Source organism: Strix aluco, chromosome 13 (genome assembly GCF_031877795.1).
Source record: "Strix aluco isolate bStrAlu1 chromosome 13, bStrAlu1.hap1, whole genome shotgun sequence".
Classification (NCBI taxonomy): Eukaryota; Metazoa; Chordata; class Aves; order Strigiformes; family Strigidae; genus Strix; species Strix aluco.
The window spans coordinates 20,769,447-20,913,625 of NC_133943.1; the positions used below are offsets into that span (position 1 = coordinate 20,769,447).

At 45.7% G+C, this 144,179-nt stretch overlaps 3 protein-coding genes and 1 pseudogene across 3 annotated transcripts; all 4 read right to left on the reverse strand.

Moving 5' to 3' along the window:
• Positions 1-17,477: 17,477 nt before the first annotated feature.
• On the reverse strand, positions 17,478-111,950 carry LOC141929194 (protocadherin alpha-2-like). The gene is made up of 4 exons (XM_074838376.1): positions 109,470-111,950; positions 56,553-56,611; positions 54,225-54,313; positions 17,478-19,407 (listed from the first exon to the last, which is right to left on the reverse strand). The coding sequence occupies exons 1-4, from the start codon at positions 111,948-111,950 to the stop codon at positions 19,097-19,099; spliced, it is 2,940 nt and encodes a 979-aa protein (XP_074694477.1). The 3' UTR covers positions 17,478-19,096.
• Positions 111,951-116,392: 4,442 nt separating this feature from the next.
• LOC141929195 (protocadherin alpha-10-like) lies at positions 116,393-119,870 on the reverse strand. The gene is made up of 6 exons (XM_074838377.1): positions 119,828-119,870; positions 117,549-119,557; positions 117,139-117,431; positions 116,769-117,030; positions 116,489-116,634; positions 116,393-116,411 (listed from the first exon to the last, which is right to left on the reverse strand). Exons 1-6 carry the CDS (start codon positions 119,868-119,870, stop codon positions 116,393-116,395), a joined length of 2,772 nt encoding a protein of 923 aa, XP_074694478.1.
• Positions 119,871-126,991: 7,121 nt separating this feature from the next.
• On the reverse strand, positions 126,992-129,880 carry LOC141929196 (protocadherin alpha-5 pseudogene; annotated as a pseudogene).
• A 9,593-nt stretch (positions 129,881-139,473) lies between these two features.
• LOC141929197 (protocadherin alpha-3-like) lies at positions 139,474-142,960 on the reverse strand. Its single transcript, XM_074838378.1, has 2 exons — positions 142,918-142,960; positions 139,474-142,647 (listed from the first exon to the last, which is right to left on the reverse strand). Exons 1-2 carry the CDS (start codon positions 142,958-142,960, stop codon positions 139,589-139,591), a joined length of 3,102 nt encoding a protein of 1,033 aa, XP_074694479.1. The 3' UTR covers positions 139,474-139,588.
• Positions 142,961-144,179: the final 1,219 nt, after the last annotated feature.

Consider the following 144,179-nt stretch of genomic DNA (forward strand, 5'->3'; position numbering starts at 1 on the left):
GTTAGCAAGAATTCTTGAGAGGCTTCCCAAAGTGTTTGATAAATGATATCGAGTGTATTCCAGCCAGCTTTGATATAATTGGCTATTTACACACATGCTGCAAGGATCGTTAGCAGCACTATTTGATTACTGTTTCATTACAAACCAGAAAAGAATATGAAAGTAAATTATTTCAGGGCAGATCTTGCTAGAGCAGTCTGTGACTTTGGCAACAGGTTGTTACAGTATTTTTGACACTGGACTTCTCTAACTTTCAAAATTCTTGTGTGTGAAATAGTACCCACAGAGAGGACGTCATACCTATATTTGAAGTGCAATGTTTTCACATTTATGAATTTCAACCTATTGAATTTTGTCTATAAAGCTCAGTTGCTTGTGTCTTGTTTACCTTGGAAATCATCTTTCTCCCCACATGACACTAAGTGAATTCTTAATTACTGAGCTGTTTTGACACATAACAACCTTCTCAAATGGAAGGAAACTGTTAGCTTGATATTTTCTTTTGGTGACCTGCATGTTCCTTCCTAGATATGACAATATGCAATGTTAGTCTCTCAACATGTAATGTGGTTAGTGAGATTTATTACACTGAGCTTAGGAGCTTTAAACTTTGCAGAGGAATAAGAAATTTTGTAGATTCTTAAGGACACTAAGTTTGCTGGATTTTTATGTTTGAAAAAAAAAAAAAAAAAGTCTAGTGGGCCAAGGCAAGTGTTTTGAGTAAATTAAATTTAAACAAACAGATAAATAATCTGCTTATCCTGAGCTATGATAATGACTTTGCCACCTTTAATTTTCATAATCTTTTACTTGCCCATTTGTGGGACTTCTATTGTGTCATGCCAGTAGCAAGAAGGTTTGTTAGAATTTTAAAAATATATCATGTTTTCTTTCCGAAGGATTAATAGCTGCTTCAACAACTTGTTTCAAAACCCCAGTTCCCACTTCTGTGCATTGCAGGTCCCTTATTTTAACAAGTAACCAGTGATGCACAAGTCGAGGTGAGAGAACTGTACTTCTGTTAGTTAACCCATGATCTTGCAACCACAAGACAAAAGTTGGGAGATAATGGGCGAGAAATAATGTCTGTCAAATATTATTACAACAGGATAGAGATGCAAGAAAAGACTGTCCATGCAGACTTAATTAGATAGCTACTTACCATAAGACAGATCTGTCAACACCCCCCTCCCCCCAGTCCCAAGAATTGCAAAGTAAAGCAGTCTGAACAGAAGATGCATAAGACATCCCAGAACCACAGACTGGCCCAAACATAAGCCAGCTCAATTGCTGCTGTAATTAATGACTGAGGAGCTTAGAATGTTATATATTGAACTCCATTGTTTTAGGCTTGTGAAAAGAAGTCTATCCCACCAAGTGCTCTCAAAGACCTCAGACACCTAGTAGGAGCAAAGTAAATCAAAATGTTTTTTCCCTACCACTGTAACAAAAAACCACTTTGCTCTGTGTCTAGATAGGAAATGATTCCTTTTAAATGCTGGACTAGCCAGTTAACCAACTGGTAGTCCCTTTATTATATCAAGGAACAACCACTTAGTTCCAGTCCAAATGTTTTCAGGTTTCACCTAGTATTTGAAGTTATTCATTCAGAGAAAAAAACAGCAGTATCTCAGAAATAACAATGGGACAGGTTGGGATGTGTGCTCTCTACTCTCTTCTGTAATAATGGGACTGAGTTCCGTTGTGTTTGTATGAGAGGACCAGAAGTACACACCAAGATCTACACAGGCCACAGTGGATCTACCACATGAGTCTTGGGAAGGGCAGACTGGGATGCTAGGCTTCAGGAGCTGGAATTGTTCAGAGAATCCAAAGGCACACTACTAGCCTCGTGATAGAGAGGGAAAGAGAAGGGGGCAGAAAAAACATTCTGACAGTATTTGCAGTCTTTCATTAGCTGTACCTGCATGTGATGTTTACCATAATTTAGATTTTAAGCCAAAGAAGGTAAATTGCATCATATTTCCAAGTTGTACAACAGGTCAGGGAGATGGTAATGGAGCTGGAATATATGCAAAAGGAGTGTAACTTTTTTTTTCATTGAGTCAGCAATGCACAGCTGGTGTAAACCACCTGTGTTTACTCCATGCCTTTAATCTGTCTGCAATCTGTAGAAGAATACATCCCTAGAGTCTTTCCTAGTCCTTGAATTCTAGCAGCTGTCACTTTAAATTTATTTCTTCCCTTGTCTGGAAGCTATTTTAGTGCAAATGCAAGCACCACGCTCTGAGCAAGGCTCCTAAGAGCAGCTGGCATGACAGTTAACGCTCCTACATATGTGTATTAATTTCTTGCAACAGGCTAGAAACTGGTGGCAGATACTTTTCCTTTTAATGTATTTTTTGTTAATCGATGGCTTGTTACTGTGTTCTTCTTCCCCACTACTTCTCAAATCATCCCCTATGGCATAAAGCATTGGCTACAGCAGCTTAGTAGAGTTTAAGGTGGTACTGGGCTCACAGCAGCCAAAGGATCCTGAGGAAGGAGGAGCGCAAGGACCTGTGCTAGGTATCAGACCTGTTATAGGTGTCCAACACTGCAGTCTTCCGTGTCTGCATCTCCTGAACTGCAGCCTGTTAGGTCAGCAATCCCTTTTCAATCATGAACAAATGAAATCTCTGAGACTCAGGAGTCACACTGCCTCATTTCTGGCCTTCTCATTGCTCCCTGAATGCACCGTAGTTTCCTGCCTCCCCTTATAGTACAGATAATTACCCCTACAACCAGTTCTTCAGCACTGTCTTTTTCTGTGCCTATTTGTCTTATGAGCTAGTGACCTCTAGAAGAGCCTGAATTTGATTCTATTAGTCATCCTCTCCCCTTACCCAGTATAAATTGCATTGCCATCAAACCTTGCTCCCCAGAATAACAACCTACTAACCTTTTCATCAATGTAGAAACCTGCATTCCTCCTATGCTCAAACAATACTCTGATGGGATCCAAACTGGGGCTGGGGGGATGCTTAAGGAGGAGGCAGAAGCAGGGGGGAAAAAAAAAATAAAAATTGCATAACAATATACTCTGGACTTATTCATAACTAATTAATATCTACTTGACCCCCAAAATTGGTTTGCTTGGAGAAGACTAAGAATAGCAAATGAGTAATCTTGCTGGGATTTCTTACTCTGTCTAAAACAAGATTTTAGTAGCTTCCCCTGTGGAGAGACAGAAGAGGAGCTTCTGGCTCGATGAGTTTCAAGCAGCAGACATCCCTAATAGTCAAAGGCCTGTCAAAATGGAGATGTTCGTGGTGCAGACTGTCACCTTGGAGCTCATCGTCTGGGATCTCTTTACAAAGAGACAGAAATAGGCCTGTCAAGAGTCACCTCATCTCACTCAGAGATAGGACAAATTACTAGAATTTCAGAAGAGTTTATTTCCCTCTACTGAATATGAAAGGAGACTCAAGGATTAGATCAGATGCAGATATGTATGCTGCAGACTTCGCAGATGAGGTGAGATGAGTCTCACTAGGTTTTCTAAATCTTGGCCACACCTTTTCCATTTGTCCTATGTAACATGCAATATATAAATACTAGATACAGTATTTATATAGATATATAATACATAACTTATACAATAGATAACCTGTACTAATAGATAACATATCTATACTAATAGATATAGTATTAAATATTAGATATTTAATTCTTTCACTACTGACAATTAAATTACTTAGTAGTCCCCTTATGTTGCAATTGGGCACAACTGTACTCGTTAGGGAAATAAAGGCATTTAGAAGACAGATAAACAAGGGCAACTTTAAACGCTAAAATCAACTCCACTTGACTTGCCTGATATTAACAATACACATAGCTAATGTTTGTTGGTACTTATTATTAATAACCATCACTACATATTCAAATAAGTTATTTTAACAATCTTACTCTAAATTAGTTGTAAGTGTAAATACCATGGAGAGGGTGCCATATAGTCAGCGCCAAGGGCTCCTGTCCTTGGTGATCTCATTCCATGAGGCAAAGGTGATGAGTTTTGAGAAAGGGGAAACTGGAATCAAAGGGGAAAAATTCTTTCTTTACAACCCCTAAATTCACTGTTTTCTCCTTTTATAAGTGTTTCAGTTTCTAGACAGTTCTCAGCCATTCACTTGTGCACTGCAGTGTGCTGGGGGTTGTTACTTTCCCAGGCTGCTACATGTGTCTTGGCCTGTTGCTAGTTTTTTGTTTTGTGTTGGGATTATTTTTTGTGTGTTTTTTCCTCCTTTAATCTCTTAGTAAACTGCTGTTGTTGCTGCCCCCTCTCCACCTTACAGCAAAAGCAGTCTTTTCCCAGCTTTCCAGGGTCTGTCTTTTTAATCACCAGTGGCTGATCACCAATGATCAACTCACTGATGATTTATAGTTCTGGGGGCTCTGTTTCAACATGTGCCCATATTCTCTTTACTGCTATCCTATGCTTAAGTTGTGTATATAGCTAAAGACACTAGTTCGAACTGGAGTCCACACATAAAGTTCTTGCAACAAGCTGCTAACAAACCTTACAGGCAGGGACTGAAGTCTGGCACAGTTAGTATAAAGCCTGAGACCTGTTCCTAGCAATGGCAATACTGCTCATACTAGGACACCAGGTACAAAACCACTTATGCACTGTTTGCTAGTTATGCAGTATGAGTATGCTAAATTCAAAACAAGCTGATTATTAAGTATGTCCTGCTTAGGGAGCTCCTACTTCCAGGGGGTCCAACAAGCCTTTGATTTGGCTACAGCCACCTTCAAGACCCAGAATTTTTAAAAGCTTCACCTTTTCTAGAAAGAGATATCAGTCTCAAGTGCCTTGTCCAAAATACAAGTATTTGTTACACTAATGAAGAAACAGTAGCCTTATTTACAATTTACATGACTTCATCCTTCAAGCTGCTCTGTTTGAATTAGTGGTTTACTCTGTTTTTCAGTGAGATTTCTATGTTTGCTTTTTTTACAGATATAAAAACTGAAATGGTGATTCAAAAAACTGTTACAGAACAGAAAAGACTGATCTGGAACATCTGAGAACATCTAACTGTGAATATAGCAATCTTCAAAAGCATAGTTTCATACCTGTGATTTAGAGCAAAATTATTTAGAACAATTTGCAAGACTGGGGACTAAGTAAGCAAGCATAACATTTCACATATTTGAAAACAAGATATTTTCTTTTAGAATAAATATTCAGAAATAGCCACATTTCTTACCTGGTGCTGGTCAGAAAAAAAAGAGTTTGAAAGGCAGCATTCAGAGTCTAGACCAATGTCCAGCTATGCAAACTCCTATCCTAGAAAGGCCCTCCTAAAATTTTTCACAGTGAGAGAAAACGACTGATTTCTTGAATGAAATAACTTCTGCATAACAAGGACCATAACCAACACCAAATACTACTTGAAACTTTTTTCTGCAGCGCAGAGTTAGTGCGTTGTTGGTAACCATTTCCTGATTCTAACGCAACACTGAATTATCTACTTCATCTTGCGACTTCACGTAATTCCTCAGCACTTCTCCATTGTGGCCTTTTAAAATGTATTTTCTTAAATTCAAAACTTATTATCACCATCTGGGAATGGAGTACCATTTTTTAAAACATCAAAAGCTATCTGGATAAGCTTTGTCCTGTGTCTCTTTTCCCTTTTTGGTACCTTCAGCAAGTTTGTCAGAGCACCAGTGACCAGCACATTTGTAGCCAATGAATCTCAGTCAGAATTTTATCAGTTTCTTGAGATGTTTATTGCATGACTTTAGCCAGTTGGTTACTTGATCTGAAGTATTCCTCCACACACCCCCTCCCTTCTGAAAAGGGAAATGAAAAAGGACTTTGATCCTTTAAAAGAGAATAAGGAGCATCTCCAAGTGATAATTAATTTCTAAAAGTACTCACAGGAGTTGCCCTCCAGGAATGCTGGTTTTCTTTGTTGATTGTAGAGGCAGAGAGGTCAAGTGGCTTTGAATAAACTTGTGGCATTGAATAAACAAAAAAGCAGCTTTGAATAACTATTCCACTTTCAGATGTCAACAATTGGAAAGAAGAAATCAGGCTTTCACAAAATCATACTTCTATAATTATTTTTAACTATAGGAACTACTGAGTTGTTTTTAACTGCTTACCATACCTACGTGATACCTAGTCCCTTTTTGAGGCAGAAGTACTACCAGATTTTGAAGCAACATTCAGTCTGAGATTACACAGAAACAAAATTCTCCCCTCTTTTTTGAAAGAACCATTACCTGTGAAAACCGCAGATATCTTGGTGACTTTATTACTCTTAAACCCAAGGTTTCATTTCCTCTTTCACCTCCGACTCCCTTATGGCCTTTAAGGGAAGGGAACAAGCAATTTTGTATCTTTCATAGGCTGAATCAAACCAAATGTTTCTTAGCCTGAAACATTTTAATTAATTGGTATCAATTCAAAGCACATGTTGCTCAGCTGTTTATCCCACTGTTATCCTTGAGCCCTTGTGCTTCTTGACCTGACGTGTTTTCTTTGCAATGTTGTTACTAGACTTAAGGAGGATAAGAAAAATTAAATGATATTTTCTTTAAATCTAAGTAAGTTTAGGTGAAAACAGTTTTTTCTTCTTTTAAATTCTTTTTTCCCCTAGTCAAAATATAGACTTCAAATGCAAAAACACGTTTCCTGTTGCAGTCAAGAGCTGCTACTTGTTAAAAAGCAAGAGGTGGAGACACACCTGCAGCTCACTCATTGTCTCACAGCATGAACTGCACGGGCTGTTTAGGACTGAGATTGAAAGGTAAGGCCTGAGAGTAGCTGATACGCCAGAGACTGATTCAGAGTTGGGACCCTTTCTGAAATCATGTCCTTCTCTGACATTGCCAGTATGGAATGATAACTAGGAAGTTGAATATCACAGGATATATTTTATTTTCTTCCTTCTCCCTCTCCCAAATAGTGATTTCAGTACCTAAAAGATTACAAGAACCTCTGTCTTATAAGAGGAGCAAACAAATTAATGATGTGACTCATTTACTGGAAAAAGGGGGGAAGAGGAAGGAAGGTATTTAAACATGCTCCTCATGTTTAATACAATAACCCTCCCACCCCAACACTCAATAAATTAGGAGTTTAGGCTCGTAGCACAGCAAATAAGGATGCAGGCTTATGTATACAGCTTTGCTCAAAGGATCCACAGCTGATACCACACATCAACTCTAACAGAAAAAGTTATCACTGCACAAAAGTCAATTTGGAAAAAAAAAAAAAAAAAAAAAGGCAGAAAACAGAAAAGGAAAACTCTCCTAGCAACTGAAAGAACATCTCCTCCAATGCAACAAGGAAACCCCAAATACTGTTCCAACTGTAACAATACAGTTTCATCAGGTCCCACTCAGTCTCCACATTGTCACTGTTCAGGCTTATAGTGTTGATTGGAGCAGGCTTTGATGAGGAGCAGATATTGCAGAGCTAATTGCCCATCAGGCTTTGTGCTGCGCATCACTGAGTAATATTTACTAGTTGTTTAGATGACTGCTGTCTTCTATTGTTATCTACTGAGCAATGTGGTCCCTAGGAGCTTTAGATTACAGAAAGCCAATTAACCCATCAGTGTCCCACCACAAATCCAACCTATCAGACTGACCAAGTATTTGCAGAGTGCTAGTGTAAGGCCCAGAGGGTTAAAGGACTTTGCTGCAGAGGTGAGAGCACTGTCCCAGAGCCTGGTAGAGGCTGCAGGGCTCTGAGTAACAGCCTGTAGAGATAATAAAGGAAAGGCTTCAGAATTGCAAATATCAGGAAGCTCCCATTACAGAGGTGAAAGCCTGTGAGCAAATCTTGGCTATTCTTATCTATTTTGGAGGATATCAATGTTTGAAGTTCAACTTCCCACTGGTAGAACTACTTGTAGAACTACAAATAACTATTTTGTGGCCCAAGACAGTCTTTCTCATTAAAGGATGTCTTACCTGTTCACTCTTCTTTCAATTTTTAAGTGTTAGAAGTAGATCTTCGCAAGTTTGAAAAATCATTCCTCCAGGATTCAAAAATCTAACAGAAGAACTTCAAATTCATAGCCAAAAATACTGCTATCCTACACAGAAATAATAAGATTTGAGCTATCGGGTACTTAAGATGTGGAACCTCCAAACGCTATTCAGTAGGAGTTTTCGTCTCTCTTTTTTTTGTGACCAATTATTATTTTACATTTTTGTTAAAAGCATTTTTTCAACTTCTTCTATCCTCAGGGTTTTGACATGGAATAACCTTCTTTCCTAGCCTGAAATATATTAAGCTGTGCATTAAAAGAAGCTCAGCTACATGTTAAGTGCCAAAATCTTTTGTAAAATAATGCATAATCTTTTTAAAAACTACAAGTGAGAAGTGCGCTAGATAAAGCATTAAAGGATTGAATTTTAAAGTAACAAAATGAAGAAACGAAATCAAATCAAATCAATAAGCCCAGCTGAGCAATTCTTTGGCTCCCAATAGTATTCGATTTCCAGATCAGCTGTTTTGAACCAAAAAATAAAAAATCATTAAATGAGTATAAAGTTGTTTCATTGTTCAGGATGGGATCTCTCACACAATACACCCTGGCAGTGTATGTTCAATGGGACTACCAGATATTTTCCAACAGTGCCAGACTTGTTAAGCAGTCAACTATCTAAAACTGTGAGTTCTAGACCATTTCTCTAACAGCAGTATGCTCATGCACTCATTTCTTTGTAGGATCTGGTGTGGTCACTGCCCACAGCAGAAACGTACAAAGAACAGATGCTTTGTTATTAACGCTGCTCAGGTGGAAAAGAAATAGTGCCTGTTAATGCCTTGAGTCTATGCGTGCTTTTCTTAGCCATGATCATGGTGAGTCGTGGTGATCTTATATTAGCAGAAAAAAAAAAAAAAAAAAAGGCAAAAAAAAAAGCAGTGATGTGATCACAAAGACCTTGCTGGACATATTTGAGGAAGAAATCCATCTATGCAATTGTGGCAGAAAATTGTAGTGACTGAGAAAAGCGGTGTATGCAATAATGCACTGTTTTCAAAACGTGTCAGCGAAGCCAGACTTGCCCCCAGCTTTTATCATAGCATGTTACATTTCATTACTGTTAAAAGCTAGAGGCTGAGGAAATACTTCGTGCTGTTTGCCCACTACATGATCAAAATTCCTAGTTTATTTCTGTTATTTCATGCTTGTCCTTGTCATACAGAAGACAGCATGTCTACATTTTGAAGGAATTGTCCTAAGTCACCAGTCACCCAGAAAAATGTGAACTGCCATCTCAAACAGCTGAAAATGATGAAATTAAACTTTCATAGTCCAAAAATCAATGTCTTTAACTCTTCAATTTCTCTTTGTTTTTACAGAAAAGCTCCCTTATCTACAAAAGCTCCAATCCTTCTCTAATAACTTTTGACACTTTCTATGAGACTATTTTCTGTGAATAGGATGATCAGGGCTCTGAGAAAAAAGGAAAAGTGTGTCATGTATGTCATTTCATATTAAAGCAAACAGTTCAGAAGAACTGTATTGACTACGTGAGCAATTGAAAATTAAACCACTGCAAAATTTCTTGGTTTTCGCACTAGGGACTGGAGAATGAGACACTTGGAAATAGATTTAGGACTCAGTTTGCAGCAGCGTGTACATGGCCTTGACAGTTAGATTTGTGACATTTCTCTATCCTCCACTAAACTGCATTTGGCAGAGATGTTATATTAAATATCACACTTCACTGTGGCCTCGGTGAAACATTTCATTAGAATCCTAGCTTCAGTACACCTCACTGTCAGTATAAGGGCAACTATTTATGAGATAAGAAACAAGCTCTGAGAAGCTGAGTGCTTCATTGTACAGAGCTTTGAAAGGAATGAGAAATTGCTAGATAAGTATCTGCCAAAAATGACTGTAAGAAATGAGAACATTTCTAGACAGCTTTCTAATGTGCATGGATTCTCACTAGCAATTGTTATTTTATTAAAGTATTGGCCCAGAAACTTCACCTGAAATTGTTGTTCTACTATATTAAGAATAAAATAACACTCTGCTGTGATGACAGTCAAAGCAGACAAAATACTAGAGTGCCAAGTGAGGGTCTGATTACATGTATTTACATTTTGAATGTGTAAGTGAACCTGGAGCTCGTGGCAGGTGAGATAGGTATCGTCATTCAAGAACAAGACAAGAATTGGCTCAGGTCCCTTTAGTGATTGATTATTTTAACACCTCCTGGAACTCCGATGAGAGACCAGTGAAACAGGTCAAATAGCAAGAGCTAGAAAATTACAGGACAAAGGGCCTGAAATTTGTGCCAGGAAAAATTAAGGAAAGACTGGTACAGTATGCAAACAGTAAAGAATAAATATATAGTTTTATGAAAAATGGGTCTTGTCAAATAAATGCAGTACAATTTTTTAATGGATCATTGGCCTGATTTATAGAGAAAATTGTGCTAACAAAAAACCTGATCAATTTGTGTGCCTTAGTTTTACACAACAGTAATCATATATAATAAAGCTGTGAACTGGCTTCTAAATGTGTATTAACAGACAGAATGCAGCAAGTAAGTGTAAATCTTTCTCTTGGGATCTTCTGTGTATCTCCAGGGGATTTCTTCACCAAATTCTGCTAAATTAATAATGTAGAAGAAGATATAAAATTATTGAAGGAAAAACATGCAGATGGCACATACATGTGGATGGCACATACATGAAAATGGCAGAATAGAAGATGAGACAGGTCAGTTATACAGACTAACCTCAACTGGTCTGGAAGGTGGAGAGCAACTGAGACACATACACTTTACCACACCATCTTACATGATCAGGAATGTAGATCATGTGTCTGACTAGAGGAATCATATCCATAACAGCCATGTATTCAAAAGGACTTAGGACTAGTCAGCAAACCAGTTCCATTGGGAGCTTATGCTCAATATGTCAGCTAGGATTGTCCTTGGATGTGTAGCTGTTGCCCTCACATGCCAGGGAAGGACTGGGACTCTGATCGATGGAGTTTGGGGATAAGACCACACATGACCTTGCAGAGTGAAGTCAGGGCGCATGGACAAGAGCCTCTGGGGTTAAGAGTTTATACCTCTGTGTTGTGGAGAAACAAGACTTAGCATAACAAAAATTTTCCCGAGTCTACCCTGTGAGCTGTGCAGCCATCCTTACGTGCTCATCACACAGTGTACCCTTTGGGTTGCACGTATTTACACCTGCAGTTTGCCTGTGACCTATTTATTATTTTATACAGACCCATGTAGCCACTGTGGCAGCGAGCGCTTCACCACAAAACTCACTTCCTGTAGGGGTTTCACTTTGTAAGTTAATCAATGCAGAACTAATTGCACCATCAATATTGATCGGGTTGTGAAGCCTTTGGCATTATAGCACTGCAATATGCTGTTACTTCCAGGTTGCTTTGTTTCAGCCTGTGTGCATATTAATGAACGCCAGCACTTGTGTAACTTGGCTTGCCCGGCTCACAGGGGGAGCTCAGCAGTGCACAATAAGGTCCTAAGTAAACATACTTGACAGGAATTTTGATTTTTTCTTAAGTACAAACAACAGGAACAATATAACTCACAGGTCAGCAGTTCCTGCCATCAGACAAACAGCGTATTTGACATCTCTGCAGATGATACAGGCTGTCCATTTGTGAAAGCTTGCTTGACCCAGGGGGCCATTAGCAAGATCTATAGGTGGAATAACCCCTCCTTCTGACTGAAAGTAAGTGCATTTAGTGCCCTGGCTTGACCTGTCACACTTTGAAACTCTGGCATCTTCTAATGTGGAAAAATGCATCCACATAACACGCCCACTACTTTCTGGCTAATAAATGTCTCCTTGCTTGTGCTGCTGGCCAGAATCTGACCCTGTGTGGCCAGCTGAGACCTCCCCTTGTGTGTGTGAAGGCAGCCTGAGGATAAAATAAAACTAGTTTCACCTTTCTGTGCCTTTTAGTCCCTGAGAACAGAGGGAGGTACTTGCGCCTGCCAGTTCTCAGTGCAGTCACCCTTCAGGGTAAGATGCAGTTTATCTTCAGGGTTGCATTTATATTGCAACTGCACTGAAGTAGATTAACAAGAGATTGTTACTGGCTTTGGAAAAACCAAGGTAGCTTTTGTGATGCTTGGTGACAGCTTAAATTCAGTCCTACAAAGAACTTTCTGAGTCTACAGGTAGCTGGTCTAACACAACTTACACACCCTTGGGGTTTGGCAGCTCCTCTTTACCAGGTAAACACCTGGTGTTTGTGTATCACGTTCTCAAATGTCCTTTTAGGCATCTAAGACAAGCAGACTGTCATGGGTTTAGGCAGGCTTTACTTAACATGAGGTAAAGCCTGCACTCCAGATAATTTCCACACTGCAAGGTAGGGGGTTGAGAGCAAATTCAGCAAAGTCCCTTCATATGTCACCACACAGCCCTGATGCCAGCTGAACCTGCCCACAGCTGGGGTTCAGAGCATCTGGGAAGGGCATAGCTCATCTAGGCAGGGCCTGAGCTTCCTGTGCCAGCCCACGGGAATAAGACTGAGCCTAAGGCTGTTGGCACCATAGGTGATGAAGAGGAAGGTAGACACCTGTCAGTAATGGTGACTTTGGGAGTGAACATAATCTAGAGGTGAGGGTGGTGATGTGTGAAAAGCCATAAACCCTAGTGTAGAGAATTGTAGCTGCTTAGCACACCATTTCACAGGTAGAGAGACTTCAGGCAGGAGTCTTTAAACACTGACAGAAGGAAGTTCGTCATGGTACAGAATGATTCATCTTTTCCTGAAGGAGGGCTATGATACACTGGGGGCTTAGTTACAACATAGGATTACAACTACATTTTCAGTCTAGTTTTCCTCAGAATTACACACATTTTTCCTACTGAGGCTGTGCTGACTGGAATTCAAGTGCTAGAAAAGCTCAAGGATTTATCTAACAGGAATACTATTGTAGGATTAAAAGTCTAGGGTGGCTGTAATTACTATTATGTCTTGTCAGGCTTCTTGTGTGGTGCCATTCCTGTAATTAATGGGTAAGGACTTTCTAATTCTCCTCAGTGCTTCTCAAGGAGTTCCAAGACACTTGAACCTTCCATAAAATATCACCAAGAGAGCTGGAACAAGGCTGCTAGGACCAGCTCTGATGTTATCTCCTCTCAGTGCTGAAGCCTAAAATCAGGTGTAATGCCCCAGCACTGATGCAATAACCACTTCTGAGCCTACAGGGTAGCCCTTCAGGGTCTCGCATTGGTAGGAGATTCAGATATTATTCCTTCTGGAATGGTGCATTGGTGAGATGGGCTTTCATCCTTCACCTAACACAAAGCCCCATAGGTGTGCCCAACACCCTAGTTATGTGCACTGGTATGCCTGTATGCCTTGCTATGCCTAAAATTTCCCACCTGACAGCATACATGGGGTGGAAAATCTCTTTGTGCCATGTCCCACTGCCCCCACCATAATGGAGCTCATTATGTTGAGGAACAAGTGAGTCGAGTGATGGGAGTGACAATAGACTATGGCTGCTCTTCTTGGTATGAAGGCCAGCTTAATACCTCCATTCTTTTGTCAGGGTCCTGGTTTTAAAATTGAGTTTTCAAACCTAGCACATCTGTTGTGTAATATGCTCCAAACATCAGTTCTTAAATGTGAATAAGTTACTTACTGTCTTTTTTCAGACAACAGTTACATAGCTCTTGGCGCCTCCGGCAGGCAAACATTTTTAATATTTGCCAAGCTGTGTGGCTTCTGAGAGCTGTTGACCTCACTACATCTCTGTCATCTTTTGATGTTAAAACCTGTGTCAGAGTGACTGCACGGAGGCAGTCCCGGGATATGAAAGGGAAGCCACAGTGCAGTGTAAGATACGCTTTTCTCACCATGCGGCAGAAGCAATTCTCTGGTACTTCATGCTGAAGGATTCCTTCCATCAGTTCTCTAAGCCAGCCAAAGGCACCTGAACTACACATATTCTAGAAGTAGGTACATAATGTTGTAGCATCACCTTGAAAAATTAGATAATCTGCATAATAGGCTTTATCTAAGCAATATTACCAGTGATAGTAGGTGTTGCACTATTCTGTATAACAACATAACCAGGTCTCAGATTTTTATATATATCTGTATAAATGTTTGTGCATGTACATAAATACACACACACACACACACACACACACTCCCCATCTGCAAATGCAGAGCAGTGTCACTGGATCCTCTAGTGAGGGATGGAGGCCATAGAGAGGAGAAAGAACTCAGGAGGGCAGAGAGTACAGCATCACCACACCAAGAGCTAATGGAAAATTAATTTATATGCTGGCAATATTGATTTTCTAGTATGCTGGTTTAAGCTGCACAAGGTCATTAAAATGTGATAAAGCATTTATTTTGTTACAGCTATTCTATGCACTCTTGGTAAGGCCAATTGTGTGAGCAGGGTACAAAGCCAACCACTCAGTAATGTGTGAGGATCACATAGAGCCTAATATATACCAGCCACCGTATCAAGCCCTTCATATACACAATCTATTATTGCACTGCTTGGAGTCCTCAGCCTGTCCTAGAGTTTTCAAAGCATATATTTGCTTCATGCAGATTAAACTGTGTGTGATGATATCAAAATGCTGTTCAGCTGTTCACTCATTTCTCTTTCAGAGACATGTGAAGGAAGAAGAGAAGAAACCAAAGGACTTCAGTGTACACTTACTCATCAAAGCCAAACTTCTGATCAAAGTGATACTTCTGCATATTTACAGGAGACTTAACAGAATGTGGGACTCTTGGCACTGTCATAAAAAAAGTGTCTGTGTCAAGAAACAGTCAGTAGTTTCCAAACAATTAAATAACAGCAAAACTGAGGAACCTACTAATTCTTTAGGACTCAAATGAGGGTCGTGGCTCAGCTCCTTTCTTAATACTCGTCTTACAGGAGATCCACAAAAATGTTGCTATGGAAGAATAGTATAAGGAAGGAAGATTGTACACGGTTTATTGTACCCAGTTGTTGACACAAACTCGGCTATAACCTGAATTAAAATAAGTGAGGCCAACTGTGTAAAAGAAAGGCAGTAATTGACTTTACATTTTCAGAATGTAATTACAGTTTGAGAACAGATGATTTTAGAAACACAGGAGGCTCTAACTGAAGTGTGTGGTAGCATAAAGCAGAAAGAATCGTGGACTCATTTTGTACCTAAATATGTTACATATAGATGAGGGAGCTAATAAAATGAAGATTCCTGGAGGTAATGCTATTCATTGGAACCTTGAGACTGTTAAGCCCCAGAATGGGCAGATCTAAGTTTTTTACCAGCCAACATGAGTTATGTATCCTATAGAAATTGTAGTCACTGTATCATGTACTACTAAGTACTGTTCTATGAAAGTAGCTTACTCACATTTCTCCTGGGGAGAAAGTCAATTAACAGTGTAGCAGCTTTTTCCAAAAATGGAAGCAGTTCTCGAAACACATCAAATGACAGCAGAAGAAGGGGAAATAAAAGATGATCCTAAAAGATATCAAAGCTGGCTGCAATTAATTCTATAATGGATTTTCATATATGAAATCTGGGAAATACATTTTGGGGTCTATGTTATTCCCCTTATGTAAGATCATTGGTAAACTTTAATTGGATCTGATGTGCAATGACCCATATACTGAGCAGAAAGAAACTGCACAAGGCTAAGGCTTAGAAGCATAACGTAAAATGAGATATCTTTTCAATGACAGGTTGTAATTAATATACAACATAACTCAGGCCTAACTGTTATAAAAGCCCAATAGTTTTGGTCACTGATCTTGTATGTATAAAAACCAGACTTCTAAAGACAATATGCTCACTGTGAGAGAAATAAATTCTTCAAGTGGTAAAAAGCCCCAAAATTGTAATTTCCTTGTTAACAAATTCTGCATTGTATTTTGTCTTGCTCCCTTCATTGTCAGTTAGAGGATAAAAGAAACTTTTGCTCTTTGATTCTTGTTGGTCTTGGCCACCTCCGATCCCCAGTTCCCATTGTTGTGTTGTATCTGAACAGTAACCGCTAAAACTGTGGCAGAATGTGTAAATTCTGCCCCTCCCCCGATCCTCCAGAAATACTTCATTCCAAGGGTTTCTCCTTTTCTGGACATCCAAAATCAAGGATGTCAATGGTACAATTTGTGTACTATTTTTGAAATATTCAAATTTCATGTAAGACATCTCACCCTTCCAGTTGTACTAGAGGGTTCAAATACAGAAAAATCTTTTAAAAACCTGGTGAGGTGCCTGATTCAGTCTTCTGAAAACACAGTGAATCTGTGTAACATATATTCTGCTAGTGCATTCCAGCCTCTTTTTAAACAATTCCAGCAAAAGCATCCCCTCTCCTCTGAGAGTTTTTTCTCTGTTCTATCAGATTGCCATACTGCAGTGCTTATCTTCAGGTATTCTGTTTGTCTACCAAGTCATGCAAGTCCTTCTGTAGTAAGCACCTGAAACAAAGCCAGCATTGGCAAATGTAATTTTGTGTTAAAACAGGCAAATCAGAGACATACTGCAGCTCTTGGTTCATTCTGATAGAAGCAAGCATTGGAAAACCAGCTGTGTATGACCACTGATGAAAAATTAATGAATCAGATTGGCCTGTATAGAGAAAAATGCAAGCACTCAGAAGGAAAAAAAAAATCAATAAAAATCTAAAACCAATCAAATGTTAAAGATTCCTGTAAGAATTAAATCTTTGTGCTGGATTTTTTCCCAGAGGCATTGAGGAGAACCTCTTTATGATGAGTACAAAACAACAGTATCCTTATGTGTGTTTAAGTTACCACTGTAACTCCAGTTATGAACATTTTGGAAACTGTTGGATTAGTCACCAAATAAAAGAATTAACCTAAACATACTTGCATGACACACTTTCATAAAAGAACGGCTCCCTGTCCAAATCTTAAGTTTTTTTCCTCTTGGCTAGCCTTTAAAACTGAATCAAGGATTCTTTCTCAAGTAGCGTCTTTTTCATTGCCAGTAAAACAAGACTGGTGGAAAAATAAAACTCTAAATAGACCACACGAGGCCATTGGTAGTTTATGCTTTGAGATATGAATTCTTTTATTAGAGCTTTACCTTCTGTGATGTTTTAAGACTTGCTGAAGGTTCTTAAAAATGAATAGGAGTTGTCCTATTCTGCTCTGTCAGCAGTTTGGAAACTTAAAACATCCAGGACATGTCTCAAGAAATCCAGTTGTTCCCTTTGATCCTAGATTAAAGGGTCTGTTAGATATTTTAGAGCTATGTAGTTTCTTACACAGTTCCAATTAATACAACACTTGAGCTTTATTCTGTGAATGTACAATAATGTAGAAAACTCCTTGGAATTCCCTCATCAGCTATATTCTATTTAAAAATACATGTATTGGTTTTATAGCAACATCCTCAACCACATTCATTACTCCATTTATACCCTTAGGTTTAGTAATTCACAGAGCTTTAGCTTCACAGATTCTTACCAATAAATCCCAAATGCATGCATGGCTTGATTTAAGAAAGATATTTTACTTGTGTTTCATACACAAAAAACTGATAATCAACAGTGGCTTAAAAAATTAACACTACTCCACTTTTTCACAAGTGTACAAAAAAGAAATAATGAATTTACATTCAACGGTAAAGCTTAAAGTCCACTCTAATAATAGTTGCATTGACATTCACATACACAAGCACAGAATAAATATTTCAGGATTCTTATAAGAGCATACAGCATACATACAGTACTTGAATTTTACATAATGAGTGTTAGTAGGGTCAGAAATTCATAATCTCATAGAAAAGTAAAACTAAAATCAGAAAAGGTTGTGTGGGAGGTAACACCAAGGTACTGCACAGAGCTAGCAGGTTAGTAAATCCATTTGTGTGAGGAGTTTGCTTCTGCTTCTTCATATTAGGACAGTTTGTTTGCAAAGGTGTATTCAAAGTGCAGATTAATGCAGAAAAAAAGAGAAGATATTCCTGTATTTATTAATACATGCAAGAGGCAGCCCCCAAATCACCCGACAGAATAAAGCTGTTATTGGCAAGTGGCCGATATAATACAGATGTTTCAGGCAATTTTTCTAAAGCACTTTAATAGCAGCAATCGTAATTTATAATGGCTCTAGATCGACTTCTGTTTGGGTTAAAGGGCATCATATTTCTTTAACATTTACAGCTATATTTCTTTATAAATAAATATCTCAAATAACAAATAGCATAGTTAACATTTCTTTTTTCTCTCTTTTGCATAAGTGTCGTGGAAAAACTCTGACCTTTTCAGAGACATAATGTGCAAAATAATGTTAGAGTGGAAATAGGGACACAGAGCATCACAGTCAGTTACATTCCTGGGATGTCAGCCCAGCCCTTTTACACTCGGAGGGCTAGCCTTGCCAGGGTAATGCAGGGCTTTAAGGGACAAGTTTCCCAATGGCTTGCTTGGTAAGAGATAAAATTTATGGTATCTTAAAGAGCTGTAAATGTGAGGTTTTATTTGCAGGCGTGTGTACAATACGTCATGTATAGGACTCAGTATTTCCACACAGTGACTTCTCAAGATTTGAAAAGTCTGGTCATCTCCTTTCAGACATTTCCTCCCCAGCCTGAACATCTTTGAACATTTGTGTTCATTAGGTGTTTCCTCTGTTGCATATTTACCAGCTCTTCTTGCATTTTATGATCTGATCTTGTATCACCTAGCTGACATCTGCACACAAATATTTCCAATCAGATAGAGGGTGCACAACATTAAAACTGTTAAACCTGTCCTGTAAGTGTCATCAAGACAGGAGCACAGGAACCACAGTGCAGAGTCCAACCTCTCACTGGCTGTACTGTGAAGATTCTCCTTTTCGGCGTAGGAGAAAGGAAACTTGTGTCTGCTTTTTAGATTCTGAAAACAAGCCAGAGTGGAGAAAAAGAGTTAACACCAGACTTAATAAAGCTTTCAAGACAAAACCTGTTAAGCAATTTAGACAGACACTGTGAACTTCCTGCTGATTTTCTCAAGTCTGTACATACAGGAAATTTGTTAACAGTAGGAAGAAGTTGGGAGTTGCTACATAGGAGAAATCTGCCATTATTACAAAAACTGGCTAGGTGGGTTCTTTCAGTATAAACCCCTCACTGGTCACTGTTCTCAGTGGTGCTGTTGCCCTTTTCTTTTTTCTCCTGAGTCTTGTTTCCCTTCTTCTTTTTCTTCTTTTTCTTGGTCTCTTCCTTCTTGCCAAAGGTTATGAAGTCACTTTTGTCAATTTGGCTGTTTGGTGGCTCCTGCCGGATGGAGATGATTGCAGGAGATCCTGGGATAATGAATTTGTCTGGCAACTCACCAGGACCACCTTGTTTGGGATTGCCCGGTCCAAATTTAAAGGTCCAGCTGTTGCTGTTCACACCAGCTCCCACTGGGGGGGACACCTCTCCCGCCTCAGGTTCTGAAAAAGTCAAAACAGCAAGAAAAGCTTAAAGCATCATTAAATACAAGCACTCAGTGAGTATCAGCTTCTTATTTGAAAGCTATGGCTTTAGCCTGGCTCTACATTGACACTTGGTTGCCTGCTCATCTGGATGTTACTGACTGGTTCTCGTCCAGGCTGCTCAATGCTAGTATGCGCTGAGTGCTGGGCCTAACATGCTCTGGATCCCAGTGCCTTGAAATATAGTTATTTATTTTTCTTTCAAATTTGAAGTGCACAGAATAAGAGATCACCACAATGCAACCCACTGTAGTGTTTTACAGCATGAGACACAAGCATGTGTATTGGATGGCACAAGGGTATGTTTGAGGGTGTCAAGTCTTTTGGGCCAGGGTTAGAGGAGTGTCCAGGGCAGGGGGAGTCAGCCTTGGCAGTGTGCACATCCATGCTGGATATCTTAGCAAACCATCCTGTCATCTGCATCCAGGATTCCTCATGGAGGGAATGAGTTGGTGGATCCCAGAGAGGAACCTGAGAGTCAACTAGCACGTATGTATGTATGTATGTAATGTGGCTGATCAGCAGACACAGCCCTAGAGCAAAAACAGGAGTGAACTGAATTGTCTGGGTGGAGATACCAAAGGACTCCTTCCACCAGGGTGCAGAATCTGGTCTCAGAAACATTCATAGTCTTCTTCAAGGTGATGCTCTGACAACCCGTTCCCTTTCGCCAGGAAATGGGGCCACTCTTGTAAGAGAGTTGTAAAGTTTTTCTAAATGGGAAATCAGAAAGGGCTGGTGTCAAATTTGTGGTAAGCTGTCAAGAATGGTTCAGAAGTAAATAATACTGCAGTGAGTTCTCAAACTGGGAAAATCCTCACTACAGTGTTTCTTTTTTCTTATTGTAATATCACAACATAAAGGCTGAAAAACACCAGATGGAGACTAACCCCTGGTTCTTTGAATTGATATGGTAGAATGGTAGATCACAATATTTTAGACAGACAAATATAAAGTGAAGTTCTGTCCCCAGCTTTAGGCTTGCAGTATGAAGAAAGTTTTAATTTTATTTCCACAATTTTGACAAGATTGAGCTAATCAGATTGAAATATTTATGTATGTTGTCCTGACAAGAACAATTCTCTAGCATAATGAGAGGCAACACCAATTAGGTTCTTCTGTGAGAGAAAGTCTTAAAACCTGGCTGTTTTATTTTTTTGTAAACTTTGAAAATTCTTTGTAATTTAGATAACTCCCAGTTTTGAATAGGAACAGCATATCCATTTTAGTGTATCATTTTAAGTGTTTAAAGGACTGCGATCAGGGGAAAGCTCAGTACTTATGCATTGATGCTAAAGCCCTCAAATCTGATGAAAATATTCTTATCTACACTCTAAAAGTGCAGTATTGCAAACATAGGACCTGTCACACTTGTAACACTCCTAGCCACACACAAATTCTTGCAATACTGCACAATGCCAATACTACTGATCTGATTAAGTCTCAGCATTGTGTATTCTGCATCAGAGCTGTTCAGTTGAATAGGTAAAGAAGTTCAGGGTAAAAAAGGAGGGAGGATCTGCACTGCTACAAGGAAGGGCTGGGAAACCAGCTGAGAGGGACTCCATGTCCCTTGAAAGAGGAGGCAAGGGCACAGAAAAGAGAAGAAACAGAGAAGTTCTAGGTCTCCCACTGGTGAAAGGGGCAGGAAGAGAAAACAAAGTAGACAATCTAGAGGGAGGTCTCCAGTTTTTGCCAGACCAGAAGATGCTATTCAGTAAACCTCAGCTATTGACTGCTCTGTACCCCTGTAGTAGTAATGAACTTCAGCAGCCATTTCATGAACTGAACAGCATCTCCTGTACTTATTTTCTCATGATTCTTCATCTTCTGTAATGTTGTTTGTACAATTTTCTATTTTATGTAATAAAAGGTATGTCATGCACGTAGACATACAGCTCTCCTTGTTCAAAAGCTCAAGAACACATTCTGCTGCTTGACAATATTCCTCTTGCACGTCAGCAAAACAAACACCGCCGGAAAGCACGGTTCCTTTTTAAGCTTTTCCATACTTATGCAGTACGTCCATGTTACAGAGCCAAAGAAACGTGTACACATGACACATCAGAACTGTCTGACACCACCTGTATAATACGTTTGGCACCTGGAATCTTTGTAAAGGAGGTGATATGACCACTCTTACAATCTGATGTTTAATCGAGAATTAGAACAGCCTGTACAATTCTTTTGCCCCTAGACTGTATTTAATGATAAAGATTCGACTTTAAGTTCATGTACGTTCCAGGAACTGCTGAAGTTGTTTTAGTGACCTCAACCTCCCTAGCCTCAAATACCTTTTTTGAAGGTATTATTAATGTGGAAGTTCTTCTATTTTACCAGTTGTAGCTTTTCTGTAAATTTCCTATGCCCTTAACTATCAACTTCAGATTTTTTACATGTTTGCAGTTGGCAATAGCAATGTCCTAGCAAGCCCTTTCATACTAAATGCATCAATATGAATCAGCTTTCATTTCTGCTTAATAAAGTATTTTGGTCAGGTACCTTTTATATCACTTTTGTTTCTTTGAGATGATAAATTACAAAGGTGAATGCTGTGTGTCTTGGCCTTTTTCCAAATTATTAACCAATTGTCTTTTTCCAGCAATACAAAAATGTGAGCTTTCATATTGTACATCATAAATTAGGCCCTATTTGACAAATAAATCTTTCTCCTTTCCAACAAACCCATGCAACATTCCTTCCAAACAACATTGGCCCAGACCCAAAGCTCTTTTCCTGTTCCTGGCAGGAAAAAAAACAGCTGAAGGTGACCTCAAATCATTTTTGAATCATCCTTGCTCTGGCTGGGGAGAGCCCTGTAGATGTGAATAGTCCAAAAACTGCTTTGAAGTGTACAGGGTTACAACACTCTATGGACTGCAGTGCCACCACAGCACAGCTCAAACAACACGGTGTGTGGTCATGCCATTTCGACATGAGCATATTAGGCTAAGGGTGGACATGAGACAATGACAGTGACTTTATATTATCCATTTTACCACACAAATACAGTAACATGTAAGAATAGATAGATCGAATAGGTACAGGCACCTCAAGCCTCCAGCTGGAACGACCTGAGAAGCAGCTATAGGTACAGTATCTCTTGCATGAAACTCTTGCCAGTCTAACAGGGTGCACATATGCATCTGCACTATTGAAATCTAATTCAGAACAGGATACTGAGCCTTTAATCTGGTTCTGCCTAGACAAATCCACTCACCAGATGAAGTCAGTAGCATTTATCACAAAGCCATCTGACATAATGTATCCAAACCCATCATATCTACCCTGGAATCAGGATTCTGTCAACTTAAAGACTAAAGGGGTTTGCTTGCATTTCTGTGTGTTTCTCTCCCAGTCACTGAATATGTTTTTTGACCATATAAACTAAGCATTTTAATACTCCTTAATACTCACTAAGCCAAAGGAAACTTATCCTTACAGCTGTGTGGAGAGCTCACATACAAAAAGACAGAGACTGACAGAACTTAATGAGTTAACAACCATCATTTCCTAGAGTGTGTCTTCAACAGCCTCCTCAGGAAATTTCCCTTCTGCATGATTTACCTGATAACATGTGTGTTTATCTGTATTGGCAGGCTGGAAGGTCACAGTTCAGCTGTACTAACAATGTTGTACATTTATGCATTTCAGATCAAGGATAAATGTCACTTATCACCTAGCTTCCAAAGCTTCCTTAAACATCTCTTCTGTTTCTTACCAGCAGGAATGTAACAATAAAAACTTTCCACTTCGACGCTATTTTACATTTAACAGGATTAGTCGTACTCTTGTTTATTTTCTGGGTCTTATTGAATGCTTTGAAGTTGTTCATTAAACTTAGAGGAAAATCTATATAAAGCAAATCCACCAGCTATATTGTAACACTTAATTTAAAATATTACAGTTTTCTTCTCTCTACAGCTACAGAGCAAGTTTTCACCAGAGTTCCTACATAAAAGCACAGAGTCTGGCCATTTCCTCATATATCTCAAAGGATTACTTTGGAGACTGCCCCTTTGTTTTATTCTCAAGGAATACAGCAGTCTTCATGTTCAATGACCAAATGATTTATTTTTAAAATGCATGCCTGCAGCAGAACCCAAAATCTAGGCTGCACCTTGCAGCTCCTGATGCTTCTTTGCCTGTGTGTCTGCATACTAGATTGGGAGATAAACTTTTCACCCCTTCCATTTCCTTGTACTCTCACCAAAATACAAGTGTCTCAGTAGACTTTAAATGGAACTTAGAGCAACAGAGACTCTGCAGTCGAGTAGATCCTATACTTAGTTGGGAGGAAAGGTCTTCTAGGTTGTCTTTCAAAATACTTCTTTTTCTATCCAGTGACTGTTGTCTGAAACGCACAGGCAGACTTACACACGAAAAAACCCCTCAGCCTAAAATCACCTATCTGAAAGCTTGAAGCAGTAGGGTACAGTACCTAGCTACTTTTTTCTTTTCCAGAGGGATTTACAGTTCATATGCTAATAGCCCTCTACCTCCCACAGGACTTGAAAAACATACAAATCTCAGTCAATAGGCACTTGTTCAACAAGTCCTTAATTGCTCTGAAAGCATCTGAATCTCTACACATTGTTAGATAGTGTCATGTGGATGTCATAGGCTCCAAGATCCCAGAAAAGGAGCAGGTTGCATGCTCCAGGCAGTCCTGATCTCAGCACACAGGTTTTTCAGAGGTACCTAACTCTCCCCCTTCTCTGTGCGGGGAGCTCAGGCACTTACTACAAGGAACAAGGTCCATAAAATTTAGCTTGTAGTGGCTGTAGGCACCTAACTTTTTTTTTTCTTAGATGTCATCCACAGAGTAAGGTATCCCTTTTCTATATTCAGCCAACAAAAAAGTAGCCATCCAAACTAAACTAATTTAGTTCTTGCTACAGTCTATAAAGAGAGACAGGCACCCTCAGAAGGCAGTCCAACCCACCTAGCTTAAACGCCTGGTTTTGGATGCACTGAGTTTTCTTTGTTTCTCTCCTGTCTCTGCTGGAGCTGTATTACCTTTGCTTCTTCAACTCAGACAAAGCCCAGACACCCAATTTAAAGTAGACAGCTAACTTTTGGGTGGCTAGTGCAAAAGGAGATGAGTTCCACCCTCAGGAGCAAGTTAAGCAGTATCATAGCTTAGGGAATGTTGTACTTCTGACCATGCCAGAGTCTTGAAAAAAATAAGAAGTTTGAAACTAATCTCTTTAACAGTGACAGCCACAAAAATCCTGTGCAACTCTTTGCAAGATGAGGTCACTTTCTCAGCCCCAGTCCCCTCATGGGATTTTCATTTAAGCAAGCATTGGCATCTTCTGTTCAGAAATACCTGAGAAATCTCAAACATATTGTTAAGGTTGCACCATTTCCACCCTTAAAAGGCCACATTTTAGTTATGACAGCAGTAACACCAGTGCAGTTCAGGTCTTCAGTGATACTCTGCTGCAAAACTCCAAAGTACAGGTCTGTCACTGAGGTTTACAGCGCTGTCTTTTCAGATGTGGCATTTGCGAATTCATACAATTGAAGGGTTGGCTTTGATCAGCTTGTAAAACCATCCGAGCTGGTATGTAAGTTGAACAAAGTCAAAATGCTGAGCGATGGGTACAAACAGGCTGAAATTGAGATGTCTTCTAAATCTGGGGCAAATGCCTGCTCACAGAACATGTCATCATTCAGCCCACAAATCGATATCCCACCAGGTCTGGGCTAAGACTACAGTTTCTATCTCACTGACATTTTTCTCTCTTTTGGGGAGGCCACGTGTTTTTTTCCTGTCCCTGTATAGCCCCACAGCTCCAATCTGGTGTTTACTAGGAACAGGTGGTGCTCGCTTCCCATAATGTGAGCTGGCCATATATTCTGAGCGCCATGTACATCGTCTCTACCTCCTATGCCTCTGCTGCTTTCTTAAAGAACCTTTGTCAGAAGAAGGCTAACTCGTGTTGGAACAGATGTGGCTCTGCTCAAGGGAGAGAAGAGGAAAACATTTCTGGGCAGCTCCGTCTCCCTGCAGAGACATTTTTGGCTGTGTGACATGCTCAGCCAAGACAGCAGCTTGCTCTCACTCTGTTCCATCCCTCCCCACTTTGTCCCTGTCTTTAAAAATTTGTTGGTTCACAGACTCAGGGCTTAGATAAAATCTTTCAATCAAACCATCTATTAAGTTTAAAGGAAATATTTTTCAGATTTTTTTTTTTTCTAGACATCAGAACATGACAGCTAAAGCCACTGTGAGACTAGGAATACCCCATCATTAATCACAGACCCTTCTGTCCGCAGATCAGAGTAACAAAACACATTAATTAAATGAATTTATCTAAAACTGAGCTCAGGCAATAAGCAGGAAGCAAATTGCAGAGAAAGCTAGTCATTAACCTGATTTCTCTCTTCCCGGCCTCCTCCACTGATGCTGTACTGACTGCAGCTTCTGCCTCTGGCAGGCTTAATGAATATTCACTGTTATAAAGAGTCTGATGTTCTGCACTGATTCTGAAACATCACTTCAAATGCAAACAGCGTGCACTGAAAACCCCTCTGTGTCATTTGGAGGATCTCTGTGGATATTCTGGCTTCACTGATCACCCCTAATCCTTTTTGGGATTAAAATGCCCATTTAATCTTTTTTTTTTTTAAAAAAAACAAGCAAACAAACAAACAAACAAAAAACCCAAACCAAAACCACAACCAACCACACGACAAAGAAAGCAAAATAAAAATCCATCATCAGCATGATAAAATGACAGAAACTGAACTGAAAGACAGAGAAATTATTGTCAGAACAAAGTTAAACCACTTTCACTATCAGCTTGCCAAAAAATCCCAACCATCTCTAAGGACCATGTCAATTTGGAGTCTCAAAGAAAAAGCAAAACCATGATTCTCACTCTCTGCCCTTCCATCTGTTTGACCTGTTCTGCACTAATGATTCAGAGACAGGAAGAATGAACAAAATGAAAACTTCTCTCCACCATGGAGCCTGTAGCTTTAATCCATTGCTTGGATTTAAAGTCAGTAACATTAAACAGGGTAATTATAGCACATATGTTGTGGGAGATCCATAAGCCCCCATTGCTCCAACATCCAGATACAAAGCAGCAGGCGGGCATGGAGGTCACTTCCAGCTCAGTCTTAAGTTACTGTCCATGCAGACATTGAAACTGAATTTCAACAGACATTATCTATCTCATTATAAGAAAACAATCTTACATGGCTGTGTATTAAAGAAATTGTCTCAGCCATCAAATAGCTCTGCCAGCATATTCTGAGATATGTGAAAGCAAAAACTGATTTACTTGCTACCACAGTTTGCTGTGGTCAGAGCACAACACAGGCTAAATGGCTTCTTGCAGCTGCTGAAGAAGCAAACAGAGCCCAGTGTCCCAAGCTGCTCTCATTCTCTTTTCACTAAAAGAGGCTTTTCCTCCCACAAAAACATCAGCCTTCTCAGGTAACATCTTTCTAGTGTTGTACTTATGCCCAGTCCTGCTCCCACTGGTAGAATTTGTCTTGGAAAGCACCTGTTAGTACTTGCTCAGCACAAGTTTCAAACTTTTCCTCACCAAACTGAGAACTAATCTGCTGTATCACCGAGACAGCATGCACACATATCCATGACTCCCCGTGTCATCTTTCCAGCTCTATTGGATGTTGGACTGCAGAGGATGCAGTGTATGAATGTTTGTGTTGCAAGCAGAGGTTGTAGGGAGAGACTCCTCCAATATAAGGTAAATGGATTTTTATTTGGGCATTTCACCTTGTCTGCAGGCCTACAGTGACCATTTTTAAGAGTTCATAGATGAAAACAGCCAAAAAAACGCCAACCTAGATTAATTTCATCTTATAAATATAGTGTGGGCAGCTAGAGCACCAACCATTCTGCCCTGGTTTTAATGCAAACGGTAGGTAAAGGGCAGTGAATAGTGCAGGAAAACTGGACTTGGTGTTGAGGGGACTGCTGTGCCCCTCAATATCTGGGAAGGGAGAGGGGAGAGGTGGCGTGGACAGTGGCAGGGACTCGCTGCCTCCCACCCCACCTCCACCAAAGAAAAGGCTTTTCTTTGCCTTAATGTCAAACCAGGTGCTATGTAACCTCCTTAAATGCCCTAAACTGAACCGATTGGAGCAGTAAACAGCTACCCAGGTCTCTGCTGAGGGCTGATTTTAAGATTGCTAGGTGACACATTGCAAAAATGTGGACTTTGAGACAAATCTTTAAAAACTGAGATGTCTGATTTGTGGCTCAAATCTCCCTCTGGATGTGACGAGGAGGGAGGTGGCATTCTAACTGCTTTCAGCTGACTGGTGCTGTGTGTGGGTGCTGCCTCTATTATATAAAGACATGAAATATTGCAAAGAGATCAGAAGTCATTGGAGAAGACAAAGCTCCGAATGTCAGGAGGACAGAAACAGATCTGTGCACTGCTTAGTCTGTATTATGTATAAATGATAAACTTCTAAGACTTAATACTTACCATAATTTTAAATTTTAAAAAAAATTCTTACATACAAGCACTTTTATGTGAAAGACAACAGGCTCAGAGACCATCATAAATCCTGCTGTGAAGGTGAAAAGGAGGAAGCATTTCCTGGCTGCAGCTGCAGCCTGTAATAGTACTCTGCAGCCAGCCAGCCCCCTCCTCCCCCTGCTCTCTGCTATTGAACTGAGGCCAACAGCACAGAAATCCTATGTATCGGGTCACCTCCTGCCACTGGAGGCCACTCTGCTTCCATGGGGTGATCAAGGATCAGCAGCTTGGACTCCAGTCTACAGCTGCTACAGCCACTCTGCCTCAGCCCCTATCTCAATGGCTGGCTGTGACTGAGTCCCCAAAGAAGGAAAATTTCAGGCTGGGGTTTTCTGGTTACCTGAAGGGAAGACAGAAGGTAGGATTAGATGTTCTCCTTGCATTGGATCTCCTGGAGAGGACTAGCTTGTTTTAATTTATGTCCACCTTGAAGAGTGAACAATCCTATAAGAATTCATTTGAATTCAGTCCTTTCTGCTTACCCTCAACAAAACTGTTTGCCAAGTACCAGTCTCTGGAGCTGTGAAAACCTTCTGCAGGTAAACTTACCTTAGCACAGTCCATATTACTGCTGGTGCATAAAGAGGAAAGCGCCCAGCATGGCTGCCAACACCCAGTGCTGGTAGGCAAAAGAGAATCCCCACTTTTTAACTGAGCACAATTAATAGACAGTAACTATGGAAACTTGAAGCATCAATTTTAGTCTTTCAAAGCAGAAGCTAATTTTAACCAACTAATTGTATGTTGGAAGTGGTAGTGAAAGAAAAAGGGACACATTTATTTCAGTGCTTTTAGAGGCATCTATTTTAAACATGAATGAATGTGTGAGCTTCAACACTTAGAAAGGATAGCATAGTAATGAATCATGGACACCTAAGAAACAGTCTTAAAAGACAACTTTTCTTTCTTTCCTGATCATCTCTGTTTAGCTTACAGGCTTCAACAGTTCCTCTTGCATACGGCTCCCACCCCAGCAGTCCAAGCCATTGTCATTTCCAGGCCAGATGACTACAGTGGGAAGCTTTCTGCTTGGATCTTCCTTTCTATAAACATACAAAGCTTAGGAGTGTGGAAAATGCAGTGCCTTGTCTCTCAGATGTTGAAGGTGGCTCTGTGTTCTGAACCTCAGAGCTGGAACCTGTTCCCTGGCTCCCTCTGGCTCTGATCACCAATAAAGGGATAATTTTACTGGAATTTTATGGATTAAAGCCAAAACTGGCTTTTTCTCTATCTGGACCATAGAGGGAAAGAAAGGATACCATTACTGTTTAGTTTAGTTTGGTTTTGTTATCCTCAAGGGTTTTCTTAATTTTAAAAGTAAACTATACCATGCAGGTATATGAAATCATTTTAGACCTACATAATCCTTTCGCTCACCTACTCTGACTAGTTTATCACTGAACCTCTGCAAACTTCTCCTCCTCTGAAAGCCAGTTAACTAAATACTAATCAATGTCTATTTTGATTCTCACCAATACGGCTGTTAGCCAGCAACTTGCCCTAAAAGAGATGTGTTAATTTAATATCTTTCACAGGAAGGGGCTGTAAAACTGAAGACATCACAGGCCTCAGAACAGACTCTGGCAGTCACAGCCCTCTTTCCCTTCCACAATATTTAAGACACATTAGCAGTTTCCTATCATCTCCTGTTAGGATCACATCCCATTAGTATTCCTTTTTACTGATATGGGATGGAGCTAATAATATTTCACATCAGCTAAAAAGGAATCTTAATTAAATGTGATAAGTAACTGCTAATACAATACGATAAGCCCCCTGGATAAGCACACTACACAATTTCTTTATTTTTCAGAATCCTTTAAACATTCTCTGAGGAGAAAATGGAGGTGACCTTGTGAAGATTCCCCACATCCATTCTCCTACTGCAGAAAGAGCTTTGCTCTTTCAAGTGGTTGCGAAGTCAGCCCTTGGATGACTTCTTCTTAGGTTGTAGGTAAATCCAGATATTATGATCATTTAGTGTCATCTGGGTCTTTAACCCCTTAAAGTAGATTATTTTGGTTCTGATGAGATGAACCAGATTGACTGCCCTGGAAGTGTGGACCTACTGTATCATGGCTCTAAGCCTTCTACCCATTTGTTCTTCCCTGCAGCTAAAAGTGTCCTCTCTTAATTGAGAGGACAGTACCTGCTTGAACCATATGATGAAAAGTTTGCATTAGGTTTTCAGCAGGTGTGTATCTGTGTAGTTCTGCTAAATTTAATAGATCTGCATGCAGTTCTGCTCTGGCTGGCTGTTAAAAGCCAATTTAAATGTGTTTATGAACCTCTTAACTTGTTCAGCACTTTATTCTACTTCATATAAATTGAAATCACAAACTGCTAGGTGATGTGCTATAAAGGCCATATAATGCTGAAAAAAAGAATTAACAAAGAGCTTATTTGAGGGGGGCTAATACACAATTATGGAATATTAAGGTATGATTAAGTAAAGACGAGATCAAAGTTGGCAGTTGCTCGAAATGGATGGCACCACATTGCAACAGCAATTTTAACAAAGTTGCAGTTACCTTTTGTGTCTTGTCTCTAGGACTACACTTACTTAAATATTCATCAGATGGTAAGTACTAAGTCTTGGAGGCCTAACACTTATACAAAAACTGGGTACAGCCACCTCTGTTAATTTTTGATCACTGTAACCTTTTCAGAATAGAGCCCTCATAATCCCAGTTTAAGAGTTAGTAAATGACCTACTTTATATTTCAATTATTTTCATTTTAATTTTATATCCCCAGATCTTTAAGCCAAGAATTATTGCCTCAATGGAACAATTGGAGAAATGGCTTAGGTTTGTCCTTCCATGTGAAACACTGCTTTACATTATACTCAGGAACTGCTCATTTGCTAATGAACTCTCTTTCAAGAAAAGCATTGCTCAAACAGTTGTAGTAACATATCAGAAAGTTATTTATATAATATGCCTGCCTTCTGAAAGAAATATTAAAAATGGAACAACTGGCTTGAAATGAACAGGAAGATCAAATCTGCGAAATGAATTATTACACATAAAGTGTAATGGATGTAAAATGGATGCCTGAGAGCAATGTAAGGAAAATTAACTTCATTTCTATATTATTGCTTAATGGAGGCTGACATAGAAAAAAAAATCCTATCTTGATTAGATTTTAGAAAATTCACATTTCTTATAGCTGTGATTCCTTTAAATGAAAAGGCAGGGAGAAAATCAAGGACAGACTGTATCTGGATTGATAGCATAGTTATTTTCCTTCCAGGAAATGTGTCATATGCCCAGGCAACTAGGACAAGCTGTCAAAGAATAGAAACATTTAGAACATCTTAGTGGTTATAAAGGCTAAAAGGTGATGTTATTACTTGTTGAATCTTTCACTTCAAAATTAATTTTAAATTACCATCTGGTGGGATCTACATATAGCATATTTAAAAAATGCTTTAAATCTCAATTAAACTTTAAAATTTTGTTTTCCCTTTGTAATTGTGTGTATATACATACGTGTTAATATACAATTGGTTCATTTGCTTTGAATTTCTGTGATTGTTGAGGAGGTGACTGGCTTCTTAATTATTACCTATACGGTCTACATTAAGTGCACTCAGAATGATGCAGAGAGCAGCTCCTGGCACTATCAGGGACCACTGTGAAGTGTCAGCCTCACGTAAGCCAGTCCGTAATATGGACACTGTGCAAGGCACTTCATTAGCAGAAAGGAAACCGGTGATGGAGGTACATGCATTGACATTTTTTGCATAAATTGTGGCTTGCTATCACCCACAGTAGTCCTTGCACAGAGCTGGATATACCTAATGCAGACAGTTTTTCTTGTGGGAACTGTAGGACAGATCAGATGCTTATACGTCAGGAACACTTTAAAAACTGATTTCAGTTGGAAAAGTGAGGTGAGACAACATTATTTACAATTCCATCAAAGTCCTACGCAACCAGGGCCTCCTGAACCAGCCTTTGTGCTTCCAAGGATGGGCCAAGCTCTGTCTCACTTCAGAGAACACCCCATTTCAGATTCTACTTTCCCAGGATCTCTCCTCAGTCACACCAGTGACACTTCAGGTCATGAAGGAAAGGGCTTGTCACATTATCAACTCTGTATCTGGATAGCAGCTTCAAGGATATCACATCCTGGTCCATTTTAATCCATGCAGACCACTCAAGTTCAGAGTCCTGATGTGTGGTGCAGCTCACATATGTCAGATCACATGATGATAAATGAATATTCCTGCTAGACCAGGGATCCCCAGGGCCAGGCAAACCAACTCACCCACCAGCTCTCCAGATCTCTCAGTGATTACATTTGGTGTACGAGTTGGCACCAGGAGCAATTCTTCATTGCAAAGGTGTGAGACCAGCGTGTGTCAGCAGGAGAGCACAAAGCCCAAAGAGCTTCATCCTCAGACTGTAAAACCTGACAGTTCCATAAAGGGGCATTTTTGTCAGCTATTTCAATATATTCCCTCACTGGAAAGGGAGAAAAAAAGAAAAGGCAACTTCTGCAGCAAAATGCCAATTGCCTGGACAGCAGTAAGCACAGCCATTCATTAATCTTGATAGGCCTTGTCCCACTAAGCACTAGGTGTAAATGGTTACAATCCTTAAATTGCTTCATATTCTCTCTGTGATCCACAACTGCAGCACTGAACCTAACTTAAAGGTATTCCCTTTACACCAGACTTGAAGAACAAATAGCTTGGGGTAGCCAGCAGAAACATAGCTTGTGACAACAAGGAGAAAAAAGCTCTATTTATATCTTTTCCTGCTGACACACGGAGCAGCACACACTTCATTCAAGCATACACGCAGCTGCTCAGTGACTGGAATTTCTGCAGTGGCTTAGAGACCAGAGGAAGTGCAGTCAAAGCACATGTAGTGTGTACTGAGGAGAAACGACAGCAAAAGGATGCTTTAAAATGCTGTGTTCCATCTAGTTCATTCTACCCACCAGAGGCACACAATTCTGAGGTTTATATTCAAAAACACGTGTGCATATTTACTGAAACTAGCACTAATATTTAATAATTCTTCCTGTAAAAACAGTGTAATCATGCATGCAGATCTTCTACAAGCAGCTATCGACAATTTTTGCATCTGCAATTATCCAATTTGCGTCTCTAGTGAAACAACTCAGTGAACAGGCAAACAGATCTGTATCTCCGTACACCAGCGAATCTGCCATTTGCTTACAGCTGATATGTCGGTCTTCAGGAGAGGACAATACCTGGAGAGAGGACAATTATTTAGGCTCAATAGCAAATACTGACGTGAGCCATATAGTCTTGTCTATAGTATATGAGAGAAACAAATAGCAGAAATTAATTATGAGGGCTTTACTCCTTTGTTTTTCAGGGGCCAGAGCTTTCCCTTTGGCACATAAATATTTTTTAGAGAGAGAGGAAACCAACAACACACCAACAAAACAACTGTTTATAAATACTGAGAATAATGTCTTAATTGTTCAGCTGCTCTCTTCAGGGCCTTAGCCATTCACCAAAGCATACCAAATGGTGCCAGGTGGGATGACTTTCTCCTTACTGAAGAAGGTGACGTAAATTCATTGATCCAAGGCCATGCTAGGACCCAAAGTCATCTGCTTCACACACACACACACAATCACACACAGAATTGTCTAGGTTGGAAAAGACCTAGAAGATCATCCAGTCCAACCATTGACCTAACACTGACAGTTCCCAACTACAGCATATCTCTAAGCGTTAAGTCAACTTTACTCTTAAACACCTCCAGGGATGGGGACTCCACCACCTCCCTGGGCAGCCCATTCCAACACCTGACTACCCGTTCTGGAAAGAAATGTTTCCTAATATCCAGTCTAAACCTTCCCTGGCGCAATTTGAGGCCACAGTTTGGACAACTATGTCTGCAACTGCACCCAAACCTGCAGAGCTTTCTTAAAGCAAACCCCACTATTTTTCACTTCTAGAAATAATTTAGGAATCAGTTCATCACCCTCCCAAATATCCTTCCTGATCCTGCCTGCAGCTTTGAATGTCTTCAGAAGCCAAAGTGAATCACCCATTTCCTGCCTCCTAATCCTCAACTATCACAAGGCTCTCTGCAAGTTTTCTGCTGCTCCTCCAGGTAATTCTGCTTTGGGCTCGGTACAAAAGCTGCGTTAAGCAAGAAAAATGCTGAGCAGGTGGCACTACCATAGTCTAACACACAGAGAATAGAATCAAGCTTGTTCCCTTGTGGCCGTTGTATTTTAACCACAATTAAATAATGAAAGAGCAAAAACTGCAGCCCGAGTTTTCTCATGTAGCTTTTTCTACCTGCGTGGGATTTTTGTGTCTCTAGTTTTGGCACTGTGGGATCATGTCATGCCCATTTATCCTGCCAATTCTCAGAATATTTGTCACTTTAGTTAAGTATCAGTAGTTTTGTGATTTTGTGAGAATCTCAGGTTTCACAGGGGGAAAAAAAGTTACTTTTAGCTGCTAATGCACCAGGAAGCAAATAAAAAGGAACTCCTTTGTTTCTTTTAAAAAAATAATAATTTTTATAACAACCTCTACTTGAGGCTTAAGTTTTGAGTGTTCAGGATTGGCAGCATAGGACTGACCCAATGCAATTTCATGGTCTGTTTATCCATCCTATTCTCTACACCATCGTGCATTTAATAACAGGTGCTCTCCCTTCCCTAGGCATCTGTGACAAACAGAACATGCCGTGCATGTGCTACTGCTGCGAAGAAAGCAACTGCCTTCATAAATCTAATTCCAGTCAATGAAGAGCTCATGTGTGAGGATCACAGAACTGACTAATCAATAATCATGGTCTGCAAGACAGAAAAACATCTTCCGATGGCTTCCTTCAAGGCTGTGCACTGGTTTCTGGATTCTCTGTCAGTATTCCAGTATTATGCTGCTTCCCTAAAGGCTGTGTGGACCAATACTGTTATCCTGCATAACTGTATCTGGCACTTGACCTGAATATGTTTCTCCCGATTAGGCAGTGACATTCTCATCTGGAAACTCTGCTTGTACATTCAAACTGTTGTCTCAGCATAGAGGTGTACCTGAGTTATTCTGAAAACCCAGCTGAACGTTTGCTAGGATGTACTGTCTGTATCTCAAAAACGTTAGTGATTAGTATGATTTGGAAGCTTTCACCTCCAGATTCCAGAATCTGCTGCAATTTACACCTCCAATCCTACGTATTATGAAGTGATGGGTCTCTGGCAAGTGGTGGGAGGGACAAACCTCCACACTGCAAATAACAATTACATATTTTTCCTTAACTGCCAACCTCAGCAGAGAAATAAAAGAATGATTAACACACAAATAAGAAATAGCCAGTGGTTACTAGTCTTGACTCTTCCAGGTCAAAGATGAAACACAAGCAGGTCTGCAAAGGAGGCACCTGTCCTCTGCAGTTAACAGGAGACTTCACTGTCAAGGTGCAACAATTTGCCGCCTTTCACAAATACTAAATTTATCTCAACAACCACATATAGTCCCCTTACCTTAATCCATGCTACATATTTTTCTTATTTGCTATCAGAATGGCACAGTCTCGGACCACATGTTCTGTATGAAAAAACCCACTGCAACAGTTGCCTCTTTTCAGAGTGAATAAAGGCCATTTGAAACACAAACAATCCTCTCTTGTCTCCTCATTCCCCTGTGAAAGTAGAAGGACTTTGTATACAGCCCAGAAGGCCAAAAAATTCAGTATCTGGTAGAGCAGAAAGCAAGCTGTGCTCTACAGGAATACCTGTTCACCAGTTTCAAGAGTAATACTCTCAGCGTCTGAGCTGACCTTAACTATTAACCCAACATATGAAGTGAGCAGTTGTGCATCCAAAAGTCTGGACCTAGGATATCTAAAAATTCACAGTTCAGCAGCAGCACTATATGTTCAACGTTTGCTTGACTTGGGTGCTAAAACTGTTGTAGAAATCTGTATTTATATGTTCACAAAAATTAATACCATGGAACTAATACAGCTCCACTTTTTACCAGTAATTATTCTGAAGTGCAAAATGGCCAGTTCTCTCATTTTGTGCATGGTACATGATGACTGCTAGACTTTTTGAAGGCTCAAATGCTGCTCCAGCACTATATGATCTCAGAATTAAACAAAATCAAACCTATAATCCCTATGGCTTTAGGAAAAGCCTGGGGTGGAAAAAGAGGAAAGGAAAAAGAATCATAACTCTGATGATGAAGAAAAAATAAACAAGAAATTTAATTTTCTAAAATCATGATCTGTCCATGTTTGACTACTGAGCTCTGTACATGGGACTGGTAATAATTGGCTTTCATGTAACTTCTCAAGTATAATGTTCTGCACAGCTCAAAAGAAAGGTTATTGCTGTGAAGCCAAAATGGTAGAACAAATATTTCATTACTCTAAATCCCAGCCTGTACCTCAAAAGTAGATGTATGACCAGTCCAATGCAATCCTGTCCACTTTTGCCAGAATCCATCAGCATATTACCCAAATCCCATGCAGTAATATCAAAGACTGTTGAAATGTTTGGAAAAAAAAAATTAGTTTGGCCTTCCAGCCACTGTGTATCATTAAAGGAAGACATCAACTAGGTTGGGCTTCCATAAATGAGCTAAAAATAAAAAAAAAAAAAAATACAGATAATTAGGAGTCTCCAATTAGGAGTCTCCTGACCACAACCTCAGCATTTTAGTTCTTCAACAGGAGCAGGTACAGGTAAGAAGATGACTGGCCAGCCCATGTAAGGAGAGAGCAGCCACTTGCTTGAGCAATACAGAGCCTCACTTTCCATAGAAAGCACAGGCTAAACATGCATTTAAGATTTTCACTCACTTCCAGCATTCAGAAGAAAACCTGGGACACTCCCGCAACAGTAACTGGATAAACTGTTCATTTCAGTACGACAGAAAACAATGAGATTTCACAGGAGTCCAGGTCTCACTGGTCTTGGTCTAGGACTGCCCCTAGAGCATGAGATGCAGTGATGAGCTATGATGAGCATGAACCACAGTGGTGTAAAGATGCCAGGAGGAAGGATATGCCAATGGAAGGCTGAGACTCCTAGCCATGGGCATAGCTCTTCATTTCTCCAAGGGGGAATGAAAGTTCCTGTCCTTGGAAAGGAATCCCAAAGGTCAAGAAGGCAACTATGGCTTGGGGAAAACAAGCAGCGCAAGATGTGTTTAAAGAGAACAAAATATAAATATCATGTTTTCTGCTCCCCACTCAGATCTTCTGTCCCCTCTTTTAAGTAAATGGTAAGGATGCTAAAAGCAATAGCTCAGCGCTTGGAAAGAACGCTGATTACCTAGAAGTGAGATACAAATGCATGAAAATAGCAGTCACTTCAACAGGACGGAGGAAAGACAGAGAAAACTAGAGCAAGCTATTACACATATGTGGGTTACAGAAAAAAATGTATGGTTATGTAGATGGAGAATTCTCCAGAAGTGAAGGATCAATACAGAAGGATCTCCTCTATATTGAGAAATCATCAGAAAACCTGTAGCTAAAAGGGTTAATAGTGTAGGAAGGCGAGTGGATACAGGCAAGAACTCTGAATGATTTATTTTTTTTTTTTACTCTTTCAAGAACCTGGTCTTGTTACTTTATTGCAAGTCAACAATCTGAAGAGCTTCCTGGATACTGTTAGGAAAGTACAGAATTTGGAAAGGCGGTTGGTGATACTATAAACTGCTTACTCCCTTCCTATCCTTTGGTCTGGGCTTGTTCATTCAGGCTCTCAGTCTCCTGTGAACTACTGGAGTTTTCAGACATTACCATTACTTAGTATAGGATTTCTTCTGCCTTATTCATCTTCATCTTGTCTGCCTGGCAAAATTTTCCTGTCTTGGGGCAGGTTTCATCTACTTAGATACACTGTAAAGCTGAGTCTGCAATGAAAGGGAGAGAGTTGGCTACATCCTTCCTACACTCATTTCTAGAGGCATTTCTAGGGTATGATCTGGGGATTTTTCTCTAGGCTTGCTTTCTTTTCCACTCAAATAGTAATTCAGTGCCATTTCTCTAAATGGGTGCCATTCAGATGTCTTGGAGTTTCTCTATTGTCTGCATATACCAATACTGAAAAATCTTACAACCCCTAATGCCCTTAAGCATTTATTCCCAGAAATGCCTACCAGAAGTGGAGACAAAGGCAGTCAGCTAGTCTGATGAGTCCTCTCATTCTGTCTGGCAGAACACAGCCCTTTCCACAATCAGGAAATACTGCCTTGGGCAGATCAGTTTGTCCTCAGATTGTAGAAATAGCCAATATTTTTTCCAGTGGGTTTTCAATGCTGATTCTCAGTTTACCTGCAAGTTTTTAAATAATTATTTGGCTGTGGACCTGCTTTTCTAGTTTTAGTGGATATTACAACTTCTTTTCTTCACAGACTGTTCTTTCTACAGTGATATTACTACATCTGATGGCCATCTGCATTTCAGTAGTTTCATGAACTTCACAGTGGATTCTGTTTTGACTTCAGTTTGCTCTTAGAAACATATCCTTAGAGAGCATGGGAAGGGCAGGAAGAACCCGTGATGAATTCTCCCTCCTCTCTTGTGAATATGCTTATGTAACACTGTAACCACATCAAGGCTTACTCTAACTGCTATGATGAATTCCAAGCAATGTCTCATGGCTAGTGGGTTTCTTCTCAACAGTCTGCAATTGCCTGCTAGCCATTAAATAGTTTTGTTAATACAACACAAGCATTTGGTCATGTTCTCCAGTCCAATATTGCTGCTTATCAGTATTGCTGATTATATTGCAGCTGGCAGCACAATCCATCCGGAATGGAATTGGTCATTGATCAAATAGACTGGCTGTACCTATGGCAGCTGAATGCCTGGCAGCTCTTTCTGACTAGTGTATTTGCTGAGAATGTCTGGGTCTGCTAAAATCATATCATCGGTCTCATCACCAGGTGGATTCTTGTACCTAGTTTTTCTTAGGCTGGATAGCCACAGTATCCACAATAAACCTGTTTCCATACAGTGTCACTACCCGTCTTTCCCAGCACAAGGCAAAGGTTATAGTCTCAGGTAAGAACACAGAAGTCATGGCTCTGTGCATTTTGGCCTCTGTCTACAACACAGATATCAGCATTTCTGGTAGTCATGATGAATAATAGTGAAAAAGAAACTTGGTGAACATAATTTAGCTGATCTGTTACAGTTACCTGCTCTAGAAGCAACAAACTAAATGTAACATCATTTCTCTCCAACAGAATTTGCTTGAGCTTGCAAGTTTGTGTGACCAACTGGGATTCTATTGTTTACGCCACAGGTGACTAACATAAAACCAAAAATCCACCCTCTGTTTTTCTCCTGATTCTTAGTTTCTTACATGTTGAACTGGTACACTTGCCTTGTGTTCATAGCATTCAAATATTGATCCATCTCCTAAAGACCTGAGCATTGCTCTGATGTTGTGTCTGGGTTTTTTTCTGATTTTTTGTATTTGAGTGGCCTCAAAACCAGATTAACTGACCGACGTAATGCTTATCCAGACCTAAGGCTCTGTGTAAGCAATCCAGGGAGCACAACTGGGAGAAATGTTCAGTAGTTTTGTAAGTTGATATGCAGGCTGAGCGTAGCCTAAGCTGTTGTTACAGTGTACCTGTAACCCATTTGTATCTCATATCTAATTTCAGAAATCAGTGTCTCCAGTGCTGGAGCTCTATGTTCTTCATGCAGATATCTATTCAATATTTCTACTTCATAAATACACTTCAAAAAGAACACATTTTAGAATTAATTCTGTCAGGGGATTACTATACTTCTCAAACCCCTTATCAAATGCTTCATTGTTCTTGGACATAGTATCTCTTTCATTGTTTGTGTTCTTCTTACTCAGATAATGAAAGTCCTTATCTTCCTTTTCTCTTCATTACGTTATGATCAACTCTACAACAGTTCTTGTTTCCTGTATCTGCCACCATGATTTGACAAGGTTGATTCTCTACAAGCACAACTTGTTCTGAAGATGCAGTTCCACACATTTAGTCTGTAGTATCCCTACCACGTTTTGTGCCAGTATTAGTTCTCAGCAGCAGCTAATTTAGCTGAAAATTAAGTCTACACAAGCCTTTTCAGGCAGATCAGCTCCCTCAGCCAGCTAACTCTATAGTCAGAGGAGAAACAATGCTGATTTGAGAGACAACTGGAATGTATGGCAAGAACTAAAAGAAAAAGCAAAACCAAAAATCCCAGACTTAGACTGGTATAATCTGATGTGGAACTACACAAAGCCCATGCCTTTAGTCCATGTAGCCTCCCTGAAATGCAGACAAGCTCTTCCCTGCTACAAGCCTCACTATTTTCCCTGCCAGCTGCCTCCATGGTTCTTTGAATACAAGCTGGGTAAGAGCAGGGAAGTATTCCTTTGTCCTAAAGTTGAAAACTAACTCTTTTTAAAAATCAAAATTACTTGCAGTAAGCCTGCAACACATGTAGGACTAGACAACAGGACAGAGACGAGCTTCCTAGTGCTTCCTCTAACTCCATTTTGTGCAGCCTGTCTCCTCCCTCCATCCTCCACAACCTTGCTTAAACATCACTAAAAAAGAAAAAAAAAAAAAAAAAAAGAGGAATAGCAGCAAAAATCTGCTATGTTCATGATATTGCTGTGCTTTACAAAGTAGGGATTTTTATTTTGGTTTCCTAGCAACTCTGCAGGCCAGTGTAGCAGTGATTTTGTACCGAGCACTAGTTAACATAGTGTTGTTGCAGCTCTTTTCAAATAGATACTTTAGACTCTTTAACTGCCTCTTTCTCTCCTTTAATGCACAAGTGGAGTGCACTCCAAGGCTGCCTGGATGATTAGTATGAAGCAGGAAGAAACACCTACATTTTACTTTTACCTACATTCCATCCTCTGATGATTTTTTGCTCCACATGAAAGAACTGTGAGGAGCTCTCTAACTGGTATTTAATTCAAATTAATCAGGGGAAATGAACAAATGGAAAGGACAATCTGCAGATTAGAGTGAAGATATCAAAGATCTCCAGCCAGGGCTGACCTTACTTCATAGCTATGAAGGACCCAGATGCAGTTTCTACATTGTCTGTTATAAACACTTGCCATCTGGGAATGGTAAAAAGAGAAATACCAGGCAAGAATAAGGAGGTTTATTGTAAACCTTGGTGAGGATTAAGCTTTTAAAATTATATTTGACATATAATTTGAAGATTCATAAAAATGTATCAAGAAATAAACACTCATAGCATCAGTATTCATGGCTGGGGATATATTTTCCACTGAGAACAGCTACAAAGCTGGTAGAAACGCTCTGAGCTTCCCATCATGCTGCCTACGCCTCAGAAAAGATCACAAGTTGACCTGCATGGATTTAGCCTACATGACTCACTGGCCTCCCTGCTAGGGCTGCCAATTAGTTTCAGTTGTGACAGTGTTTTCTCTGATGCGGCAAATTGCCAGCGAGGAACTGGATTAGGATCATTATTATTATTATTTTGCTTGTGGGCCCAGAAGTAAGTAGTTCTCTTTCCCGTTAACAGGTCTCCTAGATAGGTTTAGCCACAGTTTGAAAGTCTGTACACTGAGATGGATATACCGATTTACAGTGTGAAACAACAGAAATGTGCTTTGTTCTGTCTCCAGACTTCACTGCTGAAAACTCTTTTACTATATAACTGCACCTGCACTCTTCGGAGGGGTAAAGACAGGGATCCAGGGTGGATCACAGCATGTGTGGTCCTCGTGAAACTCTGTAACCTTTCTTGCCCCACAGGAAATAAGCTCAATTAAAAGCGAAAGGTGATGTACATCATGGTGCTTTATTTCTCCCAACTGGAGTGAAGTCTGGGAATAACTGAGGCAGATAGTCTGACACTAATGTTATTCATTTATTTTAATTCTTCTGTTTCTAGCTACACATGTGGGAGGCTCTGCTACCTACTTAGCATAAATTTGCAGCAAGATAATAATCTACCAAGAACAGGTAATTTTTGCCATGAAGAGATGACATTATACATGATAACTAGAGAGAACAAATCTCTTGGAAACCTAATGAGCAGTGTGGTGCTAGCATACTCCTCCTGCTGATAGTCTATGCATGCTGCAATTACAGGTCACTTCTTGGGGCCAGCTTATCCTCTGTATGTGACTGAATATATTTGACTTTGGGCATTTGGAAAGGATGCTGCTTGCCATTACAGTCTGAGATGACAATGGGAGCAGTTCAAAATGGTGTGGTGAACATTGAAGACAAAGTATTCAGTTATGAATTATGACTACTTAAACACTACTATAGGCGTGCAAGTCGACTTACCACTAAAATGACAACCTCTCGTTCCTGGGAGCATACAGGATCATGGAACACTGATATAGCAAGAGATAGTGAAAAACTGAGAGTAGGAGGGAGGAGAAAGTAATTTGCAACTGCAGATCAGAGAGGTGTTTAATGTGTAACGTTCCTCAGTAATGAAAAACCCAGGTTGGATTTTGTGTCTTAAAAGCAATGTTGTAAGGTCTGCAGGCAGAGTTTGAAGGAAATTTGGGGGAGGAATCGTTCACTCTGCATTTTTCAGTATTATGATAATATTTTGATACAGGTTTTGCCATTTTTCACTCACTGCCTTTGTTCAAAACCCCTCTCATTTTATTCTAAGTCTTACAACATTCTGTTCTTCCTTTAAGCTCAGCTAGTGCATTCAAGTGATTATGTGCAACAAAAATATCAGAAAATTGAATCAAGAGAACTAAAGCAGGGTCAGGACTTCCCTGATTGTTTTTGAGCTCAGTCTATGGTTTCTTGATTTCCAAGTGCCTCCCAACGTATGAAAAATCTGAATGTGAAAAAACTGCTGAAATTACTTGATCAGAGCTTGCCTCTTGGAAATAACTAGGTATTTATTAACTAGGTATTTATTTTTCAAGGTTTGAATAACCTAGATAGCATAAGCAATCCACAGGACCAGGCACAAGGCCAAGGAGGTGTGATTACAGGATAAGAAGGTATAACCTAAGGCAAAATCCCTCGACCAGCTCTGGTAACCACAGGGACAAATGCAGAGAGGGAAGGGCAGAGGACCTCTCTTGCCATTAATTGTCCAGGTGAGCCTAAGGAGATTAGCTGCACAATTAGGTATTTAATCAGTGCCAGTCCCAGCCCAGGCAGCAGCCTGTCATGTGTGTGCTTCGGTACTACATGCCTGAGAACTGACCTTTACATGAAGATTGAACTCCCTTTGCAGACCCTCAAATACCACCCAGCTCTATGCAACAGGATAGCACACGCCCCCCAAGAGAGCCTGGGATTCCATTAGCACAGGATTTGCTTGCCAGTCAACAAATCTTACTTGTTTTTTCAACAGCTCCTTTTCTTAACGGTTAAAAGACAAGTCATGGAAGGCAGGCACAAGACAGAACTGGGCCACTAACAACAGCAAATGAAGCACTTGCTCAGTTCCTAGTAACAAACTCAATCAAAATATAAGAAATTTAATTTCATCGTGTTCAAACCACTACCAGTGAATTCTGTTCTAGCTCCAGCCTCCTTTATAGCATTTGCTGTGGGATGAACTGCTGCTAACTCTTTTGCTCTGGTCCTCTCTTGGTATCTGAATCCAGCACTGCGTGCTGAGCTGGGATGTGCATGCTCTGAACAAGATCCCTCAGGCTGCACCAAGCTTCCCCTGCCTTATCTGAACCTGTCTTATCTACCTCTGCAAGTAGAAGCAGCATTATATTTTTCTCAGCATAAACACATAGAAACTATTTCCACAAGACTACAAAGGGTTTGTGGTGTTTTTTTCTTCCTAATCAACCCATTCATTTTGCTAACTGTGTGTGCATGCTAAGAGGGGATGCTTTTAGGGATGGGTGACTGTAATTATACAAGACAAGAGCAGAGAAGCTGCACTCAGATTCATTCCCTCCACAGCCAGAGCCTTGATTTTCTGAGAATTAAATCCCCATAATGAAGGGGATGCCTTTGTGTGCTGCTGTTACTGTTTTACATCTCTCATTACACCCTCTGAGTGCACACAAGTAACGACCAAATGAGTTCAGAGCTTAGCTCTCAAAAGTAAATTCATCATGTCCAGGTCAAATAGTCAGAATGTGTGCTGAAAAAATAGGCACAGTATTGCAGTATTGCTTTCTCTGCTTTGTGCAGCCCAGGTCTATTCTGGCAGTCCCACCAAAGCAAGGATAGGGCAAAGAGATCACAGAGGTGCAAAGGAGAGAAATGTAATGGCCAAGAGGAATGTGAAACAGCCTCTGCCTGCCTCTTTAAAAGCAGGGCTTGTGAGCTGCTAAAGGTCTGGCATTGCAGGCAAAGGGCCTGTAAGCACTGCAGTGAAACATGAAGGCTGAAAAAATAATCCCATAGTGTTCAGGAAGCCCTGACCTTATGGCTCTCTCTGGCTCAGCAGCCTGGAGAGGAGCAGGGAAGGACAGCCCTGAACAGGCTCACAGCCTCAGCATAGCTACAGAGCACTCTGTGATAAGAATAACTTTAATTTTTCTGCACCTTGTTTTTTCCTTTATAGAACAGGATAATGATCATGTCCTTTCCCTTGTGTTCCCAGACTTTGTCTGCCCTGCTCATGTAAGTGGTAAGTTCCTTCAGGCAAAGCTTGTCTTTTGCTATTTGTAAGGGCTTTGTGTAGTGCCATCTAAGCTGAGAGGCACTGCCACACTACAGCATTAATAACAGATGGTGAAGCAATGCCTGGTCACAAAAATAAACACATGAAAAATACATTCATGACCCTGTGTACAGCAAAGTGCTGTACACGGGCAGACATCCATTAGGGGAAGATGTAATATCTCAGAGTGGTCTGTACTCCCTCAACCTCTTTTCTCCTTCCATCGCTTGTACTATAAATACATTCCAGATCAAAATTTCTTAGAATTGTTTAGAACCTTCCTTATTTTATCCACCTATTTTCTATCAGATAGTGAAATGTATATTGCAAGAGATAACAGAGTTGAAATTCCTTTGGGATCATGAATATCATAGGTTGTTTTGACATTTACTTGAGTATATTTTCTTTCAAAAAAATCTAAAAAGCATAAAATCAAGCCCACAGCAATAGAGAAGGGGGGGGGGGGGGGGGGGGGAAGGGAAAAACAAACCACACACACAAAAGGGAGGCACAACAGGGAGAAAATAAAGCAGCTGTAACCTCATGTGGAAACAATTTGATTACCATCAATTCCCTGAAGTACTGACCAGATAAACACTTATTTAGCTTATAAGTTCTGACAAGATCACAACCCAAGGTAGTACAGCTGTGAGTGATTTTTCTATTTATTTATTGAAACCTCTGAGAAAATAATAGAGATGGGAATCAAAATCCATGTCTTCTGTGTAGCTACAGAATATTACCAGTAGGTAAGCAAGACAAACTCACTGGTATTGTTACCAAGATCACAAAGAAGCACGTGCCTAGAGCAATGAAAAATCAGGCTTTATTTTATTTACAAAATAATTTCCTACCAGATGTCTACAAGCCAATCACATCATCTGGCAAATCTATTTTTTGGCAGAGTGGTGTCCCATCCTGCTCTTTTTGGCTCAGTTACAGCATCATTTGGGGTATGTCTAACTTCTAGATGGTATGTTAATCAGGGTGGGAAATCTGATAAACTAGCTGGAGTTTTTGTGTTTGATTCAAAAGAGTTAACAAACTATTGGCCTTTACAAATATAAGAAAATTAACTATAATCAAAATCAGGTACTGTTCAAGAGATGTTATTTTGTTCTTAAAACACAGAGTACAGTTAGTAACAGCTATCAAATGAGACACATTTTTTAGGTCCAACTGTAACTTCCATTTTGAGGAAGCAAACAGATTACTATAGGAAAGGAATAATTAAATAGACAACGAGATATGGTTATTAAACTTTCTCCTAGCACCTAAATACAGAAATTATAACCAGCTAGCCAACTAAACTGCTTGTGTAAAATCTCTTACTTTATCACTCCTTAAAATGACAAAGTCTTGAGCTGCAGCAGCTTTTACCCACATTTTGGGCAGACCTGCTTCATGTTACTCAGTCACAGAAAACCACTAGCCTTTTGCTCCCATTACTCTTATTTTACTCCTGGTTTTAGAAATTTGGCAGATCTCCTGTGTTATTAGTATCCCAGCTGGAGCTATCAGTCTTACAGGAACCTTCAAGCAATCTGCATTGGAACAATCACCCGATGTGGAGATCAGAAGATGGACGTGGTCATCTCCACTTTGGCAAATTCAACAGCTGGCTGCAGTCAGGGACAAGTGTGGCCCTAATCTAAATGGAAGGACTGCACATGCACAGGGACTTGACTAAATGACAAGATGCACAAATGCATTCTGCATTGCCTGGGGCTAATGAGAAAGGTTAATTCCTGTCACAAATCTTTGCCGCAGGTGGAATCAAGAATTCTCCGCCAGTATATGAAGACATAAACCCTTCCAAGACCATTCTCTTTCATAGTCAAAATGAAAACAAAGTCTTCTTCAAATATATTAAGACAAACAGACCACTCAACTTTGAAGTTTCCAGCATTAGCATTTTTCAAATTCTGATGAGTCCTTTTTTGTCCTTACACTGAGTCTTCAAGGACTAAGGTATCACACACTATTAAATCTCTCATCCATGTAATCTAATTTAGTTGGTACACTCCACGGAAAAATAATGGACCCTGTGATAAAGATCATAAATGCTATTTCAGGTCAGTCATGGTGTTTTTTGCAGCTAAGAGGAAAATAACAAAATAACAGAAAGTAAATTTAACATTAGCCAAGTCATGACTGCAGTTTCTGTATAACATAATCTGTCTTCCCCTCCTTTCTTTGCCCACTCAGCTGAACAGAAATTTAAACTAACCTATTCATTTATCTAGTCCTGGCTGCAAATATTGAAAGTCCAAACTGCTGCTTCAACTACAGTTTGCATGTGGTGAAGCAGACGAGCTCCTGATCAGAACAGTCATCAGTTTTTAAAAAATAATAATCAGTATATCAAGCCGCATCTGTCATAAAAATTCTTTTTGACATGTTCTTTTGAAAAATCTTTCTGACTACAAAATGCTTTTCTTCAGCCCAAGAAGCATCTGAAATCCTCAATCCTCTCCAGCTTCCATCAGGCTGTCAGAAATGAGAAGCATTTACCACAGAAAATTCTTAGTTCAGTATGAAATATTGAAAAGGTGATGTGTGGCCAAGCCAGTGATCTACATTTCAGCATTCCTGGAATAACGATACAGAGGGGAGACACAGCGGACAGATGAGCAGGAATAGACCAGAGTCATTAGATGAAAGGAATAAACGGGTTTTGAAGAGAAACAGGGAACAGAGAGATGCATACTTGGCAAACCAGATAAGTAACAGAAAAGAGGTGAAGATGCAGGAAACAGCAGTGGAAAGCTGGAGAGCAGGAAGTATACAGGGAGTATCCTGGGAATAAAGTGCACTGGGAGTAAGGGCAAAACTGAGGACTGTGTATCACATTGAAGGCCTCAGAAACTAGGTGGAATTAACTTGAGAATTCAATGAACAAGGTCAAAGCTTGGAGATAAAAGAAAGGGATTTAGCCTTATATGGTCCTTGCAGATTATTTCTATTTCAGTATAGTGTCATTGCTCTGCATCTACATGAGAAAGCTGGCATGATTTCCTTCTCCAGAATCTACTGGGCTGGTAGAGATACTGCAGCTTTAAATAATGATTTTAGTGTGCTTTATGGGGATAATTTTTTCCATGATTACAAGAGGCTGTGAACCAAATCTGTACGACACTTTACTGTGTAGGCTTAGAAACTAGTTAAACTGCTTATGACCTTCATTTTGGGGATTTATTATATCACTGATTGGAAGACTAATTTTCATGAGACATGAAAACTGGCTGTTCTGTATTTTCCCTATTTTCTCCATTAAAAATATTATACATATCATCACAGTGTTTCTTGCACCACTTAGGGTATGGTTCTTAGGGCTGGTATTTTGATATATAGGTATTTCTGGTTTTGAAAGTTGGAATGATGAAATTCCATAGGAAATTTGTTATAAATTAAAATAAATATAACAGATATAAATGTGCACAGCTCTGTTTTCTAGCTCCTTCCATTTTAAACTGCTGCAGCATTCTGCAACGAACCAAGATCCCAGTTTTGTATTCTGGGTTGCTAATTAGTTATTATCTTCTATAGCTTTAATCAATGAACTGCTAAAGCCAAGCCAGTGTTCTCTGCTGTTATTTGTAAATTAACCTTTAACAGTCTCAAAGAAGCAGAACTTTCAGCTCCTGCACATTCTTTGCAGTTACTGCTTGATGTGTCTTAATTAGATGCTTTTTCTGTAGATAAGGAAGGTCGTTTGAAGAAGGTGAATAGAAACTCACTGACATTTAGGAAGAAATTATTCTCCATTTACAACCACAGTGTAAAGCTATATCACATGAAATATGTTATACCTCAGGTCTCATGACTCTCAGTTATTTTCTTAGGCTCTTTCTCTTTAAACTGAATTTTTAGAAAAACACTTCAGAGGCCAAGAGCCTTGTGACAGCACTGTGGCCCTCTGTGAGCTTGTACTGGAGTGTTATTCCTGCTGAATTTCAAGAAGAGTGTCTGTTGCAACAGTGAAAGAGTCAACCTGAAAAACAAATCGTGCATTTCTCCGGTGCTGATATTAAATGGACTCAAAGATGCAGACAGATCAAATGATTATTTCATTAAAAGAACAACTAACTGAAGTGTGGCTTTCTGTCCCCCTCATCACAATCTATTACCCAACCTCGGTGTGCCAATCTTCTTTCCAGTGACCTATGCTCAGTAGTCATTTTAAGAGTCTACACTGTGCCATTCCTAACACTATCTGCCTCCTGTAAACCTTCTAGCATCCCTTTCCAATTGTTTCCCTCTACCAGATCCTCTGTGCTCACCTTCCCATTCCAAGATTTTTACTGGTGTCCCCCATCATGTTCTTAGATTTTTCTGCTCAGATCTCTCCTGCTTACACTATTGCCCTGTCTCTTACCTGGGTCCTTCTCATGCTGTTCTGTTGGAAGAGAGTATCTCTTTCTGACAGAATGTTATTATTCAAGTAGGATTTACTTGCTTGACATAGAAGTTAGTCTGTGAAACACAGAATTGTGTATGCCACAACTTACACTAGATAATTATAATAATGCCTCCTCCTATCAAGGCATTCTTGGACATTTTTATTGAAGTCCATGCAAGCATCCCCTTTCCTTTCTTCACAGCTTTCCCACAGTCATTCCATTTACAACTCTCTACCCCAGACCAGCAGTACAAAACTTGCTAGGAAGACTGACTTTACCTTTCAGATAGCTTTGCTTATTTGCCATATTTATAGTTGCTTCTCATTTAATTTTCAGTATTCATCACTTATTCTACAGGCCATGCCCCATCAATGGACCTCTTCTGCATTCCAGATGATTGCAGCAGGAACCATCCTCTGAGAGCAACATAAATTTATTCCAGAGCAACTGTAGTTACCAGGATAAAACCAGGACAGTCTAAGAATATATAGGCATGGAATATTCTGAGCTAGCATGGCATGTGTAAAAAGGTCACAGTTAAGCAGGAGGTAAGGAACAACAGGAGGAAATACTGAATAAAGAGAGGAAAGCTGTGATAGACACAAACTTCAGAGGACAAACGCTGAAAGAATCAGGCTTGGGGTGACAGGACACAAGGAGATATACATCTTTGTATAAACATCTTATATATATACATTAAAATATATATATACACATATATAGCACATACAGTCCTCTTCAGACCTGGAGTTGATCTCTGTGTTTCTTGGTTATAATATTCCCCTGCCTTTTCAAGTAGCTATGAAACTCAGAGCTAACCTGTCTCTCCTGCTTATTTCTCTTAGGGAACAGCAGCCAATATTACTACTGCTGTTTACTTGGCCAGTTCAAGGAATAAACATATGCACCATGAATGTCAAGCTTGGAGGACTGCCCGTGTTGAAATCAGTAGATTCTCACACAGTATAATTGCTTTTTTCATAAGAGTGCTTTAAAAAACAAGGCTATCACCTCTCTTCCCCAGCAAATTATATGGGAAAAGGAAACAAATATGACAGATTTACTTAGAAGAATGTTACCACTGCAAAATTCAAAGCATAAAATTAGCATATTTTAGGATTGCATTTGCCTATGCAACCTTTATTCAGTCTCTCGTGCATATTTGTAAGGCTAGACATTGAAATCCTAGCTTCCTTGATGTCAGTGGGCTATTTGCCATGGACTTCAGAGATGCCAGTATTTCACCCATGGTCTTCACCTACCTGCTTCCAAATTTCAGATGCATATTTTTCCATGAGGTCCTTTCCTCTTTTGTTTACAGTGTTGTCTGAATGGAAGCATTTTTCCCCTCTATATACGCGGTGTGTGGCCCATTGCCTTATTTACTGCACACATATAAAGCCTACATTGAATACAGGATTTAAAATTCCTCATGGTTGTTTTTCATCACAAAACCTTATCGTTCTCCTGGGTCTTATATAGACTGTTTTGTGAAGCACTTGCATTACCAGTTCTGTTTTGTAGATTGGAACCTGGAGCACAGAGAAGTACATAGAGATTTGTCTAACGCCCACTAATTCTAAGCTCTGAACTATGCATAAGACTTATTCAGAATCTTCAGTGTTGCATGTTTAGAGAAAAGTTTCGATTCATCTTCATTTCTATTATGAGCTCCCACCATTTCTGCAAATCAAGCTCCATTTATTCCAAGTTACATCCAGAAAACAAAGTTCACTCAGATTAGTGGTCACCTATAGAAAGTCTGATATAATTGCCAAATCTGTCGAAGTACATAGAGCAGAAACCAGAAATCTGTCTGCATTTGCCAGACTCACTAAATAGCATGTGGGGGACAAATGAGATGCACCCAAGAGCTAAACCCAATGTTATCCTCTAGCCAGAGGGAGTTTGAGCCTTCTTGTCCCACCTCGCTTGGAAGTATCCTGACTACAAACCTACAAACTATTGGACTGGTACATAAGAAAATGCAAAGACAGTTAAAAATGAATCAAGATTCACTGTCCCCTGCATGGGTGAAATATGCAATCTAGTCAATAAGAGCGCTGTCAGTCAAATGAGGACCAGGTTTTGCTTGGGGAACACATATTTGTTGAAACATCATGTGATGTTCAAGTTCAGCTATGCATTAGGAAGGAATTAAGGATTTACTGATTTAACACTTGTTCATCTTCTTAAAGTGCTTCTATGACATCATCTTTGAATGCTCTCATTGATTAACTCTCTGGATCTGTCTCTGTGAGGCATCTTATCCATGGCTTTTGTGGATTGTTAAGTTAAATGAATGGTTTAGTGACAAACTGGGATTAATCCATTGACTAAAACAACTCCATGGAGAATGTGTGCACAGAATAGGCTTGGAAGTGGTTTCTAGTAATCAGAAGTCAAGACCTGCAGCTGCCACAGTATGCTGAGATAACAAATAGCTTAGCTAGGAGTTTATCTGGACTCAGGTGCACTCCATTCATATGTAAATGATATGTCAGGAGAAAATGCATTTGTTGACTCAATTGACCATAATGAGTTGAATCTCTCCTGAAAAGCATCAATTGTGTATGTTAACCTGACAAAAAAATTACAGGTCTTGAACCTAAGCCAGAAAAATAAAGAAGCATTGGAAGAGGTATTTGTGGGAAACTGCAGATAGGATTCTAAAACAGTGGTAGTAAATTGCTGAAAATGTGATGCAAGACAAGGTACTCAAAGCTATGAGAATTAGTACAATCATCAAATCTGAGATTTCCTTATGAATCATCTGTTTGCTATTAAGGACCAGGGATATCTGCAGCTTTTTCTTACAAACAGTGAAGAAGAATATTACCTGAAACCCACTTTAAAAAGGGATAATTAATGTTATGTCAGGGTACACTAATCCCTTGGGAGCAAAGACAAAACAAATAGCCTTCATTGTGTAGGAAAAAATATTCATTCACAAGGAACCTGATTCACAAAAATTGGATTTAAAGGTAGCTGTAACTAGCATGGATATTCTGTAATGCAATTTTAACTAGTCAGATTTTCCTATATGGCAGGAAAATTATGTGTTGCTGAAGGTATTTCTTACAACTTGTTTGAATACATTATCTAGAAATAAAAACCACAGAGAAACAATGATCTGCAATGCTCAGTCCAGGAGCCAGAGTAAACTGCCTTGGCACTTGGACTCTCCAGCTGCCCAGCTCCGCAGGGCCTCCTGCCAGCTCCCTCTCACTATGCCTTACAGTTTTCTTCACCCTAAGTAGTCACCAACATAGAAAGCAGCATGTGTGACAGGGATGCATTCACTGCATGGTCATGGAGGGAAAGAGCAATAAGAGCCAAGGGTTAGTGCTGCTCCTCAAACAAAGAGATGAGACCCAAAAAGAATAGCAGGGAGGCGTCCCAAAAAGAATACCTGAAAGGAGGGTGCAGAGAGCTGGGGATGAGTCTCTCTAACCAAGTAACAAGCGATAGGACAAGAGGGAATGGCCTCAAATTGTGCCAGGGCAGGGTCAGACTGGCTCTTAGGAAGGATTTCTTTGCAGAAGGGGTTGTTGGGCGTTGGAATGGGCTGCCCAGGGCAGGGGGGGAGTCCCCATCCCTGGAGGGGTTGAAGAGTCGGGTTGACCCAGCGCTGAGGGATCTGGTGGAGTTGAGAATGGTCAGTGTGAGGTTCATGGTTGGACTGGAGGATCTTCAAGGGCTTCTCCAACCTAGACGATTCTGTGATTCTGAGTCCAGATAGTGGAACAGGGCTCTGGGACCCAAATGCCAATGGACCTCCTCAGAAGACAGAACCATCCTACCTTTGCATTTACATTCAGGTACTTAGAAATCTGCATTACCAGCAAGCAAATGTCTGGGTGAATATTTGCATCCATATTGAACCTGGTATAAGGTAGTACACTAAGTGCTCAGTCAAGGATGATTAGCGCAGCTGAAAGCCTGAGGGAAGCCCTTGTAAAGGTTAGAGTGTACTTGTGGTGACATTTTCAAATGCAAGCTCAACAGTTACGTGACCTTCGTAACACACATAAGCTGTGTCTTCCTGCAAAGCCTGCAACAGAAGGGAGAACACACAAAAACCAGGTAATTATAGCCTAGGGGCCCATTATATAACATAGTAATTTCCAAACCTGTTTCTGCGGACAACCCTTCTGCAACACTAACACAGGTCCTGCAGTTTGTAACCATGTAACAGCTGTAACTGTGATTGCAAATCCTCAAGTTGCATCTCAGCCCTTTATCCAGGCCCAATTCCCACTTAAGCCAAGTGAAAGTTTTGCACCAAAAGGTATTAAATAAAGCATCTCTCACATCTTTTCTGCTGGAGATCCCACTTCTCGGCCTTTGACCTGCCTCTGTGATGTGAGTGTCACTCCTCATTTGAATTTCTGGAGGACTCACAATGCTCTCAGAGCTGTCATACAGGGCTCACAACCCTACACAGGGCATCCACTAAGTTGACAGCTTAGTTTGGACATGATTGAAGCTGCTGATCATACCACGGACTGGCTGCTCTACTATGTCTCTATATTATTCCTGCTCCAACACAAAAAGTGAGAATATTTTATTGCCTGCACTGCAAAAGATACAGGTGATTTTTTTTTTTTTCTTAACTCAGTAAAGACCTTTTGTCAATTCTTATTGACTGCTGTGAAGTCACCAGTCAGTGACTGAGTAAATGAAACTACATTCTAAAATGTGGTTTTGATCATTTATTTTGACAAGTAAATAATAATTTAGTTTCCATCATCATGTACTAGTGAAAAATAGCTAGCAAAAAAAATAGGTCTGATTTCACCATAGAAAATGAGAAGTGACGTTCAAAGAGACTTACTGGGTTTGTAAAAATAACAAAGGGATAACCGATAAGCTCCTACCCCAGTTTTACTGTTCTTTTGAAACGGAGGGCAAATCAGCCCTAGATCCAAACATTTTGAATCTGAACACACACATCAGAACTGAAGCCCTTCCATTATTCCATTAGACAAACCAATAACCTCCAAAGGCAGGGTGAAAGCTGGGATCAAGGACTCTTATTTCCAGTGCTCATCTGAGACTGAGTAAAGAAAAAGACATATTTTATGCTTTATTATTCCACTCTATTTAGATCCCACAGGTTAATTTACAAGAACTCCCCTCAGAGACACAAAACAGAAGAAAACTAAGATGGAGGCATTAAGAGGTCTGTTTCAGTCAACATTAGTTCCTCACCATTATTCTGGATTTTCACACCCTTACCTGGAGTAGCACTGGAGACTGTTGGCCACTGCTGATCAGGCCCTCCTGGTCCTCCACGTAGGACTGCTGCCTCCTCCATATGCACAGCACTGAACAAGCACATATCACAGTTAGATTATACCGTTCCCCTCTGCCCTGGGCTTTATAACGTTTCCCTTTCTTGCTACTCTTCAAAGGTTATAACTGTTTCTCACTGTGCAACTACTACTATAATATTGCATGTTGCTAACAAACTCTGCTGCAGCATTGGAGAACTAGCTGGTTTGACTTGCAAAAAATATCTTTGATTATTTACTAAAACACACTTGTGGCATAATTTCTAAAACAAACATACCTGCAGGACACTTTGCTTTCATTGACTGGAAGTCGCTAACAAGGAAGTTACACACCTTTGCTGTTATGTGTACTAACGTTAAAGCAAATAATAAAAAGTTGGGGGAATTAGTTCTGAGCTTCTGTCATTACACTACTTTAACAGATCCCACCTTCCTTGGTTACTACACGCTTCTTGTGAGCAATTCAGAAAGAGAAATACATTTTCTCAAATGCAGAAACTAACACAGCAAGTTTTACAGTGTCACATTGTGAGCACTTGGCCTTGAAAGCACCAATTTGGGTATTAGCTGGCATCTTACATGAAAGGAAAAGATAAAATCTGCTACTTTTAATGCAAAATAGGCATGTATTTGTGTGCAGCTCCTTAGAGAAACAGAATTCTGTGACTGTGTCCCTGACACTGCTCATCTGCTTCTCAGCTCCCTTCCACACTCCCAGTTGAACTTAACGGGCAGTTTCAACCAAACGTGGCAGATGTCAGTGGTCCTACGGATACCAAATTTCTACAAGTTTTATGAAAAATCAGCATTTTATGAAAATCATCAGCTGGGCAGGTCATACAGGCTCAGAACCTGAGATTTCTCATAAGGACAGGGGCTGCTGATGTGAGAAAACAGATGAACACATACAATTTCCCAGAAAGACTTCATCAGCTCCCTTGCTTGTGGGATGAATTGCTTTAAATGAGCTCTGACTTTTCATTAATTGTTCAAGTAACTTCAGGCAAGATCTTGAACTCTGTGTAGAAAGGAAAGTAGATCCACAGGATCGCAAGAGCACATCTGGCTCTGAGGACCAGTAGATAAGATGCTCAGGTAGGCAGGAGAATTCCTGCTTCAGAATCCTGCTCCCTAGACTTTATTCATTTTGCAGTAAGCAGTCAGGGATTTTAAAAAAAAATAACAGCAGGAACAAAAAAGAAAGAAACCAGTTTGCCCAATGGGCCCCAGAATCAAGCTTGCTCCTGCTTCCTTTCCTCCTGGCCCTGAGGTTTAAGTTCCTTTTTACACAGCATCCCACAGTCAGCTGGAGGGGTGCACTGTGCCCTCACCCCCATGCAGCACAGTCTCAGGGATGGACAGTCTGAATCTGAGTTTTGGACTTCAACCTTGTGAAGACTCTTCAGCCCTGAAGACAATGGATAAAAGGTGATGACTACAGTCCCATTGCACCAACAATTTTGGGAAAAGTGTGCCCTTCTGCACTATGTGGTGCCACCAGGAACTACTGCAGTGTTATAATTGCATCTAAACCTGTAAAATAGTCTTATTAATCACGTCAGATTACACCTGAATATAAAACCAGTTTTCTAATCTGCTCAGGAAGGGAGAGGAAATATTTTTTATTTAGGCTCTACAAAACAACTCTATTATAATTCTCTCTTTCCAGTGTACTGAGTAACAAATTATATCTGAGTGCTCGCGATGTTCAGTGGAGGACTTTCAAAGATGCCTAAAGAGATTCGGACACAGCCTCACTTTTCCTCCTTTGAAAATCTGTCTCATATCTTCAAAATGTTCTTTAAACTGTATTAATCATCTTGATTGCACCATGCAGCTAATAAACCGACTGCAGGAGCAGCATACTTTTATGGTAATGAGAGACAAGATGGAAAACACATCAGTGCTGCAGATAGTCTGTTGAAACATAGCATTGATGATTACAGGGAGCTTTAAAGTAAACAAAAAGTGTATAATCACAGTCAAATAATTCAATAATTGGAGCAATTATGCTTTGACAGTCAATGTATAAAAAGGCAGGAGGTCAACACAAAAAAAGCACACATCTATGGTAGTATAATAATACCATAGATGCAGTCAGACTGAATCTGCAACACTGGGAGATTGGAAGTGACAGCAGCAGAACTCGGATGCTTTCCATCTCATTATACAGAAATTGTCAGGCTAGGGCATCAGAGGAGCCAGACAGCTTTGTCCTTTTCAAGAGAACAAAGACAGAATTCCCCTTCATGTGGGGAAACACCATACATACCTTTGCATTCCTGCCCTTAGGGACGCAGAGTAGCGCCAGTCAGGATTGGGGTGTTTTGGCTGTAGAAACAAAAGCCCAGGATAATGTTGTTAATATATGTTAAATGTGCTGAAAAGCATGTGCATCTGGTTAATTTTGTCAGAAAAATCTTTATAGAGCTACTCAATTTTTCTGAGCATTCAGACAATGGACACACAGAGATTTGTCTCTATGACAAAGAAACTCGTTTGCCCGCCAAGGCCTTTGGCTAGAGATGATCTCTGTGGAACGGCATTGAATTCTGGAAACTGGTGGACAGTTATTTTGTAGAGTCATCAACATTCTGGGCATAAGAAAAAAAAAAACACAACACATCCTAAATCCATAATACACATTGTTTGTTTACCTGATAAGCCGAGAAAACTCAAGCTCCTGCACCAAATAGCATCTGCCTGAGGAGGTATAAAATCCAGCCCCCTCTGAGGGGGACATGCAGCGTAGTCTGTCAGCTGTGAGGTTTCTGCTAACATTTAGTGTACTGCAGGGGACTGCACTCGATTGTATCGGATTTGCAGACCGCAGCAAGTCTTTTATCAAAGGCAGATGTATTCTTTCATAATACCAAGAACTACTACATTCTCCATATTCACGAGAGGGCATTAGAGGTGGAAGGGGGGAATAGCCAGCAATACCCTTTGATCAACAATCCTCAGCATATGATGATGACCTGCTGCAGAATGGCTTGCTAAATAAAGAGATAATTAAGAAATCCTCTGTTGATCAAAAATTGCTCCAGAAAATCTCTTTTGCATTGTCAGGGGACCATCACAATAATTTTCAACTATGGCCAAAGAATGCAAGCTCAGGTCCTTTAAAATTAAGCCCTAAGCACATAACAAGGTTATTTCTCAGGATTCTCAAGACATTACTCTGTAGGTGATACTGCAGCCAGTGCTTAACTTCAGGCACTTGAATTCAAAGAGAAAACTTATGTCCAGAAACATAATGGACTACACTCATTCCTGGTCTGTCTTGTACAGTGCCAAACACACAAATAATATATGACAGTAATGGTTTAATTCTCTTCAAGCTATTGGAGGCAGATCAGAAATGAATTTTGTCCCATTACTTGAAAGAAAAAAAGAAAGTGTTGAATGCTCTGAATTATTTAAAGCCAACTCTGTCTTTCCTCTTGAGGTTTGGGGTATGCTTTTCCCTGGATCAATAGGTTTTATTCAAATAAAAATGGAGCAATTACAACTTACGCTATCACTCTATCACCATATTTCCCAGGTCCAGCATCACTCAAGAGTGAGATGCTCTTGGATGATGCGCATCCTAGTATTCTTTATGGTCTGAGTTACACAATGGGGAGGAGGCTGCTTGTGGTTTGCAACCACACGTTAAACATCTGTGCTAGCAATTTCCTTCCCATTTAGCCCCCAGTTCTCTGGCATGCTCAGGTTCTGCTGAGTTCAGCAGAAAGTGGCTTGGCAAGGAGCCCATTATGTACAGTTCCAGCATTTTCTGATTCATTCCATTTTGGACCCAGCCCCAGGGATATCAAAGCAACTCGAAAGTCAACCATGTAGTAATAGTCAATGAAAGAGGATAGAAAATAATACACACTGATCAGATCTTCTCCTGAGTTTGCCTTTCTTGATGTACGAAAGGTGCTGACACCAGAAGATTTGGCTTTTCCTCTGCTGGGGATTTTTGTATAGCAGAGGAACTGCTGGACTATGGAGGGAGGGGAAAGCCCCTTTGCTCTTTTTTTGCAGTTAGAGAGGTGCAGGTTATTAGTTTGTATAGGCTTATAGGCAGTGTGAGGAGGAGAAGGAATCTTACCACAGTCCCAGGCAAAACACAGATGAAGTGAGATTACATCAAAGAGCTGGAAAAGTCTGACATGAGCTGGGTAGGAGTGAGAAAAGAGGAAAATGGCCACTCGCTCACAGTATATAGATTTTCGTTTTTCAGCCGAGAGCTTTCCAGCTCTCGGCTGGAAGACAAAAATCTATGTTCTGTTACAGTGGGAACTTTCAGACACCAGATCATAAATGGGTGATGATGGCAGGACAAACTCATCAGTTAGGAATTCATCATTCATTCACTCCACATGCATGGACCAACATTCACCACGTCAATATAACAAAAAGAGCAGCAATTAGTAGATTGTGGTATTTTCAAAGGTTACTATCCAGAAGCTGTGGCATCTTGTGGCTATTCTCAAACAGTTCTCTACCTTCTACTACTCTTTAGGCAGGGCTGTAGTGCTGCTCCCGGAGGAGCAGAAGAAGGAAGGAGGGGACAGGATCAGAAAAATATACTTTGGAGATAGAAAGATCTATTGCCACAGTTGACTTTCAGACCTTTCAGGGGCTGTTTCTTGTTTTTAACTGAAAAATTCAATGTTTGGGACTTCTCTACTTTTTGAAGTCTTCACAGAAAGAACAGGAGGAGCAGGCAGTTGGGCAGCAGTCAGCCTTTGTCCAGACCTGTTCTCATGCAGTTTTATCACGTGTGTGCTGCTTGGTTGTGAACATTCAGACCTCAGCAAGACACACGTTTATCCCACACTTGTGTTATCACAGGCCAATGTCCTGCAACTGGCAAAATTGGTGAGATTCCAATTTTATCAGCGTAACTGGCTTCTCCTTTTGTCTGCTACAGACTAATTCTTTAAGATCCTCTGGTCATACAAGAAAAGTTGTCTCAATACATCTTTAAATGAGATTGGGATTAGGAGCAAGAAAAGCAAAAATGCATGACCAGTAATAGAAGTGATGCATCGTAGAAGCAGCAAACCTGTTCAGTAATACCTTTCCCCAGTTCAGATGCAGCAGTGTTGCTTCTAATAGATCATTCAGGCATTCACAGTCTGCATGCTTGGGTTGGTTTATACCTCTGGCTACAAACAGTCCACCTGTACCAGAGCACCCAGAGAAACCTGCCACACTGACATGTGCTGTCACACAGCATGCAGTCACTGTGCCACGGCATGATATGGCTCATCTCAAATAGAGCTGTGTCTTCAGCACAGTCCCAGGGGACAGGAGTCTGCACAGCAGCTGTCAGCGGGCTCCTCTGCAAAGCCCTGTGACAGGCTTTGCTCTGAGAAATGTAGATGTGTCATAAATCAACACCACCAGGACAAGGTACAGCTGGCCAGGAAGCATGAGTACAGAGAAGCAGCACAAAGAGGAATACAGGCTCTGAAGTGGTCCAGATGCTTCCCAGTTGTATATCCCCATACTCTTGTTATATCTCACAATGCTGACGAAGATAATATTGTTCCTTTTACCTCCCCAGCTCCCACCTCATTACAAGACCCTGTTTATCACATGCCAGTCCATTCTACCAACTTCAAGGTAATCTTAGCCTGCCATTTCCCTCAGAGATTTTTGGAGGCCATGTATCAAGTCCAGTGGTCCTGTCCTTACCACATCAGTGGAGGTGAGAAAAATCACACGATCCAGCACAGAAGTAATCAGCCATTCCCCATTTCTCACATCACCTGTTTTTTCTGATTTAGTAACAGGACACATCATCATAGTCATGAGATGAGTCAAAACCCATCCAGGTGCCTGTAGAAGTGGCTGTCACTGCACCAAGTGAACACCTCACGCCAACAGTTTGCTCCTGACACTTCTTCCAGGCATCAGGGTTACGTGCTGCCAACCACATAACCACAAGCATCAGTGTGACTAGTCATAAACAACCAACCCTACTGGAAAGTCTGATAAGTGAACGTATAATATAAAATGGAGTAAAAAAGCTCATGCAAAATTTCACACAGTTGTTTTCAAATTGCAAAGCATGGGTTAACTTAAAATCATTTCATTGGTTCATGGAGAATAAATTTAGTTGAAAACACATTGTTACAAACATTTTGCTCAGTTCTCTTTTTAGCTAATACTTTTACACAGTAAGGATTTGTCCTTGGGATAGAAGGAATTTCTGAATTTTTTTAATGTTTTCCTGATCCTGTGTTCATGAAAATCAATGCAAAGGCTACCATTCACTTCAGTGGCTGTTAGAACAGGGTCTGCTTGAGGTAGAGAAGTGTGAATCAAACATTTACAAACAGTTACCAGATGATGAGGCTGCTAAAAGCATCCCACTCCATTCCTACTTCCACACAAACACACAACAGAATGACATATTTATCAGATGTATCTGCTTTGAAGCAATAATAAAAGGCTTTGCAGAACCCCTGACCACATACAGCTCTGCTTATTTTCCACTGAGACAATGCTGACGGATGTGGGGAAACAGAAGTTTCTATTCCTGATTTCCTTCTGTAAATGTTTAGAATTAATTTGATGTGGAGAACAAACTATTTATAGACTGAACATGTGTTTATCATACGAGAAATAAGAATGGGAACTGAGCAGGGTGTAATTCAGAAGCTCCAAGATTTTCTTCCTGGCAGTGTTCATTTGCATTCCTAACTCTGAGAAAATTAAGGTGAACAGTCAAGTGCTTCTGTAAAGTATATTTAATGAGTTCTGAGAGAAGGAAAACACCCCTGCTTTTAATATTGGATGCAAATTTCTGTCGGCACAGCAGTAAGCATCAAACCAAGAGTTTGCCCTGAAACACAGAGCACTGTCCCTGCTTAGCAGAACAGGTTCAGATACTACCACTAAACAAAAGAACAATCATTTATAGTTAACCTTTACAATGTCAGTGGGGCTGGAGAATTTCTTAAAGGCTTAAGTTCTTGAACTGAGATTGCAAGATATTCCACCATTAATACCTTTAAAGCCTCTGTGAGAAATCTCTTGGAAAGACTGCTCCAGACAATGCTGTGGGTTTACTAGATTTAGACATTTCAAAGCATGCTTGCATTTTAAAGCAGTATCAAGATGTGTTCAACTCGAGGGTTGTTTGGTTTTTTCCCGGATGTTTAGCAAGCTGGTTTTGAAGTGCAAAATACAGAGAAAGAGCCAGAAGCAGAGCAAACAGCCGTAGAACTCCAATGAACCCCTGGGTCGTACCATCACTAATGTGCAGCTTTTTTTTCGCTTTCTGAAAAGTGTGTATAAAGCACCATGCAAATTTATTTCTGAACATCACATAAAACATCGTATTTTGTCAGCCACATGCATCACCACACAGAAAAGGGTACAAGGAAATGTACGATCAGAAGAGTTTATATCTAGTTCTATCAAGTCTCCAGACTGCCCACTCATCATTAGGAATGTGCCAGGCTGCTTCTGGGGCAGAAACTCCTGTTACAGCATGTTGGTTTGATTGGTTTTCCCTGCATTAAAGGGAAAAGGTTGTCATGAGATGCAAGACATAACAAATGAGCTTAACCACACAGAACGTAAGAATAAGATGGGAGAGATGAAAACATAAACCAAGGACCAGGCCCTACCCAGACATCACTTGACATCTTCACAGGAGGAAAAGGACTCCAGACTAAAGTACTGAAACTTTTCCTGAAAATGACGGATCATCACTGCAGCAGTGCCCAGTAACAAAATCACTTCTTCATGCACCCCCTTCATAGCTGTGTGCACCCCCCTTTCAAAAGGCAAGAACGCAGGCTGCCCATAACCTCGCACGGTGCCAGCAATGAAGCCACAGTATTTTGCTACCTCTATATTCTGCCCACACTGCCTGCCTGGCCACCCTGCAGTAGTTATCTAGCTGATGAGAGCACAATATGCAATAACTCTGTGTTCTGATCCTATCACCAAACTCCTGCCAGCAGTAACTGTTTCTGAGGTTTCCAGTGCAGCTGTGTTAATACATTTCTTCTTTCACAAAGACACTTGGTTTGAGATATTCTTACAAACCTATAAAGGACCATACAGGCAAGCAGAGTGAAAGCAGAAGCACAGGCTGTCTTGCAGAAACAAGCTCCCATTCCACCATCACAACACTAGCAGTACAGGTCAGAAGTGACACAGGAATCAGCATTTCAACAGACAGAAAGAATTCATACCCTTCCTGGGTCTTCCCTTCCACCGCATCCTTCTAATGACCCAGCGAAGTCAGTCGCAACTTAGTGTAAAGTAATTATTAACATCTTCCACCTTACTAGTAAATATGAAAAGGACAAAGGCCTTATTGCATCAAGTGTTACTGAGATTAATCCCAAATAACTTTGAAATATTTTTCATTTTACTGTATAGACAACACCTGCAAAATACTTGCCTTTGTTAAACCCTGTGTAAAATAGGCATGCCAAGAAAGCCCGCTCACCTGGTCCCACCCTCATAACTGAAAAGCTAATAGAAGATCAATGTCCAAAAACTGAAAAAAAAAAGACCTTTTCACATTATCCAAAAATAACATACACATCAGACACTAACTTTGTAAATCAACACATTTGCTATGCTTCACAGGTGAAGGCAGGGGCTCTTAAAGACTGATTAAAAGTTCACTTTAACTAAAAAGAGAAATGCCGCTCTCTGAAGATCTAATAATACAAAGATCATTATCCTTAAAAAGTAGAATTCAGTGTTCCTAAGAAATGGATGGCATTCAGTGCATATGCTAAGCTGGAAATAAGGGAAAGACAGCATTTTATAGTATGTAATTAGCTAGGAACTAGTAATTAGTGAAAGCCATTACATTCAGCCATTTTCTCATGTACATCTTCACAGTATGTACTACCCCAGGACAGTTTAAGAAGCAGAGAGCTAAGAAAAGAACTTGTGACAAATAGAACTTGTTAGAATTTCACCTCTGTTTATATCATACAGAACTATTTGAATAATTGATTCCCCTTCTGGATCATAACTGCACACAGGCAGGCATTCTGTTTGTTCTATACATTCCTCAAGTTTCGGCTGGCTTTGCTGTCACTGCCTGATCTCCACTGGTGTTCAAAACTTGCAAATCCATTGCATTCAATGGAGTGATTCCCATAATGTGATAGGGATCTGTCTGTTAAACTGATTTCCTACCGGTCTTGCATCCAAAGTGAAGTCATTTTCAATTATTGCTTCTCTTCTTTTTCCCCCCCGAAAATCAGATGTATTTCACTCTTTGACTCCTCAGTGTACATGCTTATAGAGTGTCTCATGTTCCCTCCTATATCAAACAGATATACATTTTATTATACTCAGAAAGATTTTAAGGTACAAAAGCTGTGTAGAAAGAGAAAAAATACTTCCCCCCATACCCTGACACTGTGATTTACAGAAAAACACTGCATTAATTTTCAGTGGATTAGTTTTGAATGGATGATCACTACAACTTGAAAAGCATTTTTATGGAAGACTTGTTAGTCCTTAAGATCTGTGCATCTTTGTGTAACTAAACTACAGTTCCAAAAGATGCTAACGTCTTCATATATGAATATAATATAAAGAAACGAATAAATAAATTATATTTCTGTGGCAAGAACACACAAGTCACGCTCCCTTCTATCTCAGCAGTTACTCCCGCAGCTTTCCCTCATCTGGAGGCATAGCACACATTAATGCATGGACTGATCTTATGCCTGCCACAATTGTCGGGTACAAACAACACACGGTAATTGCAAAATTCTCCTTTTGTGAACCAGAATTAGTCTCTCCTGGGAGTGTTTCTAGGTTTAGTTCCAATACATGTAGAAAGGAAACTGCACAGAGCATGCAAACCGCACGCTAGCTGCAGATTGCCTGTGTGCCAACATCAAGCAACCATTAATTCTTCACTGTGGGAAAATATTAAAAAGGTTAATACACTGCTGGTCAAAGCATAGGTATTAAACAATTTTCTATAGCAAGCCAGCAGGTTAGAAGTTGTCACACTGTAACATAACGATGGTAACTTGCTGTAATTCTCTACAAAGACGTCACAGAATTGTCACTGTCCAGAAAGCATGAAATGCAGCACTGGGTAGAACAAATATTATCAAAGGAAGGATTGCAGTTTTCAGACAACTAAAACATGCCCACATTAGTAAACAAAACATAGTATTGTAATGACCTAAATTCAAAACTTCAACATCTTTGCCTAGGTATGAAATCAATGAAGTAGCAAACATCTATAACTGCCATAATCTATTGATTTCCAGGCTGATCACTTCTTAATTTTTTTTTTCCTGCAATATTAGTTTTAGCACTAAAAATTTCAGACCACATGTGTCATTCCCTAGCAGTCTGTGACAGCAGGCAATTTTAGATCTGCAAGAGAAAAGGGAAGGAGGCAATATACTATAAAGCATATGCTGCAAAACCAAAGTGAATCTCAGACAACGGATGCATACACTGAACTTACCAAATGGACCCTGAAAGTCCCAGTATTTACCTAGAAACAAAATGCATTGCACAGATTAGATTCATTAGAACCATGTTTCATAGCTGTGTGTCAGTGAGCCTAAAAGGGCTTAATCTGAGTTTTCCAGTTTGAATCTCTTCTTAAGTACAGATTTTCTCAGAGCATTGTGCTGGCCATTTATCAGTGTAGCCTCACCTCATTAGGAGTAATGGAGTCATTTTTAAGTATGATCAGGTTTTGTGCACTCTGCCCACTCTGTCCTGTCAGATGCCTCTCGGTCATCACTGCAGAGGGACCAGTAGTTCCTGTTGGGCCACAGGTATTGTAAAACATAAAAGTGTCACTTCCTGATCCTGCAGTTAGGCATGCCTTATAGCAGTAGGTCTTAGTGAGAGACCCATTGCCCCTCACTTCAATGAAATGGGGCTGTACTTTCAAACCATGGGGCAACCTAGCATCGATGTTGTTGTTGGCCTGCTTGTATAATTCAGCAGGGCACCGTTCTCTGACCCCACAGAACCCTGCACAGCAGGACTCCCCATACAGACTGTATCTGTAGCACTTGATAACAGTAAGCCCAATGATTGTGAAAAGGAAAACGAAGGAGATGGCGCTCAAAGCGATAATGAGATAAAGTGTGATCTCTGAGTAATTGCTCGGACTTTTAAAGTGCCTTCTTGTATCAGGGATGATTCTGGAAACTCTGTCCACCACGGCAACAGTGATGGCTACTGATGAGGACATCGGTGGCTCTCCATTGTCTCTCACCTCCACCGTCAGGTTGAAAGTAGGTGTGCTGTCCTCGCCCAGTTTGCGAGTAGTCCTAATCTCCCCAGTATGGAGCTCCACCCTGAACAAACCTGGATCTGAGGTTTGCACCAGGTGGAAGAACAACCAGGCATTTTGTCCTGAGTCCCCATCAATGGCTATAATTTTGGTTACCAAATATCCAGCATATGCCGAGCGTGGGATCATCTCCAGGGCTGCTGAAGTGTTTGTTGAGGTAGGATACAGAATCTGTGGAGCATGGTCGTTCTCATCCACCACGTAGATGTAGACAGTGACAGTGCTGCTCAGTGGTGGGATCCCGGCATCCTGAGCCTGGACAACCACCTGGAACTCCCTTAGTGTCTCATAGTCAAAGGACCTGACAGCATACATATTGCCGCTATCGGATTTAATGGAGACATAGGAGGCAACAGGTAGCCCTTCAATCTCCCCAGGTAGTAGAGAATAGGACACATAGGCATTTTCGGCAACATCTGGGTCAGTGGCTTTGATAGTGCACAGCAAGGCTCCAAGGGGGTTGTTCTCAGGGATGTAAACCGAGTACACAGGTTCCTCGAAGCGTGGAGGATTGTCATTGATGTCAGAGATCTCCACATGGATCACCTTCTGGGAGGAGAGAGGGGGGCTCCCAGAGTCAGTAGCCGTAACGGTGATGTTATAGGCTGCTGCTTTCTCGTGGTCCAGTTTGCCCTGGGTGATCAAGGTGTAGGAATTCTTGAAAGAGTTGAGTGTGAAGGGAAGGCCGGGGGGAATACGCAGGCTCACCTGCTTGTTCAGCCCTGAGTCCTGGTCAGTGACACTCATCAGGGCCACGACAGTTCCTGCCTTTGCATCCTCCGGCACTGGGCTGTACAGAGAGGTCAGGACCACCTCAGGAACATTATCATTGGCATCCACAATGTTGACCAGCACCTTGCAGTGCCCAGCCATAGAGACAGGGCCCTGATCAGTGGCTTGCACATATATCTCATAGGAGGATGCCTCTTCATAGTCTAAAGTACCATTAACCCGCACCTCCCCTGAGTGTGGGTCCACACTAAAGAGCTGCCTCACCTTCTGTGGGGTGTAGCTGCCAAAGGAGTAGATCACATCCCCATTGGAGCCCTCATCGGGGTCTGAGGCATTGAGTTTGACCACTAGCGTGCCAGGTGGGGCATTCTCCAGAAGGCTCACGGTGTAGGTGGAGCGGTCAAAGGCAGGTGGGTTATCATTGGTATCCACAACTCGCACAGAGATCTGGGCTGTACCGGACTTAGGGGGGTCCCCACCATCCACAGCGGTGAGCACCAGCTGCTGCAGGGCACTCTGCTCCCGGTCCAGTGGCTGCTGCAGCACCAGCTCCAGGAGCTTGCTGCCGCTCTGGAAACCTTTAAGGTCCAGGGCAAAGTGGCGGCTGGGGCTGAGCTGGTAGCTCTGCACAGAGTTGGTGCCCACATCAGGGTCTTGGGCACTCTCAATGTGGAAGCGGGCCCCGGGCAGGGCGGACTCACTAATCTCCAGTCGGTAATCCTGGCGGGGGAAGCGCGGCGCGTTGTCGTTGATGTCCAGCACCTCCACTTCCACGTTGTGCACCTCGATGGGCTGCTCGATGACCAGCTCCAGGCTGAGGAAGCAGGCGGGGCTCAGCTCGCACAGCGCCTCGCGGTCCATGCGCTCCCGCACCAGCAGCGCCCCGCGGCCCAGCTCCAGCTCCAGGTACTGCCGGCCGCTGCCCGAGGTCAGCCGCGCTCCCCTCGCCGCCAGTCGCCGCGGGTCCACGCCCAGGTCGCTCGCCACGCTGCCCACGAAGGCGCCGTGCGGCAGCTCCTCCCGCACCGAGTAGCGGAGCGGCCCGCCCGCCGCCCGCCCGGCGCACAGCCCCAGCAGCAGCAGGCCCAGCACCGCCGCCCCGCCGCGCCTCCGCCGAGCCGCCGCCGCCATGGCCGGGGCGGGGAGGGGGGGGGGCCGGGAAGCTGCCGGAGCCCGGAGCCGCCTCGCCCGGCCCTGCCCTGCCCCTGGCCCGGCCTCACTCCCCGCCGCCGCCCGGCCGACTCATGCAAGCGGCGAGCAGCAGCCGTCGGCCGCCTCCGGCCCCGCCGCCGCCCGGTCCATGCCCGCCGGCTGCCCGCGGCGGCGGCTCCCACCTCTCTCCCTCCGACAGCTCCGGGGAGGAAGAAGAAGAAGAGGAGGAGGAGGAGGAAGGAGGAGGGACCGGGATCCGCTTTCTCCTGCTCCGGCAGCTGCGCGGGAGGGGGCGGGGCGGCCGCTAAGCCGGGGCTGGCTCCGGTTCAGCACCTGGGCAGGGAACAGCGCCCGGGCCCGCCGGGACCCGCCCCCGCCCCCGCCCCGGCCGCGCCCACGTGTCGCGGCCTCTCGCCCCCGGCGGCCGCTGCTCCCGGCGCCGCGCCGGGAGGGGGGCGGCTCCGCGCCGCCGCCGCCACCGCCCCTCGGCTCCGCCGCTGAAGCTCCGGGGGCGCGGGGCGGAGGGGGAAGGGCCGCAAACCGCCGGCACTTCTGGACCCGCTGCTGCAGCGCTAAAGTGCATCCGCTTGGGCGGAAAAAATGGGCCTCCAGCCAGGTCTGGTGCCGTCTGTGTGTTGCGGCAGTATGTTTGACGACCTCTTTCTTGGAGACCTGCCGCTTTGCTCCCTCGGAGATTCATCTTTGCTGCAGCACCGTCCCTCTGCCCAACCCCTGCGGGCCCTCCTGCCCCGCTGCCACCCTCCTCCGGCTCAGCCCCCTCTCGCCCTGGCTGCAGCCCCCGCGCCCCGACAGCAGCTCAGCCGGTACAGTTCTGCAAGTCACACCCACAAGTTAGGAGCCTTTCAGGTGGGCTTCAGTTTCTCATCCAATGCAATACTCGGGCTCAAGGTGATCAAGTGCAGCTGGAGAGAAGATGGAACACGATCTGTTTTCAAGTCACAGTTTCTTCCTCCTCCTCTCTTGTGATGGAGGACTGACAAAACACAGGACCTTGAAATTCAACAAACTCAGCAGGGGGGGGTGAGGGTGCTGCAACTGCAATGAGTTTTACCCCAAGGCCACAAACCCCAGTGAAGACAAACTTAAGCATTCATTCATACAACATCTAAGTCACTAAGCTGACATATTCAAGGAGACAAACCACAGGACATAGTCGTCCAGGGGTGCATCTATATTGTACCTACTACCCAGTATGGAAACCTTCTCTACTAGTATTTATCTCCCTGTTGATTTTTTTCTTTGCTTACCCCACAAAGTCTTTTGGAATGTCCAATGAATCCTCTCTGGATTGGGCTGGTGTATCAAGGGGAGGCAGTGATCCCAACATTCAGCTAAAACTTCTTTCATTGCCCTCTGTGGGCCTGGGCACCCCTCACCTTGTGGGATGACTTTTGAGAGCACAACCTTACACTATAAATCCCAAAAGTTTTTACTATAATGTACCTGATGCACAAACCCTGGAGAACAATTGCCCTAACTCTGACTCAGCACTGCTAAGAACAACTACCAGTCTATCAGCTTTTATCAGTGGTCACCATTATCAGAAGAAACAACATTCAGAGCAGGACTACCCCATTTATGTTTTGACTGATGGGTTCATTTACTTCATTACTCAGCCCATTTTTGTGGCCCAAATATTTGCCCTCATATTTATTCTAACATGCCCAGCCCAGTGTCTGCAAATACTGCTGTGGAACCACCCAACCCTGTTTATCTTTTTTAATAAGATAAATGTAGGTCTGTACAGACCAAGAAGGGCAGATAGACATGCCAAGTGCCTAGAACATCTGGAAATTTGCCCATTTCAACCAGTTGTCTAAACAGGAGCCAAATACTTTTAAAAAAAATCAGCTTCAAATTTCTGGCTATCTACTCACCTTCAGGATCATGATATTCACAGAGTCAGAACAAAATGCCCCAACAGCCTCACCATAAAAACCCCTTCAAAAGCCAACACTCTGCTAAAAGCTATTTAAAAAGTTATAGCAGCACTAATACACATGGATTATGCAGGCCTGTGTCAAAACAACTTGCAGTCATCATGTAAAACAGAAGCGTGAAGGGCCACACTCTCAGTTTTCCAGTGGTTTCATCCAGACAGTCCATGGATCATCTCTGCCCCACATCTCCCATGTGTACAGCCACAAAGTCCTCTGACAAACGTACAGCACACCAATAAAAGACCAAAAGCCACAACAACACTACCAACATCTAAGGCCTTGCCTTAAGGAACATGTTGGTAGAGACTCTCCTGGAAAGGGACAATGCCCACGCTAAGAGTTGGTGGGAAAACAGAACTGATCTCTGTAGACAATGCCTTTCTAGCCACAAGCTGATTTTACTTACAGTATGTGAATGAAACACACCAACCACACATCCGGGGGTTTTTAATACCGGTGAGGAATCTTTCACACTGTTCCTAGACCCCAGTGAGTAACTTCTGAGAGACAATCAGGCTCTGCTCTGATGCATTCCAGCTGGGTCCCCCTGCAAGGAAGGGCTGATGAACATTCAAATCCTGGCCCACCCCACTATTTACATGCTACCTAGGTTCATCTTTCCTCACATCCTCACAGCTAAGACTGTGCACATCCAAAGTTTTGTAAAACACCATAGAATGTAAAACTGAACAGAGATATCATACACACCTAACCAAGCTATTCTAGACCGTATTCCATAATATTTTGATTCCCATCAAACATGTCTCTAAACCTCAGGTTCTTAGAAAATTTTTCTCCTAATTTCAGAATCATAAGTTCTAGGATCATCTGGCTTCTTGCCTTTTTGTAAATTTTATAGCACCAATGAAATAGGTGCTCTGATTTTCAATTTACAAATTAATACTGTAGCTTGGCTCGTTTATAGTAGCACTGTACAAATGTAAGAGTCTTTCTCAAAATGTTAGCTTTATACAATTTATGCTGACTACACAGTTTATAAGTGATATACTGAAACTTGTTCTGTTCTGATTAAATGTTCCCTAAGATCCTTTAAATCTATATAAAATTCATCAATGGCCACAATAATTTTAATTATTTCCATCAGCTTCAGTGGTATTGCTGAGTCAGTCCTGCAGGCCTCAATTTTTAATTCAGGAAAAACTCCCATTGAGAAAACACTTCAGGATTTGGTCTGTAGTAAAACTGATTTTTCTAGTGAAATGCAAAAATTGAAACACAGAAAAACATTATTTCAGTTTCAAATGAATTGAGGCTTAGGGGCTTTCTAGTTTTCTTTTTACCAGAGTTTTGCTTTCCAGTCATTTCTTGACATTTCATCTAAGCATCAAATTTTGAAACACCTTCAAAGCTCTCTAAATAAAAATGTGGGTCCAGTGGGTTCAGATCGATCCACATGAGCAAGAGAATCAGAATCCATCCCTGCAGCAAAAACAGCTGAGAAAACATACCAGGTCCAAATATTCATTTGCTGCTAAACCTGATAACCATGAAGTGATTGGATACTGCCTGTATGCAGTATCTATATACACAGGCCTATTGGGCTTTGCTGACATACAAAAATTGCACCACTTCAATTAGCTTAGTTAAATTAAATGGTAGGAGTCCTTTAATGTGAGTACAAACATACAGGTGTAGTAAAGAATACACTGATTTTATCAAGTCCTGCAGAAGAATATTAAGTATATATCAAGATAGTAATACACTGATATATATCCATGCTAGAGGTGGTAGTAATATAACTATTTTAGTATGAAAAGTCCTCACATTCATATGCAAGCCTTCCTTGAAACAGTTCTACATATAGATGCGCCTGAATTAGTAGCAGCATAATGCAGTGCCACAGGAATGTTTCTGTGCAGATATTTCTCTCAGGAGTGATACAATTATACACAGACACAGTTCTGTAGGTATTTAGGGCCTTGAAAAGTTCATCCATTTCAAATCACACCTGTACAAGAAATGTTTTTATATACCATTGTAACTAGAATCACTTAAATTTGCTTGAGCAGCAATAAATCTGTGTTCAATTTGCTTCACTGCAGAACACTATGCAGAGTCCTTCCTCTGGCTATTTCTGAGGCTCACACAGCAAAAGGAGAAAGACATATTAGAAAACAGGAAGATGTGAAAGTACAACATGTTAAACTGAAGAACTCCAAGGTAATTTGACATCTGAAAAGACGTTTTGCTTCTTTGTAAATCATTTCATCCTCAGCAACTCACATTCCTTAAACACCATGTCCAACTACTCAGTGTTGTGATGTAGCTCCCTTCTGAACTGGTGGGAAGTCACCAGCTCCAAGGAGCAGGGTCTAGATTTTTGTATGTAGTCTTGTCAGCATGTACGTTTTCAGCAACGTACAGATTGCTTCCATACCACAGAAATGCACACACAATTTCTGCCTACTGATAAAACTGTGCAAGAAAATATGGAGACAAATCTAGAGAATCCATACAGTTCAGTGATTAACAAGCAGGTAAGCAGTGTCATTCTCTAGAAAAACAGATTCTCTCTCTGTGCCTGCTTGCGTGTGGTGCCTACAATTTGTCTGCCTTACTCAGAATTAAATCAAGTCTAGAGGAAAGGAACATCCATCAGTCACAGGCCAGATTATATCAACCACTGTGGAAAATAGTACCCGTAAACTGTAAGGGAATGACTCAAATTTGTGGAGTTTCTTATATACAGTTTTTTTTCCAGTGAGATGGTGGACTGTAGCACCATCTTCTAGCCCATGGGTACTCATGAGGTCTATGGAAAAAACATCTTGATAATTTCAGGGGACACTAACACTATTTCTTCAGTCCAACCCCATCTTTCCCTTCACTCACTTGGGATTCCTGCACCCTGCTTACTTCAGTCAGCCCCCCCCCTTTCTCTGAAGGATAACATGTACAGGATGGTTTCTGGTGACTTCCCATGTCTCAAGTACTATCTGATCAGGAAGATCCTGATTTTCTGATCAGGAAGACACTACCTAGAGATGATAAGGCAACGTAAAGACAGGAGTGAAAGGGATTCACACCCTACAGTGACACCCTGCCTGACAAGCCTGACAAGCCTCCAAGAGCTCAGAGATCCCAATATATGAGAGAGTAGGTTCTGCAGGCAGAACAGAGGCACTGAGCAACCTCTTGAACAGAGCTCTGCAGTTGAACCAGATCTCTTTCAGTATATGGCATGCATTATCTGTTAGGGATTTTCTGGGGACATGGGAGTCTCCCTCTTCCTAAAAATACTGCAAAATGCCTCCCTTAGGTAATGTAAACTTGTTTCTACACCCAAATTCTTTGCTCCATGTTCAAATCATCTTTCACACTTGAATTACTTGCTGACAAGTAATTTTTTCACATGCAACTTGCCTCTCCCATGTTTAAATACCATCGATAGGTCTGGTGTCAAATTGCTCATTTGGATTGGCTCTCTTCTTTTGTCTCTTTCCTTAAATCCATTTTTCACATTGGTATGAATGTAACTGGTGAGAATTCTTTTTGTATCACAAACATCTGAAGCCAGACTATTTAAAACATTGCTGTTATGGGAACCAAGGCTGTTAAACAGGCAGAAAAAATCCTGTTTGTATTTAGGTCACCATTTCTTTGCAGTAGTGTACTTGCTGTTATTCTAGAAAATCACATGTAAAGAAAAAGAAGTGGTGGGTTGGGGTCTGCAGAGGGATCTGTGCTGTAAATCTGAATTCAAACAAACCACATATAACAAAGATACACAGAAAATACACTTCTTCACCTGGTTACCGGTGTACACTCAATTATTTCTCACTTCTAGTCTAAAGGACGGATATCTCTGATTCATTCTGTTTGTCTTCTGCTATATTTTTCTGATGACTTAAAAAATGTTTGAGTAATTTATTGGCCATAATGTCACATACTGTGCCATTTTAAATGGAAGGACATTTGCAACTTAAACAGTGACAAAATAAAATTCGCTTTTCTAAAGTCACCACAAAGACTGTAAGTGCTGCTTCTACTGCCAAATGTTTTCTTGAAGGTTTTGATTGCTGTGTTTTCCTTTATCACCATTGTTTCTCTTCAGAGCCAGTCTTTGTCATTCTTCTGTGCAGGCTGTGATTCCTCAGCTCAAGCCATTACCACTAAATTGCAGCTCAGTGAACTGGTTGTGAGACACGCCCTAGCCAAACCAATATCTTCCAGATTATTAGAACTGCATTTGCTTCCCTAGCTCTGGCTACTGCCTCACCCCATGCTTCTCTTCACACGTGTTGCACACCCTTCTTTACAGTTTCAGAACTGGAACAAAGTTACAAGGTAGCTGTCCCCCTCTTGAAACTGTGTATACGAATGTGTCAGAGCAGTTGCCCAGAAACTGAAGACTCAGTTTAGTTTTCTGCTTCAAGTTCAAAGTTTTTCCTTCATCATCCTAGAAAGTGCCTTCATCATAAGACACAGGATGTCCTCTACCTCCTTCTTAAAACAAGGCAAAAAACTTATGCCATTCTAGGTCAAAGAGAACAGCAAGAAGTATCATCCTCTAACCTAGTACCTGAGGTACTCACTTGGAAAGGAGGAGGAGATGGTGGAAACCTGTTTCTGCTCCAAGAAGTTTTATTAACTTTACACTGAACCACCTTGGGATATAATTCATAGTAGTACTAGTTCAAATGGTTTATAACTGTTGTGTTACTTCTTACACACACATATCCGTGTTTGTTAGTGATGATAAACTATTTTCACAGCATGAGTCCTCCCATTCCATGCTCATCGTACCAGAACTTGATGACACTGTCATAGACAATGCATAACCTGTATCAGCACCTTTTATTCTTTGCTATGTTTTTAATATTTTTTTTAAATACATAAAAGCTGAGCTCTATGGTTGTAATTTATTTTTCCTTATGTTACTTTTTTCCTATCCTATCCACAAAATTTAATTATTAGTCAGATAGTCCTTGACCTGTTTTTTGGGGACCCCCATTAATACCCCTGTACATGAAGCATTTCATACATAACATTCCCATGTTCAGGCACATTAGTATTTTGTAAACTTTACACTTCCTATGAGAAGATCTCAAACCTGAAGGGTCTCTTTTCCATCTGTTTTTATTGAAACCAATTGTCCTGGAAGATTTTCTAACCTGTCCAATGTCATGCATATATCTGTCACTAAGTCATATTTCTGAGGAACAGGTACGTTCTGGCACAAAGTTACTTCAAAGATTGCTTTATTTATCCTATTAAACAAGATCTTCTACTAGACTTGGATGGTCCTATTGTTCCAAGTCTCTACTAATGGCTCCTGAGCTCTCCTAAACACTGCCAGCTTTAAATCTGCCAGTGTTGTCTTCCTATTCACAGTCTGACTCTTAAAGCTATCTTTTTCTTCTTTTCCTGTTTATCTATTCTCCTTCTTAAATATTTGTTCCATATGTGGGTTTTTTCTATTCCTAGCTACAGCTTAACTTCAACTTTCCATCTTTTATTCATATTATCATCCCCCTTTTTTCATTTTGGTTTCTACACTTTTCTCCATCTTTTCTCTTTCCACTGAATATTCTCCTCTTTCCTTTCCATCTTCTACCTCTAGCCCATTCAGTTATTTTGCACTCCATTTTCAGCCAGTCCTCCTACCTTTTTCACTTTTGCCTGGGTCATCCACTTACTTTCTCTATATTGATTTTCCACATTTCTTTCCCCTCAACGTCCTAGGACTTTTACATTTGTCCTTCTGGATATACAATGAATTTGCCGTGTTCCAAAATGATGCCGATAAGGGATGCTGATGTCTCCTTTTCCCTTCGTTTTTGTCCACACAACTCAGATAAACTAGGAAGCTTAGCACCAAACAGTGGCACTGAACCAGTGGAAATAGAGACCTAAGTATAAAAATAGATAGTGAGAATCAAAAGTACAGGCAAGGAGTAATATGAGGAACAGTCACCTTCTTCATTGCCGAGAAAGACTGACAGCATTTTCTTTAGAGCCTGTCAGTGCCTCTTTAATAGGCAAAAGAGGTCAGGTTTGCATTATAAAGGACTACACAAGTACCCAAGTACTGAGCATTTGCTCTCTTGAAAGCATATACTGAATCACATCTATTAACTTTATTTCTGCTCCCTGCTTACTCCTAAGTGTCTCTTAGAAGTTAAACCATCTAAATCTGAAACTGCCTAGTTCAGACCTGAAAAGGAGCTGGCAATCACATAGGTTTGGTATCACACTGTTTTCACGATGACCTAAGTTTGCCTTTGAGCACGTTAGAAGTATTGACTGTCAATGCCCTAACTATAACCTGTACATCTTGTGCTAGATCAGATTTTGCTTTTTTGGAAGGTTGGTGCTTTCTCCTCCTTCATTTGCACTTTTCTTTCTTCCTCTACTGCTCACCTAGTGACTTTTCCAGGTTTGCTGCATTTCTTAATAGCATCTCCATGAATTCTTTTAGTCCATGAAAGTACAAGTTAGAAGATGATGAACTCAAGACATAAAAGCATACCTTAAGCTTTAATTTCAGTGCTTAATTTATTAAGCCCTGTATCTGGGCAATCATATTTAATTCAGAGCCACAAAACTTCACAAAAAGACACTGTGAAGATCTCCTTTCCTCGCAGAGTTGCCCTGCTAATGTACTAACAAGACTACCACTTGTACTGAATGGTTAACTCATGCTTTTGTTATTTAAAGCTTCTTTCACTGCAACTTTCTTTTACAAGCCTGCCTAATCCATCCTTAACATATCTTCAAGGTACCTAAAATGTTGTACACTTTCCACTGACTAAATAAAAAAAAAAAAAGGAAGAAAAAAGAAAATCCAGACTCACTCATCTCACAACTGCTGCCACTCTACTTCCTTGTATTTTCAAAAAATATACACCACCAGCCGAAGGATGCATTAACCTATTGCTCTGGGCTGCTAATACCAAGGGAATTTTCTCAGCAAAGCAGACCTGAGTGCAACTTCAGTCCCATGTGACATCCTAAATGTGACTTAAGTGTTTTGTGTTTATTCCCTATACAGGAATGCATTCCAGTATACATTAACATACTGCCTGCAGCCCCTCCAGACAGCCCAAAACACAAGTAGAAGTCCAAGATACACAATGTGAAGATCATCCAGTGGTTACAACTAAGCAGGTTGCTCTAAATTTCTTCCAGCAGCTGAGAGTCACAGTTCTGTCCTTTCTTCCTCCCTGGCACATCTCCACTCCAAAGCTCTATGGGAGGTTATCACCGAGCTACAAGTGTCTGTTCCAAACCACCATGATATTCTTACGCAGCATCAAGCTGCAACTTGCTCCTGAAGCTAAATATGTAAAGCAGCACAGAAATGGACAGATTTTCTCAATCTAAAATCAGACCCAAAATGCTACTGTACTGAGTTGCCCTAAATTTCAGCAATCTCTCAAATTAATAGAACAAATTATACTTCCTCAGAGTTAAAAGCATAGAGATTACTTTCCTTTTCAAGGTTATATTTTAGGATTAACTACTTAATTGATATTTTCTCGATGTTGGAAAAAGTCAATGTCAAATTTGCCAAGAAATTAAATCATTAGAGCTATGCTTTTTAAAACATCGAAGTGAGGCAGATCATCACCTCTACCTCTGGCTGTTGCACTCAGACACAACTTGATGCTTTCTGCAGCCAGAGACTCAGCCACCACTACGGTGCTGTCTCCAAGCCAGAGTAGGTAGAACTGTCCAGATATCATGGAAGTTCCTTGCTGCAGAATGGATGAGCAACCAAAGGAACAACAAAGGTGTTGCTCTGGGCTTCCAGAGTTCACCACAACAAACACAGGTTGGATACAAGTTGTATTCTGCATACCTGCCATGACAGGAGAGCCAGATATGGTGTGGAGTGAACCTCTGCACATCTGGTTCCAGTCTTTCACAGCGTTCTCAGGATTAGTCATTGTTTAGACTTGAAATTCTTTATATGGTGGGAAGGAAGAAACTTCACCCCAAGAACAAATGATTGAGGAAAATCTCCATCACAAAATCTATCCAGCTTTTAGCACAAATGGGAAAGACTTTGCTCAGCAACATGGCCAAATACCTAACAACCCTCTACTCTTACAACCATTGCGGTTGTGCTTTCAGCGGCAGGTCTTTGATGACAGTTCCGATACAGGTACCATGATCTCAAGTACACTGACAGAAAATTAAGACCCTTCAACTATTATAAAGAGTAGCTGAGAACCATGAGAGGCAGGAGTGGATTACAGAACAGGCCCCATAAAACATACCAAGTCTGTGAGGATTTTTTATATGAGCAGTATGCTGCTCCACAGCTTTTTGTATTTCATGTGTCTGCACAGGAATGGCTGAGCAGGGAAGATAGGGCAGAAAAATATTTTACTTTTCTGCTAATTCTCAGCAGGCATCTCTGAGCTTAGAAGATTTTTACCTCAAATCTTATTTAAAAAAAGAAATCCATCTGCCCAAACTGTGCTGTGTTTAGACTATTTTTAACCTATAACCACATATGTGATGGACAAAATGTTAATACTGCAGGTTCTGCTGATATTATCTGACCTTAGGACAGTCCCATTGATTTTCTTACTCAGCAGAACAAGGAACAGCATTTGACCCTTACTTATACTCTCTGCCACTGATTTTGTTTTATATTTGTGTTTCTCTCCAGGGCCCTGGCACACAGTGGGATCCCACACCCTCCTTGACCCCCAACTCTCTGAAATAGACACGCAAAGCTTGTTCTTTTTTCTCTCTTGACTCGTAATCTACATTCCAGCTATTTTATGCCTTTTACTTATATAATCTCAGTCATATTTTCCCTTTAATAAGGCTATCAGAATCATAGAATGGTTTGGGTTGGAAGGGGCCTTAAAGATGGTCTAGTTCCCACCCCGTGACACAGGCAGGGACACCTTCCACTAGCCCAGATTGCCCAAAGCCCCGTCCAACCTGGCCTTGAACCCTTCCAGGGAGGGGGCAGCCACAGCTTCTCTGGGCAACCTGTGCCAGGGCCTCACCACCCTCCCAGTAAAGAAATTCTTCCTTACATCTAACCTAAATTTACCCTCTTTCAGTTTAAAGCTGTTACTTCTTGTCCTATTGCTACATGCCCTTTCAGAAAGTCCCTCTCCAGCTTTCTCATGGGCCCCCTTTAGGTACTGGAAGGCCACTATAAGGTTTCCCCAGAGCCTTTTCTTCAGGCTGAACAACCCCAACTCTCTCAGCCTGTCTCCATAGGAGAGGTGCTCCAGCCCCCTGGTCATCTCTGTGGTTTCCTCTGGACTTGCTCCAACAGGTCCATGTCCCTCTTCTGTTGGGTGCCCCAGAGCTGGATGCAGAACTCCAGGTGGGATCTCATGAGAGTGGAGTAGAGGGGGAGAATCCCCTCCCTCGACCTGCTGGCCACAATTGTCTTGCTGCAGCCCAGCACACGGTTGGCTTTGTGGGCTGTGAGAGCACATTGCTGGCTCATAGTCAAGTTTTTCCATCCACTCATACCCCCAAGTCCTTCTTCACAGGGCTGCTCTCAATCCACTCCTCGCCCAGCCTGTGTTTGTGCTTGGGATTTCCCCGACCCATGGGCAGGACCTTGCTCTTGGCCTTGTTGAACTCCATGAGGTTTGCACGGTCCCACCTCTCCAGCCTGTCCAGGTCCCTCTGGATGACACACCCCTGCCCTCAGCGTGTGACCGCACCACACAGTTTGGTATCATCAGCAAACTTGCTGAGGGTGCCTCAATCCCACTGTCCATGTCACCAACAAAGATGTTAAACAGCGCTGGTCCCAGCACTGACCCCTGAGGAACCCCACCTGTCACTGCTCTCCACTTGGACATCGAGCTGTTGACCGCAATACTTTGAGTGCAACCACCCAGCCGATTCCTCATTCACCAAGTGGTCCACCCAACAAATCTGTCTCTCCAATTTAGAGACAAGGATGTCATGCAGGACAGTGTAAAAGGCTTTGCACAAGTCCAGAACAGCACAGAGAATTGGATTGTAACTGTGCACTTACAAGTAGCACCTGATAATGTGCCAAAAGATTTTCTGCCAATAATTCTGTGTAAAAAAAAACAGCAACAATTTTGCTTTCTCACTTCTTGTGAATACTTTATCAATAGTTTGAGTTCACTACCTGTAACTAATCTGAGTTTTTCCTTTCTGTAATCCATGGTATTTTATCTGTACCCATTTATTATCTTTCCTTTTACATGTAGAGATAAGCAAAAAAATACATATTTAAGATTAGTATGAAGGAAGTATGAATATAAGTGTGTGCACACATGTCAAAACACACAAAGAAGATACAAAATAAGGATTAGCAGAAAAAGTATGTGTTAATTGCTACAGAGCACCCTATATGGGGATTTAATCCAAATGAATGAAGAGGAAAAATATTACCTAAAATAAGGTGTCAAGAAGATGGAGAAGAGAACTGGAACCTTAAAATGCACAGCTGAGGAATATAAATGATCTGTGAAATTAAAGAATTTTACCTAAGACTTAAAAAGGGGTGAGGCAAAATAATGATGCTAAAGATTCCAAACAGCACCCGTTCCTGAAGGGAATCGACGGCAAGTCCCAGGTCAGTCTGTTGTGACCACTGAATGAGAACCTATGAGCCATGATAGCCAGTGTCCCTTGTCTTCTGCATTGCACACAAGTGGTCCTGGTCACCAGTGACCATCAGGCACATGAGCTGATGCTTGTGAGTATGTGGGTGTGAGTGAGCAAAATCTATAAAAGAATGAGTGAGAGTGGGAAATTTTAAAAGTTTTGTAGAAAATCACTTTTCCCTTCCACAAGATCTTGCATTCAGTTCTGTTCTACTAATTTCCTACGTAATAATTCCACATCCTTCTATGTGAGACAGAAGGCCAGATCCTGAGAGGGTAAGGGTTCAGTCAGAAAGGATAAGACATAGCAACAGCCAGAAGATGCTGTGAGGAACCAAAAAAACCAGGCATTATGTGAAAGGGCCCAGAGAAGAAGCAACAACCATAATTTTTGCAACCCAGCGAGACTTTAAGAAAGGGTTGAGGGCACAGCCATATTAACCCTCTGCTCCAGGTCCACCTCCCCACCTACAGACAGACATCAGCACCAGCTCCTGCAGCCTTCTTCCCAGTTCCTCACAGCTGCTAGCACTCACTGCTGCTATTGCTGCTGGAGAACAGGACGAGCTCCAGGTAGCTGGAGGAGTTGCAAGGAGCAGAGCAGGAGGGAGATGGAATGGGAGCAGTCAGCAGCATCTCTCAACTCACCACCTGGATAGGAACAGCCACAGAGAATGAGGCAGCAATGAACAGACCTTAGAAAAGACAAGAACTGTAACATCACACACAGTATTAAAACAGGATTTGGCAGCATGGCATGAAAAAAAATCCTGTGTTGCACAGGCTGAGAGGTAGACCTCAGGGTAAAACAGTGGTCAAGTTATTAAGATGACAGAAAGTCACTGACCACAGCTGCCCAGTTTAGGGCTTGTACGCCCTGCTTCAGCACTGGTGAGATAGTTCTGTTCAGATTTACCAGCACAACAAGTTCACTTCTGATTTATAGCACATAAGAACATCTGAGAGTAATTTGGAAGGGGAAGCAAAGAAAAGGTGAGGTGCAATGTGTGTGGTGGGGCAGGTTATGACCAGAAGCCCAGAGGAAGGACACTGAGAAGCAATGGCTTTCATGCAGTAACAAGAAGGTGAAAAAAGTTCCCTGGAGCTAAATTGGGGATTTTGAAAATGGAACAAGACAGAAGTGAGATGGCGAGAGAAGCAGTTGATTATGCCATAAAAGCAGGAAGTCAGGAGAACTGGGTTCTGTTCACTGTTACATCATGAGCTTCATGACTTTTAGCAAGTATCTTAATTGGTTCTGAAGATGTCAGCAATACCTGGGCTCAAATGACCACTGCAGGGTTTAAAGCACTACCGTAAATGATACTTGGATATTCTCAAGGAAGAAGGTACATATATATATGTATAATTTATTATTTGTAATGGGTGCTGAAAAGAGAGAACTCTTTGGCTTTTTTTAAGTATACATTAGGCAAATCTCTTTTCAGACTTCTCTTCGCAATTCTTAAAAAGTCAGAGACACTAAATTCAAAACAAATACTTTGTAAGAGTTCAATGTTTCTTTCCTTGAGCACAAGAATTCTTACTGAATAGGTCAGAGTGGTTGACCTAATACAATATTCTTTTAAAAGCTAGACTCTATCTGGTGTTTAGCGCTAGTCAGTACTATAGTATTAATGCAGATTTACCTTATGCATGTTGCACAGATCATACACGTGGCAAATTCATTCTTCAGTACTGAGGAAAACCCACAGTGTATGTACCTGTTCCTGCAACAGCAGGCAATGGTTCTGTGATGCAGCGGGCAGGGTATCCTGCCTGGTCCTCAGCTGCTCTTCCAGAAGGGCCCAGATCTCCCACAGGTCACATCTGCCAACCTTACAGGGATACATCTGTTAGCCCTGGTATACCTCAAATGACACTCAAATGACTCAGCTGAGCTCAGTGTATTTCTTCCATCCTTGAACACGGAAACCATAGCAGGACATGTGAGACTCTGAGTGGTAAGCAGTGATGAAGATATCAAATGTACTCACTGAAATCAATCCCCACTCCTTGTACTAATCAAAACATTGGCCTCCACCACCAGATAGACCTGCAATGTCTCAGCATGATTCCTCTCATTTAATATTCTTTTTAAACTGTCCTGTTTGGAGACAGATTTCAGGATTGAGCATTTGAAATACAAACTATTACTGGCCATATGATTAGGAAAAACCTAAAATCATATCCAGCAGCAGCACCAGCATTCCCCCTGGGCTTCTTTATCACACTTAACAGTGGTTGAAGGCACAAAGTTGAGAGGTCTTCAAGTCCACTCACTCCACTGAGAAGGTGGCCATATCCCCCCAAACCATTACGACAGGCAGGGGAGGCACTTCTTTGGGAACAAAGCCAGTCTCCACGCAATGAAGTCAAGGTTCATGAGATCAAAAAATGCAGCCTGGTTGTATGTCCAGAAAAGGACACAGTAGGAACAGGAGACTGAGTCTGGTCCCTCTGTCAGGGGGTTATATCTTTTAAAATCAGAGTACAATCTGAAAAAAATTCTGGGAGTAGGACCCAGATCTCAGAAGAAGGTGAGAACAGAGGGACAAGCACCAGGGATCACAAATTGATAACAGAAAGAGCCAAAAAGAGGTTTGGAAAGACAGGGAGGCACAACCTAATCAGTATTCCTATCCTTTGGGTGCTGAGTCCTGCAGCCATGCACACCATAGTTATCTCCCTGCTGTACATACACTGGGAGCAATCTTGACATTGTATTTTCACCAAAGACTTTCGGTTCTTTTTTAGTCCTTCATTCAAGAATCCTGGCACATAAAAGCACCTACAATGGGAACTCCGCCAAATGTTAATAGTGCTGAGTTATTTTCTGGTTTTTATACTGTTGCAATACAAAAGCCTTTACACTTTTCAGTCTCACTAGAATCTCTCTGAAACAAAGCATCTTCACTCCAAGTAGAAGTATTAAAAGAAAGAAGCTGTTAGATTTCTGAGCCATCAAATATTTTATCTATTATATTCCATTGTGATACTTTATATACTGTTGCATCACGCAATGACTTAGTTAAGCTCTGTTTATTTATTCTCATATTTGATACTTCTGATTTGTTCACTTCTCTATTCTTAGTTTCTTACACTCCTTTAATGTGTTTTTAGCAATACTGTGAAACTAGTCCCCCACATGAAGCTTCATATGGCCTATTTGTTCAAGAGGTAATGTCACATTTTCTACTGATGAATCTCCACTATGTGATAACTGACTTACAAGCCTCTAAAGTTTTGAGCCAGATTTCCTCCTGAGATAGATTTAAAAAAATAATTGTCCTTGTTCAGCCAAAATATATATCCAATCATTGGAAGACACAAACTGAAGACAATGGTGTAGTAAATATTCAGTTAATCTAATTAAGTATTCATTACACCACTGCCCTCCATTTGTATATTCCTAAGGATGAGATTTTTGGTTAACAATTGATCTAAAAGTCAAGCACTGCATGACTCAAACATGTATTTCTAATATAGTTTTATACCCTGTAAAAGTAACCCATTAGAAAAACATACAGCAAACAAATCTGTGAAAGTAACAATGCCAAGCTCTGCAAAGGTGGAGAACAGAACAATCCTGGGATCAAGGACTGCTGTTCCCTATGAACTCAACTCTCTTCTACATGCAATACTAACATAAGACTGGAGGAAGAGGCTGAGCCTTTCAACACTATCTCCTGAGATACCAGCTAAGACTTCACATGACACCTTTCCTATTGAACTCAGTCTTAAAAGCTGGTAGGTGCTGAACCCCAGTGGAAGGCTCTTTCTAATTATTACAATCTTTCTTCTCTTACCAGTCTACATGTATTATGGCTATTTTATGCCCATTTGTAATTGGGAAGCACTGCCTTTTAGTGTCAGTAGATAAAGGACTTTCCCCTAGGGAATAAAACAGTATTACTAAACATCCCAAGCCCTTCTACTGCATTCTCGTTTGACAGACTCTTCTTTCCTCAGTCACACACACAACCCTTTGCAACATCTCTTACAATTTCTGACTGTCCTTTTTGAACATACATGGCAAAAATCAGAACTTGCCATTACTTCTACCATGTTGTCAATACTCCCCCAGAACCACTACAAGTACCTTGACTAATGCATCCTCCCATACATTTTCTTACTGATGGAGACATCTTCCGGGCAGCTTATGAGTCATGTTGTAATCCATGTTTTTTCCTCCTCAGCTATAGTCCATTCATGAAACCCCATTTCCATTAAAATAAACTATTTTAATTCTATCCCAAAATTTTACTGCATTTTGTTAAGGGATATCAGGACCTTTACTGCTTGGCTGCTGGAACCCCGTCCAATAGGGGGTTCTGTCCAGGCTGAGAGACACAGCTGCCACCCTCCCATTTGCAGGTTCAACCAGTAGCAAAGCTGAGCATGGATCCTAGAGACACACGACACTGCCACAGCCAGTCACACAGACTGCCACAGCCAAGGTGCTGCCTTCAACACCACCCACACACAGGACTCTCATAAGACACAAGCAGAGATAGCCACGTCCCCTTCTCCTCTTCAGCTGGCAGAGACAGGAGATCATTAGTGAAAGTGCACACACACACCCCCACTCTCTGCATTCATAACTTTCTGGGATCACACACTCATGGATCCCTCAAGTACCAGCATGGCCCCTCTGCTGCTTGGCACCCCTGCCCAGCTCCCGGCCCTCTGATCCACCCCATGGGTCTCCTACTCTCTGGCTAGTCTAGCTTGATGCTCCCTGCAAACTTGCAGCACTCATCCAATAGGTACACCCCACACTCATGGATCCCCCTGGATACCATGGGCCCCAGCCTGATCAGATCTAGGGCCCCCTGTACTGTCCAGCTTGAGGTTTGCTGGTGAATACACACACACACCCCCACATACACTCATTTGGGGACACTCACAAGACACTCACCCCCCCAGCTGCCAGCACTGGGCACGTTGGCTGTGACCTGCTGTCCCACTCCAGCCATTGGTGCTGAGCCCCTTGCTCATGCCAGTGCCCCAGGAAGCTGGTTTCTGGGACACACACCATTCCCACCCCACTAGCTGGCACTGAGGCCTCTACTCACTCCAGCTGCTGAGACCACAGGCCAGGGGCACCTACAGCCCCGCTCTGACTCTAGTAACTGGCCCCCAGTCCACTCATGCTGGTCCCCCCAGTAGTCAACACTCCAGGTACAAAGTCTGTAGGACCCACCAAGATCCAGAGGGCTACAGCCCCTCAAACCACTGCTGCTAGGACCTCAGGTTTACATCCTTACCAGCTCCAGAGTCCCAGTTTGCCTGCAGTTTCTTGATAGCCCATCAGTTAATTGAACTGATTAGATTTGTTTCTGTTACTATCTTTGTTACGCTTATTGGTCAGGTTTTCTGTCTCCTGTGTGTTTGCCTCCCACCATTTCCCTGTCATCTCAATCTGGTGAGGTCCTTAGTCACATAATCTTACTGGAAAAACCAAATATTCTTACACTCCACATATCCTTACCAATTAGAGTGGCTGACCAGATTTGTTCTTATCACTATCCCCATTATCATTTGTCTCTGAACGTTCTTATTTATGGTTCCTTTCACCAGATACCTTCAAAGGAGCAGACACTCTCCTTCCACATATCCTTCCACATTTCACTTGAATCCTCCAGACTGTGTACTCCTTCCTGTATGACATGCCAGATTTCCTCTATAGCAATTGCATCTTTTATATTTCTGTACTGAACAAATGATACTTTTACTTTTTCTGTTGTGAACTTTCATAAGGATCTACTTTAGAAAAATCCTTCTGGATAGTTTCCCTCTAGCGCAACTCTCTGGAATTTAAAGTCAGTTCTTTATTTCTCTGTTCATCATCATCATCTCTAATAGTTTCCTATGTGGCACTTGATGATGTTCTTCACTGATGCCCAAACACATGGCCCTTCTTCTAAAGTTCTACACACTACTCACACCACTGCAGTCAGATAATGAAATTTTCATAAAGTCCCCTTCCTTCCGCTCCATAAGAAGTCAAAATATATAGCAGCTCTCCAAATACACATAATTACTCTTGATTTGATGAAATTAGCATAACTTGCTATTGGATTTGGATTCTTGTGTCTATTTTTTTGTTTTTTTGCAACCCATTCCACATCTTTCTTTCCTCCCTTCAGCAATTTCTCTGTTAGCATCTCCAAGTCACCTCCCAGCTTTCTCTCTTCCTCCGGCCAGTTCTCATCTGACTTCTCTGAAATGCATAACATTCACCAACACTTAGCTTATATTTGGTATTCCACTTTGGAAAATCTCAGAGTACTTCACAAAGATGCAGTCAGCATGATTGACATAAATTTACAATGGGAAAACGACTCACAATGGCAGAGGAACATGTCAAGACCGTGCAGGAGAATCAAGAACAGATCCTGCCTATCTCCCACAACCCAGTTCAGCGCTCTGCTCATGAGATCACTTGGTCTCCTCCTGTGCCTTGTATTTGTACACCTTCTGCACCCAAATTAGGGACCCTCCCTTTCCCTGAACCCTGGTCCTGGACATTGTTTGCTCCCAGTCTTCCTGTTCTCAGCTCCAGCCTCAGCCTCAACTTTGGTCTGGATCACAGTCATACAACTGCAATTATAGGAAGGTTCTGCCAGCTCTTGGCTGAAGCAGGGCTCTATGCTGGCAGGACCCAGAGGGAACCGAGCTTTCCAGCTCTTGCAAGTATCTACTAAGCACAGTGAACAGGAATTTCTCAAAAGCTTGTAACTCAGCCAACCTTAGCAGATATTAATGGCTATCAAACATGATACAAAGACCACTTCATAACAAATATGGAGTCCTTTTTTCCAAAATATACTTCAGCAAGACTTTTAAAGGAACGATCGGACACATTTTTATTACAGGCAAAAAGAATATTTTTCACTACTCTCAGTCTGAGGAATAACCAAACTGTTCAGTCAAACTTGACTAACAGGCAATCCCTGGTTCACATGTATCACCACCCTGAGAGACTAGAGGGCTTTTTAATGAATAGGATCAGACCAGTTTTATAGTACGCAGTGGTATGAGCACAGCCTGAAACAGAGGTTTTCAGTTATTCAGTAATGGACAGAGCTGGAAATACAGAACTCCATAGCTCCAGGATAATAAATAGTAATTGCTTTCATTAAACAGAGTAATTTGAAAGTTGCTCACGCTGCTGAATTTCCTTCCATCTGTTAGTGAGGTGACAGAGTTCTCTTCAGATGGCACATTAATCCCCTTGGTTTAAGCAGAATATCCCCATATAAACAATATAGGTTTGTTATTAGAAGCAAATTCAGTTTGAACACAAGATGCTACTATATACAGTAATTACTACTGTCCAGTTTCTCACTATGAAAGTATTTTGAAAAACATTCCTTTTGGAAGAATATTACATTAAAAATGCATGATATTAAGTGACTAAACACTACTTATAATAGTAAGTAAAAAGTGTCTTTCAGGCAGAACACTTTTTTATATACGATCTTCCCAGCTTTACTGGAAGCAAACCAGGCTCGAGCATTAGCAGCAGACAAACGTATACTTGGAACCATCTATTTGTACATTATCATGGCTGATAAAAAGGATAATTCTGCTACCTCTGTGGAGATGGCTGGAAGCCCTTGGCATGGAGAAATTAAATATATTATGAGACAATGTAATATACATTTGTTTGAGATTTTTAATGTGTTTTAAATGGCTACAAGTTATGGAGATTTTCCAGGGTGCACATGAAAAATGCTTATGCCAAGACTGTGATTTATTTAGAGCCAATGTTTTTTTTTTTTTTTTTTTTACAAATAAAAAATATGGCAAAGTTTTCAGGAAAAAAACCCCAACTACACACCAAAACCATAGCTATTGTAACTCCATTCCTCTGCTGCTTCTCTGTTCTAACATGACTTCTTTTACACAGTCAGGGGGGAACAGCGACATTTAAAGGTATCTGTGGCTTTTTCAATGTTTTGGACTGCAATGAGATGGAATCCAAAATTCCCCAAAGTCCTCCAAGTCCAGAAGTAAGTGCGGTCTTATTAAACAAATTATCATCTCCCTTCTGTAATGGCAGAATAGCATCAATGGCAGTCTTGAAAATCTGCAAGCTGTCTAATCCTGAACACTAGGTCCCGTGTAAAAGTTAAACTTCCCCACGAGTCTTACAATAGTGTAATCTCAGATAAGAATGCCCTGTGAGGGGGGATAATAAGGCTGTGAAGTGAGCTGAAATATAGTTGCAGGTGCTCAAATGTTCCTTTCTTACCTCCATGTATACTTTGCAGTACTGACCACAAGACTGTTAAAAGCATAATGAATGAATAAATTCTGATAAAATTAATTAGAATCTTAATTGCAAGTAGATAAGGAAGCATTCAAACGGTCATTATAAAGGAGATCTATGGATGGCATTATCATTTCATATTTTAAAGGAGAGATTTATTCATTTTTCCAAACACCACCTTGCTATCTGACAGAAGAGAAAAGGAAGTAAAAAATCCTTACAGGACTTCAGTTGGGAAGGACTGACACAGTTGCCACCATCACAATAGTTAGCTCTCAGCTGGTATCAGTGATACAGTGCAGGCATAGGTCTAAGGAGGTCCAGGTTCACTTTGAAGTATTAACAATGATTTCCAGTAAACAGAATTTTACATTAAATCAGAATGATAGTTAATCTAAGTGCAGTAGAAAACAAACAAACAAACAAACTTCTCTTTTGTTCTTTTATCTTACTGGTATTTCTAATCTGGGAGGTATCTCTACCCCACTAATTTGTCTGCCTTTTAGCACTACTTTCAATGGTTCACAAGATGTCATCCAGGAGAAGCAAAAACCATTAACACAATGCATCCTTTCAAATCAGGCCATATGTAGAAGATTAAATTATTCAGCATGTATCATGTATGAAAACTAACATTTCCTTTAATCAAGTTCCTGATGACACTCATCATTGCTTTTGTCAAACAGTGAACCAGACCACAATGACTGTGTATAATCCCTTTGCACAAACTTTGCTTGGGTGCTGGAGTTACCAAAAGGTTCAAGACAGAACCTGCGAATTTCACAGCAGAAAGAGTAGAGTAGGATCTCCTTGCAGAAAGTAATATATGAGCTACAGATGGTTATATAGTACACCACGAACTAATAGCTGCAGTAAAGCCATTTCCACAGCTTCCCACTGAATCAGGATATTACACCATGGAGTATCTGTCCTCTGCCCTGTTTTCAGTTATCCTTGAACCCTGAGCACACATGACCGACTGCTGTTTCCACTCTGTCACCAGGCTCATCATTTATATAGTGTTGCTTTATCTAAGGAACTCCCATTTTATAAGGGAAGAGAGAGAGGAGAAAATTAAAATCTTTTCAGCTATATGTACATGAGGATAAGGATAAGATCTAGGCTTCCTGTGGGAGCTGAATTATTAGCATAAATGCTTTCTAGAAAAGGAAAATAACTATTCTATTGCAGAAAAAGATTATTTCAGAAGAGAACTCAGGACTACAATTAAAAGTACAAAACTGGTTTCAGATACCAAAACTTTCCCCAAAACTAGGTAAGCGTGGTTTCAATCTCATGCATGTGTGGCAAAGCAGAGCTTCCTAAACTTGTGTTACTTGGGTACAATCATCGCTCTAGTTGCAGATGGAGACAGCTGGGTGCAATCCAGCATTAGGCTACATAACAGGGGATGCCACCAGGTATGCATCTGACAGGAAAGGAATTCAGATGTTTTGGCATGATTTTCATACCTTTCACAGTGGGATTTGAACATCTATTGGGAAATATGCAGTAGTTTTGGAACCCCTGTAAACACCTCAGTACAGCTTTTGAAAATGGAACGAAGTATCATTTTTGGAAAGGCTACAACAATTTTTAAATGTTTACATTTTGCCACATTTCAAAGAATCACAAGAAAAAATTAGGTTGAAAAGGACCTCGGGGGTCTCTACTTCAACCTCCTACTCAAAGGGAGGAGGGCTAACCTGACAGGTGGATTAGGTTGCTCAGGACCTTTGCCCAGTCAAGCTTTAAGTATTTCCAAGGATGGAGATCCCAATACCTCATCACTTGGTGATGAGCTACTAATTCATACAATGGTGATTTACGGCTCCAGGCCTTGATGGTTCAATTCAGATCTTATCCAAAACATAACATTACAACAGTAAAGGGCATCACCAGATTAAGAGCTCCAAAATGATCATATTCTTCAGTGTGGATTTGTATTCTACAGCTACGTTCTGACCATGATCAAACTGGCATCCTTCCATGTTCTGCATTAGCTTGGGTTAATTTTTCTTGTAGTTTTTCAAATAAAGTGAGATACATTAAAGAGATTGGATGCCTTGTAGAGAAACATGATGTTGTAAAAGAGAAGACAGGAACTTGCTAATTTTAATCCCTAGACAAATATATAATAAGATTAAAACAAAGACAAAAGTGCAAATAGCAGCCCTAAGCCAACCACCCCAAATCCTTTGAAGGTATTCCAACTGGCAGATCAGATTAGACAAGTCATTTGATAGGGTGATTTTACTTCACCAGCTCAAAAAAGGTGAGATAAGGTGGCAGTTATATCTCCTCTGATTGGCAGGAAGAGATCCCTTTCTTTTCCCACCGGATTTCCTTCCTACCAATATTATATTGAAAACAAATAGCTTTAGAGTTCGATTATCTTTAGGGTATTCATGATTGCCCAACCAAAAACAAAACAAAACAAACTCATAACAACAACAAAACCCAAACAAGTGGATGATTCACTTGAAGGAACATATATAGGCAATAGAATTGATATAGGTCATGCTCCATGAGACCAGGATTCTACAAATAAGGAAACTGAGTCAACAGAAGGAAATATGTTCACAACGTCACCATCAGATTTTAATGATTCCTGAAATATTACAAATTTTCTCATTATGTAAACTTATTGGAGATAAATAGCAGACTGACATATAGAGCAGAATTAAGATTATTTGAATAAATTTGGCTAGACTTTCTTTTTCTTTTTTAGGGTCTGGGGGTGTGAGGGGTACAGGAAAATGGGTAATGCAAGTAAATGGAATTCTGGCTACAAATCTGAAAACCTTAAAAAAAAAAACCAAACAAACAAAAAAAAAAACCAACCAACAAAACCCCGAACACCTCAGCCTGCATTGTTTCAGGGGTCATTGGGTTTAGAATATAAAATATGAAGTCAGTCCTGTTTCAGCACCTTTAGCATTCTTGTGCTCTTTGCATGACCCATGCCCTTTGAAAAGATTTAGTCACTGAACATTCAACTCATCAGTCACCCTGAGCAGCACTTTTAGTGGTGTTTATCAATATTCCTAAATTTCCCATTTTCTACTCAACTCCTCACATTCTGCAGTTCCTTTAGGCCTAACCAAATGCCAGATTCTTGAGCTCCTGGTGTCTGTGGTATTTTAAGACAAGTAAAAGTGAAAAACAGAGAAAAGGTCTCCCTGAGCAAACATGTAATTGAGGGTTTGGGGTATTTTTTTTCCTTTTCTGTCCAAAAAAGATTCCTCAAAGTGCATACAAACAAAAATTGACTCTCATCAAAGTCAATGGAGTGTGATGTTTCATATAGAAATTCCTTGGCACCACAGATCCTATGGATAAATCATCCTCTCACAGAGTACCTAGTTGCTAAAAATTTCTGTTCCATTAACCCATTCTCCCCCCCTCCCCCAGTCTCCACTGCACTAATTTTGGCTGAGCGATAGATGTCCAGGAACATTGCTTTTTATAGACCAGCACATTTGGTCCATATTGTAGGCACAAACATGAAACCCAAGAGGTTTGTTAAATCCCATAATTTTAAAATGGCCTAATTTAGTTATTATTATCTCAGTTATGATAAACCAAAGGCTTAAACTTATTAAGTCTAAAAAAAAAAAAAAAAAGAAATCTCTACAATCCTCAAGCATTTACACATACTTTACCAACACCCATCTCACATCTGTAGCCCAGCACCACCCTCTCCCCCAGGAACTGCTCAAGAGTATTCTACCCAATGGAAATCTACTAGAGGATATACTTTGCATCCAGAAGTTGCACCTTTTCTCCATCATCATCACACAGCTCTGTAAGGTAGGGCACACCCAGCACACTCCTCCATGAAGGGCAACACAGAATCACAGACTGGTTGAGGTTGGAAGGGACCTCTGGAGGTCATCTCGTCCAACGCCACTGCTCAAGCAGGGCCAGCTAAAGCAGGTAGTCTGGGACCATGGCCAGATGGCTTTTAAATATGTCCAAGGATGGAGACTCCACAACCTCCCTGGGCAATCTGTACCAGTGCTCAGCATCCTCACAATAAGAAAACCAACCCCAAGGTTTCCTTACGCTTAGACAGAACTTCCTGTGTTTGTTTGTGCCCATTGCCTCTTTTCCTCTCACTAGACACCACTGAAAAGAGCCTGGCTCTGTCTTCTTATTAATGACATCCCCCCCAAGCCTTCTCTCCTCTGAGTTAAACAGTCCCAGCTCTCTCAGCCTTTCCTCCTGTGAGAGCTGCTCTAGTCCCCTAGTTATCTTAGAGACCCTTCACTGAACTCTCTCCAGTAGCTCCATATCTCTCTTGTACTGCAATTTGTGGAGCCTCACAAAGTTAGAAGACTGAAATCAGGCTTATATTGAAATATGTTCATGTCTTAATACTATAGGTCTGATCACAATCCTGTGAATTTAATACCGTGCAATGAAAACTACTTTAACTGTAAGGATGTTGCACTAATCTCCATATAATATTGGCTAGAAAGCAGAGCCTAAGAGCTATCTAAAATACATCCCCAAGACACATAGGAAACAGCTATGTAGTTCAAAAGATGAAGAGCCCCTTGCTTGGCTTCTGCACCCTACAAAGGAATAGGAAAAGGATGAGGAACAGCACAGAACTTTTTGGAACCAAAAGCCTCAGGGTTCGTGAATGAACATCATAAACTTTGATTCTGCAGACTGATCATGCAAAGAAAAGAAAGCTAGCTTTGGGAAGGCAGTTTTTACAGAACAAGAAAAAAATTAAAAGTCACTAAATGAGGTGTCAAGTAGGAAAGACCCATCAGGCTGGGACAAGCCCAGGGAATGACAGAAGAAAGAACAGATCAAAATATAAAAATCATACCTTTGGAGAAGAAAGAATCCAAAGAACAAAAATGTGTTCATTTTCCTTAGAGACTGCTCAAAGCCTTGAAAGTACAAACCTTCTCTTTATTTCTTAATGTACTTTATTTCTCTGTTATTTAATTTCCACTTTTGATATTTGTCAAATTTGTTGTTATTTTCCAAATGCCTCTGATAGCATCAAAGCTTTGAGCTGTTGCCCTGTCCTTTTCTTTGCCTTACAAATCTCAATTGAATGTCTTAATTCCCATGTGCCTATTTGACTCCCTTTTCAGTTCTGGTGTTGGATTTCGTTGCTATTCTTTTGATTAACTGTGACTTCAAACAGTCCTCAGCAAGTCCCACTCTTAGCAGAATTTCTTTCATTACACTGAAACAAGGGTAATCCCCCAAATACACAGTATGAGTACTGTTACATTGGGCCAACTAAAAGCCCAGCAGCCTCTCTCCAACAGGATACAGAGAATGCACAGACCAGTAGTACAAAAACATGACATGCGTGGACTAATCATCCCCTTGAGACACCAGCCCATCTTATGACAATAAATCTATATTTTCCTCTATTTTCAGTATCGTGAGTGTGATGTTGACTATGTGACAAATTACTCCGAGGGAATGGAAATTACTATCACCAAGGCAGAATTAAAATGCTGGGAGTTCAGCATCCTCAAATCCCCACTACCTGATTTCCATCACAGATTTCTAAAAGATCTGACAAATAAAAGCATAGGATTGAGGGGGGCGTGTTTTGGTTTGGGTTGTTTAAGATAAACCTGCCAAGTCTGGAGTAGAATAATCAGATTGGAGAAAAGCAACTGTAGTGCCAGTAATTTAGAATGGAAAAATCCAGCCTATGTGACCACAAGCCCACTACCCTGCCTGGATAAAAATTTGGAGGAATAAATAAATGATAAATGAAGGTACACTGAAAAGGAAGGAAAATTCTCATAAATTTTTCAAAGACAACTATTTGCTAGACTGGTCTTCAATTCTCTTAAATGGAAACACAAATTCTTCTCATCTATTCTGATTTCAGTAAAAGATTCAATACAGCACTACATTGAAAAGTTTAACAATGGCACAAGAAGTTGGGCTATTCTAACAACAGTTGTGGAAGACAATCATATGGCATCATTCACTGCTGCAACAACTTGACACCTGTCACAGAAAAGGATGACATCTAATAACCCAAAGTGCAGACTCCCGTAAGGTCCTACTTACATCAACTAGCTTCAGTTATTTAAGAGCTGTGCATCTAGTCTCAGGGCTGTTTGTAGACTATGTCTAAGATGAACAGGATGAGTTGCTCTCAGCAGGTGGCTATGAATTTTTAATGTCTAATGTTCAGATATCAAGCATTTAGATGGATGAAGTTAGGCAGAAGAACCACCATCTTGGGAACCAACCTTCCCCCATCCACCTCTACCACAAAGAAGTTCTGCAATAATACTTACATGACTGATCAATTAACATATTACAACTATGGAGAAGGTAACTGCCATCCAAAGAAGTATCAGGGGATGTATTCCCTATCCCCTGGGGCAGGAAGTATTCCTATCACTGTGTAGGATGCCCTTTGTCTGAAATACTATATATAATTCTGGTCACATGTTTGCAAGAAATACATATCCACAAGGGACAAACAGATGCAGAGAAGAGATATTAGCATCGTCAGACAAGTGCAGAGGTGGCCACAGAAAAAAGACTGATAGCGAGTGACTTGTTTAGCTTAGTCAAACAAAGCCTAAGAAAAGATGTGGTTGCTCTCTAAACTGTGAAGAAGGCAAGTCCCAAAGAGGGAAAAGAAATACTTATACTAAAAGGACACTGCTGGCACAAGAACAAATAAATGTCTACAAAATTCATAGCAAATAATTGTTGACAGGATGTCAGAAGAGGGTTTCAGAGCCTTAGAAGAGTAACTTTCCACCAGGAATAATGAGAACAACCTAGTGAATTTTGCAATTAAAATGTGTATTTGTACAATTAAAATGGAAATCGTTGAATTTGAAGACTTAAGATTAAATGGTGGCTGATAGAGGAAAGGACTGGACTTGATCCAGATTGTATTTTCTTGTTTGATGCTTTCATACAATAATTACTACTCACCTCTACCCTCCCTTAGCCCAGGTCCCCATCCAATCTCATCCTTCCCTGCCCATCATTGCCTTTGCATCTCCAAATACAGTCATATTACTCTCCACATTCCCTCAAGTCGTTTGTCTCAAGCTACTCCCTTCTGCCACTCTCCCTTTCACTACCTCCAAAAATAATACTCCAAGGCAGACATCAGACAAGTAACAAAGTTTCAGCCCAAGCATTTGTAGCCTTTCCTGGACACAGTGTTCTTTTGTTGAACATTGGAGCTGAATCCTTCTTAGCAAAAGATAATTGGAGAGGTCAGAAAGAAGAAAATCTACAGCAGCTTCCCTTGCTGAATTTTCTTTGATCATCGCTCTTTCTAGGATTTTCTTGGCCTGACCCCAAGAGTAACTTCTGTAGCCAAAAAATCTGCCTACACAACTGAATTCTTACAATGTGGGCATAAGACTGCTGGTTCTAGGCAGGTTATTATCAGCCCGGAAAAAAATGGGAAGGTGCTTCACCCTTATATTTGGCTATGTTATGGGGCATGCTCCCATCAGAACAAGATGCAGGTAGGGCTTACTCACATGCCTGGTCTTTACTTGTGCGAGTAAGCTGTCGGTGCTTAGCCTGCAGCAGGTCAGCCTAGATTGCACGACACCATCTCAATGCAAGCGCATCCATTCTTGTCACTGGAAAGGCATGCCACGTTGTGCAAAATTATTCCACTTGTGTTACAGTTTAGCAAGAAATATTCTCCATTGCTAGGTTTGAGTCTATTTTTGGATGTAACCTAAATATTGAATGTCAAATCACGGAGAGGTCACTACACTCTGAATGTAGAAAATATCTTATGGGCCTTTTGCGTAACACAATGGACAACACAAGCAAACAAAAGAACTGTAACAATCACCATCCCAGAAATACCCAGTGAACTTCTGCTTGGTTTAGCAATCCCACTAGTGCCTTTATCTCTAATACAGCAAAGTAGCACAGCAGTGTAACACATTTTTTCACTTAGCTGTCACTTTTGCTACGTTGCAGAAAGACACAACAAAATACTGAAAGATACAATTACAGTTTACTACACTGCTGTTATGGCCATACATAGTTCCATTTTTAGGTCTAACTTAAATAGATGTAAAAGCACAAAAGGGTGTCGCGCGTCTACATATGTAAAAATCGTTCAAGCCTCTCGTTTAATTCAATAGCAAAAGATCACCAAGAATAAAGAAGTTAACCTAAACTTTGATTCATTTCTGGAATTTCAATTAAATTTTGATATACGTAGACCTTTTTCTATCTTCCACATACTAAAACCTGTAATCTCCCCCTCAATTAAAAAACAAACCAAAAAAATCAGGGATATTTAAGTTCTGCTAAAATTGTAACTTTGGAGTAATTTCCAGTGCCTTGAATTATAACTATGGGGTTGTTCCCAGCGCCTTTTAAATATTTAATGCTTTCTTTTTGTTACATTCATATTCTTAGGGATCAACACAATGATCCTTCCTCAGAAGTTCAAAGGGTCACTTATGTTTATATTTTTAGCTCCAAATGAGTCAGTCTGAAAGCACTTAAACCCAACATTTAGTCAACACTCAAACTTAAATTTTATTCTTTACTGAAATTTCTTTTGGTAAACACTTTAAAATTATAATCCTCTCATTTTAATATAAAATGAGTAAAAATATTCCTCACTAATAAAGTGACTGATCTTTCTGCATCGAGATCATATTTCAGTCCACGGGGATTTGGACTAAGGAACAGTTTTCAAGAATGAGTGACACTTCTCTTTCCCACCTCAGATGGCTGGAAACTATTTTCCAAGCATCTCTCTAACATAGTTATACTTTATTTTAAATCTTGGTGAATCTAAAGCATGTACAGACATGACAGGACAGAAACTGCAGCTTCTGCCTACTCCTGATTAATTGAATATGAATGCCATTTTAATAACTTGCAAATTTTGCAAGAAATATAAATTGTATATATGAACATATATGTGTGATATACATGTAATTGATTCTCCAGTATAGCAGCCACTGGAATCATCAGCAACAAATTAATAGCAACTGACATCCTTTTCTTTCTAAGGGCAGGTAGTTTTCAGTCTCTGCCTCTGCTCCCCTACTCAGCTCAATTAACGCACAGCCTTTGGACTTTCCGTGTAGGTCACGTCTATGGTTACCCAGTTCTGCATGTTAGGAGCTAAGAAAATAAAATTGCCAAAGGTGACATCTAGGATTTATTTTGCACACTATCAAAAGCTCCTAAAGAGGTGTCTCATGTTTCAAGTTCAAAAATTCACCGGAATGACTGAAATACAGTGAGATTTAATGAGATAGATTTTGGTTGTTCTCATTACAGAGATCAGGGATACCTTTGCATTTTTATTATTACTCAGTCCATTAACTTGTTGGTAACCAGAGTTTCAAAATCTTACTCAATAGGAACATGGGAATTAGTTGTGCCAGTGGTTTTTTATATCACCTTTGTTATAGAAGTTTTACAATTATGAACTACTCTCCAGTCAAGGATATGTTCCTAAGACACTATCAGGGTTCTTGCAGACACCTTCTGCGTTCAGAGATTGCCAAAAAGTTTTTAGCTCCCTATTACCAAGGTTCTAACTCAGCCTTTTTTTCAGATCCTCAAAACAATCAATGATACTCCCAAAGCACACCAATGCATTAGACACAGATTCTTCTTTACATACCACCAACTGCTATTTTCCTGGACTCTACAATTTCTTACTGAAAGATACTGATGCTTCTGCAAGATTTATTCCAGACTCCACACTTGGCATTCTGGGAGACCCCTGACATGTGCAACCCTCTGCCACTACAGAGAACAGAACTTAAACCTGATTATGACTTTAACTAAATACTAGGTAAACCATCACGTGTAAATCAAATAACAAATATTTGTCAGTAGGATTTATGTGGAAAAGGTGTTCAGAAAAGAGTTAGAGGGGGAAAAAACCCCAATCCACAAACGTATTTCACCTTGCCAGCAGATAAATAAGAGAAGGCATGATAAACTCATTGCATAGTTAAGAGCAAATCAGGAATCTTTTCTAGAACAGGGGAAAACTTACTAAAAATCACTACTTGGAAATTCAAGAGTTATCAAAGGAAGTACTATATAGCTGAATATGTATTTGATTATCCAAAGAAGCTGCTGAAGCTACCCTTACATCAAGGTTCAAACAGTGGCTGGACATTTACATGTATTTAAAGGTACTATAATTATTTCAAAAATGAAAATAAACATAATGGTTACAGACTTAGGAGAACTGCTAGTAATCATAAATTAGGATAAAAATAACTGCAGGAAGCAGATTATACTGTGTCTGTCTAACGTGGGTCCTTACATTTTCCTTAGAAACATCTAGAATAGCTCTTACCAGAGTACTGGCCTGGACAGAGCCAACTGTGGTCAGTTACCGTCTCATGCACACCAAGGAAATTTGACAGTCTGCAGGCAAAACATCTCAAAACCTCACAAAAATATAAAGATGACTCACAGCACCTTATTTTTCATGTAAGAGAACTGAATCTCGGACAAGTGACACAGCAACACCCAGCAGATCAGGTCTGCAGACATATCCTGCATTGCAGCCCTAGACTGTGATCAAAGTAAGATATTTTCTCCCGCAAAGTCACCCATCACACTACTGAGAAGAAACCAGCTTGGTCAGAGGCTCAGAAGAGAATTATTTTAGATTCACAAAACCTATGGATTTCTTGGAAAGAGAGATGAGCACTACAAATTACATTTCCTAAAGAGGTGCTAGATATTGAATTCCTGCTATTTTACCACAGCACCACAGACTTACCCTGGGCATTGTAAACCAGCATCTTGGCCCAACAAACTACTCATCTCTCAATAAAAAAATCTTGGGGGGGTGAAATAAAACATAATTAAAAAAAAAAAATCACAGGCTCCATACAGTGTAGATTAGAACCACCGATGGATTAGAAACCTGCATGGACTCTTATCATGCCCCTACTTAGCTGTCTGAAGACAATGGCTCAGCTTGCAAGGTATTTAGTTGTCACTTACATCTTCTTTACCTTCAGTTAAGTCTGAAGGTCCTAAATGTTTGTGGGAAAAAAATCTCATAATCTCTTTTGTCATCCCATGACCATATTTCACCCAAAGAGATCTTGGCTTTACAAAAGATATAAAAGGAACTGAAGTCTCTTACAGATCCCATGAAGTAACGCCTGCTCTCCTGCAAATACCCTCAGTACCTTCTTCCACACTGACAGCAACCCAGTGACACAAGGCCACGTGCCTGGGAGAAAAGTGAAAGGAAGAAGTACTTACCACGAGGACAGCACTCAACCGATCACTTTGGACCTGCTGCACTTGGATGCAGGGTCCTGGCACTTGTAACCTTGAGCTGCTGGGAATGTTCCCAGCATCACCATTTGGGAGGCTGCTGTTACTAGGCCCAAGACCTACAGATGCCCTGTACAAGTAGGTATGAGTCAGTTTACCCACACCAGTGACCTCCAGCATGTCCGGTGGGAGGTGGGAGCTGGGAAGCATGTGCACACTATAGCAATACTTTTCATACTCATCAGCTGGGCAGCAGCAGCAAGTCCGGCAGTGGCACAGGCGCACAATGGCAAGAAAGAGGAGGAACGCCGCAAAGATGCAGGACACACAGACAAGGGAAACGATCAAGTAGATGTTTGTAGCATTGAGTAGTGGTGGTGGCTCCCCACTGTCATCAAAGTCCGGCAGTGCCTGGGGCAGGGTGTCGGCCAGCAGGATGCCCACTGTCACACTAGAGGAGAGTGGTGGATCCCCGTGGTCCCGCACCACCACAACCACCTTGTGCTTGAGGAAGTCAGTGGAGCGCATGGAGCGCGTGGTGCGCAGCTCACCAGAGTGCGGTGCCAAGTGGAACAGGGTGGAGTCGGAGGAGTGGGCAAGGTGATACGAAAGCCAAGCGTTCTGTGCATTGTCCTCATCATCTGCCACCACTTTGGTCACCAGGTAGTCCTCATCAGCCAGGCGGGGCACAACTTCCACAGCTACTGAGCCATTCTGGCTGATGGGGTACAGGATGGCTGGGGCATTGTCATTCTGGTCTGAGATGTAAACATTCACAGTTATGGCAGCACTCAAGGCTGGTGACCCATTGTCCTTGGCTTCCACTTGGAAATAGAAGCTCCTAAGCTGCTCAAAGTCAAAGGCACGTTTTGCATAGATGCTCCCGTTGGCCAAGCTCACAGACAAAAAGCTGGCCAGGGCACTACCTGCAACTGTGGAATTCCTGAGCGTGTAAGAGACCCGTCCGTTCTCCCCCATATCAGGGTCAGATGCTGAGACCTGGTAGAGAAAAGCACCAAGTGGATTGTTCTCCTCCACAAACACATCAAATGTGTCAGCACTGAAGACAGGGGGGTTATCATTCACATCAGAAATCAGCACCCAAAGGGTCTTCTGAGCGGTGATGGGTGGAGAGCCCAAGTCTGTGGCAGTAATGGTGATGTTGTACCCACTGATCAGCTCTCGGTCCAGAAGCCCACTGGTGACCAGGCTGTAGTAGTTTGCAAGGGAAGGCTTTAACTGGAAGGGAAGGTTATCAGGGATCTGGCAGGTTACTTTCCCATTCTCCCCAGGATCCTTATCCAAAATACTCAGCAGAGCTATCACTGTGCCAGGAGCAGCATCCTCAGGAATGGGACTGGAAAGGGATGTGATTGTTATCTCTGGGCCATGATTATTCACATCCGTGATTTCCACCAGCAGTTTAGCTGTGCTGGACATGCCAAATGCCCCGTTATCCCTTGCCTCAATAAGTATCTCGAGGAGAGGTCTCTGAACAGCTAAAATGCCATTGACTGTCACCTCCCCAGTTTGTGGGTGAATTAGGAACATTTGCTGTAGATCAGCAGAAGTAGTATTGCTAAATGAATACCTGATCTCTCCATTCGGACCTTCATCCAAGTCTGTGGCACGCACTTGCACTACCAAAGTGCCACTGGGGGAGTTTTCCAAGATACTCGCCCTGTAGACTGAGTGCTCAAATTCTGGTGCATTGTCATTGGTATCCAGCACAGTCACAATGACCGGGACATCACTGGACTTTGGAGGATCCCCACCATCTTTGGCTGTAAGGACAAGTTTGTGAGTGGCTTGCTGCTCCCTGTCTAAGGCTTTCTTCAGCACCAATTCAGGATATTTACTCCCATCCCCACGTGTCTGCATTTCCAAATGGAAATGTTCATCAGGGCTCAGGGTATAATTCTGGACACCGTTGGTACCTTCATCAAGATCTTGGGCGTTGGGGAGTGTAAACCGTGCCCCAGGTGACAGGAACTCAGGCACGTTTATGTGATATTCACTTAAGGGAAAGCTGGGGGAGTTGTCATTTATGTCCAAGACTTTAAATTCCATCCTATAAAGCTCTAGAGGGTTTTCTAGCACGAGTTCATAATTCAGAAGACAGGCAGACTTTAATTCACAAAGCTGCTCTCTGTCTATGGGCTCGTTAACAGACAAAGCCCCCGTGCTTGCATTTATATTAAAATATTGCTTACTTGAACCGGTGATCATGCGAAATTTCCGAGCTGAAAGTGTAGCTGCATCTATTCCTAAATCCTTTGCTACGTTCCCCACAGGCGCTCCACGCTCTGTTTCCTCGGCGATGGAATACACTACTTGCCCTTTCGCGGTGCAGCAAATAAGGCAGAAGACCATTAAATAGACCCGCATTCTTCCTCCCCTGGCTCAGCTCCCCGCAGACCGGCTCAGCAGGAACATAATCCAGAATTTCAGCAAACACCCCAAGTTCCCAGCGCGAAGCGAACGGGCACCGGCGCTCACCGGGGCGCAGCGGCGACAAGGTGAGAAGTTCCCTGCAGGCGCCCCGGCTTCCGCGGCGGCTCCCCCCGGCTCCGCTCCGCCGGCTGCCGTGCGGGGAGAGGCGGCAGCTCCGCTGCGCTGCGCCCGCCGCCGCCGCTCGCCTGTGCCCGGTGCGGCGGCCCCGCGCGTCTCTTAGACGCGGCGGCGGCGGCGCCACCCAGAGGCCGCGGAGCCGCCGGGGGAGGGGGCTGCGCTCCCCCCGCTGCTGCCCCGACGGCTTCTCTCCCCACTCCCCCGCTTGCTTGCTTTTTTTTTTTTTCCCCCTCTCTTTTTTTTAACGCCCCGACGGAGATCCGGGGGGGCTCCGGGCCCCCGAGTCCGCGGCATGGATGTGTGTCCGTGAAGGAGAGATGCAGAGCAGCGCCCGCTCCCTCCCTCCCTCTGCTCCCGCAGGAGAGGCAGCGGGGGGATGCGCTGCCGCACGCTGTCAGAGTACGGCGGTGGAAGAGAAACGCCTATGAGGAGTGACAGGCATCAGCTAAACATGGGGCAGCACCGTCCAGGCACGCTCCGGCTGAGCACAGCATCTCCCAGAGCGGTTTTAAGAGCACAATTAATGGAGGCAGTCGACTCGACCCCTGTTAAACCTTTTTTTTTAAATAAAAGAAAGAAGAGAGAAAAGGGAAAAGAAAAGGGGGGGGGGGGGGGGAAGTAAAAACCTCTTTCCTGCTTCGCCTTCTGGACAAGTTAAATTAACACGGATTATTGGAGAGAAGGATCTCTCCTCTGACAGTCGCCAGTCGGAGCACCCGCAGCCACAGCCGAGCTCCCATCCAGTCCTCCAAAGCAGGATGGGGACGGCTCGGGTGGGCGGGGGAAAGCGGGAGGCTGCAGCAATCGAATTACTTGTAGAGAAGTAAATATCGGCGCCAGAGAGGTATTGTATTTAGGACATGCCCAAGAACTGTGGGGAGAGGCGAGCTGATACCACACAGAGACAGCAGATCACGAGTGGAAAAAATAAAAAAAAAAAAAAATTAAAGCTCTCTGCTCCCCCGATTTTCTGCACCAAGGGCACAGTTAGCAACTACTCCCTAAGCAAGTGGGAGAGGGCAGAAAGCATTTCAAAATACCCTCCTGGAAAACCTTCCTGGAATGACCTTCGGCAGCAATTTACACAGATGGGCCTCAAGCCCTGACAACCCCACCAGTCTCCTCTGTTTCCAGCTTCCTTCTATGAGAACTTATTACCATGAGATCCTGATCCATCAAAAGCAGGAGGCTATAAGCGTGCAACAAGGACAGATCTTAACCTTTCTTGTGTTCAGTGTGTTTCTTTATGCAGCTGAAAATTTCCAGGCAAGTGAAAAAGAACATTTCAATTATACATAGTATCAGGGCCTTTCAAAATAGGAGAAAATTGGGAGCACAGCCAGAAGTTGTACATTGAATAAAAAAATCGATACATCTGTTTGCATTCTCACAACTCAGCAAAACCTCCCAGTGAGGTTCCTATCCTGCCCGCACAGGAGCAAACCTTGGTCAGCCCCAGCACAAGTATCTGCAGATATTAAGATTTTTTAACTCCAGGCGCCCCTGGCAGTACCCGAATGTTGCATTTTACTTCGACTGTGTTAACTCTACAGCACCTGTTAGAGCTGTGGGGAGGGGGGGCTGAGTGCAGGACCTGCGGAGATGGTGTGCATCCACCTCAATTCACACATGAAGTAAATTTGTTCAATGGACCACTGCACACAGTATACAGTGTAATTATTTACAGTACGCTGTTTACCTTGGGTTCATTTTTTTAATTGATTGCTAGCTGCAGAAATCCCCAACTCCCACCTAGTCACTATAAAATTGTCATCCAGGCTCCCCCCACCCCAAATTTGCCCTAGATTCCTCTTCTGCCAAGATATGATGTCATCTACAATATATGAAAAAGTTCATAGCTTTACTGTTCTGTAGTGATGCACAGTCATTATAAACACCCTGAACCAATGCAATAACACCTATTAAAGTCACAGGAAAGACTGACAAATTTCCCTTGACATTGGCCTATCGCAAAGATAAATCCATCCATCCGGGAAGGCAGCTGGGGGCTGGTGTCCCAGGAGCACACACAGGTAAAACACACAGACCCTACTCACCCATCTGTGACTGGGTTTGCATTGAAGAAACCCAATAATTTGGGGCCCAAGATCCTCCTGTTGAACAGATAAACTCACTCAAAGGCAGATTTTCTTAAAACCTTAACATTGCAATAGCAAGCTGTGGTTATGCATACTGGTGCCTGAAATACCAACAGTGCTAGAAGAAAGTGATTAACAAGCAGTGGCCATAATCAAAGTTAATTCTACATTTGCCTCTTTCCAAGGTGTACTCACCTTTTGGGAAGTATTTGGCAGCCTACACTGATTTTGGCTTTAATTCACTCATTTACTACTCATTTAACATCCAAAATAACTTCTTTCTGCTACACCTCTTTAATTTTGTAGAGTTGCCTAATATTTATTTACAGGGCTCTAAGGGAACCTGCCTTTGATTCTCTTTCTTTTTTACATTTTTAAACCTTACAACCCTGCTTTAGTGTTTTGGCATCCCCGTCCTATTGTCCTTTCCCACACTCTGCTGTGGACAGCGATGTCCCCAGCAGTCAGGCAGCTTCACTCACCAGAATACTTGTTGTGGGCACCATCTCAACACCCAGCTCCTACCACGTTGCCTTCCCAGTCCAGCCTGGATGAGCGCCTGATCCACACACTGCTCTCAGGTAGACAGTTCTGGGCCACAGCCAAAATCCAGTGCTTAGTAATATTAAATATCCAGGGTCAGTTACACCACAGCCCCTCCTGCCACCAGGGAGTAACACCGTTGTGCCATGGGGGCAGAATCCTGCCTTGCCCTTTGTGCGAAGCCACTTCTCTGTTCAGCAGAGCCTGTTCATGCTTTGCCTCCCACATCCAGCTGCCCCGGGGGTCTCAAGGGTGCCACTCAGTTTCTCCACTCTCACTCTTGTTTGGCCGCCCTTTCACCTAACCCCTTTTTTCAGGGTCTCCAATTTCGAAGGTCGCCTCTCCATCCCAAGTCACTTACCCTAATTACGTTATTTGCACATCAATCATATTAAGCACCTTTAATGTAGACACCTCCCTTGGTATCACAGCGGATAACGTAACCACTGTTTAAAACCCCTCGTCTTTGATCTCACGTTTGCCATCTCCGTGCTGTTGCCTATTCCCTTCCTTCGGTTTGACCCATTCTTAAAGCCGGCTTGACCCGACTCGCCGAGGAAGAGGTCCGGGACGTCTGCGGTCTCACCCACCGCTCTCATCACGTCCCCTCATCACACAACCCCTCTCACCACGTCCCGCTCCCCGACGTGCTCACAGAGCGCTTCCTCCACGTCCCTCCGCCCGACAGGCGGTTGCAGTGCTGCATTTACACCGCCTCAGAGCCCCGAGCATCCCTTACGTATTCTTTCTCCCGCCCAGTCTTATATTTTCAGCCAATCATCCCCTTTTCCGGCAATAAGACGTCATTAGTCCAGCCGTGCACGTTGTGCTCGGAACAATGGTAGCGGCCAGAAAAGACTGTTAAGCGAGCAAAGGCAAAAAAACTAAAGACGAATAGCAAAACCGGGTTACCTCGGGGCTGTGGAGCACACGGCTGCACCACACGACTCGTGTTTGAACATCATCATCTACGTCGGCGCTGATTTTAAGGCGCCGTTTCCGCGGACAGCGCATGAAGAGCGGGGCCGAGGCGGAGCGGTGCCTTCGGCGGAGGTTGGCAGGACCCGTCCCGCTCGGTACTGAGGCTTGGGAAAGTCCCAGGGGTGCCACCAGAACCAAGGGGCCCCACTGATGCTAAATTAGGACACGGAGCTTCACCGGGAGACAGCAGAAGGGGCTGAATCCGTTCCGGGGAGCAGACGGCGCCGCAGCCCTGAGGTTTCTCCTCCGGGGCAACCGATGAGCTCTTGGCGGCAGCAGCTCCCCGGACCGACCGGCAGCCCCAAGCCCCCACCTCCAGACGGAAAGGAGCGCACCGTACACCGACAGAAGCCCGACAGTAAACAGGGTCTGCCTGCGGACTGAGGAAGACCGGAGCTTCTCCTCGGACCGAGCCCAGATCGCCAGCACGGAGCCATCGCCGCCGCCGCCGGGGGTGCAGGGACCCCGCTACAGCGTGAGGGGTCCCCCGGGCAGAGATGAGCGCAAGGACGGCGATACCCGCAGCGACCCGAAGCACCGGGCTCCTCCCGCTCGGGATCTGGCGTGGCAGGCAGCCCGCGTCGTCCCCCGTGGGAGCCCCCCCCCGCCTCCGTGGGTCAGTCTCAGCCCCGCGCCTCCCCCGACAAGGAGCGGGCGGCGCAGCTCTGCTGCTGTTCGCGCAGCTCCACGGAGGCAAGGCTGTGCCTGCTGGCAGAGCGGGCAGCGATTCAGGATCCCCTTCAACAACCGCGGGAGATGGCAGCTGCTACGTGGGGACAGCGGGAGCGGAGATGACTAAAAGGAGCCCGGAAGAACAATCCCGTACGCAGAGGATTTCTAGATTTCAGCGAATCCCACGGAACTCCTCATTACCCACATCAAGCCACAGAAATACGGACTCACAACGGGCTATTTCAGTATATCGCCGGCAAGAACTCGTCTCTTGAACGCGAGGGCACAGATTGGTCTATTTAATCCCAGTCAGAGACCACCGGGCTTGACGGAAGCTGCCGGGGGAGACACCAGCGGCAGCGGGTACGGGGGACCACATTTTTCTCGTGTGGCAGAGCAGCTCCGAGCCGAACACCCGACGTCTCCCAACTCCTCCCACAGCCGTGCCGGGCATTTCCCTGCCTGTAAAATCCCAAGTTCTGAGGCTGCAAAACAGCCTCCGGCCGCCACGGCGCTGCTCCGCCGCCCGCGGAAGCGCTCCCGGGGCCGCCCTGCCTGGGCTGCCACGACCGCGTTGTGCCTGACGACATCGCTGTTAATCAGCATCATTCTCCAAAACAATATGCGGCGGGAATGAGAGCCTGGGCTTGCAGCGGCTGACAACCCTGCGCGAAATTGTTATCTTTTATTCGAGACACTGACTGGATATTCTAGCGCCTTCTCTTAACGACTTCCTGCCCAGACTATGCTACGAAGTAAAAGCATCCACAAGCTCTGTTTCTAAAGTCAAGATTTCTTTATGTTTCTAAAAGAAATACTGAAATATTTCCTGACAGTGTACGTCTGTAATAAATCTATTCAGACCTTCAATTCATTACCGCAGCTCAAAGAAACCAAGAGAAATCGTACGGAAGCCAAAGCCTTCCCTGCCCCAAACTATCGGCATTGAGAGATTCCACATCGCCCTTAATCATAGCCCGAGGAAACAAGTTGCTTCCCGCACCTGTGCGCAAGTGCTGTGTTTTTCCATCCTCTTCTACAGAATGAGTTAAACCTTCTTATAAACTTAACCAGCAGATTCTCCTTTAGGAGATCGCAGTTTGCTGCTCCTGCCGTCTAACACATCCATGTGAATTAAGGAAAGAAAGCGACAGCTCTACAGCTCTGGGATAAGCCTCGCTACTCACAAGTGAAGGTAGCTCACGCATACTTGAGAGGTGATGACCCACTCCCCTTAAGCACATCAGCTATCGGACATGATCAAAGCAGACTAGAAACACAACCCCCAGCAAATACACAAAGAACTGAAACGTAAAGCCCTTACTAAGTGACCTAAGATAGATGCAGGAAGGAAAGAGAAAGTCGTGGGACACGCTCACATTTTTCTACGGATCAGCGGGAGATAACTCACTCCTACGATTTTTTTCAAAACGAACACAAAGTTTTCAACTGTCTTTACCGGTTTTCGGTACACCTATAAGCACCATTCTCGTCAATTTGGAACCAACGATCTGCGATTTTTAAATTTTTTTTAGTCAACATCCTTCGTCTAAAAGGCGTCTATTAGTACAAAACCCAACAAAATGTACGTTCTCAAACGAAACATCTGCGTTACAGATATCATTTCCCATAAAACTATGGTAGATATCCAAACGGGTGTCTTTGGCGAATTGAACGCATAACACGAAGATTAATTATATAAAAGTACTGATTGTTCTTACTACCCCGGCAGCCCTACGAAAGACTTCGTTTTTAGGCTATAACGAAAATTAGATGTAAGAGATCTTCACTTTTTCCTGTGGAAGCTGTATCCAGTTTCTAACGGCGAACAGGGAACACGAAACACGACCCCTAACGTCTCATCACACAGAGTGCTTTGGAGCTGGTCTCGATGAGAACGGAGTCCATGCAGCGCCATCGGGGCATGGCCAGGACCAGCGGCTTCGATAACGGTGTTACAACAAGGCGGTAATTAAGCAATCACTCCCCACACAGTGAAATCAGTGTGGAAACCAGTACCGAAAACTTCTTTCTACTTGAATCTATGTTTCCCTGCTTTTTCTGCTAGAAGAACCAAAAGTTTTCAACCTACCACCTCGAGACTATTCTGCATAGAGAAGCTCTCCCTTCTACTTTTCCCATAACCACTCTTCCTCCTTCTCTCGACTCCCAGGAACTTTCGACTTTACTTTCCACAGCACGTTTCTGGGGTGGATGGGGTAGAACAGACGCCACAACACTATGAAGAGAGCGGGGTCAGGTGGCGGAGAGAGGTGCAGGGGGGGCAGGGAGCACCCCCTCCCTCAAACAGCTCACTCCACTTCCCTCCACATTTTCACCAGACTTCTAGAGGCAGAGCAGTACTCCACCAACATTTCTTCCCCTCATGGCACCCCATAACTGTCAGTTCATTATATTTCAGCTTTTTAAGACTGGCGAAACCCACCAACCAGCGAGCTTCTGAAGCAATAAAATCCCAAGGAAGCCTTGGCGTTAATGAACAGGATATTCATCAGACCAAGTATAGTTTCAAAGATGACTAGTACCCTAATTACATTCATTTTGAGGGAGCTACCAAACACCTGGGTACTTCCCAGCTGTTCTCATACATTGAAAAACACTAAAAAAATGGAAATAAAAGTCTCGCTAACACCTACTCCTGCCATTCCATGCCAAGTAGCGGGGGGGGCGTGGGGGGTGTATAAATCTTACAATGCTAAGAATACGTTTACCAACAACGTTCTAAGCAAGAAAAAAAAAAAGGCAACATAGAAATTTTGCGAGGCATTCAGGTAGTCAATGAAATTTCAAAAGGCGAACACTCATGTCTAGTGCAGATCACTACAACTACATCCAACAGCAATACAGGGTAGGACTAGCATTGTAAAATTATTACCAGAGAGAAAGGTGTTTTAATACACAGATGATCCTTGAATAGTGACAGGTAAAAAGAAGTACCCAGAGACGGAAAAAAAATTAAAAACACTTGCAGATACACTTACCACGCCTGAAACAAATGGGGAGAGAGACGGCCCCTTCCCAGCATAACCGTTTTCTGCTTCGGGGCCGGGCGGCGGCGGGAAGTTGGGGCTGAAAACCATCAGGTCGCTCTTGCCCGCGCCGTCCGCCACGCACAGGCTCCGGCTCTGCCGCTGCGAGTACGACCAGCTCCCCACTTCGCTGGCGCACACCAGCGTCGCCGGCCCGGGCCCCGACAGCACGGCCGCCCGCGGCGCCCACCGCGACGCCCCGTACAGCACCACCGCCAGCAGGAACAGGCTCGACACCGCGCAGATGGCCACCACCAGCCACACGTTCGTCGCCGCCGCCGCCGCCGCCGCCGCCGCCGCCGGGCCGCCCTCCGCCGCCCGCAGCCCCGACCCCGACGAGGACGACGAGGACGAGCCCGCGGCCGCCAGCGCCGCCTCGGCGCCCTCCACCAGCGACACGCTCAGCGTGGCCGTGGCCGAGCGCGCCGGCTCCCCGTGGTCCCGCACCACGATCACCAGCCTCTGCCGCGGGCCGTCCGCCTCCTCCAGCGCCCGCGCCGTGCTCACCTCGCCGCTGTACAGCCCCACGCGGAACGGGCCCTTCCCCCGCGGCTCCCACAGCTCGTAGCGCAGCCACGCGTTGTAGCCCGAGTCCGCGTCCACCGCGCGGATCTTCGCCACCACCTGCCCCGCCGGCGCCCCCCACGCCGCCCACGCCCACCACGCCCCCGAGCCCGGCCCCGACGCCGCCGAGCCCGCGGCCCCGGGCCCCGGCCCGCCGCCGGCTGCCGGCAGCAGCGCCGGCGCGTTGTCGTTCTCGTCCACCACGAAGAGCTGCACCGTGGCGTTGCCGCACAGCGGCGGCTCCCCCGCGTCCACCGCCCGCACCTCGAACTGCAGCACCTGCACCTCCTCGTAGTCCAGCGGCTGCAGCGCCCACAGCCGCCCGCTCTCCGCGTCCACCGACACGTAGCTCGACGCCGCCCGCCACCCGCCGCCCGCCGCCGCGCCCCCGCCGCCGCCCTCCCACACCGAGTAGCTCACGCGCCCGTTGCCCGCCTCGTCCGGGTCCCGCGCCCACAGCCGCGCCAGCTCCGCGCCCGCCGCGTTGTTCTCCCGCGCCAGCACCGTGTACACGGCCTGCGCGAACGCCGGCGCGTTGTCGTTCACGTCCGACACCGGCACCCGCACCCCGCGCCTGGCGCGCAGCGGCGGCGCCCCGCCGTCCTCCGCCCGCACCTCCACCTCGTACTCCGACACCCGCTCCCGGTCCAGCGCCTCCCGCAGCACCAGCGAGTACGAGCCCGCGAACGTCGCCACCAGCCCGAACGGCGCCGCCGGCCACACCGCGCAGCGCACCCGCCCGTTCGCCCCCGAGTCCCGGTCCGACACGCTCAGCAGCGCCACCACCGTCCCCACCGGCGCGTCCTCCGCCACCGGCACCGACAGCGACGTCACCCACACCTCGGGCGCGTTGTCGTTCACGTCCAGCACCTCCAGCTCCACGCTGCAGTGCCCCGATAAGGGAGGGGAGCCTCTGTCTCTCGCTTCGATCTCCAGGTCATACGACTGCACGTTCTCGAAATCCAGTTCACCAGCAGTCCGTAGTTCCCCGGATTTTCTGTCAAGTGTGAAAAGCTCCTGAACTTTCGCAGGAATAGTGTCGCTGAAAGAATAATATATCTCCCGATTAATTCCCTCATCTATGTCTGTCGCTGTGAGCTGGAAAAAGGCAGTTCCTGGGGCAGCATTCTCCGGCAGCTGCACTTTATACACCGACTGGTTGAACTGGGGCGCGTTGTCGTTGGCGTCCAGCACCGACACCACCAGCTCCATCGTGCCCGTCAGCGACGGCCGGCCCCCGTCACTCGCCGTCACCACCAGCCGGTGCACGGGAACCGTCTCGCGGTCCAGAGGTTTCATTAATACGAGGACCACGGAGTTTTTCTTTCCCTCTTTGGAATTCACTTCCAACCCGAAGTGCTCGCTGGGGCTGAGGGTGTAGGAGAGCTGCGCGTTGGCCCCGATATCCGCATCCGACGCGCCCTCCAGCGGGAACCGAGAGCCCGGCAGCGACGATTCCGCGATGCTGAGGTTTCTGCGGGCGGCGGGGAAGAGCGGGGCGTTGTCGTTGATGTCGGTGACCTCCAGCTCCACGTGGAAGACGCGCAGCGGCCGCTCCACCAGCACCTCCAGGCGCAGGGCGCACGGCGCGCTCTTCCCGCACAGCTCCTCCCGGTCCAGCCGCGAGCTCACCACCAGCGCCCCGCTCGCCCCGCTCACCTCCACGCTCGCCCGCCGGCCCTGCGCCACCAGCCGCAGCCGCCGCGCCTCCGCCTCGCCCGCCTCCAGGCCCAGGTCCTGCGCCAGCCGGCCCACCACCGTCCCGGCCTTGGCTTCCTCCGGCACCGAGTAGCGCACCTGCCCGCCGCCCAGCGCCCAGGCCGCCGCCAGCACCAGCACCCGCACCGCGGGGCCGCCGCACACGCCCATCGCCGCCGCCGGCACCCGCCCGGGCCCCGCACGGCTCCCCGCCGCCGCCCGCACGCACGCCCACTCCCGCCTTAAGGGCTCCCCGGCAGTCGCGGGGGCGCCGGTCCACACTTCACTGCCCCTCCCGTTCCAGCTCGCCGCATCCCGCCTCCCGCCGCCGCATCCGCGCCTGACGGCCGCCGTGGCCGCGGCTCGGGGAGGAGCTGTCGCCCTCCCGCGGGTTCACGGCCAACAGCGGCACCTGGTGGCCGAGAACGGTGCCTCCTGCTCCGCCGCCGCCTCCTGCCGCCTCCCGCGGCCCGTAGCAGCGCTCCGCTCCAGGAAGGACGCGCCGTGGCTCCGCCCGCTCGGCGACGTGCTCCGCAACTTCCCTTCGGAACATTTCCCTTCGATAATAGGTGGCTCTTTTCTCTCGTCTCCTCTCATCTTTTCTTCTTTCCTTCCTTCTCTCTCCTCTTTCTTCTCTCTCGTCTCTCTCCTCTTTCTTCTCTCTCGTCTCTCTCCTCGTCTCTCTCCTCTCCTTCTTCTCTCTTTCCTCTCTCTCCTCTCCTTTTTTTCTCTTCTCTCCTCTCTCCTCTTCTTTCTCTTCTCTCTTCTCCCATCTCTTCGCTTCCCTAAATGCACTTTATATACATTTGCCAAAATGTTTCCTAAACGCCTACGTTAACGCAGAAATCACAGCTGGGAAGGTCACTGAAAAGACCCTACCCCAGTTCTGATGTCCTCTCTTTGTCTTCCTGACACATTGCATAACTCAGTTTCCTCATTTATTTCTTGCTTTGCCAAGAGAGTTCAGCGATTTCTACTACCGAAGAAGACTGTATCCATAGATCTTCCATCTATGGAAAGTACTCAGGTCTCCAGAAGGCATAGATTCACATGGAATGTATTTGTGTCTAGTGCAGCAATGGTAAAAACAAGCAGAAATTGCTAACTTTTTCGTGGCTTTGTGACAGTGGTGTAGCTGAGCAGTCCCATGCACTCTCCTTGGTTTTCATGCAGTAAATAATAGAATGAGGACATCATATTACAAAGAATATTTGTGTGTCTCAGTGACAGAATGGTTTTGCCTTTTGAAGTACAGGTCCAACGTAAGAAACCAGCAGTGCATACAAATTCCAAAGAGTTTCAGCTCCGTTGGTGACTTCATAACTCTGTATGTCCATCTGAAGATAACCCACACAGGACAAATCCTCTTGGAAGGGTGAAATAGTAGTAGTCTTTATGTGTCTCAATAAAGGATTTTGTGTAAGTTTTATTCCCCACTTGTAGCTGCACAATGAATTACAAGTTCTTGCTTACCTTTTTAGGCTGGTAGGCACCCACAGTACAGCAAAACAATGTGTCCGTTACTGATGGCGATGAGGCACTGCAGGATGTAGTACAGTCACCCACCCATGATGTAACCGAAGACAACACAAAAGGGTTGCACCACTGCTCTGGCAAGGTACAGTTATCTTACAAAATGTTCCCAGACTCCCACCTCATCCACTGACATAAACACATCAGGGTCCCTTCTCTACACAGCCACAGACACTTGCTGCTACCCGCCACGCAGGCCAGGCAGTGACATGAAACGGGTGATTTCACATGGTGGTGAGTTCCTGGTTCTACCACAGAAGCATCAACGATGCAACAGGAGGTCAAACCAAATGAAGATAGCAAATGCTTAAAAAAATCCAGGTAGATCTGTTAATAGGTCATCTTTCATTGCATCTGTTGCTATTCTAACAGTTGTCTTGATTTATTTCCAGCTCTCCATTGTCAGGGGTGAGTTCAAGGACCACTGTTCATGATTTTCAGGAAGCGAGGCTGGAAAAGCAAACAGGTTTTTTCCAGCCTCTCAAATTTATTGAGAGCAATGTATTGCCAGCATTTCTGTATCCACTTCTATGAAGGCAGAAACAGAAATTAAACCCAAAGTCTCACAGCATTCTCTTGAGTTAAACCTCATCTTAGGACACTACAAGACAGTGAGTCACAGTGATGGCAAGGGGCACAAATTCTGAAATCAAGCAGCCAACACTTGGCAGCATGGCTCTCACTCACAGTTACTGACATGTCTCCTGAGAAAGGCAAGCTAAGCCACGCTGTCTATGGGGGAATCAAATCAGGATTTTCAAGTGTCATCCCAGTTCATATTCACATGATCATCACAAGGCATCCACACAATGAGACACAATGTAACAGTTTATTTTAAAAAGTGTTCTCAGGAAGGGATCAAAAAAAAAAAAAAAAAAAAAAAAAAAAAAAAGAAATGCAAAGCCTACCACTGCAGGGTACATTGAACTACCAGAGTCAGGAGCCACAGCTGAGGTGCTTCTACAGATATATTTACCCACAAAAACCAAGTCATCTAGCAATACATCTTGCCTAATATAGCGCTATAGACGCACATTTTTCACACCTACGTTGGTTCATGCTCTTCTGCCACTAAGTACTTTGTATTAGAAAGTACATTTACAAAATACTTGGAAAGCGGCAATGTGAAATGCTTCTACTATCTTTTCCATGTTCATAGTAAATCTGTAGTAGTTCACAAACTGCTATATGCTATACGAGGTGAACAGAGAAGAACCTGGAGTACCAGCTTGATCACCTTGCATAATCTCTTTTTCAGAGGAGAATCAAAATGGAGGAGAGACTTCTGATCAAGAAAAGACTGGAAACCAGCACTTTGCAGTAACCAAAAGCAAAAAGTTCATTAAAAGTGCCCTGCCTGCAAGACAGGAAAATGTACACAAATGAAAACACTCCATACAAAATGAAAGAAGGCTGAAAGAGGCAACTGGAGCTGATGGCAGGAAAACCAAACCTGGTCACTTGAGCAAGATAATAAGGTCAACACTGTAGTCAGGCAAAGATCTTTGCCAGAAACTGTCTCATTTAATCAAGAGATCTCAAAAAGTCACAGAGAGTGATATAACAAAGGTTACAGAATATACTACCCTACAGAGCAGAGCTAAAATACCAGTATGCTGAGAAGAACTGCAGAAAGAGACGATGTCCCTGAAGACATTGGTAGGAAAATGGCAAAATAACATAAGATTTTCCATGCAGAACGCCACAAAGCTGAGGAGATGAGGAAAAATATGTGGCAACCAGACAGTGACTGACTCTGAACGAACCATTTAAGGGTCTGAGACTACATCTTTGGCATAGAGAGGACAGTGACATGGATATATCACCACCATTCTCACTGCCAATCAAAAACGTAAGACTTATGACACCATGGAAGAAAACAAAGTATTTCATTCAACTTTGCAGAAATATAAGGTTCACCAACACTATGAATATTTTGTGGATGTCCTCCCCTTCTTACAAGGTAAGAAGAGAGAAGACCACCAAGAGTTTCAGAGAAGGCAAGCAGGATGACCAAAGATTTAAAGCAGCTTCTCTTTGAGGAACATTTCCTTGTGTTAAAAAATAAAAGACTGGAAGGGATAATGACAAAGATATTGAAAGCAAAAGTACCATGCAGAATGATAAAGAGCAAAGACATGAAAAATTAGATTGGACAACACCACAAGAAAACCCATCCAACTTCAACATTTGCACCTTTCAGGACGGCCTTGGACTGGACATTGTCAGACATCCTTTAGATCCCAATTTATGCCCTCGACCTCCACATTTCCTCTACAAAATGATATGAGATACTACAGAGAACAGCAGCCTACCCTATCACACCTCAGCTAGAAATAAAAGAGTAAAAAATCATATGAAGATATTAGCACTGAGGTCGTGATGCTATAGGAAATGGCAGCAGAAGAGGTCCAAGCGACTCCATGCCCAAGGAAGAGAGAAAGTGGCATAAAAAATGGCAGCAGTGAAACAGCTGGCAGAGAAAGAAGACACAGGGAACACTGCAGGCAGAGAGTAACCACCCGCCGCATAACAAACACATCTTCCAACAACTCTTATCCAGCACATTTCCTATGTCAGGTAGATGCCAGCACAAGGGATTCTCTCTAGTGCAAGATCTTCATAACCTCAAAACACTCTGTGGCATTTCAGTACCACACACTATCTCAAGGTCCAGAAGGCCTCCAACTGCAGAACCTTGGAGCCTGGGAAAGGATCCTGGGCAGGAACATTTTGTGCCCTTCCTGCCTCATGCTCTCCTCTGGGTATCCTCCATTCACCACTCAGGGACATACGTTCTCAAAACAAACACATCATCTCCCATACTTGTCTTCTGATATGCAGAGGGAATCAAAGAATGAGATGAGAGACGAGGAGAGGGAACAACAGGAAACCAAAACTGATACCAGCCCACTCAGCACCGGTAAGAAGACAGTACAGAGTGCCTGGGGACCATCACCACCACAGCCGGCGTGTCCTGCACTCCTTCAGCAAGCTCGGGTGCAAATGCCACACACCAGCAAGCAAGAGCGGCCCCAAAGCCCACGTCGTGGCACCTCTCCCCACAAGCGGCAGTGACTTTACTGAACGGGACGACAACTGCCACCCACAACAGCAAAGCCCAGCGGAGGACGGGAACTGCTGCTGCTGCTGGCGGCGGCAACACCTTCACTTACCCCCCAATCCCGCAGCCCCAGCAAGAGCCCCGGGGCTGCGGGGAGGACGCGAGGGCAGAGGCAAAGGTGCCACCACCACCCTTCAGCCCCCGCCACGCACCCACCGCCCGCAGGCCCCGCGGGATGAGCCCGGCTCCCACCAGCGCCTGCCCACGGGACGCGCCAGAAGGGCGGCAGCGGGCAAGGGGCGTCGGGGGAAGGGCCGGCAGGCGACAGACGGACGGAGAGAGGGAGGCAGGGAGAGAGGAAGAGAGAGAGTTAAGGAGGGAGGGCCACTGACCGTGTCCAGCAGAGCGGGCGGCTCCGGCTGCGTCTCCTTCGCCGCGGGGCCGGGCGGCGGCGGGAAGTTGGGGCTGAAAACCATCAGGTCGCTCTTGCCCGCGCCGTCCGCCACGCACAGGCTCCGGCTCTGCCGCTGCGAGTACGACCAGCTCCCCACTTCGCTGGCGCACACCAGCGTCGCCGGCCCGGGCCCCGACAGCACGGCCGCCCGCGGCGCCCACCGCGACGCCCCGTACAGCACCACCGCCAGCAGGAACAGGCTCGACACCGCGCAGATGGCCACCACCAGCCACACGTTCGTCGCCGCCGCCGCCGCCGCCGCCGCCGCCGCCGCCGCCGGGCCGCCCTCCGCCGCCCGCAGCCCCGACCCCGACGAGGACGACGAGGACGAGCCCGCGGCCGCCAGCGCCGCCTCGGCGCCCTCCACCAGCGACACGCTCAGCGTGGCCGTGGCCGAGCGCGCCGGCTCCCCGTGGTCCCGCACCACGATCACCAGCCTCTGCCGCGGGCCGTCCGCCTCCTCCAGCGCCCGCGCCGTGCTCACCTCGCCGCTGTACAGCCCCACGCGGAACGGGCCCTTCCCCCGCGGCTCCCACAGCTCGTAGCGCAGCCACGCGTTGTAGCCCGAGTCCGCGTCCACCGCGCGGATCTTCGCCACCACCTGCCCCGCCGGCGCCCCCCACGCCGCCCACGCCCACCACGCCCCCGAGCCCGGCCCCGACGCCGCCGAGCCCGCGGCCCCGGGCCCCGGCCCGCCGCCGGCTGCCGGCAGCAGCGCCGGCGCGTTGTCGTTCTCGTCCACCACGAAGAGCTGCACCGTGGCGTTGCCGCACAGCGGCGGCTCCCCCGCGTCCACCGCCCGCACCTCGAACTGCAGCACCTGCACCTCCTCGTAGTCCAGCGGCTGCAGCGCCCACAGCCGCCCGCTCTCCGCGTCCACCGACACGTAGCTCGACGCCGCCCGCCACCCGCCGCCCGCCGCCGCGCCCCCGCCGCCGCCCTCCCACACCGAGTAGCTCACGCGCCCGTTGCCCGCCTCGTCCGGGTCCCGCGCCCACAGCCGCGCCAGCTCCGCGCCCGCCGCGTTGTTCTCCCGCGCCAGCACCGTGTACACGGCCTGCGCGAACGCCGGCGCGTTGTCGTTCACGTCCGACACCGGCACCCGCACCCCGCGCCTGGCGCGCAGCGGCGGCGCCCCGCCGTCCTCCGCCCGCACCTCCACCTCGTACTCCGACACCCGCTCCCGGTCCAGCGCCTCCCGCAGCACCAGCGAGTACGAGCCCGCGAACGTCGCCACCAGCCCGAACGGCGCCGCCGGCCACACCGCGCAGCGCACCCGCCCGTTCGCCCCCGAGTCCCGGTCCGACACGCTCAGCAGCGCCACCACCGTCCCCACCGGCGCGTCCTCCGCCACCGGCACCGACAGCGACGTCACCCACACCTCGGGCGCGTTGTCGTTCACGTCCAGCACCTCCACCACCACCTTGCAGTGACCCGACAGCGGGGGGTTGCCCTGATCCGCTGCATCCACTTGCAGACGATAAAGACCAACATTCTCAAAGTCCAAGTCACCCCTAAGACGAATCTCTCCGCTCTTTCTGTCGATCCCGAAAACGTCTCTTCCTTCCTGAGGAAAAAACTGCCCGAGAGAATACGAGATATTCCTGTTCGTTCCCTCATCCAAATCCGTGGCGTTTACTCTGATCACTAAAGTGCCGCGTTCCGTATTTTCCAGAAGCTTCACTTTATACACCGACTGGTTGAACTGGGGCGCGTTGTCGTTGGCGTCCAGCACTGACACCACCAGCTCCATCGTGCCCGTCAGCGACGGCCGGCCCCCGTCACTCGCCGTCACCACCAGCCGGTGCACGGGCACCGTCTCGCGGTCCAGAGGTTTCCTAAGCACAAGAAATAAGGACTCAACGTCCTCCTCGGTCTTTTGTAAATCCAGGGAGAAGTGCTCGCTGGGGCTGAGGGTGTAGGAGAGCTGCGCGTTGGCCCCGATATCCGCATCCGACGCGCCCTCCAGCGGGAACCGAGAGCCCGGCAGCGACAGTTCCGCGATGCTGAGGTTTCTGCGGGCGGCGGGGAAGAGCGGGGCGTTGTCGTTGATGTCGGTGACCTCCAGCTCCACGTGGAAGACGCGCAGCGGCCGCTCCACCAGCACCTCCAGGCGCAGGGCGCACGGCGCGCTCTTCCCGCACAGCTCCTCCCGGTCCAGCCGCGAGCTCACCACCAGCGCCCCGCTCGCCCCGCTCACCTCCACGCTCGCCCGCCGGCCCTGCGCCACCAGCCGCAGCCGCCGCGCCTCCGCCTCGCCCGCCTCCAGGCCCAGGTCCTGCGCCAGCCGGCCCACCACCGTCCCGGCCTTGGCTTCCTCCGGCACCGAGTAGCGCACCTGCCCGCCGCCCAGCGCCCAGGCCGCCGCCAGCACCAGCACCCGCACCGCGGGCGCCCCGCACACGCCCATCGCCGCCGCCGCCGCCGCCGCCGGCACCCGCCCGGGCCCCGCACGGCTCCCCGCCGCCGTCCGCACGCCCCGGCTCTCCTGCCCGCCCCGCGCCGCCCCCCCGCGCTCACAGCCGGGCTCTCCGCCGCACCGGGGCGGAGCCGCCCGAGCCGAGCCGCCGTTTCTGAGCCTGCAGCGACACCGTGTGCTGCTCCGCCGCCTCACGCGCTGCCCACGAGCGCCCGCGCCGCCGGCCCCGACCTGCTCAGCCCCTCTCCCGGCCCTGACCGCCCTTCTGCCCGCTCCTTCGCTCTTGCTTTCTCCTCCTGCAGCGCTCTCTGCTTGCACACAGCCCTCGCTCGCCCTCGCACGCTTTCCTCTTGCCGCCTCCCGCTCCCTTTTCCTGACCGTTTCTTCCTTTCTCTTCCGACTCGGTTCGTCTCTTTCCACGACCGTCCCTCTCCTCCTTCTCTTCGCTCTTTCTTCTCTCCCGTCTTCCTCTTCTCTTCCTTCTCCTGCTCGGGCTTGCCCTGCCGCCCCCCGCTCTCTCCGCCCCTTGCCCTTCTCTTTCCACCCTTCTCTCTTCTTTCCCCCCGATCGCAGCTCACCAGCCGCCGCCTCCGCGGCCGAGACCAGCAGAGTCGCACCCATCGGCGCTAATGACGGGGCAGCAGCGCCGGAGCGCGGGACTCGAGCCAAGGCCGAGGCTCTCGGGGACCAGCTCTGTTCAGCGCCGAGAGCTCAGGTCGGTGCGTGCCGCTCATCGCCTTTACGGTTCCATTCTCACTCCTCCGTGTCATCGTCCTTCCTTCCTTCCTGGCTTGCTTTTTACTTGCATAGTGTCGGTCCTTCCATTCTTTTTCCTTTCCATGTGCATTTCCTTCTGACATTTTATTTTTCTCACCCTTTTTCTCTCTTCCCCTTCTCTTTCCTTCTTTCCCCTGTTTCAGTTTTGCCTACCCTCCTCTTCTGTTTCCATCCTTGTCTCCTCTGTTCTTCTTATTTATCAAAATCTTTCCCAAATGTCTACACCATGCTCACAGTGAAGCATGGACATGTCCCGTGGAAAGAGCTCTCCTTCCTCTTCCTCACCACCCTTCACCAAGCCTTGCAGAGTGCCCCCAGTACCGAGGATGCCGAGTTCCTCAACTCCATTCAGCATCTCGAGATAACATCAGTGCATGCTGGGAATCTTCCTCAATCATCTCTTCTTGCTTGCTTGCTTGCAAGGAGTCCTTCCTTTCCTTCCTTTTTATTTGCTCCTTTATGTTTCTTTCCTCCTTTCTCTTCTCTCTTCTTTACTCTCTTCCTTTCTCTCTGCCTTTTCCCTTTTGCCCCGCTCTGACCTTTCTTTGTCTCTATTTCTCTTCTGCTTCCATCCTTGTCTCTTCATTTCTTCCTTTACCAAAATGTTTTAAAAATAGCTGCACCATGCTCGCCATGAAGGAGGGACACGCCCTTTGGCAAGAGCTCTCGTTCCTCTTCCCTAGCACCTTCCTACGGTCCATGCACCTGCAACTTCCCCTCCCCTCGGCATGAAGGCCACACTCCTCAGCCTCCAGTCCTCTCCGGGACCCGGCAGATAACACAGCAAGGCAATCACATGGCAAAGAACAGCTCCGTGACATCCGAACACAATCCACCACCCTCTGAAACACAAGCCCAAGACCCAGGTACTTCAACATCCAAAAAACCGGATCTGACTCAGTTGTGAACTCAAACCCATCACAGCCCACCACGACAACCCTCCAGGAAGGCTCACAAAGCACGGGGCAACCACAGCTCCCCAGCACTCTTCATGTACCTTGGGGAAGAACTCTTCTTCCTCACTCATTTCCCACCTGCGCAATGACTGTCCAGCTCTTACTTCCCCTTTCAGGAACTCAGGTACTGCCAGAACAACACAGCAAGAACCTCCGTACCCAGGGGCATTGGTCCCCACGGAATATCTCTCAGCATTAGCATGATCCACGCATCACACAGCCAAACAAAAGCCACCCAGGAAACACCGCGGCATTTTCACTGAGAACATCTTCTGGATGCCCAACACATCCACTCCCACAAACACATTAAGGTCCCTCCTCCACCTGTCCCGGCTGCCGCCTGCTCCCACCGTGCCTGGAAGCAGCAGCAGAGGAACGAGAGCAGGCAGTGGTGCTTTGCTGCTCCAGCCCTACAGGCATTACAACCCAGGCAACCTTCGCTCGATCCAACAGGAAAATGCCGCAGCTGAGCAGGAACAAAAGCACATCTGTCTCTCAAACACATCCACTGTAGGTGTGAGCGACTTACCTGGAGCATCACTGGGTGCTTCTTCAGAAATGAAACATTTTCAGGAAGGGGAATTGGATTTCAAGGATATTTTCCCTTAACATTATCAGTGTTTCTGGGGAAGCTGGACAGGAGAAAATGGCTCATGTTCTGCAAAAAGTGGACAATGCCCAGTGCCCCTCATGCACTTCTGTCACAGGGGAAGCAGGAGGGACACCTCAAAGCTAAGGACGTTCCCTCAACATCAACCTCAGCTCAGGAGACTCAAAAAGCCATTCCCCACACTGATGGACAACTGCCTGAAACTCTGACACCCAACAGCTGCCAAAATTCAGCAGTCTGCATTTCATCCACCTTACCAATGTGAGAGAAGGAAAAAAAAAAATGGATGGAAGTTTTTTGTGAGAGGAGAGACGAAAAGCAAAGGATCCATTCTGCTCTGTTGAAACACAAGGTTTGACAACGTCTTGTATACAGACAAAACTTGTTCCTCTCCGTAGCAGGACTAAGAGCAGACAGGTAACCAAGGAGAGGCTCAGAGAAGGCTGGCCAAATGTGATTGAAATTTGGAAAAGCTCCAGTTTGACCAACACCATTCCCCATCCAAAGGGAGAGCTCCAAGCTGAGTATGGCAGATGTCTGCTCATCTGACAGGAACCGTACAGAGAACACCAAGGCACGAGGACATGCAGCGCTTCTGGAGGTCCTGAGAGTATCCCAGGCAAGCAGCACGGTGCGCCGGGCGTCTTCCCAAGGCTTTCTACTGCAATCCTCTATCCCAAGCCCTGGGAAATGGCATCTCCACAGCTGAGCACACATCCTCCAGTTCTTCCCCAGTGACACACTCCATGTTCTACACAGCATCTCCATTTCCTCAGGAAAGACTCTTCCCCACTCAAAGTCACCCTCCCCCTGACTGCCCCAAGCCCTACTCCGTGCCACTCGGAGGATCGCGGCCACAGTACCCACACATTTCTCCACCACAACACCAAGCCCCAGCACTAAAGCCCACACTGAGCATGACCAAGGCCTTCGCACGCCCTCACCTTCCCTCACGACTGGCACAAAGAACATCTGGAGGATGCAAAGCCACACAGTGACTGGCAGGCTCTTCCCAGCTGCTGGAACTCCACCACGAATGCCTTGTGCCTCTTCAGCAATCTCAGATGGAAACACCACAGAGCTGCACAGCAGAGGTCTTAACGATTCTGTGATGGGAGTTGGGACAGCTTGTGCTGGGTTTGTGTGTGTGCCGGGTTTTTGGTAGCGGGGCAGGGTGCAACAGTGCTGGCCCCTGTGAGAAGCTTCTCGAAGCTCCCCTGGCTCCAAGTCAGACCGGCCTCTGGCCAAGGCTGAGCCAATTAGCGATGGTGGCTGTGCCTCTCTGATAACATATGTAAGGAAGGGAATGTGTGAGGAAGAGTTGTGAGAAGGACACCTGTGTGAACACCGAGGTCAGAGGAAGAAAGGAGGAAGAAGGGGGGAGGAGAGCCAGTGCAGAGACACGAGATGCAGGGCCCCCCCCTGCCACCCATGGAGGTCCACAGTGGAGCTGAGATCTGCCTGTGGCCTGGGAAGGACTCATGTCATAGAAACCTTGCAGAACACTGTCTCCTGTGAGAGAGACACCACACACGAGCAGGGGAATGTGAGGTTTCTGCCCTCTGAGGAGGGAGGAGCGGCGGACTGGCTGTAACCCCCCCATTCCCTGCCCCCTGCACCACTGGCGGGGAGAAGGTAGAGTGGTCGGGAACACAACAGAGCCCAAGAAGAAGGGAGGGGGGCAGAAGGTGTTTTTTAAGATGTGTTAATGCTTTTCACTCTCCCACTCTGTTAAGTGTTGTCATTGTTAGTGTTTGAATTCAAGTGATGGTTTTTCTTCCCCTAACGACTCTGCCTTTTGCCTGTAACCATAATGGGTGAGTCAGCCCTCTCTGTCTTTATCCCAATTCCTGAGCCTTTCACTTTATTTCCTCCTTCCCATTCCTGAGGGGGAAGGGCTGAGTGAAAAGCTGCCTGGCGCTCAGTTTCCCTCTGGGCTCAAACCATGACACAGCTCTGATTCCAGTCCACACGGGTTTCATTCTTCAGGACAACCACACCAAACGCTGAAGCACCAGCGCACCCACGATGTCAACTGGGTGGGGGAATTTGTACCACAGAAAACCAGAGCTGGGCTGCTGTGAAGGATTTGGCACCAACGTGCACATATCGGAGTTAAGCATGACAAGGGGACACACCATCTCTGCCGAGGCCGACTGTGCAAGTGCAGAAGGAGGGGAAATCAAGCACACACAGATTACACCCACCTCCTCCTCACACCCGCTTACAAATCCTGCCCAAGGAGGAGCAAGGAACCATCACGGCAACATCAACGCATGTGGAAGCTGCTATGGATGCCCACCACTACACAAGGACAGCGGGCTGAAGTGCTGCCCGCCCACAAAACTCTTCTCAAAACCAGCGGGAAATGGTTCATCAGACAACGGCCATCACTCTGCATCTCATCTCCTCTTACCAGCACATTCCCTACGGCAACCACGTAGCAGCACGAGGGACTGTCTCTGGTGGCAGATCTGCACACAACATCATGAGCATTTCAATACCACACACTATCTCAAGATCCAGAAGGCCTCCAACTCCAGAGCAACTGCCACAATACTCAGACCTTGCTTAACACCAACAGCATGCCCAGCTCTCAATCCTGCTCAGAGCATGACCCAGGCCTTTGCACATCCTCACTTACCACCATGACCGGCGCAAAGAACAGATGGAGGGATGCAAAGCCACACAGCATCTGGCAGGCTCTTCCCAGATGCTTCAACTTCACCATTCACTAATGCTTTGTGCCTTTTCAGCAATCTCAGATGGAAACACCACAGAGCTGCACATCCGAGTTCTTAAAGGGTCTGTGCTTAGAGCTGTGACAGTCTGATCCCAGGCCACATGGATTTTGTTCTTGCAGAAGAACACATATAATGCCAAATGCAAGCGGTCTCATGATGTCAACGGGGTGAGAGAATTTCTATGATAGAAAACCAGAGCTCGATGCTGTGCTGGGTTTGGTGTGTACGTGCACATCTCTGAATGAGTTAATAATGACAAGACAACACAACAGCTCCACTGCAGCCACCTGGATTTCACCCACCTCCTCATGTGTCCTTACAAATCCTGCCTGATGAGGTTGCCATCATGGCAACACCAACGGCTGTGCAAGCTCCTCTAGATGCCCACCACAACACAAGGACAGCAGATGGAAGCACTACCCTCCCACAACGCCTTTCCCAAAACCGCAGTGAAGATGTTCATCAGACAGTATTCAGCAGGCTGCATGTCACCCCCCCTTACCCTCACATTGCCTACAGCAGGCAGCACCAGCACAAGGGACTGTCGGCGGCGCGAGATACTCATAACCTCAAAAGACACTGTGGGCATTTCAGTCCCACACACTAACTCCAGATCTAACAGGCCTCATAGTCCAGACCCTTGGAGCCTGGGAGTCGATCCCGGGCAGGAACACTCTGTGCCCAACCTGCCTCAAGCTTTCCTCTGGGCATCCTCCACTCCCCACTCTGGGACACGTGTTCTCAAGACAAGCACATCAGCTCCCATAACCGCCTTCTTATGACATGGCCCATGGTCTTCCCAAGGATTTCCAGTTCCTGCAGACAAGTCCTCCCACTCCTCAAGGTCACCCTTCACATCAGGCAACGGCCAGACCCTGCTCAGTGCCACATTCACCTCTGTGACGTGTCACAGTCTCCTTTCACACCTCAAGGCTCAAGTCGACCTCCCATCCGTGAGAGCACGATAAAAATCCACACAGAGGTATCACATACATGGTGCCAGCAGACTCTCTGCTCCTGAACTGTCATGTCTGGCCACGCTTCAACTATCTCAGATGGAAATGTTGCAGACCTGACAGCAATACTCTTTCTAAAGCAGATGTGGAGACAGCTCTGAACGGCAATGGCATTGAAATCATCTGTGAGAGAACAACCCAAGTGTTGATGATCACCCCTCTGTAATGGATGCTATTGACTTGTGTAGAGAATTCTGTGTAGGTTTTGTTTTGGTGGGTTGGTTTGGTTGACTTTTGCTTGTTTTTCCAAAAAGATTTCCAGGACTTCTATTGTAAAGGTGTGGCTGCTGATGCAAATTTTGAAAGAACAACATAACAGGGCAGCGTACATCACTCCACTTCTCTGGCCAGGAACGCAAGTCCACAGCCTGGGAGACGAGGGGAGCAAGAACAGAAAAATTCCATTTCCAACACCTACCTTGGAGGAGACTCCTCTGCCTGAATAACTGATATGACTAAGTGCAGATGACACAAGCTTGGGGAAAAAGAAGTCCATATCGCCTCCCTACTTTCTTAAAGACTCTGCTGAGACAAGTGAAATGGAGGAAATGCACCAACAGGAGAAAAATCCCCGAAGTCCCAATTGTCATCTTGCATCACATCTCTTCAAAGGACAATCATCCTTGAATGAAGTCAAAGTGACAACGGCTCACACTTCATGGCCACAGTGGTGAAAGACTGGACACGAGGACAAGGTATTAAGTGCGTGATCAAACACACACAGATTACACCGGCCCCCTCAACACATCCACTTACAAATCCCACCTGAGGAGAAGCAACGAACCGTCATGGACACATCAATGGATGTGGAAGCTGCTATGGATGCCCATCACCACACAAGGACAGCAGGCTGAAGCGCTACCCTCCCACAACCCCTTTCTCAAGACAAGAAGGAAAAGGTCAATCAAACAGGATTCAAAAGTCTGCACATCACCCCCCTTACCAACACATTCCTACGTCAGGCAGGCAGCAGCACAAGGGACTGCTCTGCTGCAAGATCTTCATAACCTCAAGAGACTCTGTGGCATTTCAGTACCACACACTATCTCAAGTTCCAGAAGGCCTCCAGCTGCAGAACCTTGGAGACTGGGAAAGGATCCTGGGCAGGAACATTCGGTGCCCTTCCTGCCTCAGGCTTTTCTCTGATCAACCACTGCTCCCCACTCTGGGACACGTGTTCTCAAGACAAACACATCATCTCCCATTCTTGTCTTCTTCTGATATGCAGAGGGAATCAAAGAATGAGATGAGAGATGAGGAAAGGGAACAACAGGAAACCAAAACTGATACCAGCCCACTCAGCACCGGTAAGAAGACAGTACAGAGTGCCTGGGGACCATCACCACCACAGCCGGCGTGTCCTGCACTCCTTCAGCAAGCTCGGGTGCAAATGCCACACACCAGCAAGCAAGAGCGGCCCCAAAGCCCACGTCGTGGCACCTCTCCCCGCAAGCGGCAGTGACTTGACTGAACGGGACGACAACTGCCACCCACAACAGCAAAGCCCAGCGGAGGACGGGAACTGCTGCTGCTGGCGGCAGCAACACCTTCACTTCCCCCCCACCACCGCAGCCCCAGCAAGAGCCCCGGGGCTGCGGGGAGGACGTGAGGGCAGAGGCAAAGGTGCCACAACCACCCTTCAGCCCCCGCCACGCACCCACCGCCCGCAGGCCCCGCGGGATGAGCCCGGCTCCCACCAGCGCCTGCCCACGGGACGCGCCAGAAGGGCGGCAGCGGGCAAGGGGCGTCGGGGGAAGGGCCGGCAGGCGACAGAGGGACGGAGAGAGGGAGGCAGGGAGAGAGGAAGAGAGAGAGTTAAGGAGGGAGGGCCACTGACCGTGTCCAGCAGAGCGGGCGGCTCCGGCTGCGTCTCCTTCGCCGCGGGGCCGGGCGGCGGCGGGAAGTTGGGGCTGAAAACCATCAGGTCGCTCTTGCCCGCGCCGTCCGCCACGCACAGGCTCCGGCTCTGCCGCTGCGAGTACGACCAGCTCCCCACTTCGCTGGCGCACACCAGCGTCGCCGGCCCGGGCCCCGACAGCACGGCCGCCCGCGGCGCCCACCGCGACGCCCCGTACAGCACCACCGCCAGCAGGAACAGGCTCGACACCGCGCAGATGGCCACCACCAGCCACACGTTCGTCGCCGCCGCCGCCGCCGCCGCCGCCGCCGCCGGGCCGCCCTCCGCCGCCCGCAGCCCCGACCCCGACGAGGACGACGAGGACGAGCCCGCGGCCGCCAGCGCCGCCTCGGCGCCCTCCACCAGCGACACGCTCAGCGTGGCCGTGGCCGAGCGCGCCGGCTCCCCGTGGTCCCGCACCACGATCACCAGCCTCTGCCGCGGGCCGTCCGCCTCCTCCAGCGCCCGCGCCGTGCTCACCTCGCCGCTGTACAGCCCCACGCGGAACGGGCCCTTCCCCCGCGGCTCCCACAGCTCGTAGCGCAGCCACGCGTTGTAGCCCGAGTCCGCGTCCACCGCGCGGATCTTCGCCACCACCTGCCCCGCCGGCGCCCCCCACGCCGCCCACGCCCACCACGCCCCCGAGCCCGGCCCCGACGCCGCCGAGCCCGCGGCCCCGGGCCCCGGCCCGCCGCCGGCTGCCGGCAGCAGCGCCGGCGCGTTGTCGTTCTCGTCCACCACGAAGAGCTGCACCGTGGCGTTGCCGCACAGCGGCGGCTCCCCCGCGTCCACCGCCCGCACCTCGAACTGCAGCACCTGCACCTCCTCGTAGTCCAGCGGCTGCAGCGCCCACAGCCGCCCGCTCTCCGCGTCCACCGACACGTAGCTCGACGCCGCCCGCCACCCGCCGCCCGCCGCCGCGCCCCCGCCGCCGCCCTCCCACACCGAGTAGCTCACGCGCCCGTTGCCCGCCTCGTCCGGGTCCCGCGCCCACAGCCGCGCCAGCTCCGCGCCCGCCGCGTTGTTCTCCCGCGCCAGCACCGTGTACACGGCCTGCGCGAACGCCGGCGCGTTGTCGTTCACGTCCGACACCGGCACCCGCACCCCGCGCCTGGCGCGCAGCGGCGGCGCCCCGCCGTCCTCCGCCCGCACCTCCACCTCGTACTCCGACACCCGCTCCCGGTCCAGCGCCTCCCGCAGCACCAGCGAGTACGAGCCCGCGAACGTCGCCACCAGCCCGAACGGCGCCGCCGGCCACACCGCGCAGCGCACCCGCCCGTTCGCCCCCGAGTCCCGGTCCGACACGCTCAGCAGCGCCACCACCGTCCCCACCGGCGCGTCCTCCGCCACCGGCACCGACAGCGACGTCACCCACACCTCGGGCGCGTTGTCGTTCACGTCCAGCACCTCCACCACCACCTTGCAGTGACCCGACAGCGGCGGCGTCCCCTTGTCTCTCGCTTCTACCGTAATCTCGTAAATACCCGTTTCTTCGTAGTCTAATATCCCTCGAAGTCTGATTTCTCCTTTTTTTTCGTCAATAGTGAACATGTCTTTTACTTGAGCGGCGGCACGCCTACTAAATAAATATATAATGTCACTATTGATTTCTTCGTCCAAATCCCTGGCACTAAGCGTGATTAACAGACTCCCGACCTCTGAACCCTCCAAGACTTTCACTTTATACACCGACTGGTTAAACTGGGGCGCGTTGTCGTTGGCGTCCAGCACCGACACCACCAGCTCCATCGTCCCTGTCAGCGACGGCCGGCCCCCGTCACTCGCCGTCACCACCAGCCGGTGCACGGGAACCGTCTCGCGGTCCAACGGTTTCGTTAAAACAAGAGCCAAAGACGCGCTCTGGTCATTATTCCCCTGATGATCGAGACTGAAGTGCTCGCTGGGGCTGAGGGTGTAGGAGAGCTGCGCGTTGGCCCCGATATCCGCATCCGACGCGCCCTCCAGCGGGAAACGAGAGCCCGGCAGCGACGATTCCGCGATATTAAAGGCTTCTTGGTTAACGGGGAAGAGCGGGGCATTGTCGTTGATGTCGGTGACCTCCAGCTCCACGTGGAAGACGCGCAGCGGCCGCTCCACCAGCACCTCCAGGCGCAGGGCGCACGGCGCGCTCTTCCCGCACAGCTCCTCCCGGTCCAGCCGCGAGCTCACCACCAGCGCCCCGCTCGCCCCGCTCACCTCCACGCTCGCCCGCCGGCCCTGCGCCACCAGCCGCAGCCGCCGCGCCTCCGCCTCGCCCGCCTCCAGGCCCAGGTCCTGCGCCAGCCGGCCCACCACCGTCCCGGCCTTGGCTTCCTCCGGCACCGAGTAGCGCACCTGCCCGCCGCCCAGCGCCCAGGCCGCCGCCAGCACCAGCACCCGCACCGCGGGCGCCCCGCACAAGCCCATCGCCGCCGCCGCCGCCGGCACCCGCCCGGGCCCCGCACGGCTCCCCGCCGCCGCCCGCACGCCCCGGCTCTCCTGCCCGCCCCGCGCCGCCCCCCCGCGCTCACAGCCGGGCTCTCCGCCGCACCGGGGCGGAGCCGCCCGAGCCGAGCCGCCGTTTCTGAGCCTGCAGCGACACCGTGTGCTGCTCCGCCGCCTCACGCGACACGGTTCGTCTCTATCCACCATCGTTCCTCTCCTCCTTCTCTTCGCTCTTTCTTCTCTCCCGTCTTCCTCTTCTCTTCCTTCTCCTGCTCGGGCTTGCCCTGCCGCCCCCCGCTCTCTCCGCCCCTTGCCCTTCTCTTTCCACCCTTCTCTCTTCTTTCCCCCCGATCGCAGCTCACCAGCCGCCGCCTCCGCGGCCGAGACCAGCAGAGTCGCACCCATCGGCGCTAATGACGGGGCAGCAGCGCCGGAGCGCGGGACTCGAGCCAAGGCCGAGGCTCTCGGGGACCAGCTCTGTTCAGCGCCGAGAGCTCAGGTTGGTGCGTGTCGTCCCTTTACGATTTCTTTCTTTCTCCTCCGTGTCATCGTCCTTCCTTCCTTCCTGGCTTGCTTTTTACTTGCATAGTGTCAATGCTTCCCTCCTTTTTTACTTTTCATCTTCGTTGCTTTCTGATATTCTCTTTTTCTCGCCCTTTTTCTCTCTTTCCTTTCCTACTTTCCCACGTCTTAGTTTTGCCTAGCCTCTTCTTCTGTTTCCATCCTTGTCTCCTCTGTTCTTCTTCGCTACCAAAATGTTCCCAAATGTCTACACCATGCTCGCAATGAAGCATGGACATGTCCCGTGGAAAGAGCTCTCCTTCCTCTTCCTCACCACCCTTCACCAAGCCTTGCAGAGTGCCCCGCAGTACCGAGGATGCCGAGTTCCTCAACTCCATTCAGCATCTCGAGATAACATCAGTGCATGCTGGGAATCTTCCTCAATCATCTCTTCTTGCTTGCTTGCTTGCAAGGAGTCCTTCCTTTCCTTCTTTTTTTTTTACTCCTTCTTTCCTCCTTTCTCTTCTCTCTTCTTTCCTCTCTTCCTTTCTCTCTGCCTTTTTCTTTTTGCCCCGCTCTGACCTTTCTTTGTCTCTCCTTCTCTTCTGCTTCCATCCTTGTCTCTTCATTTCTTCCTTTACCAAAATGTTTTAAAAATAGCTGCACCAGGCTCGCCATGAAGGAGGGACACGCCCTTTGGCAAGAGCTCTCGTTCCTCTTCCCTAGCACCTTCCTACGGTCCATGCACCTGCAACTTCCCCTCCCCTCGGCATGAAGGCCACACTCCTCAGCCTCCAGTCCTCTCCGGGACCCGGCAGATAACACAGCAAGGCAATCACATGGCAAAGAACAGCTCCGTGACATCCGAACACAATCCACCACCCTCTGAAACACAAGCCCAAGCCCCAGGTACTTCAACATCCAAGAAAACCGGAGCCAAACAGCCCAGGGGAGTCTCTCAGTTGGGAACTCAAACCCATCACAGCCCACCACGACAACTCTCCAGGAAGGCTCACAAAGCACGGGGCAACCACAGCTCCCCACTGAGAACATCTTCTGGATGCCCAACACATCCACTCCCAGAAACACATTAAGGTCCCTCCTCCACCTGTCCCGGCTGCCGCCTGCTCCCACCGTGCCTGGAAGCAGCAGCAGAGGAACGAGAGCAGGCAGTGGTGCTTTGCTGCTCCAGCCCTACAGGCATTACAACCCAGGCAACCTTCGCTCGATCCAACAGGAAAATGCCGCAGCTGAGCAGGAACAAAAGCACATCTGTCTCTCAAACACATCCACTGTAGGTGTGAGCGACTTACCTGGAGCATCACTGAGTGCTTCTTCAGAAATGAAACACTTTCAGGGGAGGGGAATTGGATTTCAAGGATATTTTCCCTTAACTTTATCTGCGTTTCTGGGGAAGCTGGACAGGAGAAAATGGCTCATGTTCTGCAAAAAGTGGACAATGCCCAGTGCCCCTCATACACTTCTGTCACAGGGGAAGCAGGAGGGACACCTCAAAGCTAAGGACATTCTCTCAACGTCAACCTTAGCTCAGGAGACTCGCGAAGCCATTCCCCAAACTGATGGACAACTGCCTGAAACTCTGACACCCAACAGCTGCCAAAATTCAGCAGTCTGCATTTCATCCACGTTACCAATGTGAGAGAATGGGAAAAAAAAAAAAAAAAAGGATGGAAGTTTTTGGTAAGAGGAGAGAAGAAAAGCAAAGGATCCCATTCTGCTGTGTTGAAACACAAGGTTTGCAAACTTCTTGGATACAGACAACACTTGTTCCTCTCCGTAGCAGGACTAAGAGCAGACAGGTAACCAAGGAGAGGCTCAGAGAAGGCTGGCCAAATGTGATTGAAATTTGGAAAAGCTCTGGTTTGACCAACACCATTCCCCATCCAAGGGGAGGGCTCCAAGCTGAGTATGGCAGATGTCTGCTCATCTGACAGGAACCGTACAGAGAACACCAAGGCACGAGGACATGCAGCGCTTGTGGAGGTCCTGAGAGGATCCCAGGCAAGCAGCACGGTGCGCCGGGCGTCTTCCCAAGGCTTTCTACTGCAATCCTCTATCCCAAGCCCTGGGAAACGGCATCTCCACAGCTGAGCACACATCCTCCAGTTCTTCCCCAGTGACACACTCCATGTTCTACACAGCATCTCCATTTCCTCAGGAAAGACGCTTCCCCACTCAAAGTCACCCTCCCCCTGATTGCCCCAAGCCCTACTCCGTGCCACTCGGAGGATCGCGGCCACAGTACCCACACATTTCTCCACCACAACACCAAGCCCCAGCACTAAAGCCCACACTGAGCATGACCCAGGCCTTCGCACGCCCTCACCTTCCCTCACGACTGGCACAAAGAACATCTGGAGGGATGCAAAGCCACACAGTGACTGGCAGGCTCTTCCCAGCTGCTGGAACTCCACCACGAATGCCTTGTGCCTCTTCAGCAATCTCAGATGGAAACACCACAGAGCTGCACAGCAGAGGTCTTAACGATTCTGTGATGGGAGTTGGGACAGCTTGTGCTGGGTTTGTGTGTGTGCCGGGTTTTTGGTAGCGGGGGAGGCTGCAACAGCGGTGGCCCCTGTGAGAAGCTTCTTGAAGCTCCCCTGGCTCCAAGTTGACCCAACTCTGACCAAGGCTGAACCAATTAGCGATGGTGGCTGTGCCTCTCTGATAATATATGTAAGGAAGGGAATGTGTGAGGAAGAGTTGTGAGAAGGACACCTGTGTGAACACCGAGGTCAGAGGAAGAAAGGAGGAGGAAGGGGGGAGGTGAGTCAGTGCAGAGACACCCCCCCTGTATCCCGGGGTGAGATGCAGGGCCCCCACCACCACCCATGGAGGTCCATGGCGGAGCAGAGATCTGCCTGCGGCCTGGGAAGGACTCCGATTTGTGGAAACAGACTCTACACTCAGAGAGTTATACAGCAGGTATGTTTACTCCGGCACCGGGGTGCAAGGGGATTTCTCCACAAAGCTTGCACCCCCCCAGCACATTTTACCAAAAACTTATCGAGTGTGCATATACATATTCATTGGTTACATAACACAAATATCCACATGCATGAGTGAGGCTGGGTTAGCTCTAGAGGCTGGTGTCAGCAGTTTATATTCTCTTTGCACCTGCATGTTGCCTCCTGGGGGGCGTCTCCGGGGTCTGTTGGAGGAAGGCTCACAGTCCTCCTCACCTTGTACTTCTCCTCGGAGCATGTGCAGATTCTCTCAGCCAATTTCTTGAATAACAAGAGTGTTTTCAGCCGGTTTACTCATTCGATCTTATCTAAAAGTACCAGTGTATCCATTTCGACCATCCATATATGGCTATCTTATTCATTACCAAGACTAAACTAGTTAGAGCACATCTGCTTTCCAAGCACAAGAAGCATATTTTTGCCGAACATGGTAATTCTTGGTAAGTTTCCACAGAAAACTGCTTAGTTTTGATGAACACAGTAGTCCTTGGTGAGCTTCCACAGAGCACTCAGGGCAAGCAGGATTATTAAGCAATATTCAGAAATCATTATAAGTTGCTATAAGTAAATACATTGCAAAGAAGGTGAGCGTTTCCTTGTATCAACTCATGTTGGAGAAACCTCGCAGAACACTGTCTCCTGTGAGAGAGACACCACGCACGAGCAGGGGAATGTGAGGTTTCTGCCCTCTGAGGAGGGAGGAGTGGCGGACTGGCTGTAACCCCCCCCCATTCCCTGCCCCCTGTGCCACTGGCGGGGAGAAGGTAGAGAGGTCGGGATCAAAGCTGAGCCCAAGAAGAAGGGAGGGGTGCAGAAGGTGTTCTTTAAGATGTGTTAATGCCTTTCACTGTCCCACTCTCTCTGTTAAGTGTTGTCATTGTTAGTGTTTGAATCAAAGTGATGGTTTTTCTTCCCCTAACGAGTCTGCCTTTTGCCTGTAACCATAATGGGTGAGTCAGCCCTCTCTGTCTTTATCCCAATTCCTGAGCCTTTCACTTTATTTCCTCCTTCCCATTCCTGAGGGGGAAGGGCTGAGTGAACAGCTGCCTGGTGCTCAGTTTCCCTCTGGGCTCAAACCATGACACAGCTCTGATCCCAGTCCACACGGGTTTCATTCTTCAGGACAACCACACCAAACGCTGAAGCACCAGCGCACCCACGATGTCAACTGGGTGGGGGAATTTGTACCACAGAAAACCAGAGCTGGGCTGCTGTGAAGGATTTGGCACCAACGTGCACATATCGGAGTTAAGCATGACAAGGGGACACACCATCTCTGCCGAGGCCGACTGTGCAAGTGCAGAAGGAGGGGAAATCAAGCACACACAGATTACACCCACCTCCTCCTCACACCCGCTTACAAATCCTGCCCAAGGAGGAGCAAGGAACCATCACGGCAACATCAACGCATGTGGAAGCTGCTATGGATGCCCACCACTACACAAGGACAGCGGGCTGAAGTGCTGCCCGCCCACAACACTCTTCTCAAAACCAGCGGGAAATGGTTCATCAGATAACGGCCATCACTCTGCATCTCATCTCCTCTTACCAGCACATTCCCTACGGCAACCACGTAGCAGCACGAGGGACTGTCTCTGGTGGAGATCTTCATAACCTCAAAGGACATTGTAGACATTTCAATACCATGTAACCTTCTCCAAATCCAGGAGGTCTCCAAGTCTGCACCTTAGAGCCTGGGAAAGGGTCTTGCAAAGGAACACTCTCTGCCCATCCTGCCTCATGCTTTCCTCCAGGCATCCTCCATTCCACAGTCTGCGACACGCGTTCTCAACACAAGCACATCATCTCTCATTCTTGGTTTATGTCATGGCCCATGCTCTTCCCAAACATTTCCACTTCCGTCAGGGAACTCTTCCCACTGCTCCAGGTCACCCTTCACATCAGGAGATGCCCAGGCCCTACTCACTGCCACTGACACATTCACCTCCATGAACATGCCACCGTTTCCTTTCAGTCCAGCTTTTGTGGGCGCTTTCATCAATGATGGCACCACAGAAGTACATACAGCTGGTATCGCATGGACGGTGTCCAGCAGACTCTCCGCAGCTCACCCTTCGTGTTTGGCAATGCTTCAGTAATCTCAGATGGAAATCTTACAGGGGTATCTTACCAGGGGAAAAGAGGATGACAGCTGTGGGGTTGGCTTTAAGCCCTTATAAGGGAAATTTATTCGGGTTTGATGTGTTGGCAGGTAAAAAATGGTATTTACCACATGGTAGAGTGTGGAGGTTTGGAGGAAGAGGAACAGGGGTGACTCCTGTAAGAACTTTGCAGGTTGCTCCTTTACTACCACGATCTAAAGTAACCCGTGTCTCTCAATATCCATTGCCAACTGCTGCCAAAGTGGTGTTTTAGAGGTAATTACAGATCTTGAGAAAAGAGTGTTCATAAGTCGCACCCATTCCCCTTACAGTTCTCCAGTTTGGCCAGTCTGTAATCCAGATGGGCGGTGATGGCTAATGATCGACTACTGGAGATTGAGTAGTTACACCCCCCCTTTAACAGCTGCTGTCCCAAATATAACATCACCACTAACAGCAATACAGGCAGCAGCTCGCCCATGGATGGCTGCTGTAGAGGTTAAAGATGTTTTCTATGATTCCCCTAAGGGACGAGGATAAGCCCCAGTTTGCCTTTACTTGGGAAGGGACACAATACACCTTTAATTGCCTCCCACAGGATATAAACATTCCCCCACTACTGCTCAGAACGCTTTGGCCAAACTGCTCGACACAGTGGAGATGCCGTTGGGTGTCCATATATATCTGTATACAGATGACATTTTGGTTGGTGGAGATAGTAAAGAACAGGTAGGGCAAGTGGCTGAAACCATCTGGGACCTGTTAACTAAGAAGGGACTAGATATTCTGCTCTCTAAATGTCAAGGTCCTGGGCAAGCAATTACATTTTAGGAGCTTGGTGGGTGGCTGGAGCAGTTGCAGTACCTGATGATACCCTATCAGCTATGGAAAAGGGGCAAATTCCAGGTAATAAGGCAGAATTACAGCACCTGCTAGGTACAGAATCACAGAATCACAGAATCGTCTAGTTTGGAAAAGACCTTGAAGATCATCTAGTCCAACCATTAGCCTAACATTGACAGTTCTCAACTACACCATATCCCTAAGTGCTATGTGAAACTGACTCTTAAATACCTCCAGGGATGGGGACTCCTCCACCTCCCTGGGCAGCCCATTCCAACACCTGACTACCCATTCTGAAAAGAAATACTTCCTAATATCCAGTCTGAACCTTCCCTGGCGTACCTTGAGGCCATTACATTGGGTTACTGGAGAAAGCATATACTGGGGTTGTCGGTGATTGCTCGTCCTTTATATGTTCTGCTTTGAAAAAATAGAGAGGGACTGGACTCCACAACATACAGAGGCCCTGAGTATTTTAAAGGAGGAACTTAAGACCTGCCAGAAGTTGCGGCCCTTATACCCACAGGATCCGTTGAGGGTGGAGTGGGGATTTGCAGAACATGCCTCCTTTTGCGGTGTGTTTCCAAAGGGACCGTGGGGACCAGCTAGATCTTTGCTATTTTCTTCCACTTCGTCTAAGGAAACGGCAGTTAAGGAAGCAGAGAGGTTGCGTACCATGCAGGATATTGTAGGGTATTTTCTTCTTTTAAATTTGAGGGGTAGCCCAGGCCGCCACGGCATGCTTATTTAGAGGGAGATAGTCGGTTACTGCCATTAAGAGAGGGTCCAGTCAGTATCTCCAAGCTGCAACAGCCTATAAACCCAGATTTGGGTTTGTTAGGCCAACCCTGTAAACCTTCCCCAGTCAAGGAGGCACCTGAACTGACTGCAGGTTCAGGGACACAAGGAGTGTGCTTTACTGAGGCCTCCACCTGCCGAGTGGGATTAAAATGGCAATATAAAGCAACAGCCTTGGAAACTGGTACAGTAAAAAGAACATAGAGGAGGGAGAACAGAGCGCGCAGGCGCGAGAGTTGCGTGCCCTCTTGCTGGTGGCAGAGAATGGTGCCGCTGTGATTTACACCAACGCCTGCGCAACTTATAAGGGTGCTACAGAGTGGATATGCTGTGGGAATCCGCTCGGGGGGAAGTGGGCCGAACAGAGGTTTGGAGGGCCAAGGACTGGCAGCAGTTGTTAGAAACAGGTCAGTCACAACCCCTAAAGGTGGGGTGGATAAAGGGCCATGCAAGACATGGGACCCTCGCTGCAACATGGAAGCAACGGGTAGATCACTTGGCCCAAATTAGGGTAGTTGACAGTGATAAAGAAGATTTAGATCCGCTGGCTGAGGGGCTACATATTAAGCGAGGCCACTCAGGGAAATTAGATCTGTTATGGGTGTCGGTCCCGGGGACGGCCTGTGTCATGAGAACATGTGAAGCAGTTCTTAAGGCTTGTCCACAATGTCGAATGAGGCTTAAGGCTAATCACCCAAATCAAGCGCCGGCCCAGCATATCAAACAAGGCAAGGGGCCCTGAAGCACCTGGCAAGTTGGTTATATCGGTCCTTTGAAGACACCTCATGGAAGGAGATATATCTTGGTAGGAGTAGAGGTGGTGTCAGGATTAACTATGGCCACAGCTGTTAGCACAGCTACTGGAGACCAAACATTCTTCTGCGAGGATGGTTTAGTATGTTGCCCATTCCTCAATGAACTCAAAGTGACAACGGCTCACACTTCATGGCCACAGTGGTGAAACACTGGACACGAAGAGAAGGTACTATGTGCGTGATCAAACACACAGAGATTACACCGGCCCCCTCAAACCATCCACTTACAAATCCCACCTGAAGAGGAGCAACGAACTGTCATGGCAACATCAATGGATTTAAAAGCTCCTATGGATGCCCATCACCACACAAGGACAGCAGGCTGAAGCGCTACCCTCCCACAACCCCTTTCTCAAAACAAGAAGGAAAAGGTCAATCACAGAATCACAAAATCATCCAGGTTGGAAAAGACCCTTGGGATCATCGACTTCAACCATCAGCCCTATTCTACAAAGTTCTCCCCTACACCACATCCCCCAGCATCTCATTTAAATGACATCTTGTCAAAGGACAATCATCCTTGAATGAACTCAAAGTGACAACGGCTCACATTTCATGGCCACAGTGGTGAAACACTGGACACGAAGAGAAGGTACTATGTGCGTGATCAAACACACACAGATTACACCGGCCCCCTCAAACCATCCACTTACAAATCCCACCTGAAGAGGAGCAACGAACTGTCATGGCAACATCAATGGATTTAAAAGCTCCTATGGATGCCCATCACCACACAAGGACAGCAGGCTGAAGCGCTACCCTCCCACAACCCCTTTCTCAAAACAAGAAGGAAAAGGTCAATCACAGAATCACAAAATCATCCAGGTTGGAAAAGACCCTTGGGATCATCGACTTCAACCATCAGCCCTATTCTACAAAGTTCTCCCCTACACCACATCCCCCAGCATCTCATTTAAATGACATCTTGTCAAAGGACAATCATCCTTGAATGAAGTCAAAGTGACAACGGCTCACACTTCATGGCCACAGTGGTGAAACACTGGACACGAGGACAAGGTATGAAGTGCGTGATCAAACACACACAGATTACACCGGCCCCCTCAACCCATCCACTTACAAATCCCACCTGAGGAGAAGCAACGAACCATCAATGGCTGTAGAAGCTGCTATGGATGCCCACCACTACACAAGGACAGCAGGCTGAAGCGCTACCCTCCCACAACCCCTTTCTCAAGACAAGAAGGAAAAGGTCAATCAGACAGGATTCAGAAGTCTGAACATCACCCCCCTTACCAACACATTCCTACGTCAGGCAGGCAGCAGCACAAGGCACTGCCTCTGCTGCAAGATCTTCATAACCTCAAGAGACTGTGTGGGCATTTCAGTACCACACACTATACCAAGATCAAGAAGGCCTCCAACTGCAGAACCTTGGAGCCTGGGAAAGGATCCTGGGCAGGAACATTCGGTGCCCTTCCTGCCTCAGGCTTTTCTCTGATCAACCACTGCTCCCCACTCTGGGACACGTGTTCTCAAGACAAACACATCATCTCCCATTCTTGTCTTCTTCTGATATGCAGAGGGAAACAAAGAATGAGATGAGAGACGAGGAGGGGGAACAACAGGAAACCAAAACTGATACCAGCCCACTCAGCAGTGGTAAGAAGGCAGTACAGAGTGCCTGGGGACCATCACCACCACAGCCGGCGTGTCCTGCACTCCTTCAGCAAGCTCGGGTGCAAATGCCACACATCAGGAAGCAAGAGCGGCCCCAAAGCCCACGTCGTGGCACCTCTCCCCGCAAGTGGCAGTGACTTGACTGAACGGGACGACAACTGCCACCCACAACAGCAAAGCCCAGCGGAGGACGGGAACTGCTGCTGCTGCTGGCGGCGGCAACACCTTCACTTACCCCCCAATCCCCCACCTGCAGCAAGAGCCCCGGGGCTGCGGGGAGGACGCGAGGGCAGAGGCAAAGGTGCCACCACCACCCGTCAGCCCCCGCCACGCACCCACCGCCCGCAGGCCCCGCGGGATGAGCCCGGCTCCCACCAGCGCCTGCCCACGGGACGCGCCAGAAGGGCGGCAGCGGGCAAGGGGCGTCGGGGGAAGGGCCGGCAGGCGACAGAGGGACGGAGGGAAAGAGGGAGGCAGGGAGAGAGGGAAGGAGGGAGGGCCACTGACCGTGTCCAGCAGAGCGGGCGGCTCCGGCTGCGTCTCCTTCGCCGCGGGGCCGGGCGGCGGCGGGAAGTTGGGGCTGAAAACCATCAGGTCGCTCTTGCCCGCGCCGTCCGCCACGCACAGGCTCCGGCTCTGCCGCTGCGAGTACGACCAGCTCCCCACTTCGCTGGCGCACACCAGCGTCGCCGGCCCGGGCCCCGACAGCACGGCCGCCCGCGGCGCCCACCGCGACGCCCCGTACAGCACCACCGCCAGCAGGAACAGGCTCGACACCGCGCAGATGGCCACCACCAGCCACACGTTCGTCGCCGCCGCCGCCGCCGCCGCCGCCGCCGCCGGGCCGCCCTCCGCCGCCCGCAGCCCCGACCCCGACGAGGACGACGAGGACGAGCCCGCGGCCGCCAGCGCCGCCTCGGCGCCCTCCACCAGCGACACGCTCAGCGTGGCCGTGGCCGAGCGCGCCGGCTCCCCGTGGTCCCGCACCACGATCACCAGCCTCTGCCGCGGGCCGTCCGCCTCCTCCAGCGCCCGCGCCGTGCTCACCTCGCCGCTGTACAGCCCCACGCGGAACGGGCCCTTCCCCCGCGGCTCCCACAGCTCGTAGCGCAGCCACGCGTTGTAGCCCGAGTCCGCGTCCACCGCGCGGATCTTCGCCACCACCTGCCCCGCCGGCGCCCCCCACGCCGCCCACGCCCACCACGCCCCCGAGCCCGGCCCCGACGCCGCCGAGCCCGCGGCCCCGGGCCCCGGCCCGCCGCCGGCTGCCGGCAGCAGCGCCGGCGCGTTGTCGTTCTCGTCCACCACGAAGAGCTGCACCGTGGCGTTGCCGCACAGCGGCGGCTCCCCCGCGTCCACCGCCCGCACCTCGAACTGCAGCACCTGCACCTCCTCGTAGTCCAGCGGCTGCAGCGCCCACAGCCGCCCGCTCTCCGCGTCCACCGACACGTAGCTCGACGCCGCCCGCCACCCGCCGCCCGCCGCCGCGCCCCCGCCGCCGCCCTCCCACACCGAGTAGCTCACGCGCCCGTTGCCCGCCTCGTCCGGGTCCCGCGCCCACAGCCGCGCCAGCTCCGCGCCCGCCGCGTTGTTCTCCCGCGCCAGCACCGTGTACACGGCCTGCGCGAACGCCGGCGCGTTGTCGTTCACGTCCGACACCGGCACCCGCACCCCGCGCCTGGCGCGCAGCGGCGGCGCCCCGCCGTCCTCCGCCCGCACCTCCACCTCGTACTCCGACACCCGCTCCCGGTCCAGCGCCTCCCGCAGCACCAGCGAGTACGAGCCCGCGAACGTCGCCACCAGCCCGAACGGCGCCGCCGGCCACACCGCGCAGCGCACCCGCCCGTTCGCCCCCGAGTCCCGGTCCGACACGCTCAGCAGCGCCACCACCGTCCCCACCGGCGCGTCCTCCGCCACCGGCACCGACAGCGACGTCACCCACACCTCGGGCGCGTTGTCGTTCACGTCCAGCACCTCCACCACCACCTTGCAGTGACCCGACAGCGGGGGGTTGCCCTGATCCGCTGCATCCACTTGCAGACGATAAAGACCAACATTCTCAAAGTCCAAGTCACCCCTAAGACGAATCTCTCCGCTCTTTCTGTCGATCCCGAAAACGTCTCTTCCTTCCTGAGGAAAAAACTGCCCGAGAGAATACGAGATATTCCTGTTCGTTCCCTCATCCAAATCCGTGGCGTTTACTCTGATCACTAAAGTGCCGCGTTCCGTATTTTCCAGAAGCTTCACTTTATACACCGACTGGTTGAACTGGGGCGCGTTGTCGTTGGCGTCCAGCACTGACACCACCAGCTCCATCGTGCCCGTCAGCGACGGCCGGCCCCCGTCACTCGCCGTCACCACCAGCCGGTGCACGGGCACCGTCTCGCGGTCCAGAGGTTTCCTAAGCACAAGAAATAAGGACTCAACGTCCTCCTCGGTCTTTTGTAAATCCAGGGAGAAGTGCTCGCTGGGGCTGAGGGTGTAGGAGAGCTGCGCGTTGGCCCCGATATCCGCATCCGACGCGCCCTCCAGCGGGAACCGAGAGCCCGGCAGCGACAGTTCCGCGATGCTGAGGTTTCTGCGGGCGGCGGGGAAGAGCGGGGCGTTGTCGTTGATGTCGGTGACCTCCAGCTCCACGTGGAAGACGCGCAGCGGCCGCTCCACCAGCACCTCCAGGCGCAGGGCGCACGGCGCGCTCTTCCCGCACAGCTCCTCCCGGTCCAGCCGCGAGCTCACCACCAGCGCCCCGCTCGCCCCGCTCACCTCCACGCTCGCCCGCCGGCCCTGCGCCACCAGCCGCAGCCGCCGCGCCTCCGCCTCGCCCGCCTCCAGGCCCAGGTCCTGCGCCAGCCGGCCCACCACCGTCCCGGCCTTGGCTTCCTCCGGCACCGAGTAGCGCACCTGCCCGCCGCCCAGCGCCCAGGCCGCCGCCAGCACCAGCACCCGCACCGCGGGCGCCCCGCACACGCCCATCGCCGCCGCCGCCGCCGCCGCCGGCACCCGCCCGGGCCCCGCACGGCTCCCCGCCGCCGTCCGCACGCCCCGGCTCTCCTGCCCGCCCCGCGCCGCCCCCCCGCGCTCACAGCCGGGCTCTCCGCCGCACCGGGGCGGAGCCGCCCGAGCCGAGCCGCCGTTTCTGAGCCTGCAGCGACACCGTGTGCTGCTCCGCCGCCTCACGCGCTGCCCACGAGCGCCCGCGCCGCCGGCCCCGACCTGCTCAGCCCCTCTCCCGGCCCTGACCGCCCTTCTGCCCGCTCCTTCGCTCTTGCTTTCTCCTCCTGCAGCGCTCTCTGCTTGCACACAGCCCTCGCTCGCCCTCGCACGCTTTCCTCTTGCCGCCTCCCGCTCCCTTTTCCTGACCGTTTCTTCCTTTCTCTTCCGACTCGGTTCGTCTCTTTCCACGACCGTCCCTCTCCTCCTTCTCTTCGCTCTTTCTTCTCTCCCGTCTTCCTCTTCTCTTCCTTCTCCTGCTCGGGCTTGCCCTGCCGCCCCCCGCTCTCTCCGCCCCTTGCCCTTCTCTTTCCACCCTTCTCTCTTCTTTCCCCCCGATCGCAGCTCACCAGCCGCCGCCTCCGCGGCCGAGACCAGCAGAGTCGCACCCATCGGCGCTAATGACGGGGCAGCAGCGCCGGAGCGCGGGACTCGAGCCAAGGCCGAGGCTCTCGGGGACCAGCTCTGTTCAGCGCCGAGAGCTCAGGTCGGTGCGTGCCGCTCATCGCCTTTACGGTTCCATTCTCACTCCTCCGTGTCATCGTCCTTCCTTCCTTCCTGGCTTGCTTTTTACTTGCATAGTGTCGGTCCTTCCATTCTTTTTCCTTTCCATGTGCATTTCCTTCTGACATTTTATTTTTCTCACCCTTTTTCTCTCTTCCCCTTCTCTTTCCTTCTTTCCCCTGTTTCAGTTTTGCCTACCCTCCTCTTCTGTTTCCATCCTTGTCTCCTCTGTTCTTCTTATTTATCAAAATCTTTCCCAAATGTCTACACCATGCTCACAGTGAAGCATGGACATGTCCCGTGGAAAGAGCTCTCCTTCCTCTTCCTCACCACCCTTCACCAAGCCTTGCAGAGTGCCCCCAGTACCGAGGATGCCGAGTTCCTCAACTCCATTCAGCATCTCGAGATAACATCAGTGCATGCTGGGAATCTTCCTCAATCATCTCTTCTTGCTTGCTTGCTTGCAAGGAGTCCTTCCTTTCCTTCCTTTTTATTTGCTCCTTTATGTTTCTTTCCTCCTTTCTCTTCTCTCTTCTTTACTCTCTTCCTTTCTCTCTGCCTTTTCCCTTTTGCCCCGCTCTGACCTTTCTTTGTCTCTATTTCTCTTCTGCTTCCATCCTTGTCTCTTCATTTCTTCCTTTACCAAAATGTTTTAAAAATAGCTGCACCATGCTCGCCATGAAGGAGGGACACGCCCTTTGGCAAGAGCTCTCGTTCCTCTTCCCTAGCACCTTCCTACGGTCCATGCACCTGCAACTTCCCCTCCCCTCGGCATGAAGGCCACACTCCTCAGCCTCCAGTCCTCTCCGGGACCCGGCAGATAACACAGCAAGGCAATCACATGGCAAAGAACAGCTCCGTGACATCCGAACACAATCCACCACCCTCTGAAACACAAGCCCAAGACCCAGGTACTTCAACATCCAAAAAACCGGATCTGACTCAGTTGTGAACTCAAACCCATCACAGCCCACCACGACAACCCTCCAGGAAGGCTCACAAAGCACGGGGCAACCACAGCTCCCCAGCACTCTTCATGTACCTTGGGGAAGAACTCTTCTTCCTCACTCATTTCCCACCTGCGCAATGACTGTCCAGCTCTTACTTC

What these genes read in the sequence shown, in the direction of transcription:
- LOC141929194 (XM_074838376.1), bottom strand. Translation starts at nt 111,950, where the DNA reads ATGGGCGTGTGCGGCGGCCCCGCGGTGCGGGTGCTGGTGCTGGCGGCG. An exon ending in CTAAGGGCAGGAATGCAAAG is followed by an intron (nt 54,314 to 56,552) that starts GTATGTATGGTG and finishes GTGCTTGTTCAG; the next exon opens with TGCTGTGCATATGGAGGAGG. An exon ending in AGTCTCCAGTGCTACTCCAG is followed by an intron (nt 19,408 to 54,224) that starts GTAAGGGTGTGA and finishes TGACTTTTTCAG; the next exon opens with AACCTGAGGCGGGAGAGGTG.
- LOC141929195 (XM_074838377.1), bottom strand. Translation starts at nt 119,870, where the DNA reads ATGGGTGCGACTCTGCTGGTCTCGGCCGCGGAGGCGGCGGCTG. An exon ending in ACGAGAACGACAACGCGCCG is followed by an intron (nt 117,432 to 117,548) that starts GCGCTGCTGCCG and finishes CCGGCGGGGCAG; the next exon opens with GTGGTGGCGAAGATCCGCGC. An exon ending in CGCCCGCTCTGCTGGACACG is followed by an intron (nt 116,635 to 116,768) that starts GTCAGTGGCCCT and finishes TCCCGTGGGCAG; the next exon opens with GCGCTGGTGGGAGCCGGGCT.
- LOC141929197 (XM_074838378.1), bottom strand. Translation starts at nt 142,960, where the DNA reads ATGGGTGCGACTCTGCTGGTCTCGGCCGCGGAGGCGGCGGCTG. An exon ending in GGCCGCGGAGGCGGCGGCTG is followed by an intron (nt 142,648 to 142,917) that starts GTGAGCTGCGAT and finishes GTGTGCAAGCAG; the next exon opens with AGAGCGCTGCAGGAGGAGAA.